The sequence below is a fragment of the Cryptomeria japonica genome, chromosome 6 (assembly GCF_030272615.1).
Source record: "Cryptomeria japonica chromosome 6, Sugi_1.0, whole genome shotgun sequence".
NCBI classification, from domain to species: domain Eukaryota; kingdom Viridiplantae; phylum Streptophyta; class Pinopsida; order Cupressales; family Cupressaceae; genus Cryptomeria; species Cryptomeria japonica.
Genome location: NC_081410.1, coordinates 250,157,177 through 250,301,355, shown reverse-complemented (window position 1 = coordinate 250,301,355; position 144,179 = coordinate 250,157,177).

Genomic DNA, 144,179 nt, shown 5'->3' with positions numbered 1-144,179 from the left:
ATTGGGATGGTACTATTAACTCTTTTCCTATGTTCTAAAAGGATAATCTCATCACCCAGAATCCTTTTGGTCGCATGTATGACCAAACCATCCTTTGTTCTCAGGATAACCAACCATCTCTTGTTAGAAATTTCTCCTATGAAGGACATTTCATGCAACTCAGGGTAGAGACAAATGCCAGAATCCCTTTTTAGGCAGAGCTAAGTGGTGTATTCCTATGCAAAGATATACTAGTTATGGCAACTAGTAGAGTCGGTACTACAAATTGTGACCCCGGTAGTGCCAGGCTAGTCACATGAAGTCTACCTATCTATCTTTCAATATGTTATATGATTGCTTGTCGATAACTCTGGCATATTCCCTTCAGCCAAAATGTCCTGTTGTATGACTGCGAGAGTAATGATTATCTTTTTCATGATTATTGATTCACCTTACTCCCTTGCTTTTTCAGTGCATGATTACTCAAACAATCGAGTAGTATCTTCATGATTATTTCTGGCTGATGTTGTTTCATCATTTCTGGTGTGTGTGTGCGTGTGTGTGTGGGAATATATATATATATATATATATATATATATATATATATATATATATATATATATATATATATATATATATATATATATATATATATATATATATATATATATTCCTATGTAGGTATATATTTGTTTGTTTCAATTTCTATCCATGTTTGTGTATGCATATATGTATATGTCTTTATGCATTTATATTTATAGGTGTCTCTGTGTATTTGCATGTATATATATGTGGTTATGTATATGTATATTCACTCATGTGCATATATCTATAAATATACATATATATGCGTATATGCATATTTATCTATATCCATACTTATATCTATATATATGTGCATATATATGCATGTAAGTATATATTTTATCCTGCTATATGTATGTAGATGAGCATGTGTGTATCTGTCAAATCTGCAAAGGTTCCATCTCAATTCTGTCATGTCGTATCAGTTTTGAGATTGTTGATCGCTCTGCCATTTATTCTCTATTTATTTTATATCCTAGTGTCTCTAGTTTACTAAGGATTCAGACCGTGTTTTGCATCTTTTGCCTCTAAGTATATATATGTCTATATATATAGGTATTTATGTATATCCCTATGTGAGTGTGAATATGTTTCTGTTTGTGTAGGAGTTTTATGCCATTTTGACATATTCTTATTTGTATTAAACCCTAAGTGCCTGCGACAATACCTTGTTTATATTTGTTTGTGTCTATAGAAGGGAGTAGTCTCTTCTCCAGGATATTATTGATAGGTATATATGTGATTGCATGCGCTTATAACTATATCTATGTTCGTATATGCCTGTATATATAGCTATATATGCATATGTGCATCCATATATGTATATGCTCATGTACACATATAATTATATAAATGCTCTTGTATACGTACATATATATCTTTATTTGCACATGTACCTTTAGATACCTTCCATTCTACATGTAAATGTGTTGTGAATATATTGTTTCTAGGATTATGTCTCAATTTCTGTCTGCGTATGAGTATCCAGATTTGACTGCCTATGTGTTGATGATGTAGTTCTATTTGTTCCATCTGCCCCTAAATTAGCTAACTTATTAGCCAATGTGTTTGCTTCCCTGTAGATGTGATTGACCGTGTAGTCTGAGAAGCTTCCCATTAGCGATAGGGATCTATCCAATAAGCTTTTGAGCTCCCAATTCAGCATTGTCCTGGTCCTTATTGCATTAACAATAATAGCCGAGTCCTCTTCTATTTCTAATTTGGATATTTTTAACTGTTTGCATAAGTTTAAAGCTTCTATTAGGCTCAATAGTTCTACCTTATTGTTAGTGCAATGTCCTAGATATCGGAGCTCGATCCAATACATATCCCTTCATGTGAGTGAATTATACATCCCACCCCTGCCTCCCTTGGATTGCCTCTAGATGCTCCATCAAAGTTGAGTTTGCACCATCCAATCTCCGGGGGCACCCATTTGCATGCTTTTCTATCCTCGGTCTTATCTCTGTTCCCTTTCCCAAAGAAAGGGGGGATTTTGATCCCCTTCCACTGCTTTCTGATATAGTTTTCCCACTCTATAAATGTCTTATCATGTTGTGGAATGGTCATATTCCTATTATTGGAGGTTTCTGTGATGGAGGCTTCTATTTTTGCTATCAAGATTTCTACCTTCATTTTTGTTTCCTGAAAGATTCTCTTGTTCCTCTCCTTCCAAACCTCCCAGATTGCTATTGCTGGACTCCATATCCATAGATTGTGGAAGATGCTATTCCTTTTTATTAATGGCCAATTTTTGAGCCAATCCTTTAGGTAAGGGATGATGGCAACTGACCAACCTAATTATGCCATCAGCCAATACCAACATCTCTATGTGTAGCTACAGGTTGTGAATATGTGGTCATTTGTTTCCTCATCTTTCTTGCATAAGACACAAATTGAAGGTCCTTCAAAACCTCTAGGTTTAAATTGTTTTGTAGTTAGTACTTTCCCACAAAATGCCGCCGAAGCAAAGAAGCCAGTTTTTGGGAGGCCAAATTTGTCCCAACAAATTGTGTTAGGGGTGTAGTCTTTGATAATGTTTGCCTCATCATATATGGTTCTAAAGCCATCTTTGTAGTTGTATTGTCCATTATTTGATTTTGACCATATAAGCTCATCTATCCTAGGTCTGAGTGTTATTATTCAACCCTCTACAATTTCCAAAAATTCTTGGTCTTTATTGTCCACTAAGAATGGGGTCATGTTTTTCCATGTCCATCCCATTGTTGATTCAGGTGCCAATGTCATATAATCCTTTACATGGTTCCCCCATAAATATTTCATTTGGTTTTTAATATCAGTTGTGCTCATTAGACTGTCTATTGAGGGGTAGCCACCCTAGGAATCCTCCTAGAAATGGGGCTGTTCTGCTATCATGAATATCCCAGGATAGGCGGTTCACTATTAGTGATCGACTTTCTCTTATAAAGTTCCAGATTCTAGATCCCTTGGGTGGATTTTTTCCCCTAAATACTACCTCTCTCTAATTTTGTGACATGTATTTTCTCCTAAGGATTCTGGCCCATTTTGCTTCTGAGGATGTATATATTCTCCATGCCAATTTTGCCCCTAAAGCCATATTTTGCCATAGTAATTTTCTTATTCCCATTCCTCCATCACTCTTTTCTCGACATATCTTTTCACATGATATTAGTTTCATTTTGTTTTTATCTTCTGCACCATTCCAATAGAAGTCTCTCATTATTTGAGTTAGTTATTTTCTATGTCCCTTTTGGAAGTGGTAAACAAGATAGAAGGTAGTTATGCATTGCTGCTAATACTATTTTTATGAGGGTTAGTCTTCCTGCCCCTGTCAACCATAAGGCTTTCTAGGAAGACAACTTCTTCCTCACTTTTTCAATCAGGGAGTCCCAAAGTTTATTCATTATGATACCTTTGTCTAGAGGCATCCCTAAATATGTTAGTGGTAGATGCCCTATTTTATATCCTAGATACAAAGCTATCTCGTATTCCTCCCGTGCTTGTGTTTTAAAGTAGAATATTTCTAATTTCTCTTTTTTTACCATCTCTTCTGAGGCCAAAACATAAGACTGTAATATGTTCTTAATTTCCTTAGCTTCCTTTAGCTATCCTTTTCCCAAAATTATTGTGTCATCAGCAAACTGTTGATGGGTGCATGGTTTTACTCCACCCGTGATCTAAATTCCTAATAGTCTGTTGGACCTCCATGATGCATCCAGACTCCTACCCAGGGCTTCAAACATAATTATAAATAAGAAAGGGGATAAAGGATCCCATTGTCTGAGTCATCTAGAGGCTTCAAAGAAACCTTCCAGTTTCTCATTTAGTAAGATAGAGAACCTAGAGTTTGATATACATAAGTAAATCCAATTTATCCATTGTTTGTTAAAGCCAAAGGTGTTCATGCAGCTGCAAAGGAAGTACCAATCCACTTTGTCATAAGCCTTTTTAATGTCTAATTTTAGTATCATATTAGGCTGCCCTTGGTTCTGGCAGGAGTGGATGGCTTCTTGGACAATAATAATCCCATCTAAAATTGATCTATTGGGTACAAAGCCTGTTTGTTCTTCTGATATTATGGTAGGCAGTAATTTTTTTAATCTATTAGCCATGACTTTAGCTAGTAGCTTATAGATCATGTTGCATAGAGAAATGGGTTTGAACTCATCCCGTTTTGAGGGGTTCTCCTTCTTTGGAATTAAGGCCAAAAAGGTGTTATTAATTTATTTTAGGAATCTCCCTGCATTGCGGGCAGATTTTAAGGCATTAGATATCTCATCCCCTAAGATGTGCCATCATTTCTGGAAGAAACTAGAAGGGAAGCCATCCGAACCAAGGGCTTGGTCTCTGTGAAATTGTGGCAGAGCTATTTTAACTTCTTCATGAGTGATTTTAGAGTTTAAAATTTTATTGTCATCCTCTGTTATCAGTTTGGGTATGTTATTTCTTAAGATTCTATTGTTAGGGAGGTCTGAGTGTTCCCAGTTGTTAAGGATGTTTTCAAAATACATAATTGCATCTTTTACAATCAGATCTTGATCCATTATGATGTGATCACTGTCATTGGTGATTTGGGTAATTTTGTTTGCTGCTCTTTTAATTTTGATACTCTTGTGAAAAAATTTGGTGTTTCGATCCCCATCTTCTAACCATATTTCTCAAGATTTCTGTTTCTAGTATATCTCTTCTCTGGCCAGAATGTCTTCATATTCACATAGAAGCATTTTCTCAGCTTCATATGTCTCGGAGGTCATCCCTTTTTTGCATCACATTAGTGTTTATTGTCTCCAGTTCATTCTTAATTCTTGACTTTTCCTCAAAGATGTTTTTTAAATTTCTCTTTGTTCCAATCTAATCTTGTGCTTAATCTCTTTCAGCTTAGAGACCAGACAATACATTTTTGATCCTACAAAGATACTATCCTTCCACCATTTTTGTATGTTGGGGAGGAAGTCTTCATGTGTAAACCACATTCTTTCAAACTTGAAGGGATACCCTGTTTGCCTTGTTTCCCGCACAAGTTCTAAGCGTATCGGGTAGTGATTAGAGTTTGACCAAGGTAATACTGTAGTTTTTAGTTCTGCATGGAAAGTGGTTAGATCTCTTTTAAAGAAGAATCTATTGAGTGTTTCTACGATGTTAGAAAAATATTTTCTCCTATTATTCCATGTGTGGAAACCAGTCTCTGTTCTGATTTTGAATAAGTTGTTATTTATCTAGTTTAAGAATTCACTTTGTGATTGTTTAATGGTTGTTATACCACCGCTTTTATTAGATGACTATAAGATAGTGTTGAAGTCACCGCCTATGATGATGTGTTTTTCATCCTGCATATTTAAGTAGTGTTCTATTTCTTGCCACACTAATTTCTTCTTGTTTGTTGGAATTTGGCCATAAACATTAATAATTATAAAAACAAGATTTAGACTAAGTGCTCTAACTCTGCTAGCCATCCAATTTTGCATTTTGGTTTGGAATGTGAATGCAACTGTACTTTTTCTCCACATTATACCCAGTCCCCTCAATGCCCCTGTAGACTCCACAACTTCCATTTGCCATTGGGTGAATTTTCTGCTAAAATTATTTATATCAGTCTTGCTTAGTTTTGTTTCTTGTATCATAACCATATCCATAGAAAATTTCAGTATACTTCTCTTAATCAATCTTTGTTTATTCTGGGCTCCCCAACCCCTAACATTCCATGTAAGTATGTTTATACCTCTTCGAGGGGATGGGGAGATTTTCCTTGCCCCAACAGTGTTGTTATTTTGGTCTACCCCTTCGCATCCTCGTCCATCTTCCTTTTGTCTAAAAAAGACTTCCTACCTCTTTTGTTGCTCATAGATTTTCCAAAATCAAGAGTTGGTTTCTCACCTCCCATCTAGAGGATACCTCTATTTTGTGGATTGGTTAAGTGTTAGGGTTTCAAGTAGATCCGAAGCAAATATGAACTAACAATTATATGCAAATTTAAATACAAAAGATAAAGAAATAAAATAGGACACAGATAACACAGAGATTTAACGTGGTTCACCCAGAATGGGTTACGTCCACCATACACAATCGTCCAATCTTTCTTATTATCCAGCAAAAATAGTACATCAACCTTCCAATGCCTTAAGCATCCCAGCTTCTTATAACATGCATTTTTAGGGCAACAAACAAAGTCGGCCTTTTTTAGGGTTTTATTACAATGTCGGTTTTCGTCAACAAAAAAATGACAAAATTTTTTTTCTCGGGGGCTGCCGCCCCCGAACCCTCACTTTCTCGGGGGCTGCCACCCCCGAACCCCTGCTCGGGGCCCGGCCCGGCCTCAGACCCCGGTGAGGATACATGCCGAGTGTATAGTACTTTGCAGATCAGTCGCCACATTTCAATAATCTCCCACTTGGAGACTGATCAGGCTCCACACCGAACAATCTCCCACTTGGAGACTGATACTACACGACACCACTATACATGCAACATCCGCTGGATCAAACACTAGGACTTGATTGGTATAAATTCCACAATTATCAATCAAGAAGACCAACAAAAATTGATGAAGAAATCAGCTTCTCCTGTGGAACTGCCTTTGTGAACATATCGACAGGATTCTCACTTGTGTGAATCTTCTCAAGCCGTAACTGACCCTCCTCCAAAATAGTCCGGATGAAGTGGTACCTGAGTTGAATGTGCTTTGTCCTTGAATGAAAAACAGAGTTCTTCGCAAGATGAATGGCACTCTGGCTATCAGTATACAATGGGCTATCCTCTTGTGTCTGACCCAATTCCTTCTGGCAAACATTGCAACCAAATCATCTCTTTGCTGGCTTCTGTAGCAGCAACATACTCAACTTCAGTGGTTGAAAGTGCAACAACCTTTTGCAGCCTAGAAATCCAACTGACTGCAGTTCCCCCTATAGTAAAAACATACCCTGTAGTACTCCTCCGTGAATCAATATCACCCGCCAGATCAGAGTCAACAAATCCACTTAGAGCAGCATTAGATCCTTTGAAACATAATGCCTTCGTAGTAGTTCCTTTGAAATACCGAAGAATCCATTTCACAGCATTCCAATGTTCCATACCCGGATTACTCATAAACCTACTCACAACTCCCATTGCATGTGCAATATTTGGCCTTGTGCATACCATTGCATACATCAGACTGCCAACAGCTGTTGAATACGGGATGTTAGACATTTTATTAACCTCTTCCTGTGCCTTTGGGCACATCTCCTTAGTCAATTTGAAATGACTAGCCAAAGGTGTACTAACTGCTTTTGCATCCTGCATGTTAAATCTTTTCAACACCTTCTTTATATACTCACTTTGGGACAAATTCAAGGTTCTATTTTTCCTGTCACGTGTAATCCTCATACCGATAATTTGCTTAGCTGCACCCAAATCCTTCATAGCAAATGACCTGGCTAATTTCTGTTTAAGATCATTTATATGTTGCATGTTAGACCCAACAACAAGCATGTCATCAACATAAAGCAACAAGATAATATAACTGCCATTATCAAATCTCTTAAAATATACACAATGATCAGAATGACATCTATGATAACCGTGTTCAGCCATGAAACTATCAAATTTTAAATACCATTGTCGGGGTGCTTGCTTTAGGCCATACAGACTTTTCTTCAACCTGCACACCAAGTTCTCCTTACCTTTGACCTCATATCCCTGTGGTTGCAACATGTAAATTTCCTCCTCCAAATCTCCATGGAGAAAAGCTGTTTTGACATCTAATTGTTCAAGATGTAAATCATCTGCAGCCACAAGACTAAGTACAGTTCTAATTGAAGTCATTTTTACAATTGGAGAAAATATTTCATCATAATCTATACCCTTTTTCTGTGCAAAACCTTTTACCACAAGTCTGGCCTTATATCTTTTCTGACCTCCTTCCTCCTTCAGCCGATAAACCCATTTGTTAGGCAAAGCTCTTTTTTCTGCAGGTAAAGGGACTAAGTCCCAAGTCTTATTTTTCATCAAGGAGTCCATCTCCTCTTTCATGCTTAGTTGCCACTGTTGTTTGGCATCCACCTGCATTGCTTCTTCATATTCTTCTAGTTCACCAGAATCCATTAATAAAATAGAATACAAAGAAGGAGAAAATCTTTCAGGGGGTCTACTTGTCCTCGTAGAACATCTAACACTTGTAGGAGTTTGTGGGACAATCTATTGTTGCTGAGGATTAGGTACCTGTGGCATTTCATTTTCAGGAATCTCATCCAACACCACATATTCTTGTTTGTCCTGTTCATGCTTCTTTTCCTGTATCTGTTCTTTATACATAACCTTCTCATTGAATATAACATCTCTACTTCTAATTATTTTCTTATTTTCAAAATCCCATAACCGATAGCCATATTCATCTATCCCATATCCAATGAAGGTACATTTCTAAGATTTAGCATCTAGCTTGGTTCTGTTTTCTTTATCAACATGGACAAAAGCTTCGCAACCAAAAGTTTTTAGAAAAGAATAATTTACCTTTTTACCAGTCCATGCCTCCTCTGGAATACCACCATCCAAAGGGGTTGAAGGTCCTCTATTTATCAAATAGACAGCAGTACAACATCTGCCCAAAAATGTAAGGGCAATCCAGCATGCAATCTCATGCTCCTCGCACGTTCCATGATGGTCCTATTCATTCTCTCTGACACACCATTTTCCTGTGGAGTTCCTGGAATTGTCTTCTGCTTTCGAATCCCATTTAAGGAATAGTAATCTTCAAATGCTTTGCTGCAATACTCACCTCCATTATCTGATCTGAGACACTTCAACTTTTTTCCTATCTCATTCTCAACCAAAGCTTTCCATTTCTTAAAAGTTTCAAAAACATCTGATTTTTGTTTTAGGAAATATACCCATGTTTTTCTGGTTGAGTCATCAATAAAAATAACATAATAACAAGAGCCACCAAGAGATGATACCTAAGCCGGTCCCCATACATCTGAATGTACAAGCTCTAACTTTTCACTCTTCTTCTCTTTCCCAACCTTGAGAAATCTGACTCTTTTCTGTTTACTATAAACACAGTTTTCACAGAACTCTAAATCAATCTTCTTTAGTCCTAGCAATAGATTTTTGGAGTGAAATATTTTCATCCCTTTCTCACTCATGTGCCCAAGCCTATGGTGCCACATTATCGAATCTGTTCTTCCAACATTTATTGTTGTTATCCCTGCAGTAACTTTATCTGTAGCAGCTAAGATAGAGTAAGTGTTACCAGTACACAGATATAATGTGCCTACCTTCGCACCTTTAGCTACTACTAATAATCCTTTAGTGACCTTCCACATACTGTTTGAGAAGGTAACTATGCAACCTTCACTACCTAGTTGCCCTGCAGAAATTAAATTTCTTCTTAAATTAGGAACATGTCTTACCTCCTGCAGAAACCAGTCATTACCATTTTGCAACTTGATCTTTATCTTTCCTTTTCCAACAATTTGACAGGGCTCATCATCACCCAAATATACTTGTCCAAAATCACCTTGAACATAATCTAGAAAATATTTTCTATTCGGTGTAGCATGAAATGAAGCCCCAGAATCTATTACCCAGGAATCATTAACATTATCCAAACATAAGATTAAAGCATCTTGTAAAGTATTACTTGCAATATTAGCTTCTTAACTGTCATTTTCATTTTTGTCTCCTTTGTTTTTCCGATACCAACAGTCTTTCTTTAGATGACCAGACTTTCCGCAGTACTAGCAATCTTTCTTTCCTCTAGATTGAGAGCGTCCTTTCTTTGACTTCCCTCGTGACTTCTCATTCCTAGGGCCTTTTCCTCTTTCCTTTGATCTTCCTCTGTTCTCCACATTCAAAACACTACCCGATGATGTTGGAGTCTCACCTGTGCTTTTCCTTCGCATTTCCTCGCTTAGGATAACACCAACAATATCATCAAATAACAAAGTATTTTTACCAGAGACAGAGTTACTTACAGCCATAACCAAGCTATTCCAGCTTTCTGGCAAAGAACATAAAATCAAGAGAGCCCTAACCTCTTCTGCAAAGGTAATTTTTACCGAAGACAATTGACTAGTAATTGTATTAAATTCATTTAAGTGCTCCGCTACAGATCCTCCCTCACTCATTTTCAAATTAAACAAACGCTTCATAAGAAATACCTTATTCGAAGCCAAGGGTTTCTCATACAGCTTAGCCAATGTTGCCATCAAATCTACAGTCATTTTTGCTTCTGTTATATGGAATGCTACAGACGACGCAAGGCACAATTGGATGGATCCCAGTGCCTTTCTATCTAAAATGTCCCACTCTTCATCTGATATTGTGGTTAGTTTCTTTGCCTTTCCTTCCAAAGGCCGCCACAAATCCTTTTGATACAGGTAATCCTCCATCTGCATTTTCCATAACTGATAATTCTGGCCATTAAACTTTTTGACCTTGAATTTGGAATCCTCCATTGCTCCCACTCAAATCTGAAAGTCCTGCCAATTTACAGAAAACCTCGCTCTGATACCAATTGTTAGGGTTTCAAGCAGATCTGAAGCAAATATGAACTAACAATTATATGCAGATTTAAATACAAAAGATAATGAAATAAAACAGGACACAGATAACACAGAGATTTAACATGGTTCACCCAGAATGGGTTACGTCCACCATACACAGCCGTCCAATCTTTCTTATTATCCAGCAAAAATAGTACATCAACCTTCCAATGCCTTAAGCATCCCAACCGCTTATAACATGCATTTTTAGGGCAACAAACAAAGTCGGCCTTTTTAAAGGTTTTATTACAATGTTAGTTTTCATCAACAAAAAAATGGCAAATTTTTTTTTCTCGGGGGCTACCGCTCCCGAACCCTCGCTTTCTCGGGGGCTGCCGCCCCCGAACCCCTGCCCGGGGCCCGGCCCGGCCCCGGACCCCAGCAAGGATATGTGCTGAGTGTACAGTACTTTGTTGATCAGTCGCCACATTTCAACATTAAGTTGTTGTCTACTATTTTGTTATTGTCTGTTACCTGCATATTGACTAGTTTCTTGATAATAAAAATCTTTCCTCATTTGCATTCAACCCTTCCACAATAGGGGAATCCTCCAGAGTGGTATAAGCTATGGTTATATCTTCTTGGACCACCTCATTTGGGTTGGTGATTAGTAGGGGTGTTTTGCAGCCGGGGAGGGGGAGGTGATTGAACCTGTTCTATAATGGGGATGTTAGCATTTTCTGCCCAATTTGTTGGGGTATTGGTGAGTATTTCATCTACATATTCTTCAGCTATTTTTCCCATTAGCTTTTCTATAACATTGTTTAGTTTTGCTTGAATTTTCTCTTCATTATTATAAGCCTGAGTTTCTAAGGTTCTGTCAAGACTGTTACCCAAGACTGGGATAGGAGGTGGAGTTGGGGTAGTATCAATCCCTTAATGACCAGTGTTTATAATGAAGCCACCCCTATCATCATTCCATTGTATGTCTATTTTCTCATTTGAAGCTGCAATTTTATCCAATACTATTGCTTGCGGCTTCTGTAAATTAGGGTTTGACCTCTTGCAGAAAGCTAAAACTTCTGCTACTAGTCCATTATACCATATTGTTTTTAGAGTATATATGCCATCTATTGTTTCTAAGATTATATTTTTTAGGTCTCCCTTGACTTTGTTTAATTCTATTAGCATTTTTATGTCTGAGCTATCCGACCAATTTTTTTTGACAACTATGAATTTGCCCAGACTATCCCCAATTTCTATAAGGATTTTAGCATGCATTAATTCTACAAGAACATTTTGGATTTCTATCTATTTTGATTCCATTTCAAATTCAAAACCATTAGCATCAAATTTTGGTTGCTAATCAATGAAGTTAAAATTTGTACCTTTGTAAAAAACATAATCTTCATGCAGAAGTTTAGCCTTCATAGATTTATCATGGCATTCAATGTATATAAAGTTGTTTGCTAGGGTTGTTATACTTACCTGTCCATGAAATTTTGTTTTCCACAATTCCAAAATTTCATTGAATGGCTGGTTGTTCCTTCCCCATGTTGCAAAGAGTCCATGCCCTCTGTAATACTTGCTTAATTCCTTTGCTTCTCTAGGGTTCATGATTTTGATGGGCTCTGGGTCGAGATTTGTTGCTGCTAGGGCATCCTCATTTCTTACGACCTTATATGGAAAGTTTCCTAGCTTTGAGACTAGAACTGGTTTGGCAAATTGAGGGCTGTGAAATGGTAGAGCCCTTCCTCCATCCTTAACAGGTCTAACATAACCCTCTATTTTGTTGGTAAGTGGGCATGTATTCTACTGTGGCTTTTGGATGGGCGGTCTAGGGCCTAAATTATTTGTTCGAGAGCCTAGTGGTATCTTATTTTCCTTGGTGGCACAGTTGGGGATTTGAGAGGTGATGGGAATCACCCACATTTTTGGTTGTTCTGTCACCCTAGCTTCCCTCTTCTCTACCATAGCTGATCTCTTTCCCACTACCACATGCCACATATGGTTATGTGCAGAGACTTCCTTGTCATATGGATGTTTTCCAACCATTTCCCAGTTCCTACCCTGGTATGGACGATGTTCATTGAGATATCGATATGCAAAGTCTACGACCGCCCTAGCAACCCATCGCCTTTCTGTCCTAATGGTTTTCTTTCTCTTCACAGTCTCCCAAGGTTGTTCCTGCAAAGGGGAAACCCTACCAAATATTGAGGCAATCCCAACGCATCTTCTCCCCCAATCGCCTGCTCGGTCATTCGCATGTTTGCAAGATTGTAGAGCCATTTTCATCAAATAATCTGTGACTACAAGGTTAATATTAATATTACACTATAGGCATAATAAAGTGAAAGTGATATGCTTGCGTGATGGTAGGATGACATAGGTGCCAATAAAATTAAGAGGCCCCATGACCTTTTTAAAAAATAAATAGAGGAAGGAAAAAGGTTGAGGTTCCTTGTGGGATGGTGGGGTACTCAAAAGAACTAAGAGTAATTTTACCCCATAGGAGTTAGAATGCACTAAGGATTTGGTCACGGGTTAGTGGGAAGAAGGAGAATAGTGGCCTTGCCTACCCCGCATGGATGAAAATTGGAACAATATGGAAGAAGAATGGCCCACTCCCAGTGAACAAGCATAACCCAAAGTAAGTATCTTGTGGGATAGCAGGGAATTTCTAAGAATCAAAGAAGAACCTATCCCACAAGGATAAAAAAGGTTCATGAAGAGTGAAGCAGGGTAGAGGGAAAAGTGTATATTAGCTTCCATGCCACCCCGCAAGAAAAATACAAGGGGGACGATCATCCTGCGGGATAAGAAAAGTATATAGAGACAATGGGGCCCCGCTATCATGCAACATGGAAAGTGGTGAGAATATGACCTTGTGGGATAGCTAAATGAAGGAAAATAGAGATCCCCACTACCCCTCAGGAAAAAAGATACTACATCCAAGAAATGATAATTTACCAAAGATAGACTTTGGAAAATAATGAAAATCAAAGTTGGCGAGGGAGGAATAGTAGAGTGCCAAGTCATCATTCAAAGAGGGTCAAACTGACATCTCAGTCGTCCGTTTGCAGATCAATGATGGAGTTTAAATCTTGGAGCCACCAACCTACCAAAGAATGCATGTATGAATTAATGGTGACTTCTCTGTAAACAATCAAGATGAATTTTGAAGACAGATTTGTTCACCCTATATTCAAGGAGCATCCAGAGAGAAAGAAAGAGTGAGCATAGAGCGACCCGAGGCAACATAGGGGATCATCAAAGCTATAATCAAGTCCAAGCATTTGCAAGAAACAAGTAAGTGGTATTAGCACCTTCACTCTATGCTATTGTGAAGAAGTTAGGAATTTATGTAGGGTTTATTTTTGTAATAGCATAGAAGTTTAATACTATAGATTGAAAAATGGTCTCCCCAATGTAGAATACCACCTCCCCCATTTTTGAAAATATTCTAAAGAGGGGAGAATCTTCCTCTACTACACTCAAAATTACACATGCTAGTCCCTTGGTATTTGTGAACCCAACTCCTATCATCTTGAATGATCTTGCTAGTGAACCAAATCCTCCCTCTGCCACTCAAAACCCTCCTAGTGCTAAATCGAGCCAACCCTCCCAGGAGGAAACTCCCAAGCCAAAAAGGAAGTTGGTGAAAAAGGCTAGCACTCTAGCTACCGAGGAAGATCCAATTGCTTATGACCCTAACCCTTTCCCATGGGCCAAATCTCCCACACCAAGAAAGATAAGGGCTCCCACTAAAAGGGCCTCTGCTACATCCTTTGTGCAAGCCCAACCTAATATTGTAGAATTGGACCCCCAAGAAGAGGCTCCCAAGCCTAGAAGAAGAAAAGCCCCTACAAAGAAGATAACATCCTCCTCTACCGATTAAGCCCCTCTAGCTATAGAGAATCCTCCTACTATGGAGAGTCTTATATCTTCTCAAGAAGAAGAAACCTCACAAGCCCCATCCTCTTGAGTCCCGACCAAGACAGTTGGTGAAATTATAGTAGAAGTAGAAGAAAAACTTGAGGAAATGAAGCAAAGGAAGAAGAGGGAAGTAAGGGGTCTACATCAAGACCTCTTGGAGTTGCTCAAGGGATCCATTATGCATGAGATGTTCAAAAATGCCTTCACAGATATGATTTCTGGTTGTAGGGATGGAATTACTATAGACAGGGATTGCAACATCTTTTATTATTTTTATGGGAACATAGACAAAGAAGCCTCAATCTCAAACCCTGGGAATCTCAACCTAGGAAATCTGGTAGTCCTAAATGTTTTTGTAGAGCCAATGTTAATTAGAGAGTTGGGAAATCAATATCATCCTCAGAGTATGATTGTGAGAGTGACTAGTGGCTACAATTTTGTTGATGTATCAAGAGAGACCATTATTCAATGTTTTGAATTATAAAAGAGTGCTCTTAAAAGCATTGATATGAAAAGGCTAGCAGATGAATAAGCATCAAAAAGAAAGTTTTACAGGGAACAACTATCGCCCCAGTACATAAAGATGTATAAAGGGGGGTGAAATTACATTCTAGATTCAGAAAAGGAACCATTCAATTTGTGAACTTTTGAGGACTATTTTGTTAAAACTTATTATGCCATTGCCAAGTTTTGGGTGAAGATTGTGGGTTGACTCAGATTCCCATTGAATTCATGATGATGGCCCTCAAAATTCAGTATCTTGAAGCTAATGAGCTATATGATTATGCTACTTACATTCAGGAGAAAATACATGAAGGACTGATGAAAGCAAGGGATGATAAAGTCCAATTGGACTTTAAACATTATTTTTTATTGAGCCATATGATTATTTTTTAGAATCAAACAAACTAGAATGAGGCCTTGTAGGTGAAGAAATTTGACCCTAGAATAGAAAAAAGATGGCCAATTTAGAGATGGACCCAGGTATGGGATAAGGGGTCTAGATTCTTAGATTATAGGGTATTTTGTGATCACTTTGCAATGTGGGTTTTGGGAATGGGTGGGGTCCAATTTCCTAGACGCCCAATCAACATAGTTAAATTCCTAAGACCCAGAAATACTAAGCCAAAGAATGTTGAATTTCCCGAGGGTGCATTCACCTCGAATTTTGGTGATTTTTTTTTTCTATTTAAACTGCATAATAATCAAAGTATATGGGTGTTCTCAACCACCCCATATCTTGCCAATCATTATCTTCCCTAGGCTTTTCTTCATGGAATTCATGTGGCAAATAATATGCATGGAGAAATAATTGGTTAAAATAGGGAAGAAGGGAACACATCTTCCGTGGATGACAGTGTATGGAGACTTGAATGTGGGGATTGACACCCTCAAGAAAAGGAAAAAATGGGAGTACCTCAAGAAATTAAGAGGGAAAGAAGAGAAAAGGACCCCAATTTTCAGGGATTTTTCTCTAATATTAAAAATGATTTTTCTAGAATGTTATGTAAAATAAGAGATTTTGAGGAAATTGTCATTGGTGAGTTGGCCCATAGAGAAGTAGAGCAACCGACAAAAGATGACGAGGAAAGACTAGCTGAACCTTCTCCAACTGTCTATAAAATTAAAGGGAAATAAATTTTGGTTGAAGGATCTTCACAGGATGCCCCCTCACAACTTGCTCCACAAGAAGAAAAGCCTACCTCAGGTGTAATTAGAAAAATTGGGAAAGGGAAGGCTTCAATCTTTGATTTTGTAGAGGTTTTTGATTCTAAGGTGGATCCAATTGTTCAACCACCTTCCCCTATGAGGGAAACCTTTAAATATTACTAAGTAGCATAGGTGCTTATGGGCTTAGACAAAGCAATTATTCCAAGTGTCATCTCGAAAGAAGAATCAAAAGATGAAAGAATAATTGTGGCTATTCAATTTATGTCTGATGACAATTTTATGAGTACTCCTAAATTTAGGGCCTTCTGGTTAAGGGAAAAGTTGAAGAATTTATTGGAGAAAGAAATTGAAAATTTTGACAAGAACAATATTGAATGCACCCCTCAGGAGGTGAGGGAAATAGTGAAAAATAGTGGCATTATGTTGATCCTTGGATGGGATTTAGAGAAATTTTTTGTGCTTGATCAAGTAACGAGGCAATGATACCTAATATATGCACAAGAATTTGGAAAGCATGGTTTAGGATTTAACCCAAGCATTAATGAATTTGCTTTCTGGATGAAGGCCCCTAATACTGAGAAGCCTATTGTTTTGCATGGATTGAACAAAAGGTAGGGGATGCAATTATAAGGACCCGAGCTAATAAAACAACAATAGAGGCTGCTACAATCACAATGCATGCTGCACATTTTGTAAAGGTAGTGGCTGAGGAAGAGGAAAAGAGGCATGAAGCTCTCAAGGAGAGACATGTTTCTCTTACTACTGATCATAATCGACTCTATATTGAAAATGTCAGATTAAGGAAGCAGTTGAAAAAAAGGGACTCAATGTCCTTAGTAGGGCCCAAGCTCAAGGAATTGGGAAAATTGAAAGAAGATTTGCAAAAGGTAAAGGAAGAAGCAGAGAAAAAATATTTAGAAATAAGGAGATCTACAATCTTGCAAATTTCAAACAGGGCGTTAAATAAATTGGATGAAGTGCATTTTTCTTATTTTTTGGTATCATAGATATGTAATCAACTAGATTATATTACTTCATTATTTCAACCTCTAACGGTCACATGGTTCCCTAGGGCCACAAAGTTGAGAGAAATTCTTTTAGCTATTAAAAATGTCTCAAATGCACCCCAAACTATGGGGGTGACATGGAAAACAATCAAATGATAAAAGAGATCCTCCATGTAGAAGAAGAAAGAAAAGCTTTGAGGGAAAAGGTAGAGTCTTTTAAGGGTCTACAAAATTGGGATATTCCCACTATTTTGACTGAAGATGGGCAAGTAAAGGATCTGGATAGGTGGAGGTAGGACTTTAGGGAAGAAAATAATGAATTTTTGAATTTATTGGCTAAGGATCCCTCCCAACAAGATACGTTTCATTTAATTATAGATAAAATCATTGATGTTTATTCTTTGTACCATAAATTCACTTTGGAAGTTACAACTGTACCTGCCTAGAAAATAAAAGAAGCTATGAATAAGCTACATAAATTGAAGTCTTTTGTTTGGCCCACCAATGATTGAGACAACTAGCATAAGAAGTACTGTTGTCTTGAGGAAGAGAAGCTAGAGGAGGAGGACTAGTCAGTGTCCTTTTTCATTTTTACATTTCCTATAACTTTTGTAGGTTTCTATTTTTTGGGAGATATAGTGCGAGCATTCAATAATACGTACCAGCTCTAGTACTCTTGACATCCAACAATAGGGCTCAAATTTTGATTGTGATGAGTATTGCAACAAAAAGACATCTTATCATCACTCACATTGGGCTTAAGACTCTGGTCTCCATAAATTGTCCTCATAGCTGCCTTCTTTAATGCTTCTAGAAGGATTTCATGTAGTGCATGTAAAAGGATGCCTTAGGGCATATTATAGCTTAAGGAAATTATATTTGGACACTTTTCTTTCTTGGCTTGAAGATTTTTTTTGCTCCCTTGTTATTATAAAAGGGAAATCAGGGTCAGTAAGAAAGAATTTTGAAAATTTTGTGAAATTGAATGTTGAAGGAGCCAATTAGAAGAATTGAAGTGAACATTTCCTTTCTACAGATATTTCGCCTAGTGAAGTGGGTTATGATCCTCAGTGAGTTTGATATTGAGTATATGGAGCGAAAGGCAATAAAAGGACAAGTCATAGCGGATCAACTTGCAGAGGCTCCTATTTATGATGATCATCCCATGTTGACAGATTTTCTAGATGAATCATTGTTTGCTCTCACGTCTTCTAATGAATGGAAGTTATATTTTGATGGATCTCATAACAAGTTCAGGTTCAGAGCAGGTATATTGTTTGTCACTCCTCAAGGTGATGCTATTCCTAAATCCTATAGAATAACTTTCCATTGTACCAATAACATTGCCGAATATGAAGCTCTGGTCACAGGACTCTGAGTAGCGGTCCACTGGAATATCACACATTTGCAAGTCTATGGAGATTCTTAGTTAGTCATCTGTCAGGTGAATGATGACTACGAAACAAAAGATGAAAAGCTTATTCCTTACAAGCACATGGTAGATTTCTTCAAGACAAAATTTACGGCTATCCATTTTAGTCAAGTTCCTAGAATTCAAAACAAGTCAGCAGATGCGATGGCCACTATTGCTTCCATGATAAATCTGCCCCACAATATGGATAGATGTGAATTTTTGGTTGAATAGTTACTTGTCCCTTCTTTTGAAATTCTGACAGCAGATGTGATGTGTGTTCTTGTTGGTCCTAACTCCCCATGGTACAATGACGTCTATCAATATTTGAAATCCCAAACCTTACCACCTAACCTTTCTGCTAACCAACGCCGAGCCTTCATCTGACAAACAACCAAATATGTCATCATTGCCGACACCCTTTACCATCGTTCCTTTGACCATACCCTCCTCAGGTGTTTGGATTCTGATGAAGCACAAATGGCTTTACGAGAGGTTCACAATGGTATATGTGGGGGCCATTTCAATGGTCTGAGCTTAGCCAAAAAGTTGATTCATGCTGGGTATTATTGGCCCACTCTGGAAAAGGATGTGCATGATTTTGTCAAGAAGTGCTATAAATGCCAAATCCATGGAAATTACATTCATGCACCAGCCCAAGAGCTTCATTCTGTCATATCTCCGTGGCCCTTTTCTTAATGTGGATTGGATCTTATTGGAAAGATTCACTCGACATCTGCAAATGGACACAAGTTTATCATTACAGCCACAAAGTATTTTACAAAATGGATCAAAGCTATCCCCATGACCTATATCACGGGTGTGCAAATTTCAAAATTCCTATTGAATTATATCATATGCATATATGGGGTTCCCCTTGCCATAGTCACAGATAATGGCCGTCCATTCAAGAATAAAGATGTCAAAGAACTCTGTCAAAAGTTTCACATCCAACACCGTTTCTCCAGTCCATACTATCCACAAGGTAATTGTCAAGCCGAAGCATCAAATAAAACCATTATCAAGATCCTGAAAAAGGTTGTCAATGATGCTAGTCAAGATTGGCATGTACAGTTGAATCCAGCACTATGGGCTTATCATACTTCTATCCGCACACCTACTGGTGCAACACCTTATTCCTTGGTGTATTGTGCAGAAGCCATTTTACCCTTGGAAGTGGAGATTCCTTCTTTGCGTGTTTCCTTGCAACATCTGATTGATGATGAGATGCACAGAGTCTCTTGGTTGCATCAGCTTGAGATGTTAGATGAGAAATGTCAGACAACCCTGACACATTTACAAGCATATCAGAACTGTCTCCATCGCTCTTATAATAAAAAGGTCAAAGGGTGACACTTCGAAGTGGGAGATCTGGTTTTAAAGGCAAACCCCAAGAATGCACAATCTACTGACATCATCAAAGGCAAGTTTGAACCTAATTGGATTGGGCCTTTCATAGTTACTGCAGCCTATGGCTCGGGGGCATATCAGCTTGCCACTCTAGAAGGTGAACCTTTGTCTGATCCTGTAAATAGCATGCACCTTCGCAAGTACTAGGCATAATTTTCTATCAGCAATTCTATGATCCTGAAAAAATACAAAAAAATCAAAATGCTCAAAAAATACAAAAAAAAGTGAAAAAAAGAAAAAAAGAAAAAGAACAAAAAAGTAAAGAAAAATGATTCGCCCTCTAGTGAAAACTTGGCAAACAGGTGCCATGTGTAAAAAGATCATTGCTCCATCATCTATCATGACCTCTAGCTATGCTTTCTCTCTATAGGTTTATCGTGCCTATCCTTGTTCTGACCCAATGTTCTGTTCCAGGCCTGTGATTGGTCAACATCATTGTCTTGCATACTCCAGTTTCTTGTGCATATGTTTCGGTCCTAGTCTCTATATATGTCTTTCCGATGTGCATTGGATGCATGTCCCTTGTCATGATCAATCATTAGAACTTTCAAATTGAAAAATGTCTTGAACAAATCAAAAATCAAATAAAGTCTTGAAAAAATCCCTAAAAATCAAATAATGTCCTGAAAAAAATTACAAAAAAAATCAAATAAAGTCCTGAAAAAAAAAAAGAACACACACACACAAAAAAGAAGAAGTAAAAACTCAGAAAAAATAAAACAACACAATATCCCTTTTGTGCATAGACAGATCGTTGAGCATACATCCAACGACAATCAAACATTGTGCTTTACTGAAATCACGCATTCACAGATGAACTTTTTCAATCAAACCAGACATTCAAACTGATTAAAATTGTCATATCACTCAATCAACATCAATATGATTTGTCCTTGTCACTACTATCATGGGTCTTATACAGGGTGTGGTATACTCGAAACTAGACTGTGTCCTGTCTTAAACAGGGTACCGCATTCCCTGAAACCAGACAACATGATCATCCTATCAACACTTTCAACTTTTGATAATGAAGATCAAGATGTTTGTTTGACTTGTTGGAATTAGCGAGTCTTATCATTTATTGATTTATCTTCGATCATGTTCCTATGTTACTCGATGATGTCACTGAGTGATTTAGAGTGATCGAGATGGTTCATGGTCTCTTTTTTTTTTTTTGGTGTTTGCTATTTTTGGAATGTTTGTCACAAACTGGGGCAACTATATCATTGGGTGTCTGTGATAAGTACGTTCATTTTTTGAATGCCACATATACCTCGACCCTTGATGTATGCACCCTAGGATGATTCACTCATTCCTTGTGTGTGATGTGTCTGTCTTTTGCAAAAAGGGTTGCATTTCAGCTCTGGCCTTCAATGCCATGATGCTATGCATCCATTTTGCTACATTAAATAAAGGTTCTCACCTACAAAGTGCATTAGTGAAAGCACGTTTTTCTTCGTCTCTAACTATCCTCTGTCTCATTTCTTCTTACTAACATTTCTTCCATCAGTTTGGGTATTCAGTTTGGTCTAGTGCTCTGATCTTCAACACACGTAAGCTACATCCTGCATTCATTGGTTAGTCCATTTGCATTATATCAAGCATTTTTATCCATTTTCATATTATACATGCATCAAAAACACATAAAAATGTACCCATACATGTTCCACAATAAACAGTGCATAAGACATCCATGCGTGGAAAATAACTATAAGTCATAACACATTGCATCCCATCATATAGCTGCATATCATATCATATATCAAAATACTATCGGAGTACAAAATTGGACTGTCTGTCCTAAGTATGGCCCGCAGGCTGACTACATAATGTCAAACTACATATGTCTTTGTTATAAGGAGTACATGCCTCTGTCACTGGGTGCTCCCTCTATCCTCCTCATCCCTGCCATGTCTCAAGGATGATGTCCCTCCTACCCCTAGTCTTGGCTGTGGTGGTCTCATAGGTCCACTCACCCCCATGCTGCTCACTGACCTCCAAGAATGTGGCCTGCTCTCTATCCTTGATCGTGCCTGATATGACACTGCTCTCTGCTCTGGTGGAACTGCACTCTCATATAGTGTCCTCCAATGGCGCATCTCCTCTCTGGTCTCTACCAACATTTGTGCCATCTCACGTGCACTGGTATCCCTAATCGACCCAATATACTCGGTGACTCTCTGTTCTTCTCGCTGTGCTTAGGCTATTGCTGTATCTCGAGCTGCTGTAAGTCTGGCTATCTCCACTTTGAACTGATCCTACTTTATCCTCAAGATAGCATTCTATCTCTCTAATGTTGCAATGTGATCATGCTGACTTGCTATGGTGGCCCTACATATCTCCATCTCCTCTATGCTAGCTGTCTCCGACTCTATGGGTATATCCTGGAATGATTCTTGATCGGCTGAATCTATCTCATAATCATCATCCTCCTCATCATCATCTCCATCCTCATCATCCCCCTCATCCTCATCACTACCCTCAACCTCCTCATCCTCATTTCTGTCCTCATCCTCTCTAGCGAGTGGGAAGTCCTCCTATCTCCTCGGTATCGGAATATTAGGATCTATCAATGGCACTGGCCGTCGTCGTGCAAACCATGTCTCATACTCCTCTGTCGTCCTGACATCTACCACATCTGATCTCCAATCCCACTATCTCTGCTATAGCTGTGTGAAGTTTGCATATGCTATGTGTGGCTGAATCATTCTACCCCACTGACTTGTCTCTCTATGAGATCGGGCAAAGTGTGCAGTCCCTCTAGGTACATCCTGCCTCTCTCCAAATTGTCATTTGACTCTCTCTGGTAGGTACATCTCAATCACTCTCTGGCGATTCACTGGTTGCCCAATTAGGTATCTCTCATGTCTGTAATACGGTAGCTCCTCACTATCATTTGACCATCCAGGGCAATCAAGATATGGCCTCCATGTGAACTCTCTCAATCTGTCTAGCTCATGTCACCAATACAATATGTATCCGAAAGGACCCTGTCTCGGTGCTCCCCCATAGCAGTACACATATGGTTGATGTGGTAATACCTATCTCTCTGCAATCGGTTGACATAGGGCTATGTGCTCAAATGCCCATACCTGTAACAATGTGACTCCACAGCTCAAAGTCTGAACTCCCTAATATGCTATCTGATGCAACTGAAAATATAGCATAGCAAGCACGCATGGTCCCCATGTGTATATAGTCCCCTCCGTTGCCATCTACTCTAGCACTCTTCCCCATCTAATAGGGAATCCATGTCCTCATCTATCCCCTGCTAATAGGCATGCTATAACCACTGCTATCACCACATATCACCGATCATACTCTGATGCCATGGTCTCCCAGCCAATCTCCCTCTCTACGATATCCAAATCATCTATGTCACACTCAAATAATCTACACAAAGCATCTCTCCCTATCACTGGGTCATACTCTATCATCTCTCCATGAATCGAAATGCGGAGGATACACCATACATCCTCTAGTGTCACAGTCGCCTCTCCAGTCACCAAATGGAAAGAGGAAGTCTCTGAATGCCATCACTCTGCAAATGTGGTAAGTAGTCCTGTGTTTGCCCTAATCTCAGGCATGAATGTGATATAGTATAATCCAAGTCCTGGTAATGTATCTCTGTCCGTGCTCCTGAGTCTATGCCGTAACATGAAGCAGTCCGGTCGGTTCTCTCGTGTAATCAGTGGATACTGTCGACTTTGCATCACAATTGGGGCACACTTTGTTAGTTTTAGGGTTTACTCCTATGGGTTGCATTTCATCATTTCATCCACCAATTAGGGTGTTTCTATTCTATTTTGACCTATCCTACCCTTATCCCCCTTTTCGGGATCCTTCACATGCTGTTTTTGGTCAAATTAGGGTTCCCAATGCACACCTACGCTTGTGTAGCAACAACTTGCGCCTGTGTACCCTACACAAGCACAGGATGCGCTCACATAGGCGCAGAAGTCACTTTCTTCATTCCCTGTGGGCCCCGCAATGTCCCGCAAGCGATCAAAATTCATGAAATTGACAATATGGGTTTTTGAGATACATACCGCTGCTCCCATGTTGTTCGGTCATTTGTAGGTGCGTACGTGTTCCCCGAGGTGATCTACCATTGGAATGTTCACCATCTCTCTACAAGTGTCCTTTTCTAGAGCAACAAATCCTCCTCTTTGGCTAGTGCAAATGAGCTCTTTTCACTCTCTTTGTCTCATTTATAGATCTTTGTCAGTGCATAGATGGACGTGCACCCTCTCCCTCTTATGCTAGTCATGGTCTTTTGCACCTTCAATTGCTTGTCCTTTGTGTATCCAATCCTCGATTGTCAGTCTATTTGTTCCTATCATTTTCTATCATTCTTATCGATCAATTGGCCTCTTTTCTGGATGTTTCCGGCCAATTCCTCGAGGGGGCATGCATATGTCATTGTCATTTTTTGGGGCATTTTCATTATCATTCTTTGAAACAATGCTTAAAATCACATTGTCTCAAAGAGGGGCAAAATGTAGACATCTAAAAATGGTCACCACTTGCGGAGTCATACTTTAACATTGGCGCATTGCCTTATTTTAGGGTTTTTTGCGTCGCATTAACATTTCTCCTATGATTCGCACTTGGTCTTTATTATTTGCTAGCATCGAGTCCTTCTGCATTCTTCATTTGTCTCACTTTCGAATTTGGCCTTGTCGATAACAATCTTCAGTCATGATTTTGGTTGATCTTATCCTGTCACATCAATGTGCGTGCTCATTTGGCATATTTTGACATCGTCAATTTGATTTCATTTTGGACATTGTCAATCCTAATCGATGATGGAATTAGGATTTTGTCCTCTTATCTGACTTATCATCTTGCGATCGATTTGTCATCGATTGTTGTCATTTTCAATCTTGTCATCTTGCGATCGATTTGTCATCGATCGTGGTTATTTTCAATCTTGTCATTTTGCAATCTATTTTGTCATCGATCGTGGTCATTTTCAATATTGTCATTTTGCAATCTATTTTGTCATCGATCGTTGTCATTTTCAATCTTGTCATTTTGCGATTGATTTGTCATCGATCATCATCCTTCTCAATCATGTCAATTTGGATCAATTAGTCATTGTCCCTTGTCAATTGGCACATTTATCAAGCAAATCATTCATCAGCATTGGTCCTTTGTCAGTAAGAATCATGATCAAATCGAATCGACATTAATTATCTTTTGTCAGGACCTAATTATCGTCCTTGCATTTCTAATTCATCTTCTAAGGTTTTATGATTTATTCATTTAATCTTGTTTGGCATTTTCCCTCTAGGTTAAATAATTTATTTATTTACCCTAAGTCTTCTTGTCACAATTAAATATTTATTTAACTGGCTAATTAATTCCTTCTCTTTGTGTGAATTAATTAATGAATGAAAAATTGTTAATTAATTCACTTAATTCCTAATTTCCTCATTTTCTAATTTTCCTAATTCCTAATTTCCTCATTTTCTAATTTCCTAATTTCAATTTCCACCTAATTAATTTCTCTCTAGTTTCTCCCTATTTTTGTGCTTCGATGGAAACATGAATTTCTTATGCGTCATACTATTGGCATAGCAAGATGTCATAAGATTCTAGTCCTCTAACCTTTGCATTGGCAATATGTCATAATTCATGACATAGAAGGTGTCATAACCTTCTTCTTTCCACTCAATTGTGCCATTTTTGAAATCAATTGCCTCTAATATCAATGTCATGCTAATCTTGTCTTTTCTCCGATTTATCTATAAATTGGATGAATTTCTTCAATCAAAGGACCGAATCAATCACACTTCTAGTACCCTTATGCTGTCGCCTCGTCTTGTCAATCTTGCTTTCATATTATAATTATGCACTTGAAGGTGAGATCCACAAAACAAAGTAATTTGAAGGAGAAAGAAGGACAATGGAGAATTCTGGAGAAGACATTCACGCTTGCGATGGTTTGCATTTGAATTGAATGTCTTATTTTTCATGCATCTCTATTGAATGTAATTAAGATTTGTCACTGCATTTTAGTTTTCGTGATTGAGCTAGTTTAATGTTTCTATTGCTTTGATGCATCCCAGATTCCTATCTACACATTTATCCTTAAAATACTTTTCTTTTCTATTTGTAGGATTAGGAATAGAGTTCATTGCAGCTTAGAATGAGTCTCAATAGCTGATTGAAAGTGTGAAAACAACATTGTAGCCAAAGCCTAAAATGTCAAATCTTTCCTTGGTATATTTTCATTGAGACATCTACTTAAAGCAACAATGTCAACAAGTATATCAGACTAGTTTCTCAAGGCATTGTTAAGGTTTACTTGTCTTGGTCGTACAGAGCCAAAAGTGTAGAAGATTTCAGTCTTGATACTAAATCTTGTTCATTGGCCAAGTCTTGTCATATACCTAACGATGAGAAAGTGGCTAAACCTATAGGGTTTATGACCTATTGATTTTAAAACCAACAATGTGTCACATAATCTTATAAAAGTATCATATCCCCTTGCATATGTGGAACCTAGGTGCAAGATAACTTATAAGATTCTTTCTTAAGATAGTCTTCTTTAGGGATTTCATCACCCGTTGGCTTGACCTCAAGTGGTATTTCATTTGGGTTGCTATATAAAAAGCGTGAGAGCAAAATTTGTAGCCCAAACCTACTAATAGTGTCAATGGTGTCAATTAAGATTGAAACAACACCATGTTTAGTTTACTAGAGAGTTTAGTATCTCACCACCAAATTTACGTATGTGGATGGCCTTGAATCTGACTAAACACCTTTGTGATTACAAGCATCATTGTGTCTTCGAATAGATTGGTGAAAGGGATGTGCATCACACCTTGAAGATACTCACCATTTGTATCTTTTTGAGTTGAGACACAAATTTCTAGGTTACATAGGCTAATTGTGGCCTGTAGAATTAGGGTGATTCGGTCTTGCCTCTATTCCTAGGGCTCCCTATTGGACTCCAAAAATGATCTAATAACTGGGTATACAACCTCAACTTAGGGATATGATATCCTTACTAAGTAGCTATCATTCTCATTATTGGAGCTCATTTATATGTCAACCCAGGGGTGTATAGCTTGAAATAAGTTATCACAATCCTATACACTAAGAGATACTTAGAGTTGCACTTAATCCACTTTAACCTAAGGAAGATGTTATGCTCAAAGAAATTATTGAAAAGGAAATAGATTCTCATAAACACCAAATATGTTCTAATAACTTAAACACAACTTAAACAATATTTTATGAAAGAGTTTCTGCCAAGCAAAAAGGAACTACTTTATTCTTCCTTGGCTATAGGAACAACCACAGAATGGGATTTTTGTGGCTGAAATAATAGTCAACTATTAAAATTGCAACTAATAACCAAAGGAAATCTACCTACTAACAAAATAGACATAATCCTCACCAAGTGGGACCCCTTGTATGAGTCTCCCAATACTTAATCAAACACAAAAATATCAATATATCATTTCACTTGTCATTCATTCTCACAAGATAACAGTATTGCGGAAGAGTAAACTATATTAAGAAAAAGTATATATTTGAAAGATAATAGTTTCTTATATGTTGTTTCAACCTTTTCATAAGAGGAAGGAGTGATGCATTTATAGAAAAGAAACTAACTACGGTAATTACTTAGTCGATCCACTCCCAAGAACTAGGAGGATGACTTTTATTGAAAGCATAGAATAAGGAATATGTTTGAACAGGTCTCAATCCATTTTTAGCGAATCTAGCACAACAACCTATCCTATATTTAATTTGCCATCTAACATAATAATTATGAGGTAAGAAGATGTCTCCTAACAAAACTATAAGTCTTCCATGTTTTGTGCAACTGGTTGAATCCTTCAAGGACCTGCTCCATGAATGCTCGGTGTGTTGGCATGAGCTCCTTCCTTTAGGCTCGAAGTCCTTGAAGAACCTACTTCATGAATGCTCGATGAGCTAGCATGAGCTTCTTCATTTAGACTCAGAGTCCTTCATTATGGTTGTATCCATAGAGTTAATGTGCACAAGACCTAGCATATTTATAACTACTACAAAATAACATCCATTCACACCATAATGCAACCATTAATATACATATCACATAGAATTTGTTGGTAGATTAAGGTATCACAAACAAGTTCAGGATTCATAGGTTTCAAGTAAGTTTAAGATTAAAACATACTCAAAAACATAAAGTGACATGTCCTTAAACCATAACAAGAGTAAATAATGACAAAAGTCTATATAAAAGAGCTAATAACGGGTCTCAACGCTCCCCCCAACTTGATCCTCTGCTTGTCCTCAAGCAAGAGGAAGCTAATTATTTGACAAAACCTGCATCCTGAATTTCTTGATAGTAGGCTACCTTGATGTCTTATCAAGTGAAATTTGTAATACCCTAAAATTGGTCATCTAAACCATGGGCCCCTAATCTCGACAACATCACCAAGGTCCTAACCAAAGGCAATTAAATTAATCTTGAGCACATTATTAATTCTTTAATTATCAAAAATTACTCAATATTAATTAAATATTTATTTAATTAATTGAATCATTTCCAAGAATATCATTTTGATCAATTATCCCATTTTAATTTATTAAATATCCTTGCATATTTAATTAATTAATAAATTTGCCATTCAATCATGCAAAAAGGATTAATTTATTACAAAAAAAAGGATTAATTTATTACAAAGAGTTGAATTGAAATAAAACAAAAAAAGGAATTGAATTGAGAGAGAAGTCAAACTTTAGATATTATTTCTTTTTCTAAATTTAGAACTTGAAATTAGAGAAACAATTTAATTGAATTATTGAATTATTCTCTAAAATTGGAACTTAAAGCTTTTCAAAACAGAAAAAGAAGTTCAGTTGCATTGAAAAGACTTTTTTCTTGAATAAATTAAAGCATTATATATTTTTATCCTATATGCATGGAATTAATTTATTATTATTTTCCAATGCAACTTGGACTTCTAATTTGAATGCATTTCAATTAAACTATAATTGGAATCTATCTCAAGGTTAACTCAATCTGATTTCTCAATTATTTTCAATTAATCCGAAATTGAGCTTTTTCTCTTGTGATTCTCTATAAATTCAATCTTCAGATCTCATTCCAATTCACCCTAGAGATTTTTGAGAACACGCTTGGAGATTATTATCACGCTAATTTCGCTCTGGAGTCATTGAAGATTATTGTGCTTTTTAGATTATTTGCATCCATTTTACATCCATTATCGCTTGCATCCATTTTTGCTTGAATTGATTATTATTGCTTGAATTATCCATCCATCTTGCATCCATATAGCTTAATATCATATAGATTATATCCTTCGTCTTGGTGTAGTCTAGTCATTGGTATTGCTTATAAAAATATGAGAGCAATCTTATACTCGCATCTTTTAGAAGGCAATTGGCCGCTTTGCTATGGTTTATTTCTTATTGATTATTGATCACTAACCATGCATATAATGACTTAACTGAAGTGTTGTGGTTGTGGCTATAGGTTCACTTTTTCACACACACATCTCTAGTGCCCACTATGGGGCCTGAAGAATACATTTTTTTTTGGCCTCCAAGACTGACCACTTTTTTGTTTTATTTTCCAGATTTCAGATTTTTTGGTTTTTTTTCGTCTGTACATCTCGTACGATAATTTTTATAGGATGAAATGACAAACTGTAGGTGTCACACAAATTGCAAATATCTTATCGTACGAGCAGATCCTCTATCATACGAGCAGATCCTCTATTGTATGAGCAGAAATCCTCTGTCGTACGAGCCGACATCATCAACAATCTTCTTTCGTATGATACTGAATCCTGTCTCATATGAGTCAAGTTCCTGTCATACGATTCTGTATTTTCTGGTTTAAAAAAAGGCAAATTTCATAATTTTCTCATTTTTGATTGATTATTCTGATGACTGACCTTGACTATTTATCTATCTATCTCAGAATTTTTCACAGCCTAACCAGTTTTTGTAGAACGCTTGTCGAAGAATATGCTTGTCACACAAAGACAATATGACTACTGATTCGTTGTCTTTGCAGGTTTCTTAAGGAGAATCGACTAAACATCGTGTATTCTTTAAATTCATTTTTAGGAACCTAACTTGCTATCTGGTTAAAGATCAAATTTGTCTTTTGTGCTTTTAGAAGATTCTGAGAGGTAGGAGAGTATACTCTTGTCTTTTTCTAGACAATCAGAAATCCAGACCCTTGAAGCTTTTTCTTTGTTTGAGATTTGTACATTTTTAGTAGGCTTGCCCTCCCGAGGGGTTGAAAAACTCTTAAAGCCGTTACAACCTAAGTGGGAATGGCTAGACACCAAGTACTCCAACGCACTATAAAATAAACATGATTTGATGAAAATCAAGTCAACGACAGTGCTCGGGAATAGCTCTCCTTCGTACCTTCGGGTATATTAAACCTTGGTTTTCAAGGCTGGGAGACCTCTTAATTGAGTTTATACCTCGATGTGCTGAACGGATCCCTGACTAAATCCAATTTAAAATTAGAAGCTACTCGGTTCATCTCTGAAAGGGGGATAATCTTTGTGCAAGAGAGATAGTAACTCTCCCAAGATACTTGTCATTTTGTGCCCCCATTAGCGTTTGGAGTCGGATAATACAGCGTTGAGAATCCATTGCGTGAGACTCAGTGGCCGTATTCTGATTAGCTATTGGGTGTGTACCTGAGTCTACAAGCAAAGGTTTTCTTTCCTCACCAAATTCCTTAGGGTTTGCATGCTATGATTGGAGTCACTATACATACTACTTGTTTTCTGTGTTTTTCATCCTTGAAACAAAAACTGAAATACCAAAAATTGGTGAAGACCAGAAATAACTCAGTGAGTCAAAACTCTGTCTATGTCAGAAACTAGTCCATCCTAAGTCGAAACTCCGTCCGTGTCAGAAACTAGTCCGAAACTCTGTCTGTGTCATAAACTAGTCCATCCTAAGTCGGAAATCCGTCCGAGTCAGAAACTAGTTTATCCTGGTCAAAAATCAATCCATCTCAGAATTGATCATACTCAATTATCATACTCAACAATCAGAAAAACTCAAAATTTCTAGGCTCTATCCTGTGAACAGTCATACGAGTTTGATAATTCATCGTCCTATATCACATCTTGTGTCGTACGAGTCTTCTGGTTTGTCGTCCTAGACCTAATCCTGTGTCGTACGAGTCATTTTATTTTGTCGTCTAACTCTGTATCCCATGTCGTATGAAATAGAACTACTCTGAGCCTTTTGTCATCCTGCACATGCCCATTCGTCATATGGTACGAGGCAGCAACTCGTACAAAATAGAACTATTGTCATCTTGTAGCTGCTAAATTGTCGTCCAGTCTTGAAAATCTTGTCGTATGAGTCTCTAGTTTTGTCAGAATAGAACAGTCAAACTTGCCTAAAAACAACTTACAACAAACATAATACTGGTTATTATTTTCCTGAGCATAAACAGATCAAGATAGTGTACCTTTTTCATTTGCGTTGCATGATTTGGTCGATCACCTTTCAGCTAGTTCAATCAACTACCTATCAAATTTTAGTCACTTAGATAACATCTTATACAAGATAGATCATTCCTGAAACCAGACTGAATATTACACTACGCTTAGAATTAACTTAGATAATGTCTTAGATAGGATAGATCATTCCTAATATCAGACTAAATCTCAGTTGTTTCTCCTAAACAATACTCTAAACAAAACAACTAGCTTTGAAATTGATCTTGACCTCTGCATCACAAACAACTCTAGGTCACACAAATCCATAAAGATGCATATTCAAACCATGAGTTCTCATAAGAAACAAGCCAAAGGAAAAGAACAAACCTTCACCTATCAAGTTAATCCATTCTATGTGAAGGATCCACTCACTGACATGCCATCGTCATCAGGAAGACCAATTTTTGATGAATCGAAATCTCCCACTATACATGAGACATATTACAATGATGGAAACAAAAACGACCGTAATATTCCTGAAAATCATAATGACTCCACATCATCAAGTGAGACTAATGAAGACACTAAACCTCCAGAAAAAGAAATCCTTGATTGTCCAAAGGACAAAGACTTTAGAAAAATGATGAAAACTATCATGACTCGAGAGAAGGAAGACTATTTCTTAGAACTAGCAAAACAAGGTGCCAAACTTCCTATTGGATATGATGTTCAGACACTTGTTACTAAAAGGGAAGACTCACCTATACTCATGGTACACAAATAGTTACTAGCTTTGTGGATGGAGGTCACAAAGTTGAAGAATAAGGACAAGTCCCCAAAACAATATTCTCTGGAAACAATATGTCCCTTTCCATTTGACAAAAATCTACACGTCTCCGTTTCCTTCACGAGTGGAAATCCCAAAATTTGACAAATATGACGGTACCTCAGATCCTCAAGATCATGTTAGGGAATTTAGTGCTGCTTGTATGGAATTCATGCATGATCAAACGTACCTCATGTAGCTCTTCCCAAGGAGTTTAGGGGGTCAAGCAATGGAAAGGTTCTCAAGTCTACCCAAAGGAATAAAAACATTCAAAGAACTAATCCAACTATTTTTACAACAATACTCATACAACATTTGACATCCTGTAACTATGATCGATCTTTGTAATACTCAACAGAAAATAGGGGAACCTCTTCTTACTTTTCTCCAACGCTGGAGAAAGATGTTCTCTAGGTACCCACGACCTATTCTAGACTCTGAGAAAATGGATATATTTGTTAATAACTTGGTCCCCGAACTGAAATATAGCGTAAAAATGCAAGTACACCCATCATCTAAAAAAATGGTAGATAATGCCATTCAAATGGAAGATGTGCTCATAAAGAAGGGAGATATCACACTTTGGAAAGAAACACAAATAGGATCTAGCTCTAAAGAGAAGAACAAGTATTGGAAATTTGCCAAAGACAACAACAAGAATGTTGTTAATGATGGAGTAGTAGACACTGTCAAAACCAACTCAAAATCCACAATATTCAACTTGGCTAGTGGTACACAAGCACTTAAAGCTGCTGAGGCTGCCGTAGAGAATTCACCGAAGAAAAGCCTTGGCTTTCCAAACCTAAGTGTGATTTTACTCCTCTTGAAGAATCATATGAATCCGCTTTCAAAACTCTATTGGCAAACAACTTGATAACACTACCAGATAACTCCAGACCATATGATCCACATGTCAAACCAAGATGGTGGAGAGAAAAAGAATACTGTGACTTCCATCAGAATAAGGGTCATAACATAAACAATTGCATGAAGCTAAAACATGAGATTCAAGATCTCATAGACGCTGGTAAAGTTGTTGTTGGGAATCATCCAACCAATGCTGATCATAAAGCATTTAAAGACCCTTTGCCTACTTACGAACAAGGTGATTCCTCAAAGACCAAAGGAGGTGCCAAGGTAAATTATACTTATGCCAGCCAGGACAACATTATCAACATGATTGAGCCTTCACACTTAGAATATTGCAATGTGATTATAGTTCAAGATAAACCAAATGAATCATGATATGTAAGAGCTTTGACCCGATCTCAAAAGAAAGTTACCCTCCAAGGAGCTAGTTCTTCCAACCCAGCTCAAGAAACATCAAATCCAATAGCCTTGCCAAACAAACAAAAGGAATCAACCTTGGACAAATTTAAAAGGTTAACCTCATCATCATCCTCTGGATGCAATGTGATTGAATAGTTAAAAAGGACAAATGCTCAAATTTCAATTTTTGAATTGCTACAACTCTCATCTGCTCACAAGGAAATCCTAGACAAAGCATTACTCACTACCAACGTTCTGAAAGATTTAGACATTGATCGGTTTCAGTCTATGGTTGGTCATTTGACTTCACCTCACTATTTGACCTTCTCTGAAGAAGATGACAATTCATTAAATCACCCACATAACCAGCCATTGCATATTGAAGCCATGATCCACAAACACAGAGTTAAACGTGTTTTGATAGATGGAGGCGCAGGGTTGAATATTCGTACTTATTATCTGCTTACACAACTAGGATTCTCTAAAAATGTCATTGATCTAGGCAAGAAAATAATAATTAAATCCAATGATGAGGAAGAGAGGACCTCCAAAGGTCTGGTATCATTACCAATCAGAGTGGGATCATGTCCTTTTCTAGGTTCTTGATATTTCATTGTCATACAATATATTACTGGGTAGGCCGTGGATTCATGAAATGAAGGCAGTACCATCAACATATCACCAATGCTTAAAGTTTCCTTATAATGGAGCTGAAGTCAGTATTCCTGCTAATACAAATGTCATCTATAATGCATTAACAAAAGGTGCAGATACTTTTGTGCCACATAATAGGGCAGCCTCTCCAAATGAAGATCCAGAAACATTGATGAAAGACTTAGAAAAGAAATTGAAGATTATGAATACCGGCATGGATGGATACAAAATAGAACTGGTACTATCATTAGTTTCTCTCCCTCCATCACCAAAATAGTTGGGCAAGCCATCAGAGGCTATGAGAACACAAACTTTGGCTCTGAATACTATATATGATGGTCTCTGTATACAGTCTTCTACCTCCTTGGTGGATGAAATAGAAGAGGATGTTGTGCTTAACTGGCTCTTTAAGGAAGATAGTCCAAATGAGGAGGTACGACACTGGGAGATTTCCTCAAACCAATATGGTCATGGTTACAAAATGATTCAGTGCATGGGGTACTCAGGTACTGGTCCTCTGGGCAAACAAAAAGAAGGTATTACTGAACCAATTGAGCTACAAACCAAATCCACACATGATAAGGCTGGACTGGGATACAATCCTAAAAAGACATCAGACCAAAAACATGTTTCTAAGTCTAAGTGCTAGAAAAAGATATCGCCTTTAACATTACATGAAGCAGACACTAAACAAACAAAACTAGAGTGTAGAAAAGAGAAAGAGGAATCAACAGTCAAGAAAGAAGAAATAGTCAGCGCTCAAGCTTTGATGGTATCAGCTAAGATAATACAAGAAATTGAGGTTCCTGAGGATATAAGAGATGAAATGGTAAGAATCAGAGAATTGTTTGCACCATTAAAAGTTCCAGTCACATATACTGGAAGGCAACAAGTAGATGATTCAAACGAGTATGAATGGGGTCCTGACTATCTTTTAGACACATCCACTACAGAAACTCCAGAAGAATCTAGTGGTGTCATAGATGATACTCAAGAGCTGATGCACATAAAACTAGAGAAGGAAATACAAGAAATTAGACAAAAGAGGCAAGAAAATTATGAACAAGGATTGAAAGAAGGAAGAATACCAGAAAGCTTCTCATCTATGTGCCCTTATCCTAAAAGAGAACAAATCAGTTATAGCACTACATAGGAAGAGTTAGAAGATACAGAACAAGAACCAGTAATTTGTCCAGAAGAAGATGAATGGAGTAGATGACAAAAAATCATAGAAACAATGAGATCATGTCAATAGGTGTGTCAAATACAAATGACAAATGAACCACAACATGAAGGAACTTGTAGCATTAAAGATGTTAGTATTGATACCATACATATGCTTACTAAATCACCTGACTTGGAAACTTCATCCAATGACTCTGATGACTCTGATGATAGTCCTGTTCATGATGATATCCACTCAGCCTCAAATTCTGAATCATCTGATACAAATAATGAAAAGTTTCCTACTAGTCTTATTGTTGTTAAACCATGATATGACGTGCAGTATGACATAGTAAACGATGTTACAAGTATGTCTTTTGGATTATATCGATTAAATATTAACGTGAACTTTAATAATCATGATCTGACTCTTCCTGGTCTTGAGACACTTACGCAAGGTATCATTCTAGAACTTGACTTTTCGATCTGCAGTTGTGATAACAATACTGTGAATGCTCTTGAACCTATCCAAAATTTGTCCTTAGTACATCCCGAATTGATTGACTGTACTTTAGCGAATCAACCCATGGATATACCTACTTTTGCCAATGACTATACATTATCCTATTATCTCAATATAGTCAAACCTATAAACTCTTCCACCAGTGAACATAGTGAAAATATGACTAAAGCAGATATCAAGTATCTTAGTCGAAAAAACAAGAAAAATAAAAATAAAAGATCTGATGGCGAAAACCATATTGTGGCGGTGTCGGGATCTAAAAAAGAGAAAATAAAGGATGTACCTAAAGGTGAAAACCTCTTTGAGGCGCCTGAAGGTGAGATACTTGGTATACTACCCAGTCATTTTCAGGAGCGATCTTCCATATTGATCGAACCAACTCAACCAGTGAATAGTGGGAATCAAGAGACACCACAAATTATTCACGTAGCTCAATCACTATCAACAGAGGAATTGAAGGATTTCACTCAACTATTCTTAGAGAAGAAAATAAACTTTGCATGGACGTACTCTGATATGCCAGGCTTGGATCCTGATCTCATTATGCACCATCTCTCAATCACACCAAGAGTAAAACCAGTTAAACAAAAAATCCGTAAGATGCACCCGCATGTAGCACTATTGGTCAAAGATGAACTAGAGACTGCTCAAAGCTAGATTTAGCAGAGCAATAGATTATGCTGAATGGATTTCCAACATAGTGCCTGTGTTGAAGGTAGATAAATCTATTAGAGTTTGTACAGATTTTAGAGATCTCAACAAAGCATGTCCAAAAGATGACTTTCCATTGCCAAATATTGATATGATAGTCGACATGACAGCTGGGTATGAGATGTACTCACTAATGGATGGATTTTCTGGCTACAACCAGATTAAAATCGCTCCTAGAGATCAAGAAAAGATAGCTTTCACTTGTGTGTGGGGAACCTTTTGCTAGAACATCATGCCATTTGGGTTAAAGAATGCAGGGGCGACCTCTCAAAGAGTAGTTACAACTATCTTTCATGACATGATGCATAAGAATATGGAAGATTATGTTGATGACACCTTAGTGAAGACTATGAAAAGATCAACGCATATTCAAGAGTTAGGTCCTATACTTGACAGAATGGAAAAATTCAAGCTCCGATTAAATCCAAAGAAGTGTGCATTCAGAGTGACATCTGGTAAACTACTTGGCTACATCATTTCAAAGAAGGGCATCGAGTTTGATCCTGAGAAGGTCCAAGTTATAATAGAAATGCCACCTCCAAATAACATTAGTCAAATGAGAAGTCTACAGGGACATCTCCAATCCATTAGAAGATTCATTTCTCAGCTAGCAGTCAAGGCTCAACCTTTTACAAATGTATTGAGAAAAGGAATAATATACAACTGGGATCAGCAGTGTGAACAACATCTTTAGTAGATAAAAGAGTACTTGTCTAATCCACCGATATTGATGCCACCTATTCAGGGTAAGCCACTAATCTTATATATATCAGCAACTGATTCATCACTGGAGGCACTTTTGGTGCGACAGGATGACAACAAAAAAGAATGAGCTATTTATTACATAAGCATGACATTGGTGTCTTATGAAATGAGCTACAGTATAATAGAAAAATAATTCTTTGCATTAGTCTTTGCATCACATAAACTGAGGCACTATATGCTAGCACATTCAATCAAGTTGGTGGCCAAAATCGATCCACTCAAGTATCTTCTTAATAAAGCAACACTCACTGGAAGATTGGCAAAGTTGGTAATGATCCTTACAGAGTTTGACATTGAACATGTGGAACACAAAGCCATAAAAGGATAGGTAATTGCTAATCAACTTCCTGAAGCTCCACTTGAGGATACTCAGCCACTACACATCGAGTTCCCAGATGAATCAATAATGCATCTTACTCAACAACCCTGGAAGATATTCTTCAATGGTTCCTTTACTCAAAATGGTTCAGGTGTAGGCATACTATTCATTACTCCTTAGAAGTATTCAATTCCAAAGTCTTATAAGATTGTATTCCCTTGCACAAACAATATTGCAGAATATGAAGCTTTGGTGAATGGAATAAAACTAGCTATTGAAAGGAAGGTTGCTGAATTACATATCTATGGAGATTCTTAGCTGGTCATCAATCAAATCAACGATACATATCAGACTCGAGATGAGAAATTGATGCCTTACAAGAGGATGGTGGATGATCTCAAGAAGTACTTTTCTTTTGTATCATTCCAACAGATTCCTAGATTAGCGAATAGAGTAGCAGATGCTATGGCCACCTTGGCATCTATAATTGAGCTACAAGAGTCCAATTTTCTCTTTGATTTCCTGGTGGAAGAGTTATATTACCATGCTTATGATTCTCCTGAGACCCAAATAGTCTGTTCTATTATTGGATATGACTCATCCTGATACTGCCACATCTATTCCTATCTATGCAATCAAATTATCCCTGAAAACCTTACTTGTAATGAGAAAAGGAACCTAACTCGAAACACTTCGCAGTATGTTATCATAGCTAACAATTTATTTAGATGAGGTTTGCACGATACATTGCTTAGATGTCTAGAAACTGAAGAATCTAAATGTACATTATCAGAAGTCCATGAAGGTATTTGTGGATCTCATTCAAATGGTTTTACTTTAGCTCAGAAACTATTATGGGCTAGCTAATACTGGCCAAATATGGAAAAAGACGCCATTAAATTTGCTAAGACTTGTGAGGAATGTCAGCTTCATGGAAATCTCATACATGCCCTGGCAAGGGACCTCATACCATTTATAACACACTGGCCTTTTCAACAATGGGCCTTTGATCTCATTGGTCAGATATATCTGGCTTCATCCAATGGACATAAATTCATCATAACTACCACTGAGTATTTCACCAAGTGGGTAGAGGCAGTTCCGCTCATCAAAGCAATTGGTAAACAAGTCACCTTGTTCATCCTAAACTATATAATTTGCAGGTATGGGATACCTTAGTCCATCGTGACTGATAATGGAGGACAATTCAAGAATAAAGATCTAGATGAGCTTTGTGAGAAATTCAAAATAAATCAATGCTGGTCATCAATATATTACCCTCAAGGTAATGGACAAGCTGAGGCGTCTAACAAAAACCTACTGACTATCTTGCACAGAACAATGAACAAGTCTGGGAAGGATTGACATCTGCAGCTCAATCCTACACTATGGGCTTACAGAACCAGTATCAGAACACCTACTAGGGCTACACCTTTCTCTTTGGTGTATGGGTCCAAAGTAGTATTACCTATTGAAGTAGAAATACCATCTCTAAGAGTTTCGTTGCAAGGTCTTGTTACTGATGAAGATCATAGAATATCCAGATTGCAAGAACTCGAATTGCTGGATGAGCGTCGACAAGTGGCGTTTGATCATCTCAGAGTGTATCTGAAGAGAATGTCTAGAGGATATAACAAGAAGGTTTGACAAAGAGAATTTTAAGTTGGTGACCTAGTTCTGAGAGAAAATCCAAAAAATCAACAGTTTCACCACAATAAAGGGAAGTTTGAACCCAACTGGCTGGGTCCCCACATTGTTACTGCAACATACAGCTCTAATGCCTATCAACTCTCAAACTCAGAAGGAGAATAGCTTCATGAACCGATCAACACCATCAACTTGAAGAAATTCTTTTCTTAGCACTCTCTGCTCCAGCAAACTTGTAAAGTTGGAAAAAGTCCTGAAGAAATAAAAAAAAAAAAGAAAAAAGAGAAAAGAAAAGAAAAAAAAATAAAAAGAGAGAAATTGCCTTGGTGAAAACCTGGTAAGCAGGCACCTTGGTAAAAAAAAAAGAATCTCTACCAAGCAGGTGAAAACTTGGCAAGCAGGCACCTCTTGTACTCAAGTGCTCCATCTATCAACGCAACGTTGGCATTTCCCGCTTTCAAGCATCTTTTGCTTTCGCTTGTACATATTTTTGGTCACTTTTGTGACATCTTGGTTTGTTGGAACCCTCATGACTTGAAATTGATCAACGTCCTAGTCTTAGGTTACTTGACATAGCACATTACATATCCTAAGAAGTGTCAACCAAGTCATTCTTCCGTTAGTGAAACCTGGTCGTCCACTCTGAATCAGTCACCTGTCTCCTGACTACTACAGAGTTTTTATCACTGAGTTAACAAGCAAAACAACATAATGAAAAACAATTACTAAACAGTTTGAGCTATGAATGAAAATTTTCTTTGTGTGCTATCTTTTATAATGGTTTTTGATTATTATCCCTCTGAGTAACTCAAGGAAGTCTATTGTGACTAAGAGGTGCAAGGATTGGGGGCATAATATTTTCTTTTTTTTTCTGCTTGTAGGAATGATCCCGATGATCTAGAAACATATAAATAGTTGGGTGTCTATGATAAGAGCCTTCACATTAAGGTGAAATCACCTCACATACCTTGACTCTGCTTATTTGTATGCTACAGGGAGGTCCATATCATTTCTTTGTCTATTTTGAGGGAATTTGTTTATGATGCAATCTGGGTCCCTGCGAAATCTATCCAAGGATATGAACGGAAAAAGGGTCATTGTGGACAAGATAATTAAAATTGCACATTGAAAAAGAAAGGAACTCTAACCTGCCTGTTGTGTTCGTTATTCTCAGTGATGAATCTTAAGTATTTTAAATCCAGTGACTAGGTTTAGGTTGCATTTTGCATATCATTTTGCATTTCATTTTACATTTTTGTGAATCTAGAGTGATTTTGGTATAGTAATAATCTCTTTATCTTCTGAATGAGAGCTGAAAGCATCATCATTTCTTACGCTAAGTGGTCTTTTATCATTATTTCTCTGATCGAGTACTTTTGTTTTGAGATGTTTAGCTGCATACATAACATTTCATATAGATTCATTCATTTCATTATTATTCATTTACATTGATCTTATTGAATAGAAAAAATGAAAAAAATGGCATTACTCATTACTCATTACTCATTTTCATTCATTTATTTGCATATGAAAAGAAACCAAAACATAGACATCCATATTCATTTGCATTACATACATTCATGCTGAAATAAATGCATACATATAGAATAAAGCATATAGAAACATCTCATAGTCGATTGACACAAGTACAATGAAGTCAAAAACAAATCTCATATATATAATAATGTCAAGTATAAAGATACAAAATGATGTCCAATGACATGTACAAACTTCCATCGGAGCAATAATTGTATCGGCTACAAAAAATGGGCGTGTCTACAAAAAATATCCCAGCTACAAAAAGAATCATCTAGCTAGCACCCTCTCCCTCATCGCCTGGTGGAGGAGGAGGAGCTTGATGCCCGGGATCCTGGCATGGTGCCTGAGCTCTCTTTGATCTAGCCATATACTGTGAATAGGGTTGCACCTACTATGCAACAGGAACTATGACACTATATGCTGCCACATAATATGCAACCCTACTGCTTTGGAGAAACACCTCCTGTTGTAGGGACTCTATCTCTACTCTTGACTCAAATCTCAATGCAGTGATCTGGCGATCATGATCGACCCTAACCTCGACCAGCTATCGGTCTCGCTCCACCAGCTAAGTTTGAGCCACTGTCAACTGTGACTGCAGCTCTGCAAGACGTGCTCTCATCGACCGTCCTATGTCAGCCCCTTGCTCTCTCACACCTCGCACCCCGCTGCTGCTAGCACCAGGATCACCACCAGTCTATCATGGAGCCTCTAATCTCTGTGCCTACCTATGGCCCTACCTCTGGCCCTGTCCCTGTGCTAGTGTGGGACATCATCCTCCACATCCTTAATATGAGGAGCCTGCTCTCCTGGATCTGTAAACTGAGGGAATGGATGCTGCTGAAATTAATCCCTGTATTGGGGCAATACCCCTGCACCTGCTATATCATCCAGGTAATCCCACCTTAGGCGGTGTAAACCTATTAGCTCCTGCATTGCTAAAGCATAGGATAGCCTAGGTGACCATCCTTATCTCTCCTCATCAGTGTATCAATCATACGCTATATACTCCTGAGAGATCCCCTGAGGCTGGCTATACTGCCTCATCACTCGTGAAATGATGAATCACTCCACAATAGTCTCTGACCTCCCAATCAGTGGGCGTGTAACAAATAGGTCTCTATGAACTGCCCGCCAGTCATCCCATGACTCCAATGCTCTGTACTGTCTCCATTTGACAGCTATCAGATCATCGAGCTGTCGTCGCCAGAAGTCTGTCTTGCCCAGATGGGGTTGCCTAACATATCTGACATACCTATAAATGATCGGCTACCCTGGATCTCTACTATCATCAACTATCAACTGACAAATAGGAAGGTGCTCCCAAGCCCACACCTGTAAAATGTACACCCCTGCAGCCATGCTCTGCCCATCTTTGTAAACAATCTCATGCATCTCCTGATACATGTGGGCTAATAAACAAGAGCCCCAACCAAGTCTCTGAGGGGTCTCTATCAACCTCTCGAGCATATGGCCTCATCTACTTTGGAAACCCTATTGCCCTCTGTCTGGCATCAAAAAGCAACCAATGAACCTGCTAGGACACATGCCAGAGGATACTCCTCACTGTACCTGCTCATCAATATATCCCAACTCATGGAATGAGTCAATATATCAGGATCCTTGAATACGTTCCTAAGAGCCTGTAGTCCAGGTAATAATACAGTATCATAATCCACCTTATCCCCAACAAAAGGGATATGAAGGATCCTATACACATCCTCAAGAGTGATAGTTAACTCCCCAACTGGCAAATGAAAGGTATTACCACTCTACCAATGCTATGAGTACCTCATGGTTCACACGGATATCAGATAACCTCATTAGGTGAGTCAAGCCACACATGTCAACATGAGCTTGCTCAACCTCAGACAAATCATGAACTAAAGCCATAGTGGGAGGATATACGCATCTAAAGAGCATAGGAGGTAAGCACACCTGGAAAAAAACCCAACAACGATCATTAGAAAACATTCCAAATGAGCCTACAAGAGAAGTTAAATATCATGCAAATCCAAATAAGTCAAATGCAAAAGCAAAATTTCATGTTTACACTTTCAAAAATGATCACTGTCTTTCGAATGACCAAACACAGTCAAGCAACATATCGTACGAGTTAGGAATGGCTCTCGTATGAGAAACAACCTTGAATGACAAACTTTTACACATCGTACGACAAAATGGTCTTCTAACCGACCTGTCGTATGACACAAGGGTGAATCCCGTATGACAAATCTAATGGCTTCAAAAGACAAAAGAAAATTTGCCAGTTTCTCGTACGAGATAGGATCTTGTCTCACACAATAAACCGCGACACCTGACCCAAAACCCATGAAAAACATAAAAAATGAACCAAAAAAATCAAAATTGGAAACATAAAGAGGCTAAAGATCAATCACTTACCACTGGCTCGTAGTTTTGGGGTTGATTGTGACATCTCTGGTGCTCAAATCAATGCTGATGAGTAGGGACCACCATTTTATTCGTAGAAGGCTTTTTGAATTTTCAAACTTGGAGGGTTAAAATGATCTGAAAATGACACTTTCGTCCTATATATAGCCTAAAACCTAATTTTTCAACTTGCTCCGATGGTCACAATAATTGTACCCTTAGCTAATGTCCCTGCTCTGATTCCATTTTCGCGATCGAAATCGAAATTCGAGATTATCTTGCTAGTCAATTTCAGAATTTGGACCACTTAGCGCTCTTTTCATCAAATGCTCATTTTTTTCTTTGATTTGTGCTCAATTTCAACATTGAATCTCAATTTCAAATTTACGAATCAATTTCGCAATTAATTCAATCTTAAAAATTCTTCAAAATCAATTTGTGCTCATATAACTTATCATTGCTCAAAATTGCTTAAAATCTCTCACCATCTTTCGATTTCACTCCCAAGGGGGCATACAAGTGACCTTATGACCTTACATCTTTAATGTCGAGATCATTTTTCAAATCTTCATCAAAAGTCGAGAAAAATATTTTCAATTAAAAGAAATCAATTCTTATTTCTAAGGGGCATCTCAGCTTCATCGCTTCACATCAAGTTTTGATCTCTCGATCATCTGAATCAAATCAATCACTAGGGGCATATCAGTTTCATTGCTTCAAATCAAGGTGATATTTGTCTTTCATCTGAATTAATCTCTTAACGTTAATCAGTTTCATTGCTTCAAATCAAACTGATTATTCATTTAAAGCTCAATCAAAAGTTTCAAGAGTATCTTTGATCACACTAAGTCTAAGCAGGTGTTTAGTATTCGTTTCTTGATCAAGCTGGACAGTTCATTCTTCGCTCATCGTGTCTTGATCAATCAAGTTCAAGATCGATTTTTATCATCACTCACTGTATCTAAGATCAATCAAGTTCTAGATCAGTAAGATCCGCTTCTTGATCAATCAAGTTCAAGTTCGGTATCTTTGTTTTCTATCGTTCCTCAGTTCGATCAAGTTCGGGATCAATATCACTTTAATCAGACTTCATTCAGCTTTGTCACTTCGAGTTAAGCTAAACACCTTGCTTTTTATCTAGTTCGTGGTCAATCAAGTTCAGAACTGGCATCTCCTAGACATCACACATTCTTTGAACCAACGCGCTGCTCGCACATTAATTCAAAGAGGGGCAAATGTAATACCCTAAAATTGGTCATCTAAACCATGGGCCCCTAATCTCGACAACATCGCCAAGGTCCTAACCAAAGGCAATTAAATTAATCTTGAGCACATTATTAATTCTTTAATTATCAAAAATCACATGGCAAATCAATTACTCAATATTAATTAAATATTTATTTAATTAATTGAATCATTTCCAAGAATATCATTTTGATCAATTATCCCATTTTAATTTATTAAATATCCTTGCATATTTAATTAATTAATAAATTTGTCATTCAATCATGCAAAAAGGATTAATTTATTACAAAGAGTTGAATTGAAATAAAACAAAAAAAAGAATTGAATTGAGAGAGAAATCAAACTTGAGATAGTATTTCTTTTTCTAAATTTAGAACTTGAAATCAGAAAAGCAATTTAATTGAATTATTGAATTATTCTCTAAAATTGGAACTTAAAGCTTTTCAAAACAGAAAAAGAAGTTCAGTTGCATTGAAAAGACTTTTTTCTTGAATAAATTAAAGAATTATCTATATTTATCCTATATGCATGGAATTAATTTATTATTATTTTCCAATGCAACTTGGACTTCTAATTTGAATGCATTTCAATTAAACTATAATTGGAATCTATCTCAAGGTTAACTCAATCTGATTTCTCAATTATTTTCAATTAATCCTAAATTGAGATTTTTCTCTTGTGATTCTCTATAAATTCAGTCTTCAGCTCTCATTCCAATTCACCCCAAATATTTTTCAGAACACACTTGGAGATTATTATCACGCTAATTTCGCTCTGGAGTCATTGAAGATTATTGTGCTTTTTAGATTATTTGCATCCATTTTTGCTTGAATTGATTATTATTGCTTGAATTATCCATCCATCTTGCATCCATATAGCTTAATATCATATAGATTAAATCCTTCATCTTGGTGTAGTCTAGTCACTGGTATTACTTATAAAAATCTGAGAGCAATCTTATACTCGCATCTTTTAGAAGGCAATTGGTCACTTTGCTATGGTTTATTTCTTATTGATTATTGATTACTAACCATGCATATAATAACTTTATTGAAGTGTTGTGCTTGCAGCTACAAGTTCACTTTTTCACACACACAAAATCCAGTAAAACCCCCAATCTTGTGCCAATATTCCCATCTAGATTTTGCTAAGTCATGGTCATATGGCTTGTTGTCATGCCCAAAATTTAGGGCAAAAAATGGAACAATTTTTTTTTAAAACATACTAATTAATTAACAAGTTCAATCACACGACAAGCGTTATAGAAATTTCCATAATTAAATTCGAGTTTGTTAAATATTATCTGCAGAAAACTAACTGGTTTAATTTTATCTCCACGAGATACCTAGTCATTAGGTTTATTAAATCAATCAAGCTAAAGGAATAGGAGAGGAAAAAAAAAAAATTTAATCTCCAATAAGACATATAGTCTAAACATCCCATTTAAATTTTAAATACTCTAATTAAATTACACGGGACATTATTAAATACATTTAAAATTATAAAAGCTAGGCTTACCTCCAATAATTTATTTATTTCACTTTACTTTTACTTATGAGTATTCATACGGAGGTATTTAACTATCTAAAAAAAACTCCATTATATACTTTTAAATATTTTAAACTTTATTATATACTTACCCAATTTATAACCAGAATATATATATATATATATATATATATATATATATATATATATATATATATTTAAATATATAATATATATATATATATATATATATATATGTGTATATTTTATTTTAAACCTTTTAACAATTGTCTCCCCAAAATAATAGTTAATTTTCTCTCCAACCCTAAATAGGGTTTCACATTATTATTATTTCTTTTATATAGATATATTACTAACTATGAAACTATTCTATTATTTTAATCCTTTTACCCTAGCCCTACCCGGGCTAGGGTTTAATTCTCTTTTTCTTTAAAACACTGTGAAATCTTTTTAGCAGGGCCGAACCCCGTGACGACCATTTTTTATTATTGCAGGTCGTTGAAGGCGGCAGGGAGGGCGACTGGAAGAGGGCTGAGACGCCACTGTGTGGGTGCACAGTGGGTGCCGCGGCACCACTGTGTGTCCACACAGTGAGTGCCGCTAGCGGCTTCCCCACTGTGTGGCCACACAGTGGCAGCCGCGGCCGTCCACTGTGTGTCCACACAGTGGGAGCCGAAGCGGCTCCACTGTGTGTGCACACAGTGGGCGCCACAAGCCCTCACTGTGCGTACACACAGTGGGGTCCGCGTGGACCCAAATTTTTTTTTTTTTTTAATTTTTAATTTTTTAAAATATATTATATATATATATATTTATATATTTATTTATATATAAATATATAAATATATATATATATTTATATATAAATATATATTTATATATAAATATATATATATATATATATATTTATATATAAATATATATATATATATATTTATATATAAATATATATATATATATATATATATATATATATATATTTATATTTATATTTATATAAATTTATAATCATAGTTAAAAAGGGTGAAAATATTCCAATATATATATATATATATATATATATATTTAAAAAAAAAAAAGATTTACATGCAACAATTTTAAATTAATAAAACAAAGGAAAAGCATTAAGTTAATTCAGAAACATATATATATATATATATATATATATATATATATATATATATATATATATATATATATATATATATATATATATATATATATATATATGATAAGTGTTTTTTTTTTTTTTAATCAACACTAACTAAAAATACATTTTAGAAATACTTTTTAAGAAATACAATATACATCTCTAGAGTACAAAGATTCTTTGATTTTTTTTTTCTCTAATAAAATATTTACATAAAACATCTTTTTCCTTTAAAATACTTAAGATCTTTCAGCATAAATAAACTCCTATTTTGCCACAAGTAAAATATAGATAAAATTTAAATGAAATCTATTCTTTTTTTTTTCATAATACAAAGAAGCTTTTGCATGCAACTCAAAATAACTTTTCTTTTTTTCTCAAAATCAGAAGTAGATATAAAACAAGCTTTTCTTTTTACAACTCTAATATATTCTGCAAATTGTACTAGATGTTTCTTTGTATAGCCACAACAATAAAACTTCAAGTCTATTTTCAAGAATTACAACTTGCTTCACTTTTCTATGAATGAGGCATACTTCTATAACAAATTTAAACAAATATCTGCAACTGAATAAAGTATCTTCAATAATAATCTTCTGTATCTTTTCATGGCACCTATCCTCTTCTCCTGACTTTCCTGCATAATAGAAATACAAATATGACCACGGAGTGCTCACCTCCCAACCTAGGCTAACTAGTAGCCACCCCCGAGCTCGGAGAACCAATTCCTAGACGGGTAACAAATAGGCAAACACATAGAAAGAAAATGCATACAGATATTCCGGACACATTCCCAACTTGGCTTTCACAGCACCACACTTTGGTGACGAACATTTTCAAAGGGTGGTAGTGGACCAATACCCTGAGGAGAACTGCAAGTATGAAATAAACAAGAAGCCACCTCATGGCACAATAATAATATCAAGATCTCAACCCCTTATTCCTTATGGCCCCCAAAGGCATTCTAGCCTTATATCCCTCCTTATGACCCCCATTGCGCAAACAAGCCATGCAGCAAGGGTCACAATAAAGATCCCTTGTGATCGCTCTCAAAGAGAGTCTCTCACTCGAGGGTTGTCACTGCTACCACCCTCAAGATCCTCTTCTCTCCCAAGAGTAAGAGGTCTTGAGAAAACTCCCAAAACACATACAAATCATAATGCAAGAATACCAAAAAGATTTTCTAACAAAAACATACAAGAACACAGATTTCTTACACCAACATACATCCAGACATAAGCAAGAAGAAAACATTAAAATGAATAACTGAAACCAACCTTAATCTGCCTAAAGGTATTATGATATTTGATGAAGAGCTGCCCAATCCACAAATCTTTTTCCTTCTATCCTTAATCAATTTTTCTATTCCATAACATTATTTTCCTTTCAAATTTTCTTCTGTCTCCAAAAATGGAGAGTGGGTGATTACCCTCCAATTCTCAAAAATCTTCCTTAAGAAGCTCACTCTTAGAGTTCTCACAGGTTTCTAAAAACCAAAAAGGAAAAAAAACAAAAAATGCAAAAAGACTCTCATTCCAAAAGGAAAAATCTTGATTAGATTTAACTTCTAATTTCCAATTTTCGCACAACTCAAAAAAGCCAATTTTTAAAGCATTAAAAAGATCATTATAAAGTAGAAACTTGCCTAAAATTACCCCTAACCCCTAGGTATACCTTATGGGCTTTAGGAAACCCTATTAAACTACCCCTAGGTGTTCATTTAACCCATTTTAAACCCCTCTGAAGTTTATTTTCGGGTCAAACATAAGTTGACCACCCCAAATATTATATTCCCAAAGTAGTTATGACAACACATTATTTTATTTAAGAAAAACTATAATTAAACACTTTCCCACCAAGAGACAAAATAAAACATTTAAATTTAAATCCACACGTGTCAAGTGACACAAATAAAACACTTTTACAAAAATGAAACATGAAATTGTCTCTTGTGGTTTTTACACAATAAATTTAAATAACACTTAACACTCATGCAACATATACTGTTACGAATAAAATACAACACAAACGGGGTGTTGTCTCTCCAAATAGACAAACCCTGGCTTACGAACATACATAAGTCTAGGTTTGATTCTCCGTAATTTTCCATGGTCACATGGTAAATTTCCTGCGCATCTCAATTTACACATTAGTACTTCCAAATATCCATATATGATATAATTCAATAATATAACAATACACATCATTACTTGCATACAATTTTCATCTGCACAGATCAAATACAACTTTTACCAAGCAATTTCACATAAGCAATTTCATCCCAATTCACATAAACTAACCATACATCATAGTTCTATATTCAAAGTAAAGTCCTGCAAATTCAATAACGACATCTATCATTGCAATATCATTCTATCTAACGATCATGTAGTGTTCTATCTCATAAAGCATGTAAGTAAATCATCAAATCATAGCAATGTTATCCAAATCCTGAAATCATGTAAGTTCTAAGTCTCAAAAAGCATCAAAATAAAGTATCCATAATAGTCTAAATATAAAATCCATTGTATGTCAGACTGGGTCGAGGTGAGGCCTCACACTTGTAATCTTTTGAGTATGAAATTAGACATAGAAGAATAGGTGGATGAAAAATTAAAGGGATCAATCTTTCGTACATTGTCCTACCTAGGTGCATATATTTGAATGCTCTCCTCATGGTTGCATGGTAATTCTATAGGGAATGAGGCTCACACTACTTCAGTTTATCTGGTAACCCATTCTACCTCTATGCTAGATATCCAAAATTTGTCTTGGTAGAGGCGTTGGCCACTTTATAGAACCCTTGGTAGGATTCCTCTCTAAGAGGCATAACTTTAATCTTATGCTCAAGATTATAAATGATCTAGTTCCAATTGTAGAGAATATATTCTGAATAAGTTGCCCTAGCTCTTAGTGATAATGGAGCAATTGCCTCAAATTATTTATCTTTTAAATTTGTTGTCCCAACTATTTTTATTATGAATGTAGGATATAAGGGTTGTCAAATGGATATCACTTATATACAACAAAGGCTTTAATTGTGTATCATAGGGAACAACATAGTTGTGTAGACATAATTCATAGAGTAAATTTTTAACCTTGAGAGTGGATGATGTATAGGTACAGAAGAAGTCATGGGGAGTCATGATAGAAGGGTTTAAACCAAATAGTACCCTTGATAATTGATAGGAAAAAAACTACTCCTTTAAATGAAATGCATAAACTCTATGAGGAGATCTACACTATAGAATCTATGGGACTAAATTAGTTACATTTTCAACTTTATTTTTCCACCCAAAGATTTGTACATCCTTCTTCCTGATTTCTTCCTGTAGTTGTTCCTTTTCTTTCTACAGTTGTTCTTTTTCTTTCTCTCATGTTTCTTATTTATCTTGCATCATTCTTTAGAGGTTCATTGCAATTAAAGGCCACGAAAATGAGGGAGGTCTATTTAGGCTTACCTTCATTTTTCTTTCCTCTAATTGATCATGTGTTACTTTCTTAGTTGTTGTCCAACAAGTTCCTCCAACCTAATAATACCTTGTCCCAAATTAATTTCTTCATCTACCTAGTTCCCTTGTTTTTGATTAACCTCTTCCACTGCATCTTCCCATATTAAGAAATAGTTGTTGTGTTTCAATACATCTTCCATTCTCTTTGGTGAATCTAATTCAACTACTTTGTCATTTACATTTTGTTTTGAGGATGAAGAGGGTGATTGAACTCTAGAAGGTGATTTGTTATGTACCACCCTTTCCTCTTCACTAGGGGAAATATGCTTAGATTCATCCTCAACTAGGATAAAGGTTTCCTTGGGGATACGTTCCTCCATTTTGGGAATTCTTCAGAGCCCATGGCTTTGTCTCCTAGGGGTCTTAGCAGTAGCTTTACTTACTTTAGGCTTTTTTATAGTTTTATTACCCTACTTAGTATCCACAGGTTTCTCTACTTCCTTATCCTTTATTTTCCTAATCTTAGGGCTTTCAAACTTAGGTTTCCAAATTTTGACCTTCTTTTTAACAATTTCTTTGGCTTTTTGTGTAGCTTCCCTCTTCTGCCTTCTAGTTTGAAGGTGTGGTCAAGATAGGGTTTTGATCAAAATTAGAGCTGGAACTATTAGTATCACCATAAACATGCTTAGAAGAGCTTGACTCAGTTTCAATAGGCTTTGGACTAGGGAATGAGCTAGCATGTTCTTTGGAGGATGAAGCACCAGGGGTAAAATGAGAAGTCCATATCGATCGCCTAACCTTATGGATCAAAGGTTGACCCCTAGGTCCTGTATTTCTTGGTCTATACTTTTTAATTTTTAAAAATTAATTTCATGAAATTGCTGGAGATATTTCTTGCAATGTTTTTTGACCAATAATTAAATTAAACAATGATGATAAATAGAATTTTCACTACCTTTTTGAGTCTCCTTGGTCATATTCTTAAGTATGTTGTATAGGAAGTTGGGAACATTCATCTACCTTCCATGTTGGAGATGACTTATTAGCTTGAATTGCATAGAGAATACTAGAGATTGGCACCCCTCACAAGTCAAATATTTTGATAATGTAGATAGCAACAACAACCCATTTTGGTGGCAAAGACACTCTTCTAGTCCCTTGGTCACTTATACTTAGTGGAGAAATATCAAGCCTTATAAATTCAGCCTTGGTTGATCTGGCATCTTGAGTTTCAGGGTAGGCTTCACCAGCTGGCAGCTACAGGTAATCTTGTAAACTTTGCAATTCTTTCCTTACCATCCAAAATATTTAATCCTTTAACCATTTCTTCTCAATAATCAAAAGTACAGACAAATTAAAATGTAATATCATTATTAAAATCTTGTAACTTTAAAAAGTAGTAAAGCCATCCACTTTTAAATTTTTTTGGCTCACACTGACTATCTACAAAGATCAATTGATGATCCACTAGTTCATGGCATATAAGAGGGCCACCAATGTTAAAATTTGAAATCTTCTCACAGCTCCCTTTTCTATTTACTTTGTCTCTGCTTGATATGCTCGAACCCTTTCTCTCTGTCCACTGCTCTACAAGTTGTATTTCAAATAAAATTTTTGTTGCCATCTTGCAACCCTTTCTCTTCACACTTTCAAAAGTAATTATTACAAATATTGTCATATAAAGGGATATCATTAAGAGTAGGTAGCGGCTACATGCTATAAATTTGAGAAAATAGGATGAGAGTATGGAAGATAGGTGGGAAAGACAAAAATCAGTTTGCTATCATGTAGCATGTTATAACAAAAAAAAAGAGACGTTAAGAAACACAATATCCACACTGTACATTTAAAACAAGAGTTTACCAAATAGGGAGTTGAGACCTAAACATTGGTTTAAGAACCCTTGCCCCCAACTGAAATTTGTGTGTGTGTCTACATATGCGAGAAGGTTAAGGGTTGTAGGTTAGGATGTCACTTGCAAAAATGCTATTTGAAAGTGCATACACCTAAAATTGGTCTGAAGATAGTTAATTAAATAAGCAATTATTTAGTTAATCTCCCTCCCCAATTTAATTGAATTCATTAGCAATTTGATTAAATTCTTCCACTCATCTACTTATTAATAAATCTAAAGATTTATTTAATATGTTCATTTCAATAGTCCCCTTTGATTAATTAATTCAAATTAATTAATCCCTCCCCATTTAAATTCATTTCTTCTAATCTTCTAATTAATTAAAACAAATCAATTTATGAGTTGTTGAAAGTTAATTAGTCTTTTCCTATTATTTGAATTTTTAAATTCAAATTACCCACATTCCTCCTAACTTCTAACCACCTAACCTAACCACTTCTAAACCTAACCCATTCCATATAACCTTGGGCTTAATTAAACCTATCTTAGCTTGCACATCCTAACCTCCTATGGTGTGGATACTCTCCCCTTGAGACACATGGTATTCTTGGGCCACACGTCCCCTCTCTTGGAAGCCCCTTGACACTTGTCACCATAGAGATGACAAATGTCCCCTTTCCTCCAACCTCTTTTCCAACCTCCTCCAATTTCACCATTGATATCTTCAGACTCAATTTTGACCGTTGATTCCTGCCACCTCACCCCTGGCCTTGAAAATCCTATAAATATACCCCATTTTGGAGCAATAATTATTCCATCTCATTTGCATTTTAGGCATTGTTACTATAGGCATAGTATCTCTTAGCATATCATTTGAGCATTGTTATTATAGGCAATTGCATTGTAGATCTAGCTTAATTTGATCATTTTATAGCATAATTGTTGAATCATGTAGCTTAATCATTCTTTTTTCTATCTTAATTGCATCATTATCATTTCAAATCAGATTCGATTGCATTTAAGATATATAGATATGGCATGGTCATCCAGAAAGGTATCAATGGCAGTATATCCTTCATTTTCCCAATCAATAAGCTTAGGGTGGTGTAGAGGTAAGGGGTCTTCAGGTTGGGATGTTTTGAGGGTATCAAGGGTCATGATAGATGTATCAAAGTTTTCAATATGTATGTTGATGTCTAGAACAGTACCCTTATCAGAATGACCTCGCATAAGAAGCTCCTGATTGTCCTCAGTTAAGTCCAAGTCAGCCGAATGTGATTCTAATTCAAGTGGGCTAGTTCCTGGCGTTTGTCTTGCATACCTGTGAACTACATCGACTCCTACATCTTCTTCAAAGCAATTTTCTTCAGTTGATTCTTCAGAGTGATAGGAATCCCATTCCCATTCATTAGAATCTATATCACTTGCAGCTTGCAATCTACAAATTTGTTCATATAGTATTTGATTTGTTTCGTCAGCTTTTGTTGCTATATCTTTTCTTCTTTCATATTCAACCTCTTCAGGATTTAGATTGAGTTTTGTCAAGCTTGCTATGAGCTCTCCTTGACTTATTGTTGGTGTATATAATTATTCATCATGGATATTATTACACTTTACTTAAGTTTACTTAGGTACATGCATTTAATAGTAGTTTGGGTATGAGATACTTGGGTGTTTGTGCCACATTGGGATAGTGTGTGTAGGAGAATTTCCACCTTTTGTGGACTTATCTTGTTGTTGCATTCCACATTCAGTGGGTGATCCACCTCATGTGGAATATTTTATTGTTTCTCCTACCTACCCTTATTTCTTATTGAGCCACATGTCATGTTTGTGTGCTCACATATCCATATAGCCTTGCCTATATAAGTAGGCTCATATTCATTGTATATAACACTTGATGATCCAGTTGATCAGTATTTTCATCTTGATAGAATACAGTTTATTCCTATCATCTATTTTGTTCTCTCTTATTTGTGCTTTCCATTGCCTCTAGATCTTGGCAAAATCTCACATGGTATCAGAGCCATTAGAGTGTCATTGGTTTGCTAATTGAGAGAAATTTGATGTTATTTGGGGTTTGCATTTTGGATCTTTCTATTGCAGGTTATTATTGAAGCTTGATGGGTCAAATCTGAGGTCACCATTGGATTCAGGAGGTCCAAGAAAGTCATTTTTTCCATTTGTTTTAATCCAAATTGGACTTTGGAGGCCAAATCTAGAGGCATTTGAAGTTTGAAGCTACGACGAAAAAAAAATTTCGAGCAATTTTTTTTGTTTTGGGGTAAAATTTCGTGATCTGTACAGTGGTGTAGGAGTTTTCTGTTCTTTGGACACAGGTTTTTCAGAAATCATGAAATCTCAATTTTACAACTTTGGAGGCTTCATTTGGGCTCATATGGACTCCTTTTCAGGTGCCATTTTTTTTGAGAGTGCATAATTTTTTGTCTACTTTCATAATCTGCCATTTGTTTGCAATGATTGTTAGTAGAAATTGTACTTTCAATATTTTTTTATTTTTTGGTCTATTTGGTACTTGTATTTTGCTTGGATATCCATTTAGATCACTAGCAATATTTGTTGAAGTCTCTTATAACTCATTTTGATAAGTTGTAAATTGAAATTAGAAGTCCACTTTGCCTTGTTTTACAAGTGGCTCATTGTATACACACTAAGTATAAAGTGCCAAATCACTATTTGTGGGGGGGGGGGGGGGGTTTCTTGATTGAGTATTTTTGGGGGGTGTCTTGTGTGATTGTGCCTCTCTCTATCTTGTGTTTTTTCATTTTGGTGCTATGGGTTCTCCTAAATTTTCACTTTTAACTCCTCATAATTATGCATCATGGAATATTAAGGCATGGAGTAAACTAATGGAAAAAGGACTCATTCATTATGTAAATGAAACTATAACAACACCACCTGATCCTAAGGTTGATCCTAATGCTCAAATTGAATGGCTTACTAAGAATTCTATGGCACTTGGAACTCTTAGAAAGTATGTATTAGATGGCCTCATTTTTCACATTGATAAGTGTACTACAATTAAAGAGGCTTGGGATATTTTTTATAAATTGTATGGTCAAGTTGATGAGATTAAGGGCTACAAGCTTGATAGTGAACTCACAACTTTGGATCCCAAGGATTTTGATACAATCCAAGATTATGTCACAAAAGCAAATGAGCTATGAGAAAAGCTAAAGGATTGTGGAATTGACAAAAAGGATGCTCAATTGGTTTATAACTTGTTGGACAAGCTTCCTTTAGAGTATGAAACCTTTGTATCTAGCTTTCACACCCATAGGTTATCTCAAGGTTCCTCATACACTTCTCCCTCATTTGATTCATTCATGGAGATATTGATACTTGAGCAATCTAAGTTGACCACAATGGGGATTCTCAAATCTTTAAAGTCACAAGCTTTGGTGGCTAACAAAGGGAATCAAAGAAATCAAGGAAAAGACAAGAATCAAAAGAAACCTAAGTCAAAACCACAACAAGATGGAGCATAATCTTCCTCTCAAAAACAAGGTGATTCACCATTCTCACCTAAGAGGAAATCATATAAGGACAATCTTTTTTGTGGATATTGCAAGAAGGCAGGACTTGATGAACATCATTATTATAAGAAGGATATTGATGAGTTGAAGAATCTTCTTGAGAAGAACAAAATCAACCTACCTTCTAGAATGTCTACATCGGTTTCTTCTTCCAAGGATGAAGGAAAGGATCACTCTTTTGGGATAGATAAAGGAAAGGGACAAACTCTTTGTGCTACTACAAGTCATGATTTGGGGAGATGGCTTCTAAATTCAGGGGCTTCTCATCATATGACATCTTCGTAGTCTATGTTTTCTACATTTGAGCCTTGCCACATGCCACATATTTTTATGTGCAATCATACATACATGGATGTGATTGGGAAAGGATCTATTTCCAATGGGGATAACTCCTTCAATGATGTGTTGTGTGTACACCATTTGACAAACAATCTTCTTTCCATCTATCAAATCACACATGGGGCAACAAGGAAAACTGTGGAGTTCACACCTGATTTAGTTATCATTAGAGACTTGGAGAGTGGAGCTATCATTGTGATTGGGGTGGTTGATCATGCATCTCAGTTGTACTCTTTTTCACATTTTGGTCCTATTGATGAGGTTGATTCTTCCTATGTTGATAATTCAGATTTTGAGGAGAACTTTGGGCACTTGAACTTGGGGATTCTCACATGTGACCCCATTCTTGAGCCTTGCATTTCATCTCCTCCTATTGATATCACATCACCTATTGCACCTGATGATGCAGCTAGTGCGATAGTTTTGCCTTCTTGTGATTCAGTGCAACAAGATATTTCATGTCTTCCAGCTTCAGTTGATTGGGATGACTACTTGACAAACATTGTAGGTTTGTTTGTGGAGTCCTACATTGTAGGTTTGGGAGACATCATTGATGACATTCATCTTCTCTTTGATGAAGATGATCCTTCTTCAATTGTTGCGAGGGATCACTCTGACCCTCTTGTGCATTCTCTACATGATCAATCTTTAGAGGTTGACATGATTCTGGATACTTTTGTACAACACTCAGAGGAGGTCTATTTAACTTTTGAGGAGACATATGAGTCTTTGGATATTGTTCTACATTCTTCTCCACTAGATCTTGGAGTGCCTTTTTCAGCAGTGTGGCACAGTTTACCACCTTTGGAGGGGGTAACCTTCAACATCGACATGGGGACACTTTAGCAGTTTTTAGAGATTCCTTTCATCATGAGTATTTTTCCTACATCTTCCCTTTATGATTGGGGAGACTTCATAGATACACCTTTGGTTTTGTTTCTTCCTAAGGGAAGGAACGTGGTTTGATGTTCATGGAGCAGTTTCTTCATTCATCATCGAGCTTCTATCATTGGTGTAGATTCCACATTGAGGGGGGGCTACCTAGCTTCTCTTCTTCTTCTCTCATATGGGGGGGAATTTTTCCTCACATGGGGTTTTGTCCTTCACATATTTCTATGAGAGTTCTTTGTATCTAGTTTTCATCTCTCTTTTGGGGGAGGATTTTTTCCCATTGGATTTTTCTCTCTTTCCTCGCTTTGTGAGAGATTTCATTGCATTGGTTTGCATGCATTTCAATTTGTACATGGGTACCTAACATGGCCTAGTAGTCGAGACCCATCTTGCATTGCTTAGTTGCATTGTATAATTAAGTGCATTCCCCTAAGTTGCACTTAAGGGGGGGTGTTGGTGTAAATAATTATTCATCATGGATATTATTACACTTTACTTAAGTTTACTTAGGTACATGCATTTAATAGTAGTTTGGGTATGAGACACTTGGGTGTTTGTGCCACATTGGGATAGTGTGTGTAGGAGAATTTCAACATTCAGTGGGTGATCCACCTCATGTGGAATATTTTATTGTTTCTCTTACCTACCCACACCTATTTCCTACCTACCCTTGTTTCTTATTGAGCCACATGCCATGTTTGTGTGCTCACATATCCATATAGTCTTGCCTATATAAGAAGGCTCATATTCATTGTATGTAATGCTTGATGATCCAGTTGAGCAGTATTTTCATCTTAATAGAATATAGTTTATTCCTATCATCTATTTTGTTCTCTCTTATTTGTGCTTTCCATTGCCTCTAGACCTTGGCAAAATCTCACACTTATATTAACTTCTTCTTTGTTCTGATTGAGATTTAAGGCTACTTGGGAGGTTCTTTTAGTTTGTTTTTCCTGTTGATTTGAAGCTTGCTTCTTTTCCCATTTTATGTTTGTTTGTGTTTGTTTCTTAGCTAATGTTTCGTCTTTTTCAATTGCCAGTTGTTCTTTTTTGTTTTCATATTCCTCTTGTTGTTGGCTAAAAGATGTGTCTTTTGGTAAAGTAACTTGTCATATCCCAAGCCTATTTTGTTAGTAGCCTGTTGAGTATGAGGCTGAATAGGTTTTGAGATACCTTCTTTTCTTTTTCCTATAGGACCTATTCCAATGTATCCCATTTTTCTGAGAATGTTAAATCCTTTTCCATACTTTTCTGTAGGTATGCAGACATTGTTGATCTTTTGTTGAAATTCTTCATCCTTGTATAGCCACTGTAGTACATCTTTGTCTTTTGTTTCCTTTGATAAGGTCCAAGCACTGACAAATGCTCCATCAAACATCGGAAGATGTTTCACAATTGGTTGTTGTTTAGAGTTTGATGGTTTTCCAAAGAATTTAGGAGAAAGAGGTATTTGTGATATTGAATATTCTTCATTCCCTCGATCTCTCAGCTGCATTTGTTTTTCCATACTTGACAAAATAGATGCAAATGATTGTTCCTTGGATTGTGTGTTCGAAGATGATGCCTCCCTATTATGAGGAACAATGACTTCTTGAACTGGTTTAAGATTACTACAATACTGAAATGGATTTGAATCTGTTGAGATCGTGATTTCCTGCCCATTGTAGGGAAATTTTAAGCACTGATGGTATATTGATGGAACAACTTGTATGTCATGTATCCAGGTTCTTCGCAAGAGTATGTTGTATGATAAGTCCAAGTCTAGAACTTGGCATGCGGTGTCTTTCATAAAGAGTCCCACTTTGGATGGGTAATATCACGATTCCTTTAGAGGAGCGTTCTTCTTCATCATAGGCTTTAATGGTGATCTTTTTTTGGGGATCAACTGCATCTTCTAAATAACCTAGAGCACGGATAAGATTCAAAGAGCAAATGTTTAATCCATCTATTAGGACACGTTTAACTTGTGTCTTATGAATGATGACTTTGATATGCAAGGGAGCATTATGGGGATGTTGCAAGGACATGTCATCATCTTCAGTGAATGATAAGCAATGAGAGGTCGTGAGGTATCCCACCATGGTTTGAAATTGATCGATATCAAGATCTTTGGACACTATTGTATCTACTAATCCTTGTTCAAGAATTTGTTTGTGTGCAGGTGAAAGCTTTAAAAGTTCTAAGATGGATATTTGTGCGGGTGTTTTCTACAATTGATCCACTAGATTGTATTGTTTGGGAGTAGATGACGTGTTTGTTGTAGGACCTGGAAAAACAACTTTGGCTTTGCTTCTTGTGATAGCATGAGAAGGTTCTTTATTTTTCTTTTCTTTAACTACAATCACATTTACCACATTATCATATGTATGAGCATAGTTTACCTTCGCTTTACCCTTACCATTATTTGTTGTTGATGATTCACCTTTCTCATAGTTTGGAAGCAGAGTTTTAAAAGTTGTATGATATTCATTTGTTGTATGTCCATCCATAGTTATTACTCCATTATCAATCAAATCTTGGATGACATGTTTCAACCGCTGACAATTATCTGTGTGATGTCCCTTGTTTCGATGGAAATGGCAATAATGGTTATCATTCCACCAAGGTGGTTTTTGTAAAGCGGAAAATCACGGTCGAACCCTAGTTGTTCTCCCCTCTTCCAACTCCGAGGAGAGAGAAGGGAGGTTCGCTAGGATTTGATGGGTTTTCACTTAGGGGGAAGACTTTACATTCAAAAGAGGGGTTGAAACTCATAAGATTCAATCCCACATGATGTAAGATTGGATGCTAAATGAATTTCAAGGGTTAGGAAAGCAAGGCTACCCTCTTTTGTAAAGAATGTTGATTAAGGAAATTAAGCTAAGGATGCATAGAAAGTCATAAAGATTCGCTTATAAACTGAGTTCGGGTTATAGGATGAAGCTGCGGACCTGGAATTAGCAATAAAATGTCGATACGGCGCTATCCTGCAAATTTGAGCAAAAGTTGTCGGGACGATGGCGCCCGGCGCCACGGTCCTTCGAAAAATCCGCGAAATGAAGGGGGATCTGTTCGTCTCGGCACAAGGATTCCAGATCTTCAATCTCAGCCACGTACCTGCAACCTACACATAGAAAAGTGAAGACGATTGGGGGGTTAGGGATTAGGGGTTTGCCTTTAGGTCAAACCCCGGTTTTGGAATTAACCAAGGAATGAGCAAGAGCTGTAAATGTAAATGACTGTAATGTAAAACAAGTACTAATACCTTGTTCTAAGGATGTTTGTATCCTTATGTGCAAAGGTTTAGATGTTGTATGTTGTAGTATGTAGCATGTAATAAGTGATCTCCTCTTCAATGGTTGAATCCTTGACTTGAATGCAACACTTAGCCTTGAATGGAGACTTGGAATGATCAATTGCTTGAATGCTTGAATGCTTGAGTACTTGAGTATAGTTTCCACGCCTTTTTCCATCATATCGAATGAAAGAGGAAAATGTAGTTTATATACTTGTCATTTAGGGCTGATAGACTGATTTTCCCGACCTTAGGCCGACCAGGGAAGTATATTTCCAAATTGCAATAAAAAAGACCCGATATCACTTAAGAAACCGGGCCCAAAATAGGACCCAGGGACCAGGGCACTGGGCGCTCTGGTCCCACCTCCCGGGACATCAGGGTGCAAGGAGGTTCAGGCCAGGGTGCTTGAAAAATGCAGTTTTCAGTGTCATGAGCAAGTTTTGGGGGCTCCATTCAGGTTGCGTGTTGCGTCGCCATCATGAAGACCGAAATGCAGTCGAAATTGCAAGTGTCGCAATTTTAGGACGCTACATTTAGCCCCCACTTTAGCGGGAGTATGTATGCTCATACTTCCGGTAAAGTACAAGGAAACAATGTTGAAAGACTTTCACCACGTCAAGGAGGCAAGACACACCAAGCCCCCAGTGGACTAAGGATCTTACGACTTCGATTGACAAAGTAAAAGGGAAGATCACGAGGAAGAACCATGACTGTCAGTAGTAAGGTTCCCTCACTATGAGTCATGCAAAAGAAATACCAAAAATCTTCAAGACAAAGCTAAGTTTGCCAAGAAATTTTCAAGTATCTTTGAAAGGATAGACAGGGTGTATGCCCCCCTACGTTAAAGCGATCGCACACGCCTCAACGGGGGTGATTGTTTTAACGTAGTGATACACATAAGAAATAAGATAGGAAAGGAGCACGTTATCACAAGGATTTAGCACCCAAGTGTGAGATAAACCCAAGGATAATAGACACAAAACACAAAGCACGAGGTGACTTCGCTTTCCTCGGGGTCAGTATGCTGTATGATAAGTCATGTATATATATCATATGTATGTATGCATAATTGTTCTTCATTCCCCAATCAAGGAAGGTCACCTAGAAGAAGGGAACACATGTGTCTTTTGAGTCAACATGAGAGAGATCGAGAGATCTCAATGCTTTGCATCGTCCTCAAGTAGACAACACTAAGGATGACAAATAGAAGAATGAGAATAACATATAGAAGAAGGAACAAAAGAGAGGGGGAGAGAGTCTGCTATGCTAATGTAACTAGTCTAGCATGTCATCTACCCCCCGATCTTGCTGATCAATGTTTCGGGAAGGCAGGGAACATGCTAGAGGAGGAACATCCAACACAGCAGATGGAGCTATCACAAGATCCAAACAAGGGCTATGTTCATGTTCCAAGCCACATTGTTCTTGTCTAGGAGCTAGGCTAAGTGCTTTAGAAAATTCATTAGATAAATGGTTATCAACGTCAACAAGTTCATATTCACTATCAGAAGCAAGAGGAGTAATATTTTCATCTATATCATCATCAAGATTTATAAAAATAGGATCTTTAACTCGCACAGGATCAAGACCATCATGCATCTTATGTTTAGGAGATTTAGGCTCAATATCCGGCTGAGGGGAAAATGGAATAATGTTTGTTGAAGGTGTTTTTGGAGATTGTGAAGTTTGAGAAGCAGCTGCTTGAGCCCTAAGACGACGCTTTCGTCGACGTTCCCGTGCAGAACGATTACATCTAGTCTTAGTAGGAAGTGTAGAAGGTAGAGGAGGAGGAATGTTCTCATCCCTATCACTTGGGTGTTTAGGTTGTGGTCTCTTAGGCTGGATAATAGGAGAAGAAGAAGGTCTCTTCTCTCTATAGAAGGCAGGAGGAGGAACTGCTCCATATAAAGGAAGAATTTTTGGTTTAGGAAGAAGACCAAGTCCATCATGACGAGGAGGTATAGGTCTATTTTTAGAAGATTTATTAGGCATAGACATAGTCACATCCATGGGGACGGGTTGGGAATCTTCTTGGGGAAAGACATTAGTTTTGTCTTTCAAAGGAAGGATTTCCTTCTCAAGAATGATAGGAATGTCAAGTTTAGGTGCTCTAGGTTCACTTAGAGATAGGATCATATCTGTTTTCCACTTTTGATAAGATTTGAAAAGATGATCACTTCGCGGAGGAAGAGATTGAAATTGTTTAGGCCAAAAGTAATCAATAGGAACACTAGAGGTTCTTTCAGCTGGTTTAAAGAGACTATGATTGACAGTAACAACTTCACCATTATGGGGAAATTTTAAACACTTATGAATAAGAGAAGCAATAGCTTTCATGGAAGATAGCCAAGGATAACCAAGCTTCACATGAAATTGTTCGGAAGAAGGAATAGTAGCAAAGTTCACATCAAGAGATTTATTATGGACCTCAATAGGCAATGTAATAGAACCAATTGCAGGAGAAGAAAATGCATCAAATAATTTCACAATCACATCTATTTTGTCATAGATCACTTGATTCAATTGCAAAGTAAAAAGAAATTCTTTAGTAATAACATTAACCATGCACGAAGGATCAATAAGCACTCCACGGCAAGGCATATTCTTGACTTTTGCAACTATGTATAAAGGACCATCAGGTGCCCTAATGGTTTCGCTAGAATCAAATGTGATGGAAGGTTCTTTAGGGTTTTCTTGCTGCTCTACAAAGTTAATCACATTCGGAGTCATAGACACAAGACCATCATATGAGAAAGAGGAATCATTAGCCTCAATCACATTAGAAGTATGAGAAGTATGAGAAGGTAATGGATCAGTAAAAATCTGAAGATTTTGGTTAGGAGGAGCTACAGATGTGTTGCCTTTATCATTCACTCCAGAAACAGAAATAGTATTATTATCAATCAAATCTTGAATTTTACCCTTTAGAGAAAAACATTTTTCAGTATCATGCCCAGGCTGACGATGAAAGTGACAAAAAGCTTTGTGATCAAAATAAGGTGAAGTAATCTTTGCAGGATCAATTTGTCTTATAGGAGGAAGGGTAAGCACATTTTGTCCCAATAACTTATTCATAATATCATGCAATGATTCATTCAAAGGAGTATACTTTCTTTCTTTCTTGAAAAATTTAGAAATAGGAGGCACACCTGATGCTGCATTCACATTGTTGTTGATGATGTTTTCATTGAATTTGATGGAATCTCTGTTTGGTTTAAACTTCCCAAATGGTTGTTGACTGCTATCACCCTTATCACTCGAAGCCATAGGATGTGATTGTTCCATTTGACTCACAGTCAGTTGATAATTGTGAAGAGTGGCGCACAACTGTTGGAAAGAAGTAAACTCAGAAAAGAGGAGTTTGTCTCGAATATCTTTTTGCAAATTAGAAATAAAGATTCTTTGAATATCATTATCAGGCACTGGAAAAGAAATTTGAGCATACAAATGCTTATATCTACCAATGAAATCAGTCACTTTTTCTTTAACACCTTGTTTACAATGCATCAAATCAATCAAAGTAACTTTAGGACTTATATTATTTTGAAATTGTTGAATGAAAGCATTTGCAAGTTGTTCGAAAGAAGTAATAGAATAAGAAGGAAACGAGCAATACCATTGTAGGGCTTTGTCTCTTAATGTTCTAGTAAATAGTTTTGCAAGCAACCTTTGGTCATAAGCAAAATCAGTACATATTGTTTGAAAAGTCTTAACATGTGTTAGAGGATCTCCTTTACCATTATAAAGTTCCAAATGCGGGATTTCAACATGCTTAGGAGGAATAGCTCGAACAATGTCAAGAGAAAGTGGGCTCGCAACATCAAATGTGGGCACACTAAACTTAGATTGATTCATAGAGGCAATTTGTTGCTGTAAAGAAGAGACAGTTTGTGCAAGATTATTAATGGTAGCTTCAGTCGAAGAGTTCATATTAGGTGTGTTAGATTGAGATGGAGGTGTGATGTTATTGAAAGATGGTAAAGAGTAAGGTGGTGGGACCCTATGATAATCAACCATAGGGGATGATTGGATAAGAGGAACACTACAAGGAGGAATGGAATGGTTAAATGAATTGCCCCCTTGTGTCATGTTCATTTGTGAAGATGTAATAGGAACACTTATTGAAGGAATGAATGAAGAAGTCGGATTGAATGAAGGAATAGGGTTAATTGAAGAAGGAGGATTGCCCCCATGACTAGTGATCACAGGAGGAATGTCTTGTATAGAGGTAGCCATGATGTTTGATGTAAAGGTAGGTATACTAGCAATAGAAGTGGTCAAAGGAATAGAATGATTGACTTGTGTAGGAGGTTGTGTATAACCTAAAGATTCAGCACAACTCTTCATAGGCATCACATTCGAATCCACAATGTGTGCGATACCACGTAAAACATCAATTCCATTCTTATCACTTTGAAGCATACGTTTTAGACCCTCAATTAAAGGAAGAGCTTGACTATCGGGATACTCATGAGACATCCATTGGTGAAAATCGTCAAATTGGTTATCCAATTTGGAAAGTTGTTCAACAGAAACTTCATGGGGAGCTTCTTCATCATTAGGAGGATTAGAGGAATTACCCATGTCCTCGTTAAAAAGACTACTCAAATTAGGTTCCATCTCCTCAGTAGTTAAACCTCGGAAAGACTTAATTCTACGGCTTCGTCTAACGGGAATAGTGTAAGTAGGGCTTATTGTTGTAAAACTCATGCACTAGAGAGAGAGAGAAGATTTTGATTTTAGAGGTAGCAATTTTCAGTAAAACCAGCCAATCTTCCAGATTTAAGCTGTTAAATGCAATCACAACAGTCTCCCGAAATTTCAGAAAAAATGTTCGGGACCGTGGCGCTCGGAGTGCAACACGGTCCTTGCAAGTTTTTTCGAAATTTGCAGGGATGAAAGGTATGATGATTTTAGAGCTAATCTGAAAAAATTGAGGGATTTTACAATCTGTAGATAGGCCAAATTAAAGTTGCAAATTCAAAATTGAACCCTATCAAGATTGTCAAAAAATGCAAAATTTGAATTTTGAAAAAGAGAGGGAGACTGAAATTTTGAATTTTATGATTTTAGAGGGAATGTCAAGAGCAATGCAAATTTTGGAATTTGAAAATTGACTCAATTTCACGCAAAATTCAATTTTGAAAGCGGAAATCAAAGTTGTTGTAATTAGGCACTTAATTTCAAAAGTCACAAAATGCAAATATTTGAATAAAGCACTGAAATTTCGAATGAATGCAAATACAATTTTCAGATCTAAGACAGTAAGAACACAATTTTGACACAAAATTTCAGTTTCGATAATTTTTGAATGATTAGGAGCCTTAGACCAAGCAATCACAAGACCAACTTTGACTGTAATTTTGAAAGTGTTATAATTGACAAAATCAGCCAAAATTCTGGATTTTAGCAGGAAAATACAGCAAGATCTCGCTCCCGAAATTTTGGAAAAAATGTCGGGGACGATGGCGCTCGGAGTGCAACACGGTCCTCGCAACTTTTTTCCAAATTTTCAGGGATGAAAGATATTGTGATTTTATTGCGGAATCCAAAGTTACAGCTGATTTGGAGATGTTTTAATCGGTCAAATTGTCGGACAAAGGTTGAATCAAGAGGGTTTCAAAAATTAGGGTTTTGACTTTTAACCACTTAATTTTCAGAATTAAAGCACAAATATGAATTGAAAATTTGTAATAGAAAGGCAGATCTGAAACAAGCATTAACATTTAGACATTTCGCAAGTTTAATTACTAAAAAGAAATTTTAGGGTTTTAATGCAATCACCTCTAAAACTTTGCAAAAAATCAAACATGGAAATGTAATCAATTTTTTTTCAGATCTAAGCATGAAAAATCAGAAAGGATGTTCACGTCGGGTTCACCAAAATGTAAAGCGGAAAATCGCGGTCGAACCCTAGTTGTTCTCCCCTCTTCCAACTCCGAGGAGAGAGAAGGGAGGTTCACTAGGATTCGATGGGTTTTCACTTAGGGGGAAGACTTTACATTCAAAAGAGGGGTTGAAACTCATAAGATTCAATCCCACATGATGTAAGATTGGATGCTAAATGAATTTCAAGGGTTAGGAAAGCAAGGCTACCCTCTTTTGTAAAGAATGTTGATTAAGGAAATTAAGCTAAGGATGCATAGAAAGTCATAAAGATTCACTTATAAACTAAGTTCGGGTTATAGGATGAAGCTCCGAACCTGGAATTAGCAGTAAAATGTCAATACGGTGCTGTCCTGCAAATTTGAGCAAAAGTTGTCGGGACGATGGCGCCCGGCGCCACGGTCCTCCGAAAAATCCGCGAAACGAAGGGGGATCTGTTCGTCTCGGCACAAGGATTCCAGATCTTCAATCTCAGCCGCGTACCTGCAACCTACACACAGAAAAGCGAAGACGATTGGGGGGTTAGGGATTAGGGGTTTGCCTTTAGGTCAAACCCCGGTTTTGGAATTAACCAAGGAATGAGCAAGAGCTGTAAATGTAAATGACTGTAATGTAAAACAAGTACTAATACCTTGTTTTAAGGATGTTTGTATCCTTATGTGAAAAGGTTTAGATGTTGTATGTTGTAGTATGTAGCATGTAATAAGTGATCTCCTCTTCAATGGTTGAATCCTTGACTTGAATGCAACACTTAGCCTTGAATGGAGACTTGGAATGATCAATTGCTTGAATGCTTGAATGCTTGAGTACTTGAGTATAGTTTCCATGCCTTTTTCCATAATATCAAATGAAAGAGGAAAATGTAGTTTATATACTTGTCATTTAGGGCTGATAGACTGATTTTCCCGACCTTAGGCCGACCAGGGAAGTATATTTCCAAATTGCAATCAAAAAGACCCGATATCACTTAAGAAACCGGGCCCAAAATAGGACCCAGGGACCAGGGTGCTGGGCGCCATGGTCCTAGAGAACCAGGGCGCTGGGCACTCTGGTCCCACCTCCCAGGACATCAGGGTGCAAGGAGGTTCAGGCCAGGGTGCTTGAAAAATGCAGTTTTCAGTGTCGTGAGCAAGTTTTGGGGGCTCCATTCAGGTTGCGTGTTGCGTCGCCATCATGAAGACCGAAATGCAGTCGAAATTGCAAGTGTCGCAATTTTAGGACGCTACAGTTTTATTTGAGGTTCGTAGTTTCTTTCTTTTGGCAAAGTAATCAATTTGTTTGTGAGAAGTGTCTTTAGTGCAGATCCAAGGGATTCACCAATGTTTGTAGATTATCTTTGAAAGAAATTTTTGATAGTTGCTTTTTGGTAATGGTTGTTTTGCTGAGCTACTACTGAGTGAGTGGATAAATTAAAAATTGGTTTCTTTGGTTTCACATTGTTGTTATCCACTATTCCATCATTGATGACATTACGATTTCTATTCCAAAACTTTGGCTTATTATTGTGGTTGTTGTTATTGTTGTTGTTGTTAGAAGGATGGACTCCTTCTTTGTATATTTTCAACTCACCTTTCTTTATCATGGCTTCCTCCATTTTGATTTCATTATCAATCATCTTTCTGAAACTTTGATTTCCTTGCATTTTTAGATAATAACTCATTTGATCATTTAGGTTGTCGATGAATATGTCCATTTTTTCATACTCTGGCACTGTACGAGGATATCGTGAAGCTAACTGCCTCCATCGCTATAAAAAATGTCATGAAAGGTTCTCCACTTTTTTGTTTGGCATTACATAGGTCTAGCATTGCTACTTCATGTTGTATGTTATAAGAGTGTTGTGAAACAAACTTATCCACCAACTCTGAGAATGATCTGATTCTAGGTGGAAGTTTGGAGAACCATTCCATAGCTAGTCCACTTAAGCTTTTCGGAAATAATCTCATTAAGTAGGTATCCTCATGTGCAAACTCCATACACATTGTGCAAAATTCTTGTATATGATCTTGAGGGTCGGGGCTTCCATCATATTTTTCATATCTAGGAGTTTCACAACCTATAGGAAATGGTATCATTTTTAGATTTCTGTCGAATGGATAGGACAAATTTCTTGAAGTGAGTATCTTCTAACATTTCTTCTCTACATATATTGAATTTGTGTTTGTAGTGTTTGTATTTGTTGCGTGAGAGTTGTGATATGATTATCAACATGATTTGTTCCTACATAACCATGATTTTGTATTCTAGGAGGATTTGGATCTCATCTTGTGTCATCTCTAGTCCTTGTATCTTCAATGGGTTGAACGGTATTTAGAATTTCTACTTCATCTCTTTTGGGAATGTAAGTTTCTTCATCGGTTCTGGTGTTACTAAGAATTGATGTGTCATTCATTTTAAGACCAAAAATATCCTTATATTTTTCATTACTAGGAGGAGGATCACTTTTCTTTTGTGACAATTTTTTCATATCAAAATCTTGAGGGAGTGTAGCACCAGATTTTGCTAACATTAGGAAATATTTTTCTTTTTCTCCCTCCCATAAATTCTGCATAAATTTATCGAATTGAGGATCTATTTTGATGTCTTTGATATTTTGTTATGTTATTTCTCCTTCAACTTGTATTTCATCTTCATTTTCCATGGTTCTATGCTCTTCAATTATTTCCAATGTTTTGATTTCCATCTCTGCGATTCTTCATCTCTGAGCTCTAGTTAGAACGGGCATACACATGTTAGATATTTTGCTAGGATTTGATTGTCCAAAATTTTCTTTGATAAGTGATAAATCATTAATGTAAATGTGATAGAGCGATATGACACAAAAGGATGTTTCAAGTGTTTAAAAGTTTGAAAGTTTTTCGATCTTCGATTTTGGAGTGCAATGATGATGATTTGATAAAAACCAAGTCCAATATGAATGATATATCCTACAATGTGGGACAAGATTATTCTGACCAAGCTTTATAGTTTCGTAATAAAGGATGATAGATCCTGATGAGAAACTATGTAGATCCTGATGAGAAACTATGTTTGAGTGATCGGTTTATCAAAGAGGGTGTTAATGCACTTCGAGATGCTTAGATCTTGAGCTTGTTGAATGTGAGCACTTGAAAATCTTGAGGTGTTCTTGTTCTAGAGTCTGATTTGAAAAATGATAACTTGACCAAGCGAACAAAGGAGACAATCCAAGCATAGAATGACAGAGAACAGGTATTTGAAAGGGGGAATTTAATCAAATTGCTAATGAATTCAATTAAATTGGGGAGGGGGATTAATTAAATAATTGCTTATTTAATGAACTATCTTCAGATAATTTGATAAGAACCAAATCTAATAGGAACGATATATCCTACGATGTGGGACAAGGTTATCCTGACCAAATGTTGTAGTTTCGTGATAAAGGATGATAGATCCTGATGAGAAACTATGTTTTGAGTGATCAGTTTATCAAAGAATGTGATGATGTACTTTGAGATGTTTATATCTTGAACTTTTTGAGGGTGAGCACTTGAAAATTTGAGTTTTTATATCACTCTCACATTTACATTGATAGTTGATCCCTTATCAAAATAGCTTTTAAACAATCAAATCCTAGCACAATATCTAAGAAATGTGTATGCTCGTTTTAACCAGAGCTCAGAGATGAAAGATCGCAGAAATGGAAATTGAAACATTGGAAATAACCGAAGAGCATATAACAATGGAACACGAAGATGAAATACAAGTTGAAGAACAAATAACAAAACAACATTTCAGAGACATAAAAAAATATCCCCAATTCAATAAATTTATGGAGAAAATATTGGAGGGAGACAAAGAAAAATACTTCCTAATGCTAGCAAGTATTGGTGCTACACTCCCCCAAGATTTTGATATGAAAAAATTGACACAAAAGAAAAGTGACCCTCCTCCTAGAAATGAACAATATGAGGATATTTTTGGTCTTAAAATGAATGATACATCAATTCCTAGTAACACCAGAACCAATGAAGAAACTTACATTCCCAAAAGAGATGAAGTAGAAATTCTGAATACTGTTCAACCCAATGAAGATACAAGAAGGACTAGAGATGACATAAGACGAGATCCAGATCCTTCTAGAATACAAAATCATGGTTGTGCAAGAGCAAATCATGTTGATAACCCTATCACAACTCTCACACAACAAATACAAACACTACAAACACAAATTCAAGATATGCAGAGAGGAAATGTTAGAAGATACTCACTACAAGAAATCTATCTTATCCATTCGACAGAAATCTAAAAATGATACCATTTCCTATATGTTGTGAAACTCCTAGATACAAAAAATATGATGGAAGCACCGACCCTCAAGATCATATACAAGAATTTTGCACAATGAGTATGGAGTTCGCACATGAGGATACCTACTTAATGAGATTATTTTCGAAAAGCTTAAGTGGACTAGCTATGGAATGGTTCTCCAAACTTCCACCTGGAATCAGATCATTCTCAGAATTGGTGGATAAGTTTGTTTCACAATACTCTTACAACATACAACATGAAGTAACAATGCTAGACCTATGTAATACCAAACAAAAGAGTGGAGAACCTTTCATGGCATTTTTACAATGATGGAGACGATTAGTTTCATGATATCCTCGTACAATGCCAAAGTATGAAAAAATGGATATATTCATTAACAACCTAAATGATCAAATGAGTTATCATCTAAAAATGCAAGGAAATAAAAGTTTCAGAAAGATGATTGATAATGGAACCAGAATGGAAGAAGCCATGATAAAGAAAGGTGAAATAAAAATATACAAAGATGGAGTTCATCCTCCTAACAACACTAATAACAAAAATCACAATGATAAGCCAAAGTTTTGGAATAGAAATTGTAATGTTGTCTACGATGAAATAGTGGATAACAATAATGTGAAACCAAAGCAACCGGTTTTTAATTTATCCCATCACTCAACAACAACTCAACAAAACAATCATCACCAAAAAGCAACTATAAAAAGTTTCTTTCAAAGGCAATTTACAAACATTGGTGAACCCCTTGGGTCAGCACTAAAGATGCTTCTTGCAAAAAAATTGATTACTTTTCCAGAAGAAAGGAACTACGAACCTCGAGTAAAACCACCTTGGTGGAATGATAACCATTATTACGATTTCCATTGAAACAAGGGACATAACACAGATAATTGTCAGCGATTGAAACATGTCATCCAAGATTTGATTGATAATGGAGTAATAACTGTGGATGGACATACAACAAATGAATCTCAGACAACTATAAAACTTTGCTTCCAAACTATGAGAAGGGTGAATCATCAACAACAAATAATGGTAAGGGTAAATCGAAGGTAAACTACGCTCATACATATGATAATGTGGTAAACGTGATTGTATTTAAAGAAAAGCAAAATCAAGAACCTGCTCATGCTATCACAAGAAGTAAATATAAAGTTGTTTTTCCACATCCTACAACAAACACATCATTGACTACCAAACAATACAATCTAGTGGATCAATTACAGAAAACACCCGCCCGAATATCCATCTTGGAACTTTTAAAACTTTCACTTGCACACAAAGAAATTATTGAACAAGCATTAGTAGATACCATAGTGTCTAAAGATATGGATATAGATCAATTTAAAACCATGGTGGGACACCTCACAACCCCTCACTGCTTATCATTTACTGAAGAAGATTACATGTCCCTGCAACATCCCCATAACGGTGCCTTGCATATCGAAGTCATCATTCATAAGACGCGAGTTAAACACATCCTAATATATGGAGGAGCTACTTTAAATATTTTCTCTTTGAGCCTAGTCTGTGCTTTGGGTTATTTAGAAGATGCAGTTGATCCCCAGAAAAAGATCACCATAAAAGCCTGTGATGAGGAAGAGCATTCTTCTAAAGGAATTGCAATGTTACCCATCAGAGTGGGACCTTTGCAGAAAGACATAACATGCTAAGTTATAGACTTGGATTTATCATATAACATACTCTTGGGGATACCCTGGATACATGAAATACAAGCTATGCCATCAACATATCATCGGTGCTTAAAGTTTCCCTATAATGGGTAGGAAATCACAATCTCAGCAAATTCAAATCCATTTCAGTACTATAGTAATCTCAAACCAGCTCAAGAAGTCATTATTCCTCATAATAGGGAGGCATCATCTTTAAACGCACAATCTAAAGAAAAATCATTTGCCTCAATTTTGTCAAGTATGGAGAAACAAATGCAGCTAAGAGATAGAGGGAATGCAGAATATTCAATATCACAATTACCACTTTCTCCTAAATCCTTTGGAAAACCATCAAACTCTAAACAACAAAAAATTGTAAAACATATTCTGATATTTGATGGAGCATTTGTTAGTGCTGGAACCTTATCAGAGAAAATAAAAGACAAAGATGTGCTACAGTAGCTATACAAGGATGAAGAAGTTCAACAAAAGATCAACAATGTCCACATACCTATAGAAAAGTATGGAAAAGGATTTAACATTGTCAGAAAAATGAGATACACTGGAATGGGTCCTATAGGGAAAAGAAAAGAAGGTATATCAGAACCTATCCAACTTTACACTCAATAGGATACAGATAAAACAGGCTTAGGATATGGACAAGTCACTCTACCAGAAGACACATCTTTTAGCCAACAACAAGAGGAATATGAAAGTAGACAAGAACAACTGGCAATTGAAAGAGAAGAAACATCAGCTAAGCAACAAACACAAGCAAACATGAAATGGGAAAAGAAGCAAGCTTCGAATCAATAGGAAAAACAAATTAAAAGCACCTCCCACGTAGCCTTAAATCTCAATCAAAACAAAGAAGAAACTAATACTAATCAAGGAATGCTCATAGCAAGGTTGGCAAAACTCAATCTCAGTCCTAAAGAGATTGAATATGAAAGAAGAAAATATATAGCAACAAAAGTTGACGAAACAAATCAAATACTATATGAACAAATCTATAGATTGCAAGCTACAAGTGATACAAATTCTAATGAATGGGAATGGGATTCCTATAACTCTAAAGAATCAGCTAAAGAAAATTTATTTGAAGATGTAGGAGTTGATGTAGTTCACACGTATGTAGGACAAACGTTAGGAAATAGCCCACTTGAATTAGAATCACATTCAATTGATGTGGACTTAACCGAGGATGATCATGAGTTTCTTATATGAGGTCATTCTAATAAGGGTATCATTCTAGACATCGACATACATATTGAAAAATTTGATACATCTATCATGACCCTTGATACTCTCAAAACATCCCAACTTGAAGACCCCTTACCTCTACTCCACCCTGAGCTTATTTATTAGGAAAATGAAGGACATACTGCCATTGATACCTTTCCGAATGACCATGCCATATGTATATATCTTAATGCAATTGAACCTATAACAACTCTCACTAGGAATTTCAATGATGCATCTTCTAGTCAGGCGGGTACCAAATCTCCCAGTTGCAAAAGTGAAAATAACAAAAAGAGTATCAAGTCTAATGCTAAAAACCATTTCTTGGCAACATTAGATCAGGAAAAAGTAAAAAGAAAGGACGCATCTAACGGTGAAAACCTCCCCGAGGCGCTGCAAGATGGGAGATTTGACACTTTCCCCAAGCACTATCAAGAAAGGTCATCCATTTTGATCGAACCAACAAAGGCAGTTAACATTGGCACAACAGAGCAACCAAAGATTCTTTATCCAGCGACTTCTCTGTCTGAGCAACAAATGCAACAATATATGGAATTCTTCAAATGATGACAAATCAATTTCACCTAGTCCTATGTAGACATGCCAAGGTTATATCCAAAGATTATTATGCATCACTTAACTATTAGTCCAGGAGCCAAACCAGTTAAACAGAAGTTAAGGAAAATGCATCCACATATCGCTATTGTAGTCAAAGCAAAACTAAAAAAATTATTGGATGTCAGATTCATTAGACCTGTAGCTTATCCTCAATGGGCATCCAATATTGTTCCTGTTTCAAAACCAAATAAAAGCATCAGAAAATGCATAGACTTTAGAGATCTTAATAACACATGTCCAAAGGATGATTTTCCTTTACCTAAAATCGACATCATTGTAGATTTAACTGCTGGACACTCCATGTTTTCTTTAATGGATGGTTTCTCCAGATACAATCAGATCAAAATAGCACCCAAAGATCAAGAAAAAAATAGCTTTCACATGTCCATGGGTACTTTCTGTTGGAATGTCATGCCTTTTGGATTAAATAACACAGGTGCTACATATCAAAGAGCTATGACAACTATATTTCATGACATGATGCATACATTCATGGAAGACTATGTGGATGACATATTGGCTAAATCATACAACAAAGAAGAACATATAGGGATACTGGAAAAGATCTTTGACCGGTTAGAACAATACAAGCTACGAGTAAATCCTAAGAAATGTGCCTTTGGTGTCACTTTAGGCAAGCTATTGGGATACATTGTTTCAGCTAGAGGTATCGAAGTGGATCCAACTAAGGTCAAAGAAATCATGGAAATGGCATCTCCTCGGAATATCAGTCAACTTAGATCACTCCAAGGAAGACTCCAGTCAATCAGAAGATTTGTTGCTCAACTAGCAGATAAATGTCAACCATTTACTCATCTATTGCAGAAAAATGTTCATTTCAAGTGGGACCACCAATGTGAGGATGAACTCAACAAGATCAAGGCCTATCTCATGCAACCACCTGTCATAATGTCAGCAATTCCAGGAAAACCATTGTTACTTTATGTATCAACCATTGAAGCATCATTAGGAGTTTTGCTTGCACAACAGGATAGTCCGGAAAAGAACGAGCTATCTACTACATTAGTAGAACACTAGTAGGATACGAGATCAACTATTCACCAATGAAAAAGTATGCTTGGTAATAGTTTTTGCTTCTCAAAAATTATGACACTATCTACTATCTCACTCCATCAAGTTGATTGCTAAAATTGATCCTCTGAAATATTTACTTAGCAAGGCAACGATAATAGGAGGACTAGCCAAATGGATCATGATTCTCAGTGAGTTTGATATTGAGTACGTAGACAAAAAAGCTATCAAGGGACAAGTCATTGCAGACCAACTAGAAGAGGCACCACTTCAAGATAATCATCCTTTATAGATTGAGTTTCTCGATGCCGATATCCTAAAGGTCACCACAAAAACATGGCAATTATACTTTGATGGTTCATATACACAACATGGATCAGGAGTAGGCATTCTATTCATCACACCACAAGGTCATACAATTCAAAAAGCATACAAATTAAGCTTTCCATGCACCAACAACATAGCAAAATATGAAGGTTTGGTTAAAAGTATCAAAATGGCTATAGAATGGAACATTACACAGCTTCAAGTCTTTGGAGAGTCTCAGCTCATCATCATCAAATTAATGATGACTATCAAACAAAGGATGAAAAAATTAATATCTTATAAAAAGATGGTTGATGATATCAAGAAATACTTTTTAGAAACAATTTTTTAGTAGATTCCAAGGAATGACAACAAAGCAATAGATGCTATGGCTACACTTGCTTCTCTCCTTCAAACACAGGAAAATCAACAGTGCTATGAATTCCTGGTGGAAGAGTTGTTTTACCCTACTCATAATTGTCCTGATTCCCAAACTATCTATCACCTTGTTGGGCATGATTCTTCCCGTTATGGCCAGACTTACACATACCTGAAAGATAATATAGACTTAGAAGGAGAATTGGTTATGAAGTGATGGTGATAATGATTTATGTGTGTGTGTGTGTGTGTGTGCTAGTGTGTGTGTGTGTGTGTGTGTGTGAGAGAGAGAGAGAGAGAGAGAGAGAGAGAGAGAGAGAGAGAGAGAGAGAGAGAGAGAGAGAGAGAGAGAGAGAGGTGATATGGATGAGGTGGGATTATTTATGAAGAAATGGTCTTCACATTAGAGTGAGAACTTTATTATGAAAAGTTATTAAACTTTATTATCACCTTGTTGGGCATGATTCTTCCCGTTATGGCCAAACTTACACATACCTGAAAGATAATATAGACTTAGAAGGAGAATTGGTTATGAAGTGATGGTGATAATGATTTATGTGTGTGTTTGTGTGTGTGTGTGTGTGTGTGTGTGTGTGTGTGTGTGTGAGTGAGTGAGAGAGAGAGAGAGAGAGAGAGAGAGAGAGAGAGAGAGAGAGAGAGAGAGAGAGAGAGAGAGAGAGAGAGGTGATATGGATGAGGTGGGATTATTTATGAAGAAATGGTCTTCACATTGGAGTGAAAAATTTATTATGAAAAGTAGATTTACCTTTAGGAAGTTTGGGACAAGACACAAAGTTTGTCAACTTTGGATACAGATTGGAGTTTTGATACTCCACAAACTATTGCAAGAACCCTTTCTTGGTTATTGGTTTGTTGTACAGATGGAGACAATGTTCATTCACTAGAAATTGAAACAATATTGGGTCAATGGTTGTTAGCCTAACTACACCATTGGGAAAGACTTCAACAACTTCATATGGACCCAACCATCGGGTTTGTAGTTTGCCTTGGTTGTCCTTGAATCTACAATCATATAATAAGGCCCAATCACGAGGTTTAAACTACTTGTCCTTAATATACCTATCATGCCACTTAATTTGTTGTTGTTGGATTAACTCTGTATGTTGAAAGGTTAATTTACTCATCTCATCTAGAGCATTAAGTTGCATGACACATTTTGTTTATGCTCTAGAGAGATCCATATCAACATCCAAGGCTATTCTAAAAGTCTTATGTTCAAATTAAATGGGCATTACTATTTTTTTTCCATACAAGAGCTCAATTGGTGTAAAAGTAGTTGTAGTTTTCCATGTTGTCCTATATGCCTATTTTTTTTTATGAATTGTCATAGTCTTTGTCAGGATTGCCTCTATTTCTCTATTTGTTAATTCTGATTGATCATTATCTCGGGGATGATAGGGGGTAGAATTTTTGTGCTAATGATATACTCATTCACTAATACAATGATAAATGTTGAGGTAAATTGAACACCTTGGTGAGTCACTATCTCTCTAGGAACCCCATACCTTGTAAAGATCTCTTCATATAAAAATTTAGCAACTTTGTTGCTCCTAGCATGCTTCGTGACTTTGACTTCAACCCATTTAGTGAGATAATTAGTGCAAAAAAGTATGCATGACTTACCATTAAATGGTGGGTCAATAGGAATATTAAATTCCATGCCCCACTTATCAAATGGAGTAACAATTACTTCAGGATGAAAAGGCATCTCATCAAATTTGGTTGGTCTTCCCATCCATTGACACCTATCACATTTCCTAGTGTACCTTATTGCATCTTTGTGGAGGGTAGGAAAATAATATCCAGTGTTGAGGATCTTCATGGATGTCCTTTTAGCAGCAAAATGGCTTCCAGAAGGCTTGTCATGGTAGGCATGCAGGATGTCAAATGCCTCATCATCCCTGTAGTGCCCCTCCCTAAGTCATCTTGCTCCATTATACAACAATAGATCATATTGATATAGCTTGGTTTAATTTAAGATGATATGATGGTATCATACTATGTGATAACCCTATTTCATGATGATAATTATGATAGTTCTTGATTGTCGTGACTATCTTCTAAGTGTATTCGTGATAGAGATGATGTCATATCACTCATTGCAAGCATGATATGATGTTGTAATTCTCATCACTTACCTATTTATTTACAATATATGTTATTATATATGTTGTTGTACTTGAGTTGGTGATGACAGGTTTACAGGTACCAGACATCGACTCCACCTAGCTTCACTAGTCTGAGCATGTCTTATCGCAATGGCAAGTTGAGCGGAGTTGACATGAAATCCCACTCTATACTCTAGGCTTAGTTGATCACCTTGTCAGTGGTATTGTGGCATAAGTCAGTGACTAGTCTTGTGTTGGTATTTCTTTGTGTCAATTTTCTTGTTATGTGTGAGTGTATAACTTATATTTAATTAATTAAATGGATAATGTGATTTATTAATGTCTAATTAATTTATCCTATAGTAGGATTAATGGTTATTTATTTGATTATTTTATTAATTGATAATTATTTATTTTTTGAGAGAGTTGTATTTAATTTATTGGGATTAATCTAATTAAATGATTTATTGTTTAATTGTTTATTTGTTGTTTAATTATGATTTATTATTGGTTTATTATTTAATTATATACTATGGTTTATTAATTTGGTTATAATTATGTCTTGCATTAATATTGTTTGTATAAACATGATATAATATAAAGTTTACCTAGCCTTTTGTGTGATTGGTTATTTTTGAATTGGTAGGTAAATAATAATTATAGATAACATATTCCTCGAAAGTATGCATTGTAAGTATATTATATTGTTTCTTAAATTTTTTTGATTGGTCGGATTTTCCCTATTATTTGGAGTTTGATTTTTATTTAATGGGCATTTTGAGAAGGTTGTCGGCTTAATCATCCGACATAATTCTTGAGTGGATTTTCAAATTGGATTGAAGATTGGCTTGGAGATTTGGATTTCTTGTGTTTTTGCTCTTCTTCGATTTCTACCATTATTGGATTTGCGTTTGCAGGTTGGTTATTCTTTTCCTTTGAATTTTGATTTTCCAGAAAAGCTTGTTTGCACTATGCCTGTCCAATATTTTTTGTTGGGAATGATTTAAAATTGTTTTGGGAAATTAGATTGGAATTTTGAAAGATCTAAGTTGGAATGGAAGGAATTTTGGGAAAGGGATTTGGGGTTTATTAATTTCCAAGTTCTAAGAAAACTCTTGTTGGAAGTGTTTTTCCAGTCCCTTCATTGTGAATGTTTGTGTTTCCCCTTCTTGTGATTGGAATGTGATATTAATTCTTATAGTGGAGATTAATATTATTTTGTGTTGATTTCTTGCATCTCCCTTGTCTTCAAGTTGTTATTATGTGATTTTGGGCATCCTGTAGCTTGTCAGGAGCCATTTTGATTCTCTATGATTGCGCATTTTGGGGTATGGACCTTTTGATTAGAGTTTGAGATTTGAGTCTTGTGAAGCTTTTGTGTTGTCTCTTTGAGGTTGTTGCAAATTTATTACACCTCTCCTTGATGCTATGCTTTCTAGGTGTCATTCTAAGCATTATGGGAGAAAGTTTTCTATGTAGTTTTTTGTCTGAGTTTGAAACTTTGCATTTTTGTATTCCCTCTTTGATTTTTGGACTTTCTAGGCCTACTAGGTTTGTTTTGAGTATCATTTTTGACCCCTTATCAGATCTGGGCAAGTGCTCAAGCCATATGAGTTCATTTTTCTTGATTTTTGGCTTCTTTACCAAAAACACTATAGAAACTACCAGAAACACCATCTTATGGACCAGGAGTCTAGATCACTAGAATATCTCATTGGGATTTTATGATTTGTAATCAAGTGATAATCTAGTTAATAATTCTTGCTGTTTGGGTAGAATAGTTCATCCTAATAAGATAAGAAATTTTTGGTGGCCCCTCTACCTTGCCCAATGGTAGAGATCTGGGATAGAATTGGGAAGGCCTTGGTAACCCAGGTAAGTTAATCTCCCTTACTCCATAAAGGTTGAGATGGCTCGACATGTGCATCTAGGATGACTGGGATAGTTTCATAGGTTCCCATTTGTCACATGTGATTACACTATTTTCCCTACATGTAGGTCCTAGTGCCTTGAGTCTTGATTTGATGTGTTTCCTCTGGATGTTTCGTACTAGATATTTTATGATTTGCATTTTTTCACTTGTTTGTATTGGTATTTCCTTTAGTTGTTACGTGTCGGCCTAGATCTAGAGTGTGAGTGGGATCTTGTGTCATCTCCTAGCACGAGGGGTGGTTCCTTATGGTTCCACATGGTTGGGTGGTTTGATGCATTCTTCCATTGGGATGCTCTTCATTATATGTTCTTGCAGGGTTGTGGATCTCTTATCTTCTTAGCTATGGCTGGATACTTGTAAGATATTGATGTATATGATTACATGGCATATGTGTGTATTGGATTCATGATGTAATTGTAATTTTGATGAGAGATATGTTCCTTTTTGTAGAAGGATATTGTATTAATGTAAATAATAGATGATACATATATTAGGAGACTTAATGATGTATCATGTGTATCATGGATGTTGAGTAATTAATGGAGTAATAGTGATGGATTTATTGATGTGCATTTGGTATCATGTGGAGTAATGGAAATGTGATTAGTTATATTGGAAATGGATTTTGATGTTAGAAATGAATAAGAGATTGGGATTAGGAACATTTTGTATTGGTTTTTTAAAATAAACTTAAAAGGGCATGGCTAATGTATGCATAGTAGATGGATGTATTAATGTTGTAGGATAGTGAATGATCATGTATGCATGGAAAGAATAACTCATATTAGAGATGGTAAGCAAATGTGCCATCATGCTTATGATGATATTTTATTGCTTATGGTTATTTTAGGTAATGGCGTTTAGATGCCCTAGGGAATGCTTAGATGTATTGTGTTTATTTTTGCTTGCATTATGTGTTCTTGGGATTATGTTCATAAGGAATAAATGTTATTTTGTTAATGGATGTTTATTGCTCATGAGTAGTTAGTTGTAATGGTTGCATTAGTAAATATATAAAAAAAAAATTATTATTATCGCTATTCGCATGTTAGTCTATTTCTGTAGGGTATTTTGGTGGGCATTACACTCCCTTATGCACCTCCTCATCATGTGAACTAGCCCTGTGTAGAATAGGCTTCACATAATCCATGAGAATAGCCTAAATTTAATAATCTCTACAATTATCCTTTTACTATTTCTCTTAATTCATGATTAACCCTCCTTTGTGGTTATCTTATTGGTCGGTTGCCTTCCTTAATATAGATTTTGTGAGTGCAGAGCTTTGGATCTAACCTCTTCATGTCATGATAATCTCAGGCAAATGCATGTCGATGTGCTTTCAATAATTCTATTAGGGAGTTCTACCATTATGAAGTGAGCTTGTTGTTGATATTTAAGCATTTCCCTAGTGAAAGTTCTACTTGTTTAGTCAATTCAATCCTAGAGGCTTCATTAATGCATGTCACTCTTACCTCATGCGATAATAATATGTGTAGAACATGTGCTATCATGTGGAATTCAGCTACATCATATGCTAGCATAAGCATTCACAAGGGACATGAAGAATAAACTAATCAATTTTTTGGTTGCTTATCCACTTCATAGTTGTTCTGAATAATTTGACACAATATTGCAATGATGTTTAGACACTACATGCTGCCCTTAGTCATAACATTGATAGATGCACTTAGGTCTATGAGAATACTTTATTGATATTTCATTAATGGTAACTTCTACCATTAGACTACTTGGATCAAAGTATTTAGGGACAATGACCTTTCCTAGCATTATGTTTGCTAGTTGTCTTACCATATGAACTATTTGTGGGTCTTTCATTTTCCTTCTTGGCTTCTTTAAGCATAAATACATTATTATTTTTCCATATATACGAACATCTTTAAGGACCTAAAACAAAGGGATTTTGACACACACATGCTTTAACTAATCTACAAAATCAAAAGTTGGTTCCGGTTCATACTTTTTGCTTTCTATCCTTTGTGGGAATGGGGGCATTGGATCAGCAAGTTAAATTACTTTAGATTGAATTGACTAATTTGCCTGAATAGATGGGTTATTTGGCTATATGTTGGCATTTTTAGTGTCCTCATCAATTTGAAGCTCCGTAATAATAGGAGCAGGTGATTGCAGATTCTTACTTGAGCTTAGGTGTATGTCACTTATATCCATAGCATAGGCAGATATCAAAAGATATCAAAACAATATGCCTATTGTTGTGGTTTATTTTTTGGATTGGGTGCAACTTGTGATAGTATTTGAGTAGGTCTAGGTGCATTAGGATTTTGGTTTGTAGGTGGCATGAGGGTTAGCTGAGTAGGTGGTGCTTGTGGTTGCAGGGGTAACTAGTAGGTTGGCTGAACCATTAGTGACCCCCTCTCCATTGAGGTGGTTACCACTGAGGTTTAGGATAAGGAGTTAGATAATTTGGCCATGACCCTTGTTAGTTATTCCAACGTGATGACCCATAATTTCCCCAATTTATAGAGTATGGAGGTTTACATGGATTATTATTTGCATAAGATTTTGAATAAGGATCATTAAAAGATAGAGGGTCATGAGGTGTACCTTGTCTTGTGGTCCATGACCTTCTTTGAGATACATTGAAAATTTTTCCTTCTTCATCTTTGACTGGTTTGAACTCTGGTTGCAATGGCCTGGTATACATGTTGGCAATCTTCATACATCTACAATCTTTTTTTTCCTACCTACAATGTGGGCAATATTCTACCAACATAGCCTCAACATCATCATGCTTCTTCTTAGCTTGAAGAGTATCTAACTATGTAGCCATATTATTAATGATTTCATACTTGAAGTCTTTCAATAAATCTCAATTCCATTCTTGAAACTTCTGAGCTAGATTTATTTGACTAGAGCATATATCCTCTTGTCTTTTTCATGGTAGCTCTAGATTAATTTGGACAAATCTCTTAATTTATTCCCAAGTAGCTTGAGTAATATCTCCCCCTCCTATAAAATCTAAAGGCTTCATATGTTCTTCATTGATTCCTCTTAGAAAAACTAGTTTATGTGAATCTTCACTTAACTAATTATGTTTGGATTTTTTCAGGTTAGAGAGGAATCTTTCAACATAATTGTAGTGTCCTAAAATTGTGACACTTGCAATTTTGACTACATTTGGGTCTTCACGATGGCGGCGCAATGTTGAACCTGAATGGAGACCCCAAAACTTGTTTATGACATCAAAAACTGCATTTCTCTGCACCCTGGCCTGATCCCTCCTTGCACCCTGTTGTCCCGGGAGGTGGGACCATGGCGCCCAGTGCCCTAGTCCTTCAGGACTAGGGCCCCCAGTGCCCTGGTCCCCCAGGACCATGGCGCCCAGCGCCCTGGTCCCTGGCCCTATTTTGGGCCCGGTCTCTTATGGGGCTTCGGGTCTTTAAGTTTGCAAATTGGAAAATAATGTTTCCTGGTCGGCCTAAGGTCAGGAAAATCAGTCTATCAGCCCTAATTGACAAGTATATAAACTACATTTCCTCTCCCATTTGAGGAGGTCAAAAATAAGCAAGAGCATGACACGGAAGCGATATTCAAACATTCAAGCATTCCTTCAAGCAATTGAGCATTCTAAGTCTCCATTCAAGGCTAAGTGTTGCATTCAAGACAAGGATTCAACCATTGAAGAGGAGATCACATACAACATACAACATGCTACATACATTACACCTTCGCATGTAAGAATACAAACATTCTTACAACAAGGTATTAGTACTTGTTTACATTACAAACATTTACATTTACAACATTCTCATTTCTTGGTTAATTCCAAAACTGGGGTTTGATCTAAAGGCAAACCCCTAATCCCTAACCCCCCAATCATCCTCTCTTTTCTGTGTGTAGGTTGTAGGTACGCGGCTATAATTGAAGATCTGGAATCCTTGTGCAGAGACGAACAGATCCACCTTTGTTTCGCGGATTTTTCGGAGGACCGTGTGCACGCCAGGCGCCATCGTCCCGTCAACTTTAGCTCAAATTTGCAGAACAACACCATCTCAACATTTTACTACTAATTCTAGGTCCGCAGCTTCATCCCATATCCCTATCTCTGTTTATAAGCGAATCTTTCCTATTTTACATGCATTCCTAGTTCAATCTTTCTATCTACATTCTTTACAAAAGAGGGTATCCTTGATGTCACAACCCTTGAAACTCATTTAGAATCCAATCTTGCATTGTGTGGGATTGGATCTTATGGGTTTCAACCCCTCTTTTGAATGTAAAGTCTCTCCTAAGTGAAAACCATCAACCCTAGTGACTCCCCCTTCTCTCTCCTTAGAGTTGGGGAGGGGAGAACAACTAGGGTTTGATTTTTCCGCTTTACATTTTGGTGAACCCGACGTGAACATCCTGATTCTGATTATTCATGGTTAGATCCGAAAATTTTGCTTTCCTAATTATATTTCCATGTTTGATCTTTTGCAAATTTTAGAGGTTGATTGCATAAAAACCCTAAAATTTTCTTTTTAAGTAATTAAACTTGTGAAATGTTTAATTGTTAATGCTTGTTTCAGATCTACCCTTCTATTGCAAATTGTCAATTCATATTTGTGCTTTAATTCTGAAAATTAAGTGGTTAAGTGTCAAAACCCTAATTTTTAAGACCTTCTTGATTCAACCTTTGACTGATAATTTCACTAATCAAAACACTTCCAAATCGGCTGTAACTTTGGATTCTGCAATAAAATCACAATATATTTCATCCCTGAAAATTTGGAAAAAAGTTGCGAGGACCGTGTGCATCCCGAGCGCCATCGTCCCTGACATTTTTTCCAAAATTTCGGGAGCTAGATCTTACTGTATTTTTCTGCTAAAATCCAGAATTTTGGCTGATTTTATCAATTTTAACACTTTCAAAATTAAAGTCAAAGTTGGTCTAGCGATTGCTTGGATTGAGGCTCCTAATCATTCAAAAATTGTTGAAATTAAAATTCATATCAAAATTGTGTTTCTTACAGTCCTAAATCTGAGAAGTGTGTTGGCATTCATTCGAAATTTCAGTGCTTTATTCAAATTTTTACAATTTGTGACTTTTGAAATCAAGTGTTTAATTGCAACAACCTTGATTTCCACTTTCAAAATTCGAATTTTGCATGAAATCAAGTCAACTTTTAAATTTCAAAGCCTGCATTGCTTTTAGTATTCCTTCTAAAATCATAAAATTCAAAATTTCAGTTTCCCGCTCTTTTTCAAAATTCAAATTTTACATTTTTTCAACAATCTTGGTAGGGTTCAATTTTGAGATTGCAACTTTAATTTGGCCTATCTACAGATCGTAAAATCACTCAATTTTTTCAGATTAGCTTTAAAATCATCATAACTTTCATCTCTGAAAATTTCAAAAAAAGTTGCGAGGACTGTGTGCACTCCGTTCGCCACGGTCCCAGACATTTTTTTCAAAATTTCAGGAGATTGTCCGGATTGCATTTAACAGCTTAAATCTAGGAGATTGGCTGATTTTATTGAAATTTGCTACCTCTAAAATTCAAAATCTTCTCTCTCTCTTTAGTGCATGAGTTTTACAATAATAAGCCCTACTTACACTATTCCCGTTAGACGAAGCCTTAGAATTAAGTCTTTCCAAGGTTTAATTACTGAGGAGATGGAACCTAATTTGAATGGCCTTTTTAACGAGGACATGGGTAATTCCTCTAATCCTCTTAATGATGAAGAAGCTCTCCATGAGGTTTCTGTAGAACAACTTTCAAAATTGGATAACCAATTTGATGATTTTCGACAATGGATGTCTCAAGAATACCCCGATAGCGAAGCTCTTTCATTAATTGAGGGTCTAAAACGTATGGTTCAAAGTGATAAGAATGGAATTGATATTTTGCATGGTATTGCACACATTGTGGATTCGAATGTGATGCCTATGAAGAGTTGTGCCAAAACCTTATGTTATACACAACCTCCTACTCAAGTTAATCATTCTATTCCTTTGACAACTCCTATTGCTAGTATACCTACTTTCACATCAAACATAATGACTACTTCAATACAAGACATTCCTCCTACGATCACTAGTCATGGGGGCAATCCCTCTTCTTCAATCAACCCTCTTCCTTCATTCAATCCGACTTCTTCATTCATTCCTTCAATGAGTGTTCCTCTTATATCTCCACAAATGAACATGACGCAAGGGGGCAATTCATTTAACCCTTCTATTCCTCCTTGTAGTGTTCCTCCTTTCCAATCATCTCCTATGACTAACTATCATAGTGTCCCACCACCTTACTCTCTACCTTCTTTCAATAACATAACACCTCCATCACAATCTAACACGTCTAATATGAACTCTTCGACTGAAGTGACCATTAACAATCTTGCACAAACTGTCTCTTCTTTACAACAACAAATTGCCTCTATGAATCAATCTAAGTTTAGTGTGCCCACATTTGATGTTGCGAGCCCACTTTCTCTTGACATTGTTCGAGCTATCCCCCCTAAACATGTTGAAATTCCGCATTTGGAGCTTTATAATGGTAAGGGTAATCCTTTAACACATGTTAAGACCTTTCAAACAATATGTACTGATTTTGCTTATGACCAAAGGTTGCTTGCAAAACTGTTTACTAGAACATTAAGAGATAAAGCCCTACAATGGTATTGCTCGTTGCCTTCTTATTCTATTACTTCTTTCGAACAACTTGCAAATACTTTTATTCAACAATTTCAAAACAATATAAGTCCTAAAGTTACTTTAATTGATTTAATGCATTGTAAACAAGGTGTTAAAGAAAAAGTGACTGATTTCATTGGTAGATATAAGCATTTGTATGCTCAAATTTCTTTTCCAGTGCCTGACAATGATATTCAAAGAATCTTTATTTCTAATTTACAAAAAGATATTAGAGAAAAACTCCTGTTTTCTGAGTTTACTTCTTTCCAATAGTTGTGCGCAACTCTTCACAATTATCAACTGATTGTGAGTCAAATGGAACAAGCAAATCCTATGGCTCCGAGTGATAAGGGTGATAGTAGTCAACAACCATTTGGGAAGTTTAAACCGAACAAAGAATCCATTAAATTCAATGAAAACATCATCAACAACAATGTGAATGCGGTATCAGGTGTGCCTCCTATTTCTAAGTTTTTCAAGAAAGAAATAAAGTTTACTCCTTTGAATGAATCATTGCATAGTATTATGAATAAGTTATTGGAACAAAATGTGCTTACTCTTCCTCCTATAAGGCAAATAGATCCTGCAAAGATTAATTCACCCTATTTTAATAACAAATCTTTTTGTCAATTTCATCGTCATCCTGGGCATGATATTGAAAAATGTTTTGCTTTAAAGGGTAAAATTCAAGATTTGATTGATAATAATACTATCTCTATTTCTGGTGTGAATGATAAAGGCAATACATCTATAGCTCCTCCTAACCAAAATCTTAAGATTTTTAGTAATCCATTACTTTCTCATACCTCTAATGTGATTGATACTAATGATTCCTCTGTCTCACCTGATGAGCTTGTGTCTATGACTCCGAATGTGATTAACTTTGTAGAGCAACAGAGAATCCCTAAAGAACCTTCCATCACCTTTGATTCTAGTGAAACTATCAGGGCACCTGATGGTCCTTTATATATAGTTGCAAAAGTCAAGAATACACCTTGCCGTGGAGTGCTTATTGATCCTTCTTGTATGGTTAATATCATTACTGAAGAATTTCTTTTTACTTTGTAATTGAATCAAGTGATCTATGATGAAACAAATGTGGTTGTGAAACTGTTTGATGCATTTTCTTCTCCTGCAATTGGTTCTATTACATTACCTATTGAGGTCCATAACAAATCCCTTGATGTGGACTTTGCTATTATTCCATCATCCGAACAATTTCGTGTGAAGCTAGGCTATCCTTGGCTGTCTTCCATGAAAGCTATTGCTTCTCCTATTCACAAGTGTTTGAAATTTCCCCATAATGGTGAAGTTGTTACTGTCAATCATAATCTCTTTAAACCAGCTGAAAGAACTTCTAGCGTTCCAATTGATTACTTTTGGCCTAAACAATTCCAGTCTCTTCCTCCGTGAAGTGATCATCTTTTCAAATCTTATCAAAAGTGGAAAAAAGATATGATCCTATCTCCAAGTGAACCTAGAACACCCAAACTTGATATTCCTATCGTTCTTGAGAAGGAAGTCCTTCCTTTGAAAGATAAAACTAATGTCTTTCCTCAAGAAGATTCCCAACCCATCTCTATGGATGTGACTATGCCTATATCTAATAAACTTCCTAAAAATAGACCTATACCTCCTCGTCATGATGGACTTGGTCTCCTTCCTAAACTGAATATTCCTCCCTTGTATGGAGCAGTTCCTCCTCCTTCCTCTTATGAAGAGAAGAGACCTACCTCTTCTCCTATTATTCAACCTAAGAGACCACAACCTAAACACCCAAGTGAAAAGGATGAGAACATTCTTCCTCCTCAATCTTCTCAACTTCCTACTAAGACTAGACGAAATCGTTCTGCACATGAACGCCGATGAAAGCATCGTCTTAGAGCTCAGGCAGTTGCTTCTCAAACTTTGCAATCCCCAAAAACACCTTCAACTAATATTATTCCATTTTCTCCTCAGCCGATGATTGAGCCAAAATCTCCTGAACATAAGATGCATGATGGTCTTGATCCTGTGCAAGTTAAAGATCCTATTTTTATAAATCTTGATGATGATATAGATGAAAATGTTATTCATGATGAAAATGTTACTCCTGTTCATTCTGATAGTGAATATGAATATGTTGATGTTGATAACCATTTATCTAACGAATTTTCTAAAGCACTTATCCTAGCTCCTAGACAAGAACAACGTGGCTCAGAACATGAACATAGCCCTTGTTTGGATCTTGTGATAGCTCCATCTGCTGTGTTGGATGTTCCTCCTCTAGTGTGTTTCCTGCCTTCCCGAAATATTGATTAGCAAGATCGAGGGGTAGATGACGTGCTGGACTAGTTTCATTAGCATAGCAGACTCTCTCCTCCTCTCTTGATCTCTTTTGTTACTTCTTCTATGTGTTATTCTCATTCTTCTATTTATTGTCCTTAGTGTTGTCTACTTGAAGATGATGCAAAACATTGAGATCTCTTTTGGTCTCTCTCATGTTGACTCAAAAGACACATGTGTTCCCTTCTTCTAGGTGACCTTCCTTGATTGGGGAATGAAGAACAATTATGCATACATACATATGATATACATGAATTATCATATAGCATACTGACCCCGAGGAAAGCGAAGTCACCTTATGCTTTGTGTTTTGTGTCTATTATCCTTGGGCTTATCTCACACTTGGGGGCTAAATCCTTGTGATAACGTGCTCCTTTCTCATTTCTTATATGTATCACTACCTTAAAGCAATCACCCCCACTGAGGTGTGTGCAATCGCTTTAACGTAGGGGGGCATACATCCCATCCATATCTTTTCAAGATACTTGAAAATTTCTTGACAAATTTAGCTTTGCCTTGAAAATTTTTGATATCTTTCTTGCATGACTCATAGTGAGGGAACCTTACTAATGACAGTCATGGTTCTCCCTCATGATCTTCCCTTTTACTTTGTCAATCAAATTTGTAAGATCCTTAGTCCACTGGGGGCTTGGTGTATCTTGCCTCCTTGACGTGGTGAAAGTTTTTCAATGTTGTTTCCTTGTACTTTACCGAAAGTATGAGTGTACGCTTATACTCCTGCTAAAGTGGGGGCTAAATGTAGCGTCCTAAAATTGCGACACTTGCAATTTCGACTGCATTTGGGTCTTAATGATGGCGGTGCAATGTTGAACCTGAATGGAGACCCCGAAACCTGTTTATGACATCAAAAATTGCATTTCTCTGCACCTTGGCCTGATCCCTCCTTGCACCCTGCTGTCCCGGGAGGTGGGACCATGGCGCCCAGTGCCCTGGTCCCCCAGGACCATGGCGCCCAGTGCCCTTGTCCCTGGCCCTATTTTGGGCCCGGTCTCTTATGGGGCTTCGGGTCTTTAAGTTTGCAAATTGGAAAATAATGTTTCCTGGTCGGCCTAAGGTCGGGAAAATCAGTCTATCAGCCCTAATTGACAAGTATATAAACTACATTTCCTCTCCCATTTGAGGAGGTTGAAAATAAGCAAGAGCATGATGTGGAAGCGATATTCAAACATTCAAGCATTCAAGCATTCAAGCATTCCTTCAAGCAATTGAGCATTCTAAGTCTCCATTCAAGGCTAAGTGTTGCATTCAAGACAAGGATTCAACCATTGAAGAGGAGATCACATACAACATACAACATGCTACATACATTACACCTTCGCATGTAAGAATACAAACATTCTTACAACAAGGTATCAGTACTTGTTTACATTACAAACATTTACATTTACAACATTCTCATTTCTTGGTTAATTCCAAAACCGGGGTTTGACCTAAAGGCAAACCCCTAATCCCTAACCCCCCAATCATTCTCTCTTTTCTATGTGTAGGTTACAGGTACGTGGCTGTAATTGAAGATCTGGAATCCTTGTGCAGAGACGAATAGATCCACCTTCATTTCGTGGATTTTTCGGAGGACTGTGTGCATGCCGGGTGCCATCGTCCCATAAACTTTCGCTCAAATTTGCAGAACAACACCGTCTTGACATTTTACTGCTAATTCTAGGTCCGCAGCTTCATCCCATATCCCTATCTCTGTTTATAAGTGAATCTTTCCTACTTTACAAGCATTCCTAGTTCAATCTTTCTATCTACATTCTTTACAAAAGAGGGTATTCTTGATGTCACAACCCTTGAAACTCATATAGAATCCAATCTTGCATTGCGTGGGATTGGATCTTGTGGGTTTCAACCCCTCTTTTGAATGTAAAGTCTCTCCTAAGTGAAAACCATCAACCCTAGTGACTCCCCCTTCTCTCTCCTTGGAGTTGGGGAGGGGAGAACAACTAGGGTTCGATTTTTCCGCTTTACAATAATCTTCTAAAGACACATCTTCCTTGAACTGCATTTAAAATTCATCATCCCCTCCCATTTCACTCCCCTACAATAATCCTTGTATTTGATAAGAAATTCCTCCTTCATGGTATCCTAATTATTTATAAAATCCTCTCCTAAGGCCATAAACCAATGAAGAGTTGAATCCTTCAGAGTAGAGGGAAACAATTTGAACCTGTGTGCATCTATTGTATAATCATAACTTCTTCATAGCATATCAAGCTCAAAGTGGAAGGTATCTAGATCTTCTGTTACAAGGCCATAAAAATGTGGAAGAGTTGTTGGGAGAAATTTTTTCAAATTAGCATTAGCTCTATGAGGAACTATAGGGAATTTGAATGTCAAGTCAGGTGGAGGTGCAATATTTTCACCACCACCACCACGAGCCATATTCCCTTGGTACAAAAATAATACAACAAAAGGATTTTTGACTAATGGTTCAACTGGCAGAGGAAAAAGATTCTCTAAGGGGTTATTGTTTAGTTCAACAAAAAATTGTGCAAAAGGATTTATTTTCTACTCAATATATTGGTCCACAACTAGATGTTCCTCAACATGGTCCTCATTTGGAAAAATTATCCCAAGAGAACCTCTTCTCCTATGCATACAAAAATATCTTAGTTATCATTAAACCTGAGCAAATGGAAATGGGGCAGTATTGATATAATTTATAGTATTCCTAAAATAGATTATAATCTAGAACATAATATAGTAAATGAATCCTATAACTCCAATAAACTCTTAGTTTGACACCATCCCCGACAACGATGCCAAAAATACTGGACTTGAACAATAATCTAATAACTGGATATACAACCTACACTTAGGGATATGATATCCTTACTAAGTAGCTATCATTCTCATCATTAGAGCTTATTTATATGTCAAGCTAGGGGTATATAACTTAAAATGGGTCAGGACTGTCTATGCACTAAGAGATACTTGGAGTTGCACTTAATCCACATTAACTTGAGGAAGATGTTATGCTTAAAGAAATTGCTGAAAAGGAAATAGATTCTCATAAACACAAAAAATGTTCTAAGAAATGAAATAATACTAAATGGAAGAGTTTCCAACAATAAGAAAGGAAGTACTATGTTCTACCTTGGTTGCAAGAACAATCATAGAATGGAATTTTTGTGGCTACAAGAATAGTCAATTGTTAGAACTACAACTATTAACCAAATGAAATTTACTTTCTAAGGAAATAAAAAAAATCCTCACCAAGTGGGCATCTTTTGGTGAGTCTCCTAGTACTTAATCAAACATATAAACTAAATATATCATTTCACTCATCATTTATTCTCATAAGATATTAGTATTGTAGAAGAGTAAACTATATTCAGAAAAACTGAATATTTGAAGGACAATAGTTACATATATGTTGATAGAAAATAAATTAACTACCCTAACTACTTAGTCAATTTATAGAAAATAAATTAACTACCCTAACTACTTAGTCGATTGACTCCCAACAACTAGGAGGATGGATTTTATTGAAAGCATAGAATAAGGAAAGGAAATTATGTTTGAGCAAAGTTTAGTCCATTTTTTAGCGAATCTAATACAACAACCTATCCTATATTTATTATGTTAGGAAACTCACAGATACTGAGAGGGGGGGGGGGGGTGAATCAATATCTAACCAGTAATTAGAATTTCTCAACTTAAAACATGCAGAACATATTGTAACACTGTATCGGTATGCAAGAAATAATGCAATAAACAGAAATGAAAGAAACCACATGAAAATCACACCATAACACAATGATTTAACGAGGAAACCCAGTGTGGGAAAAACCTTGGTGGGATTTGTGACCCACAATATTCACTTATTGGCCAATAAGAGAATATTACTTACAATAGGGGCCTACACATACAGGAAGGCCAACTGCCTAGAGCTCACTGCTCAAATGGGAAGTCTCACTAACTTACAATGAGGATTATACAAATCCAATAACTTGTACTATTTTACAATAGAATCTTCAATGCCAGATTCAATACCGGTTCCTGCTCTGTTCTTTACATATACCCCTTAACCTATATTTTGCACAATAGGTCTACTTAATCTTTTCTCCTTACTTTTCGCTTACATCACTTACCTACAAAATGTCTACAATGATCTCTTTTATATATAAGAGTCATTTTACAATGATATCAAGTCGGCTTACAAAGTTTTTCAAATAATAAATAAAATATAATATATCAAAAATTTTGTCAGCCTCTGTGTCGGTATACTTCCTTTCTCTGTGCCGGTACCGGTGTTCTGAGTACCGGTGTAGAGTGTGTTTTGCTGATGCTGGTGTAATGCCTTGCCGGTGCCATAGGATTGTAAGGTTTCCATCAATGAAAAAACATTCAATCACATACAATGTCTCATTGGAGTATGCATATGCCAACATATTATGTCATCAAACATGAGAATTATGAGGCAAGAAAATGTCTCCTAACAAAACTAGAAGTCTTCCATGTTTTGTACAGCCAGTTGACTCCTTCAAGGACCTACTCCATGAATGCTCAACTTGATGACACAATCTCTTTCCTTTGGACTTAGAATCCTTCAAGAACATGCTTTATGAATGCTTGATGTGTTGGCATGAGCTTCTTCCTTTAGACTCAGACTCCTTTGTTATGGATACATCCACAGGGTTAACATGAACAAGACCCTGCATATTTATTATTACTCTAATATAAAATTTAATCACACCATAATGCAACCATTAATATTCATATCACATAGCATTTGTTGGCAGATTAAGGTATTACATGCAAGTTCAGGATTCACAAGTTTCAAGCAAGTTTAAAATTAAAACATACTCAAAAACATAAAGTGGCATGTTCTTAAACCATAACGAGAGTCTTAATAATGAAAAAAGTATTTATAAAAAGAGATAATAATGGGGCTCATCACCCCCTACCCATCTTTCTCTTGAAAGATAAAAGTGTCATGTGCTACCATCTTGAGATACCAACTATGGGTCTAATCTATCTGGATAATGTTTACTTGTCACATAGGTTGTAAAGAGTTTGTGAATTGTCTTTGTTTGTGTTGTACCAATGGAAATTTAGACCTTTTTGGCCTATGAACATACACTTCAAAAGAGAGTCATACTTTTCAAGTCAACAACCTACTGTATTCTTTGTTTTTTGATTGTTTGTCAAATTGATCAAAAGTTGAGTTGAGAACATAGGAAAAACTAGACTTACAAATTTGAGAAATTTATTTCACATACGCTCAAATCTCTATTGCATATGCCCAAATTAGTACAACATATGATATAAATAATGTTGGTTTTTTAAATCTATCATGCATTTGCCAAGGATTGTCACACATTTGACTATCAAAATCAAGGAACCCATAATTCATGAGAAAACCCTCAATTTGGATCCATGTCAAAAAAATTAGACCATTGAAACTTAGTTTTTGCATTTCATTTAGGGCATACCTCTATGTCTTCTAGGATTTGTATTTAGTCAAACTTTTTATCCTAAGTTGCATTTTAGTCCAATTTTCATTCTTAATCCTTGAAGTTTTCAACATAGCTTCTTCTTGGTCATTTAGAATTATTCCAAAATGGTCTTCCAAATCTTACTTTGCACATTACCTCAAACCAATTTTGGATTCCTAGGAAGTAAACCTAAGAGAAATTCCATAGTCATTGTTTGGATACTTTGGACCTTGTTAAGGTCTTTTATCTCTTTGGGAACAATCAAATTCCCAAACTCACTAGTCTAGCAAAGGGTAAAACTATCAAATCCACCATCATCATCACCCTAATTTCAAGTTCTATATTTTCCTTTTAGTTTCTTAAGTTTTCATCTATAAGTCACTTTCCAAATTCTTTCCAAACTTCAACAAAAATAAAAAAACTAGGGTCTCATTTTCATTTCCTTAGTTTCATTATCTTCTAGAAATCTGAAAAATCTTCAAAAATATAGGATCTCTTTTGTCATTTCCTTAGCTGTATTTTCATTTAGAAGTCAAAAATATTTGAAAGGCATAGTATAGAAACATAATCATCATTTAGTTCTATCCTCATAACATTACATTGTCATTTTCCTTAGTCGCATTATCATAGTCTCATTCCCAAGCACTTCAAAAAATATCAAAAATCACAAAAAAATGATAATCCACACAATCCCAAAATATAAAGCAATCAATTGAAACCAAGTATCAGGGTAACATCCTAGACATAAAAATATTTGTAGAAACATGACTATTCCTTACACAAATAGGGATTGGTTAGAGAAATTGATGAGAGAAGTTAGAGAAACTATCCCTCCAATTCAAAGAGAATCAGAATCATTCCAACCTTCATTCTCTTATGAGACCCTATAATAACAAACAACCTATCCTTCATATCAATCCACCTTACACATGGTGCAAAACTATTCTATCTCTACATTTTCATCACCCCAATCCTCAACATAAAACTTTGAGTTCACAAATCCTTTCTAAATCCAATATTACACCTCACATGTCACAAACATGCAAAAACTTCAATCAAATCCCAAACCAAAACCAAATCCCAAATCAAAACCAAATACAAAACCAAAACCCAACCATATTAAACCCTCAAAATTATTCACATGTTCCTCCAAATAATAATCACATAGTAAACCTTTTCACAAAAGCTCTAAGAGTATCAAAATGGAAACACGTTGACCAAGACATTTTTCTAGGCAAAATCAAAATTATATACTTATGTCTAGCAATGGCTCATCCTCCCATGAAGAAATTGAATCTCAAGTGGCTTCCATATCTCTCACCATTGCTTCATCCCCTAAAGCTTCACCAACACCATCTCCATTAAATAAGACATCTAATGATGACACCTTTCAGCTTTACCACCAATGGCTATCCACAACAAAAATACAAGCTAATCCCTTTGTTTATACAAATCCCTTATACAATTCAAAAATATGAGATCCAATGCCGCCATATGCTCCATTTCCAATAAAACTTACTCCAGATTTTCCTATACAAAAGCCGTTTCTACCATGTCAAAACATAGACTCCATCCAAGAATCATCCAATCATATAAATACTCATATCACATCCTTAGAATTGAATTCATGTCAAGAGGATAATCCAAAGTCAGAAGAAATAAATCTTAACATAAATCAAGATCAAGATACCAAGACTCTCCAATCCCATCCAATTTTTGACCAATATTCCATCTCTCTAGAGTCTTATGATGATCCCCTCATTCCTGTTTATTTTTCCCAACATGATCCCCTTCCATGTCAAGAGAATTGCATCCTTCCAAGTCCCATTCATAATCCACCTCCTAAGAAAGACCATGATATCCCTTCCATCCCATTCAATGATCCCACTCAAAAGCAAGTGCAAATCACAACATCCGATGATCCTCTTTCAAATCAAGATCAAGGTATCCCTTTATATCCATGGCATGGCCCCAATCCTCTTTAATATCCCATCACCCCTACCCAAGCTAGTCATTAACCCCCTACTTATCAAATGGGTTCCTCCACTTTCATCCAATTCAATCTACTTCATGATCTTGTCATTCCTTCCATATCATATAACCTCAAAATGGACACACATCTTGTTTCAAAAATAACAAGTGTCTTGTTGCTAAAAAGATCTCTCAAAGCCTACATTATCAAGAAAAGGGATTAGGCATCCATGAACAAGGTGTATTATAACCCCTTCATATAAAATAAAATCCAAAATTATAATGGTCTTGGCTATATAAGTCACACTCTAAACATTGGTATCCCTACAAAATCATGCATCCATCCATCTAAGTCCAAACATGCATGTTTTCCATCCTCCAAATCCATTTTGGGTCCTCATATCTGAAAACCAAATTCTCCATCTCTTTCATCCATATTAGGTCCTTCTATTCATAATTCCAATATCGATGTCACTCCTAGATCACAATCTAGCTACCCTATTATGAATCAAGATCAGCAAATGAACACATCCTCAATAACATATGAACCATCTACCTATATAAACCCATCTAAAAGATCTCCATATCATTCCTATCCATCCATGAATCTCATTCCCTTTGGAAACAATTTGGATGAGAAGCATAAAATCCATAAATTAAAAAATCCACATACATCCAAATATCAACATGTCCCATTTAAAAGATATGTAAAATCAATGCAAAATTTGATAAAAAAAAAAGAACAATCCAAAAGGCCAGAATTGCCCATTAAGAAAAAAGAAAAATATAGAGCTATGTGAGTTCCTAAGTCACTCATAGAAGTAATGCATTCTAAAGAACCACAAAGAAAAGAGAAATAAATAACTATGTGGATTCCCAAGTCACTCATAGAGACACTACATTCTAAAGAAAAAACAAAATTGGCATCCAAACTTGTTATTCACAAGGCTTCCCTCATCTCTCCATATAAACATCTCCCACCTTTCAAATATATTTTGGGTCCCTATCTCCCAAAATCTACTATCTTGAATTATCCATCACCCACTTCATCTACTTTGGGTCCTTATGTACCAAAATCCACATGTAGTCCTCCATCAAAATCTCAAATCCAAAATACACAAGTTGTCCTCAATCACTCTACCACCCCTCAAGGTGTGTGCCAAAGTTGATCTTAAAATTTTTTACATCCACCCAAACACAAATTTTCCAACACCCCATCCACTATCCAACACCTATTTTTCATCCTTTCATCTCTCCAATCCAATCCTTTACATAAATCCTTACCTTGTTCTATCTTACCATCCATTTCATCTCCCTTTACCATAACCCTACTGATGTCTTTAAGCATATTTTAAATAACCATAATCCATTAGATTATATATTTAAAGGGTATCATCCAAATTACAATATGCTTGAGCCCTTCCTCCATCTCCTATTTTGTATCTTTTATCTTCCAAAAAGTCAAAACTTAAAATAAAAATAAAATAATGAAATATAAAAAAAAGTAAAGAGAAATAATTTGTTCATTGGTGAAAAATACTTCTTATAGAGCCTTGGGAAAGTACCATGATGGAAACCCCCAAAAAACACATCATGTGTAATCTATCATCCTCTTACACTTGATGGTTGGGGGGAGCTTTCATCTATGTTATATTTGTTGAACTAAAGGCATGACTGAGAGCGGGGTGAATCAATCCAAAACAAAAATTAATGCAACACATAAACAATTAAACATCAACACACCTACAAACATGAACACCAAGATTTTTTTATGTGAGAAAAATGAACAAGGAAAAAATATAGTGAGCACCTGCCCACAAAAATATATCCACTTTACATATCAGATTACAAAGAAAAGAGCTCACTACTCCGAACTTTCAAACCAAGGCTAACTACTCATGGCACAAGATACAAAAGAGGACTTGCAAAACATGAAGCTAACTACAATAGGGCAGGATACAAAAATGATATGAAAAGAAGGATCTCCTGACCATGAAGTTGTCCTTGAACTCCACATCAAGCAATGAACATCAGAACACACACAACTCAGACCTCAACTTCCAACACTCTATCTCGTATCTCTATCATAGTTTCTATAGCTAGGAATTCAGAAATCATCACAAGCAAATCAAAATACTAATCTAGCTCAATCATGAAAGCTCAAATGCAATGATCAATCCTAAACACACTCAATAAAGACATGAAAGCAAAACATTCAAGATTAAAAGCTAAGCAAACCAAATGCAAATCTGAATATCTCCTTCATGTGGCTCCATTGTCCTTCTTTCTTCTTCAAATAGCTTTTGTTTGTGGATCTCACCTTCAAGTGCATAAACCTAAGGTGAAAGCAAGATTGACAATTAGCTCAAGAGTACTCAAAGCATGATTTATTCGACAAAGTGATTATTTTGATAATGTGATTAGACAAAGTGATTAGGATTGATGTGATTCAAAATGCGATCAATTAAGGATCTTGATTGAAGAAATTCATCCAATTTATAGATAAATTGGAGAAAAGACAAGATTAGCATGAAATTGATATTAGAGGCAATTGATTTCAAAAATGGCACAATTGAGTGGAAAGAAGAAAGTTATGACACCTTCTATGTCATGAATTATGACATATTGCCAATGCAAAGGTTAGAGGACTAGAAGCTTATGACATCTTGCTATGTCAAAAGTATGACGCATGAGAAATTCATGCTTCCACCGAAGCACAAAAATAGGGAGAACTAGAGAGAAATTAATTAGGTGGAAATTAATTTGATAAATTAGAAAATAGGTGGAAATTAGGAAATTGATGCAAATTAGGTAAATTAATTAATAATTTCTCATTCATTAATTAATTTACAAAAATAGGAGGAATTAATTATCCAATTAAATAAACATTTAATTGTGATGAGAAGACCTAGGATAAATAAATAATTTATTTAACCTAGAGAGAGAAATGACAAATAGGGTTAAATGAATAAAATCATGAAACCCTAAAAGATGAATTAGAAATGCAAAGATGACAATTAGGTCCTGATTGAAGGATCAATTTGATCATGATTTTTGACTTGATAAAAGACCAATGCTGACGAATGATTTGATTGATAAATGCGCCAATTGACGAGGAACAATGACTAATTGATCCAAATTGACATAATTGAGACAGACAATGATCGATTGCAAATTAATCGCAAAATGACAAAATTGACAAGATGACAAAATAGATTGCAAGATGACAAGATTGAAAATGACCACGATCGATGACAAATCGATCGCAAAATGACAAGATCGAACATGACAACGATCGATGACAAATCGATCGTTAAAACGACAAGATTGAAAATGATAAGGATTGATGACAAATTGATCGCTAGATGATAAGATTGATAAGAGGACAAAACCCTAATTAGGATTGACGATGTCCAAAATGATGACAAATGAATATGCACATAGATGCGACAGGATAAGATCGACCAAAATCATGACTGATATAGTTATTGACAAGACCAAATTTGAGAGCGAGACGAATGAAGAATGTAGAAGAAGGACTCAATGTTGCAAATGATAAAAACCAAGTGCGTGACATAGGAGAAATGTTAATGCGATGCAAAAACCTAAAATAAGGCAATGCATCAATGTTAAAGTATGACTCCGCAAGCGTTGACCATTTTTAGGTGTCTACATTTTGCCCCTCTTTGAGACAATGCGATTCTAAGCGTTGTTTCAAAGAACAATAATGAAAATGCCCCAGACAATGACAATGACATATGCATGCCCCCTCGAGGAATTGGCCAGAAACATGTAGAAAATAGGCCAATTGATCGATAAAAATGATAGGATCAAACGGACTGACAATCGGATATCGGATGCGTGAAGGACAAGCAATTAAAGATGCAAAAGACCGTGACCAACATAAGATGGAGAGGGTGCACATCCATCTATGCACTGACAAAGATCTATAAATGAGGCAAAGATAATGAAATTTGCTCATTTGCTCTAGCCCAAGAAGAGAATTTGTTGCTCTTGAAAAGGACACTTGCAGAGAGATGCCGAACATTCCAAGGGTAGATCACCTTGGAGAACATGTACGCACATTCAGATGACTGGACGATGCAGGAGCAGCGGTATGTATCTCAAAAACCCATGTTTTCAATTTTATGAATTCGACTTGCTTGCGGGACATTACGGGGCCCACAGGGGATGTAAAAATGGACTCCTGCGCTTGTGTAGGGCAAATCTTGCGCTTGTGTAGGGTCTTTTGTGCTTGTGTAGGGATACACAGGCACAGGTTATGATACACAGGCGCAAAAGTGCATTGGCAACCCTAATTTTGGTCAAACAACATGGAAATGATCTGGAAAGGGGGGATAAGGGTAGGATAGGTCAGAATAGCTTAAAAACACCCTGATTTGGACATGAAAATGAGAAAATGCAACCCATAGGAGCAAACCCTAAAACTGACAAAATATGCCCCAATTGTGATGCAGAGTCGACAGTATCCATTGATCACGTGGGAGAGCCGACCAGACTGCTTCATGTTACGACATAGACTCAAAAGCACGGACAAAGATACATTAGCAGGACTGGGGATATACTATGTCAAATTCATGCCCGAGATTAGGGCAAATATAGGACTGCTTACCGCATTAGCAGAGAGATGGCATTCAGAGACCTCCTCTTTCCATCTGGCGACTGGAGAGGCGACTGTGACACTAGAGGATGTATGGTGTATCCTGTACATTCTGATTCATGGGGAGATGATAGAGTATGACCCAGTGATAGGGAGAGATGCTTTGTGCAGATTATTTGAGTACGACATAGAGGATCTGGATATCATAGAGAGGGAGATTGGCTGGGAGACCATGGCATCAGAGTATGATCGACGATATGTGGTGATAGCAGTGGTGATAGCATGTCTACTAGTAGGAGATAGACGAGGACATGGATTCCCTATTGGATGGGGAAGAGTGCTAGAGTGGATGGCGACAGAGGGGATAGTGTACGCATGGGGACCATGTGTACTGGCTATGCTCAGGCACAATGAGAAGAACAGAGAGTCACTAAGTATATTGGGTCGATTAGGGATGCCAGTGCATGGGAGATGGCACAGATGTTGGTAGTGACCAGAGAGGAGATACACCATTGGAGGACACTATATGAGAGTGTAGTTCCACTAGAGTAGAGAGCAGCATCATATCGGGCATGATCGAGGATAGAGAGTAGGGCACGCTCTCGAAGGTCATTGAGCAGCATGGGGGTGAGTGGACCTATGAGACCACCACAGCCAGGACCAGGAGGGACATCATCCATGAGGCACGGCAGGGATGAGGAGGACAGAGGGAGCACCCAGTGACAGAGGCACATGCTCCTTATGACAGACAGTCCAATTTTGTACTCTGATATTATTTGGATATATGATATGATATGCATCGATATGATGGAATGCAATGTGTGATGACTTATGTTATTTTCCATGTATGGATGACTTATGCACTGTTTATGTACCATTGTGGAACATGTATGGATGTATTTTTTTATGTGGTTTTGATGCATATATAATATGAAATGGATTAAATGCTTGATGTGAGGCTTGATATAATGCAATTGTACTAACCAAATGGATGCAGGATGCAGCATATGTGTTTGGGGAAATTGGAGCACTAGACTGAACTGACTATCTGAACTGATGGAAGAAATGTTAGTAAAATGAAACAGAGGACAGTTAGAGACGAAAAAAAAAAAACTTACTTTCAGTAATGCACTTTGTAGGTGAGAACCTTTATTTTAATGTAGCAAAATGGATGCGTAGCATCATGGCATTGAAGGCTAGAGCTGAAATGCAACCCTTTTTGCAAAAGACAGACACATCACAGACAAAACAACAATCACAAAAAAAAGAAAGGGACCATGAACCATCCCGGTCACTCTAAATCACTCAGTGACATCATCGAGCAACATAGGAACATGATCAAAGATAAATCCATAAATGATAAGACTCGCTAATTCCAATAAGTCAAACAAACATCTTGATCTTCATTGTCAAAAGTTGAAAGCGTTGATAGGACGATCATGCTGTCTGGTTTCAGGACATGCGTTACCTCGTCTAAGACAGGACATAGTCTGGTTTCGAGTACACCACACCCTGTATAAGACCCATGATAGTAGAGACAAGGACAAATGGTTTTGAGGTTGATTGATATGACAATGTTGATCAGTTTGAATGTCTGGTTTGATGGAAAAAGTTCATTTGTTTATGCATGATTTCAGTAAAGCACAATGCGCGATTGCATGTCGTTGGAGGGATGCTCAGTGATTTTTCTTATGCACAAAAGGGATCATTTATTTGTTATGCGTGTTTTTGGATTTTAATGTTTTGAAAAAAAAAAATTTGTTCATTTTTTTAGGACATTATTTGATTTTTTTGATTTTTTTTTGTGTTCATTTTTTTTTCAGGACTTTATTTGACTTTTTGGGGATTTTTTTCAGGACATTGTTTTGACTTTTTTGGATTTTTTTAGGACATTTTTTGATTTTTAGAGATTTTTTTCAGGACATTTTTCAATTTTTATGATTTTTTTTAGGACATTTTTCAATTTTTATGATTTTTTTTAGGACATTTTTTTGATTTTTTAGAGATTTTTTCAGGACATTTTTCAATTTTTATGATTTATTTCAAGACATTTTTCAATTTTTTTTTTGATTTATTTCAAGACATTTTTCAGTTTTTATGATTTTTTCCCCCAGTGTCTAGCAAGGCAAGGAATATGATAGGTGAATAAATAGGCTTGTTGAAATGTTGGTGGATAGAGGGAAGACAAAGGCCTTTTATTATGGAGACAATGTGGATGCAATTTTCAAGGGCTATGGCGTGATGGGACAAGAGACTGGATATGACAATGTAAAGCAGGAGCATGGCATGAGGGACATGTCAAGAGGTTTTTGAAACCATGTTTAATTTTTGCGTCCTTATGTCAAATGAAGATCAAGGAATGAAAAAGAGTGTATGGATAGTGATAAGATATGGATAGGATAAGCAAGACCAAGAATGGATAAGGGACATGGACTGAAGGTGGGGGTAGGCTAAGGGATAGTGGCAAAAAGTTGCAATAAGCTAGGGAATATGGATGAAAGGTTATAATAAGCAAATGGATAAATGACCAAAAGCTATGATAGACTGAAAGCTGCAAACAAGATGCATGATGCTCATGATGATCCTCAGCCTTGTCAAGATCAAAAGTGGAAAGAGGAAATGGTCATGAGGGATGATAGGACAAGGAAGGGTAATGACAGGGGTTCGATAGGATAGTGAAAGGGCAATAGGATATGAAGGAGTATGAAATGGGTTCGATAGGATAATGGAACAATGAAGGACAAAAGGATATGATAGGATAAAACTTGCCCCCAAGTGTGGTGTGCAAGAAGTTCATAGATTACGCATGATGCCTATTTGCCAGTTTTTCATCACGGTACTTGCCCAAAGCACCTGTTTGTCAGGTTTTCACTAGTGGATGAATTATTTTTGCTTTACTTTTTTTTTTCTCACTTTTTTTTTTTTTTTGACTTTTTCAATAGAAGATGGACACATGATAGGGGATGGAAGAAGGACTCAAACATCTATTTGTTTGGATAGTAGCCTTGGAAAAAAAAATGGACCATGACCTTTGAAAGGATGCTCAAAGACATTGGTAGGATGAGGACATGGAAAATGAGATGAAACTAAGGCAAGGATTTATGCAAAGGACTAGACCAAAGGGATCGAAGGATGGAAAATATGAATTGGTTAATGGATAGGGTATTGGAATAATTATGCTTGAGTGGATGGAAATGTTGGCAAGATTGACATTGGCAGACACCTTGAGGGGTGAGGGACTGATGGAGGAAAAATGGATCTCAGATTGTGAGATTTGGATGGAGGAATAGCTTGGGATTTTGGGACATAAGGGCCCAAAATGGATGAAGAAGGTGATGAAGGAATAGACTTGGAAGGTTTGGATGGAGGAATAGCAACTTTGGATGCCAAGTTGATTGTTTCTTTAGGCTTTTGTGCTTCAAGGAGCCGCTTAGGGATCCACATAGTTTTTGTTTTTTCATGCTTTTGTGGTTCCTTGGATTGCATTGCTTGCACAAGGGATTTAGGAACCCATATATATTTTGACTTTGCTTTATTTTTCTCAGTGGGCCTTTGTGGCCTTTTAGATATTTCTTTTTCTTTTTGGCTCATATTTTTCTTTGCTTTGACATGTTGATTAGATTGGACATGTTGATCCTTGAATACATGTGGATTTCTAGACTTATGACTTTTATACTTGGCATCCAAATTGCTTGGAGGGGGAAAGGAATGCATGGATGGATATGAATGAAATGGACTTCTTTTGGATGGATGAAATTTACTCAAGGATGTGTGTCTTTGCTGACCTTGCATAGAGGACAAAGGAATATAAGGACCTAAGATGGATGGAAGGTATGATGGGGAAGGTGTATGTTTTGATTGTGATAGAGGGATACCAACGTCTTGAGAGTGAGTTGTGTAGACATGACCCTTAAGATATTATTTAACATGAAGGGATGCTTGCTTATGGAGATCTACTCCTTTTCCTTTATGAATATCTTGACTTTTAGGATACTCTTTTCTTTGGGAAGAAGACGTGAGTCCATTATGAGGTGGATATGATATGAGATAAATAATGAGATCTTGAAGTGGATCAGATTGCACCAAAGTGGAAGAACCCATTATGCATGTCGAGGGTTCATGAACATCTTGCATTGACACGTTAGAATCATGAGGGGGACTAGGATCATGTAGTGGACATGGTTCAATGATAGGCTCTTCAAGAGATGGAATGGGAAAAATAATGGGATCATCAAAAGAAATGCAATCTTGGAGTGGATATGCTGGATTAGGACGTGGAGATGGAGGAACAAGTGGATCTTGTGGAGGATTTAAAGGAATAATTTGATCTTGACAAGGAGGAAGATCATTGGAATCCTCTTCAAAGGTGCTTTGCTCTTGACTTTCAATGGGATCATCAGAAAGGATGGAAGGGATATCTTGATCTTTCTTAGAAAGTGGAATGTCAATGGGATTTGAAAGGACATTGTGTTCTTGGAATGGAAGGGGATCATTTGGGATTGGATGGACTGGGATATCTTGATCTTGCTCGGGGAATGGAGTGTCAATAGGACTTTGGATAGGATGGAAAAGAATAGGGGAATCATCATGAGTGTCTGGGAACATGGGGTCCTGGTCAGCAATTGGATGGGATGATAAGGTTTCAAGATCTTGATCTTGATCTGTTTTAAGACACATTTCTTCATGCTCTAAATTATCCTCTTGACATGAGGTTGGAGTTTGGATATGCATGGAGGATTCTGACAAGGAATCAATGTTTTGGCATGAAGGAAATGCACTTTGAACATTTGTGATGGATTCTGGCAAGGAATCAATGCTTGAACATGAGGAAGAAGGACTTCGAATGGGGTCCTCTAAAATAGGTAATGGCAATAAAGTGCATGGTGGCATTGGGTCTTGTATTTTTGAAACATGACAAGGATGGGCATCATGAATTGGATTATCTTGGCAATCAATTATGGATAGCCCTTGGGTAATTGCATCCTTGGGTGTATTGTTTGATGAGGACAATATAGAAGGTTCTTGTGAAACTTCTAAAGGTGTAGGGATAGATGCCACTGGAGAGTCAATTTGTTTGCGAGGGGATGAGGCATTGCTAGACATAAGTGTATTATTTTGATCTTCCTCAAAGAACTCACTTGGTAAGTTCCTTAAGATCCTTGCACCTTTCCTTCGAGGTTTTGACATAGTTGTATCTGGAATTTGAACTTGTTTGGCAAGGAGTTGGTTCTGATCTAATGTCTTTTGATATTGGACTTGGTTCAATTGTTCCAACATGTTTGAAACTTGGCTTGGTGTGTGCTACAACCTTTGTTTTTGAATGTTTGGTTGTGGTTGTTGACATTGATATTCCACCATTGGTTGAACTATTTGTGGACATTGTATAGTTGGTTGGACATATTGTTGAAATTGGACCATTGGTTGTATTGGTTGTATATGTTGAAATTGTTGAACAATTGGTTGTGATGGTTGAAAATCTGATTGATAGTAAACACCTTCTTGTTCTTGTTGTGGAAGCACATAATGTTGAAATTGATGTTGTCTCCTTTCTTGAAATTGTTTCATCATCTCTATTTGTGAGAGGAGAGCTGGTATGTCTAATCGTTCATGAAGAGATCTTACATCAATTGGCTCAATCTTTGGATTTCGACCTGGAAATTTTTGAAACATTTTGGACATTTGTGATTTATTCTTCTCAATGTTTTTCACTCTTTGTTCCAATATCTCCTCTTCTTGAGCTAGTTTCTCCTCTAGTTTCTATATTTGGAGACTTGTTTCATCATAAAAAGTTTGATCAATGTTGCTTTGTTGTTGGGTTGGATATAATTGTGATTGCATTGTCGGTTGATATGTCAAACTTTGTTGTATCATTGGTGCTTGGAACCTTGTTTCAATAGACATGTCACTATGCAAATGCAACTTTTAAAGGATGATGTATGATATGCAAAATAAATAGATGAAAATGCAATCTATGGCAAGAATGCAACCTATGTTTTTGTTGTTTTTGAAGATTTTGACAAACTTTTTGGAATGCAAATCTAAAAGTGACCCTTAGGAAATTGAAATGATGTCTAGACCTCAAAGGACAAAAGGACCAAGTGACAAAAGGACAAATGACAACGTCTCCCCTATATGCTTGGATACTAAGCTAGGTTTGACCAAATGACATGGATGAAAAAAAGACAAAAGTTTGACAAGGTCTAGACTTCCTAACAATGACTTAGGGTTTATCAAAGATTTGGATTACTCAAGTATGACAAAACCTAGTTTTGACACTATATGCAAAGGGACAATTACTATGCAAATGACTCTAATATGATATGGTAATGACTTAAGCTTAATGAAGGGACCTAGGGTATGCAAATGCAAATGTATGACAATGGTATTACTCTAATGCAAGAGGACACATGCAAAAGGATGACCCTTATTGATATGAAAAAGTAGTATGACTTAGGTGAAAACCTAACCTTGGTACTTGACAATGACTTTGCAAAATGCAAACCTAAGATGAACCTAAATCTAAGTGACATGAATGTTGAGACAAGATTTTGAAAAATATTTGACAACCATGTTTGAAGATGTTTTGAACCTTGTTGGATGAAATGTTCTTGTGTTTAACCTTGTTTTGAATCAATTTGCCTTATTTTTGAAATGAGATACAATTCAACTTTTGACAAACAAAGAAGACAAGATATTTCAACTTAGACTCAAGACAATCATGCTCATTCACACATTTCTTATGGTAGACAAGGACATTAGGTACTTGAGAGGTAGACTCGTTATGGGATTCAAGGAGAATACATAGATGCTTGACCCCACGGGCTCCCCTCCACAACACTCACTTCTCAGGGCAGCCAAGCATCAGTCCCCATGGAAATCTCCCCATGGCGAACTTAGTATCTCTTCCAAGTATCCAAACTTGTCCTTCTCAAGCAACTAGAAGGATTTTTGGCATCTAAATATAAAGTGTTTAGTCAAGATTTCTGTTAAGCATTACTCCTTGATGTCACGCAAGTATGATTGAGACATTAAGCCCATCAAGATACCAAACAAATGTAGTCACGCAAGAATGATTTAGACTGTGAGGTCCTACTTAGATGTTGATATGAGAAAGAGTTCAAGGGTCATCACTTCCCAAGTAACTGCAATTCCCACGTAACCCTTCCTTCAAAGCTTTCGCTCATCAGGTATTTGTTTATAGTGAGTTAGAATGCCAAGGTATTCTAGCCATACTCACTTTGGGTCGTTCCCTTCTCATGATTATCACTTGCTTGCAAAAGCAAATGGTCGGGAAGGCAGGCCCTCTAAAGGTGACACACAATAAAAAACATGAGCATGGTATCGAAGATCTGGATTTTTGATCACCCTAAGAAGGATGAGAGCATACTCTCCTACTCCAATGTCAAACTCAACAATCAAAGCAAACATAGATTCATTCCATCCTATTTAGAAATCATACTAGGTGCTTAAATATTAATTGCAAACACAAAGTTTAGTTGTAGTCCAAGGCAACCTGCAAAACCCAAGTCAGAAGTTTGATATGCTTAGTCTTTGACTATCGAACCTGCACAAAATGTGTTAGTAGTTTCATTTATTGTCTTTTTCATGTGTATGCCAAGGTTTCGCACAGAGAATTAGTACCAAAAAACCCAAAAAAGCAGAAACAGAATGCAAAACAAAACAATTTGCAAGTAAAAACACTGCTTTTTTTACCTCTGTTTCTGGCCTTACACAGGCACAGAATGCATGACACAAGTGCAGAATGCATTACACAAGCGCAGAATGCATTACACAGGAGCAGATCCCTACACAGGTGCAGAAGTACTCACACAGGCCCAAGATGCATTACACAGGCGCAGATCCCTACACAAGCGCAGAAGTACTCACACAGGCGCAAGATTTCCTACACAGGCGTAGAAGTACTCACACAGGTGCAAGATTTCCTACACAGGCGTAGATCCCTCCTACACAGGCACAGAAGTGTCCAGAAAGCTTTGGGCCACCCTGTTTCTTGGGTTTTTGACCTGCAAATCAACTCAAAAGCACTCAAAAGCATGGTTAAGTGGTTAGTTCACGTCGGTTTCACCAATTAATGTAGCTAGGAATTTGGAAACCATCACAAGCAAATCAAAATACTAATCTAGCTCAATCACGAAAGCTCAAATGCAATGATCAATCCTAAACACACTCAATAAAGACATGAAAGCAAAACATTCAAGATTAAAAGCTAAGCAAACCAAATGCAAATCTGAATATCTCCTTCATGTGGCTCCATTGTCCTTCTTTCTTCTTCAAATAGCTTTTGTTTGTGGATCTCACCTTCAAGTGCATAAACCTAAGGTGAAAGCAAGATTGACAATTAGCTCAAGAGTACTCAAAGCATGATTGATTCGACAAAGTGATTATTTTGATAATGTGATTAGACAAAGTGATCAGGATTGATGTGATTCAAAATGCGATCAATTGGGGATCTTGATTGAAGAAATTCATCCAATTTATAGATAAATTGGAGAAAAGACAAGATTAGCATGAAATTGATATTAGAGGCAATTGATTTCAAAAATGGCACAATTGAGTGGAAAGAAGAAAGTTATGACACCTTCTATGTCATGAATTATGACATATTGCCAATGCAAAGGTTAGAGGACTAGAAGCTTATGACATCTTGCTATGTCAAAAGTATGACGCATGAGAAATTCATGCTTCCACCAAAGCACAAAAATAGGGAGAACTAGAGAGAAATTAATTAGGTGGAAATTAATTTTGACAAATTAGAAAATAGGTGGAAATTAGGAAATTGATGCAAATTAGGTAAATTAATTAATAATTTCTCATTCATTAATTAATTTACAAAAATAGGAGGAATTAATTATCCAATTAAATAAACATTTAATTGTGATGAGAAGACCTAGGATAAATAAATAATTTATTTAACCTAGAGAGAGAAATGACAAACAGGGTTAAATGAATAAAATCATGAAACCCTAAAAGATGAATTAGAAATGCAAAGATGACAATTAGGTCCTGATTGAAGGATCAATTTGATCATGATTTTTGACTTGATAAAAGATCAATGCTGACGAATGATTTGATTGATAAATGCACCAATTGACGAGGAACAATGACTAATTGATCCAAATTGACATAATTGAGACAGACAATGATCGATGGCAAATTAATCGCAAAATGACAAAATTGACAAGATGACAAAATAGATTGCAAGATGACAAGATTGAAAATGACCACGATTGATGACAAATCGATCGCAAAATGACAAGATCGAACATGACAACGATCGATGACAAATCGATCGTTAAAATGACAAGATTGAAAATGATAAGGATTGATGACAAATCGATCGCTAGATGATAAGATTGATAAGAGGACAAAACCCTAATTAGGATGATGTCCAAAATGATGACAAATGAATACGCACATAGATGTGACAGGATAAGATCGACCAAAATCATGACTAATATAGTTATTGACAAGACCAAATTTGAGAGCGAGACGAATGAAGAATGCAAAAGAAGGACTCAATGCTTGCAAATGATAAAAACCAAGTGCGTGACATAGGAGAAATGTTAATGCGATGCAAAAACCTAAAATAAGGCAATGAGCCAATATTAAAGTATGACTCCGCAAGCGTTGACCATTTTTAGGTGTCTACAGTTTCAACACATCTTGCATATCATTTGAAAATAACTTTTCTTCTCTGCACTTCACTGAACCTCACTGATAATCTTCACATCTGCACTCTTTTCTCTTACTCTTCTTCCTTGCACAAATCAATCATACACATTCCTTATATACAAGATAGATCATCAAAGCTTGAACCAAGTCAGCCTAAACCAAAATATAACTTCCGAACCAAAATACACACACTAATCCAGTCCAAGAGAAAGAGGGGACTAAAACACATTTCTTCCAAAGATCAATTCACTGATCCACAATCACCAGAAGATAACCAACAATATATCCACATGCTACGCATCCATATAACCAATTATTAGTCAAAACATACTCTCCAATGCAAGCAACTCATTGGATCTCCACACACTATGGTGAGACCCATAACAAATAAAACAATTTTTCACAACTCATATTTGGACCTAAGGATAGCTATAAAATAGAATATCACAACCAACAATGAAAATTGCTACAACACCCAAAGAACATAAAGACATTTATGGACCACAAAACAATCATATCCATGATACCAAAGCTATATCCAACAAAGATAATCATAATAAGAAACATCAACAACACTTTCTAGACCTGAACACTTCTAGAACAACCAATGAACACTTGCAACACCAACACAACAAGATATCTCTACATCACATACATTCTGGAACAACAAGTTTGACATCAATGACAACCACAACAACACATACTTTCAACAATCATACCTACCACATCCTTCATTTATCCTTATCCTCCAATGTCCACCACCCTATCTACATCCATATTTCCTTTTCCACCTTTAATCTTGATAAGGCTAAGGATCTCCATAAGCGTTATGCATCCTAATTGCTACAATTTATCTACATCGTTCAATCTATTTCCCTTATCCTATCCATTTCTTTCTCTCATCACCCATTATCACCCTTGATCTTTCTTATCCTACCCATATCTTATCTCCATCCTAAATAAGTTCATCCCTTGATCTTGATCAAAATTAAGGATATAAAATGTAAAACATGTTTTAAAAAAACCTCTTGATATGTTTATTCTTGTGTACCACATGCCATTCAATGCACCAAGCCATCTCCTTACAGTGCCATACTAATTCCTTATCTTAGATACACATATCCTATCATGAGATAGTCCTTGAAAACCAAATCAACTTTGATTCCATAATAAGGTACCTCCATCTTTCACTTATCTATTTTCATCCCACCAATTCTTTCATCTATTTATATTATTCTATTCCTTGCCAGACATTGGGGTAAATAAATACATCTTTCTTGAGAATAAATTTTGGCATGTATTTTATCTCAATCAACAATCCTAGTATCTTTCAAAAATCCAAAAACAATAAAAAAATTAAAAAATCCAAACAAAATATTAAAAAATTCAAAACATCCAAAAACATCCAAAAAACATAAAAGGTACTTAAAAAATTGCAAATCATTAGAAATCTCTCTAAAAAAAAAACATCAAGTAATCCTAGAATACCCTAAAAATTTGAAAAAAAAAATCAAAAACATAAAAAATAATTGATCATTCATGATCCATAATAAATTATCTCTTGCAAAGACACTTACACTTTGAGTGAGTATAACCAAGACATCAACAAACAAACTACCAACCTAACTGATCAACTACCTATCTGTTTTTAGCATCCTTATCAAACAATGTGTCTTTAGAGATACATCATTCCTAAAATAGGCACCCTATTAGATATCATTCCCTAATGGATACATATTTCCTATCGTTGGAATCCTATCAAACATCATTCTATATATAGCATTATCCTAAAGAAACACATCTTTGGCAAAAAGATTAATATGGTTGTTGGCTGATTTGGTTGAGTGAATCTTATCTTTTCATTTGATTTATCTTATATCATGTCCCTATGCTACTCAAGGATACCGACAAGTGATTAGAGGAGTGAGGATGGATCATGATTTTTATTATTTGATTTTTGTTTGTGATTTATTTTGACAATATTGTTGGGACAACTAAGTTCCTTATGTGTGATTGGGGTTCCATTTAGCACAAGCGGAACATCTTATGCAAGTCAAAGGTTATCTAATGCTTTTTTGCATCAGGATTAACATGATTTGTGTTTATTTCCTTACATATTTTGACAAGGATCTATTGTCACTAGTATGAGTCAGAGCATTCCTTGTCTGCAATGTGTTTGTATATGCAAACATATAGTCCTCACCTTGGTCTTTCCATACCTTGGTGTGATATACTCATTTTTCACATAATAAGGCTCAATGATGATATTGTCCTACACTAGTGAAAGTACAATAAAAGTTCAAGACTATTCTATTCATCAATCTAATCAATCCAATCAATCAATAGATCAATCTCAATCCAATCAATCAATCTCATTCTATCTATTCTATTTGATCAATCGAGATTATCTACATCTCTTATCTATCATCAACTAACATTCTTCACACTATTGGTAACAAGGGGAACATGGAAGGCGGGCGGTTCCAGGATTCAAATTCGAGTGGGAATTCTGGATCGGCATCGGGAAAACATGGGGTAGATGATTCAGAGATTCTTATGGAAGGAGAAGGTTTAGATGGTAAGGACCTCGATGATCTCGTGAACTTGGGGGACCCAGGAGGAGGAACAACACCACGTGAAGAGCAGTTAGCACTAGAGAGCAGGAAAGGGTAGGTTCAAACTTCAAAAACAAAAGATGACAACTCGGAAGAAGCCCAAGGATAGCAAACAACTTGTGTTTCAGAGAACACGGTGGAAGGTAAAGATCATCCAGAAAAGGTTCTTTTGTCAATGGATACTAAAGGGGGACCCAATGGATAGACACGCAAGTGGTCCTCATTGTTTGGGGTCAAGCCCAAAGGTAAGTCCTCATTGCCTCCTATTAAAAACTCCTTGAATGTGTCTCAGGGCAAGTTTGCTATCATTGTTCCTGACCAAATCATTGATCAAAACATCACTAGAATGGAAAACACTTTGATTGGTTATTTCTTTGGATCTAGACCTAACATAGAAATAGTTCATGGATTTGTCAAAAGAAAGTGGAACCTGCAAGGTCAGGTTGATGTGGTAGCAATGAACAAAGGTTGTCTATCCTTCTCCTTTTCTTGTGATGAGGATAGAAGAAATATTCTATGTAGTGGGTCTTGGGCAATAGGAAAATACATCATGTACATCCAGAAGTGGTACCCTAATGTAGCGAAAGGAAAGAATTTTTTGGCCCAAGTCCTGGTGTGGGTCAAATTCCCTAGGCTCCCAATGGAATTCTGGGAGGAAGACGTTTTTGCAAGAATTGCCAATACCTTTGGGGAGTTAATCGCCATTGACCAAATCATGACTTCTAGAAGAAGGCTGATCTATGCAAGGATCTATGTTGGAGTTGGACCTAACATGAACTTGCCAGAGGAAATAGAGATAGAATCAAAACTAGGGAAGTGGAAGCAGAACATTGTTTATGAAACAATCCCCTTTGCCTGTTATCATTGTAAAAAAGTCGGACACTGGGCTAAAAAATGTCCATCTAAAGAGGATAAACCCCATACCCAAACTAAGGTTTGGAAAAAAGTGGACAAGCCAGTAAAAGTTCAGGATTCCAATGACCCTAATCAAAAGAGAAGCACTCCCAGATAGTAAGGGTGGAGGAAGAAATCACTAGTGAAGTGGGTAATGAACCAAAGATTCAGATGTTGGAACAAGGTGTTGTACAAAAAGAAAAAGACAACACTCAGCAAGAGGATCAAAAAGAGGACAAGACGGAGGTAGAGAAAATAGACAAACATCCCATAGATGATAAAGAGGAAGGAGATAAATTCAACCTTGTCTCAAAATCTCAAGACCAAGATAAAGAAATAGACTGGTTCCAAGAAGCCCAACCTGATACCATTTTGGGCCAAGGGCTATCGAAAATCTCATTCACCACCCCAGCAAAGGGAAAGCTGGCTTATTCAGAGGAACAAGATCCAAAATGGGGAGATGAAGAGGACATAAAAAAGGCACTGGGGAATAATGAATCAAAGTAGGGGGATGAAGAAGTTGCAGAGGATAAAAGAAAGAACAAGCAAAAGAAAAAGAATAACAATAACCCAGTAAATAGTACGCTGACTAGAAACACCAGAAGCGGGCTTGGTGATGTGGGAGTGCAACACACTTCTCCAAGAAGAAACTCAAATTCCAAAAAAAGAACATTGGAAACAAGTAGGAATTTAGCAGATGGTACCCAAAGAACCATCGTTGAGGCAGGTATTTCTAAAAATCCATGAAAATCATCTCCTAGAATATTAGGGGACTTAATAGTCCTCACAAACATAATTTAGTTACAAACATGATTAGAGACAAAAACCATAACATTTTTTTGATTCAAGAAACTAAGATGGTGAAAGATAAAGTTGAAAGTTTGAATATTTTCAAAAATGGAGGAGTCAGCGGAGGTAGTTCAGAAGGTGCCTTGGGAGGAATTGTTACATTCTGGAACAAAAACAATATAGAAGGAGAGGTGTTAATTCAGGACAACAACCTGGCCTGTATTTGATTTAAGCACATTAAGAATTGCACTACATGGGTCCTAACAAATGTTTATGCTCCTAACACTAAGACTAGATGAAGCGAGATGTGGAGATATCTTACTGGGTTGAGAAGAAGATTTGCTGAGGACGGTTGGATAATTATAGGAGATTTCAACACTCCCCTGAAGGAAAATGAGAAAAAGGGAGGGAGTCATGCTAATCTGGATGGTAGATTGGACCTAATGGAATTTATATACAATAATGCCATTCATGATTTGGAGTTGCAAGGAGTCAAATACACATGGAATAATCAAACAAGTGGTGAGAATTTGATTCAGGTCAAACTGGATAGAGCTCTTCTTTCCTTAGACTGGTTTAATCTTCATGAATGTTCTTTATCTTCTAACATAAGGGCAGGATCAGATCATTACCCTATAACCTTAACGGCTAAAGAAAAAAATAGAAGGAGACATTTCCCTTATAGAGTTGAAAAAATGTGGACTAGACACCCAGATCTAGAAAGTAAGATTAAGGACTGGTGGTAGGTCAGTATTGAAGGTAATGCCATGTATAAAGTGGTCAAAAAGCTGAAGAATGTTAAAGATAATGTCAAGAAGTGGAATAAGGACTGCTTTGGGAACATCTTTACCTCAAAAGCATCGAAACTCTTAGAACTCAAGGAGATCCAGGATGAGATACAACACAATGGTTATACCTATATGTCTAGAAATACTGAAGATTCTATTCTGATGAGATATCATGAAATAATAGCTAAAGAGGAAACCTACTGGAAACAAAGATCAAGAAATGTCTAGTTAAAGGAGGGGGATAGGAACACTAAATAATTCCATATGTCCACACTTAGACATAAGGCCATAAATAGAATTGTACAGATTAAAGTGAATGGCAGATGTGTTGAAGATGATGATTCCATGAGCAAGGCTGCAATGGATTTTTTCTCTAATCTACTTGCTAAGGATTAGTATATGAATAAACAGGCCCAAAGGGAACTTCTTGATAGTATACCTACCATTCTGGGGGAACATCACAATGACCGTTTAACTTCCATTCCCTCCCATGATGAAATTCGGACAGCTGTTAAGTCCTTTGAGGGCAGTAAAGCCCCAGGTCCGAATGGCTTTCCCATGTTCTTCTTCCAAATGGACTAGCATATTATTGGAGATGATGTTATGAGAGTTGTGAAAGAGTTTTTTGGTGCTAGAAAACTTTTGAAAGAAGTTAATGGTACTTTTATAGCTCTTATACCCAAAAAGATGGGGGCTAATTCAATGGATCTTTTCAGACCTATAAGCTTATGCAACTCTACAAGATTATCTCTAAGGTCCTTACCTCTAGGATTCTCAATTTGCTTACTTCCATTATATCGCCTTAGCAAAGTGGTTTTTTCCTGGGAAGGCAAATTTTGGACTCTATCATCTTTGTTCATGAAAATATCCATTCTCTAGCCTTTTCTAAAAAAGAAGGTTTTTTTTCTGAAGCTTGACCTTTCTAAAGCCTATGATAGAGTGGATTGGGATTTTAAGATGGATGTTCTTTCAACTTTTGTTTTTAATCCTAGGAGTGTTGGACTTATCAAGCAACTTGTTTCTTCGGCCACTTTCTCTATGCTAATGAATGGCTCCCCCTCTCCTTTCTTTAAAGCCTCAAGAGGTCTGAGGCAAGGGGACCCCCTATCTCCAGTGATCTTTATTATCATGGCAGAATGTTTGGGGAGATGTATTGGAAAACTGGTTGAGAAAAGGGAGTTTTGTGGTTTGAAACCTTCTTCGACAGATCAAATATGCTCTCATCAGCAGTTTGTTGATGATTCTATAATAATGAGAAAATCCACTGTGAAGGACGCTAGAAGACTAAAAAAAGCTTTGGATATCTATGGAGAGGCTACTGGTCAGCTTATAAACTGGTCTAAAAGCTTTTTTTATTTTGTCAATACCCCAGAGAGAAGGAGGATTAAAATTAGTAACATTTTGGGTGGCCAAATTGGTAGCTTGCATGCCTCCTATTTGGGGCTCCCTTTAGGTCAAGATCATCCAGATACCTTTTGGGGAGCCTTGGTGGATAAATTCCATAAAAAGCTATTTGGATGGAAGGGAGCTCTAATTAGTCAAGCAGGTAAGGTTCAAATGCTAAAAACCACTCTTCAAAGTATCCCTCTCCATGCCATCAGTTTGTTCAGGATTCCTAGTAAGTATGTTGAGGCCATTGAAAAAATACATAGATCCTTTTTATGGACAGGGGTTGAGGAGAAGAAGAGAATGAACTTAATTGCTTGGGAGAAATTCTGTAAGCCTATGAATAAAGGTGGTCTGGGCCTTAGAAGAATAGGAGACATAAATGAATACCTTATGGCTAAGAAGATTTGGAGAGGATATAGAAATCAAGGAGAGTGGAAAAAAATATGGGACAACAAATATAAAAGCCAATGTCCAAATCTTCAAAATTTCCTCAAAGTGGAGATTATCCCAATTGGATCCAATATTTGGAAAAATATCTCTAGGACTAGAGACTTAATTATCAAAGGTACAAAATGTCAGTTGGGGAAAGGGAATCTTATTCAGTTCTGGGAGGATCCTTGGCTTATGGAGATCCCTTTAAATGAAAACCCTAAGTGGAAAAGATATCAGAACCAATGCAAGGAAAGATTTGGAACCAAGGTGGAGGATTATTGGAAAGATGGATAGTGGAAAGACTTATCTCAAGTGGATCAGTCTTTGGGTAGTTTGAACAAAGTCATGAACTCAATGGTGAGGATTGAAGAAGAAGACTAGTTAATTTGGAAACTCACTGCTAGTGGTACTTTTACTGTGGCATCCCTTTATCATCAACAGTACAATAACATGGAATGTCCTTGCTGGGCTAAAGCATGGGTGAAAGGCCTTACCCCCAAGATCAACATTTTCTTTTGGATAGCCCTCCAAGACAAAATTCTTACAACAAAGAATATAAGAAAAAGAGGTATCAACATACCAAGTTTCTGTACACTCTGTAAGCAGGATGAGGAGACAATAAATCATATGCTCTTTCATTGCCCCTTCTCAGCTGATGTTTCAGGAAGTTCTCTGGATCAATTCAATATCATTTGGTGCTTCCCCAACTCGATTCAGGAGATTTTCAAGTCATGGCATCATCCTTCAAAAAATAGAACCACTACCTTGCTATGGAGAATTGATTTACCACACATGTGTTGGGGTATATGGAAAGAGAGAAATGATAGGATTTTTAGAGAAAAGTATACTAAGGCTAACATTGTGTTTGAAAAAATAAGAAGAAGCAGATTGGAAAATATAAATATTATAGGTGGCATTGATAATCCTAAAACTAAGGAGGATCAATTTGTCTATAAAAAATGGAGATTAAAAGCTCAAGAGAGTATCTAGAGTAACCCTAGACAGGGAGTGATATGGACCAGCTCACCTAGCGGATGGATGAAAATCAATTTTGATGGGGCCTCTAAGGGAAACCTGGGGGTTGCAAGATGTGGAGTGGTCCTAAGGGATGAATGGGGAATATGTAAAATCATAAAATGTATTCCTATAGGAAAATAGACCAACCATGTTGCCGAAGCCATGGCGGCTTATCATGGGATTATCCTTGCCAAAGAAGCCAAATGCACTAAAGTTTGGTATGAAGGAGACTCCTTAAACATTATCAATTGTTTAAATATGAAATTCCCTCCGTCACGGTCGATTAGTAATGCTATTAAAGCAACAAGGAAAATCAGCGAAGAGTTTGAAATGTGTGTTTTTACACATGTTTATAGGGAGACCAACTCTTGTGCTGATTGGGCAGCCAACCTGGCTTGCCAATCGGGAGACATCATCACTAGTTATGGTGAAAAGGAGATTGCAAGTGAAATGAAATCCTTTCTCAATCAGGACCGAAGCTATACAAGGCAATGTGGTACTTTTAATCATTATTTCTAATGACCTTTCCACCTTTTTCGATGCAGGGCTTGCTTGGAGATAATGAGCTATTAAATAGGTGTCATATAATTATTATTTGGCACGAATTATGGGTGCTCTTACAGAATAACCATAGAAACCAGAGGAAAAGTTATCAAAACAAGAGAAGGCATTGCAAGGAAGGTGTTGGAAAAATGGGAGGAAACAAGAAGAGATTTGAACCTGCATCCTGCTCTGAATGGAGAAAGAAAGAAGTTTGGAGTATCCTTTAGTAGGGGGGGCTCAATGTTTTCATGGAACAACTGAATGGGAAGGACCCCACAATTACCAGCTACTTCATCAAGAACTGGAAAAATGGAAAAGTTCTGATTGGATCACATATGATGATTGTAGATGAAGAGGTTATCACTGAGGCCACGGGGATGACTACCGAGGGTATGAAATTTTATAGGGACAGAGGGATATCAGATAAGGCTTCAGACAAGTTTCCTATTATGAATGGTGAGAGAAGAAAGATGATCAAAATTGACAACTCCTACCACTCCCCAAAGAGAATTTGCAGGCCATGGAGGTTTTTCTTATTTGCTTCTATTGAATATATTACCTTAGATGGTAGGTTTACTAGGGCTTATGGGCATCACTTCGTCCTTCTTAATCATTTTTGTCATGGTGAAAGGGTTAGCCTACCCTATTACCTGGCCTGTTCAATGGATCATACTATAAAGGAGATCTAGAAGGACCCTAAAGGTGATCATGCCCTCCACCAGGGGCTCATGGTCTTGGTTTATAAAATGCTAAAGGGGAAGTGCATTGAAAAGCCTATTAAAGGCAAAAATGCCAGAGATGAGACTATGGAAAGTAAGGATAGTGGTTTCAACTTTGATTCTAAGACCGAGGGAGAGTCAAAAGAAACTAGCAAAAAAGGGAGGATTAGGGCTAAGAAGAGGAGGATTATTGTGGAATCTGAAATGTCAGACTCTAAAACTGATTCCCTTGAGGAAAAACCTGTTAAAAAGAGGAAAGGGAAAGCCTCGGGAAAGAATGCTCAGAAAAAGAACACTAAAAAGGGTAGCAATTCTGATCTGAATTATGTTCTGGTTGAGTCTAAGGAGGAGGATGATGATAATAAGAGCATTGATAGTCAGGACAAAGAAGGGGAGGGTAACCCGGTTAAGGATAATTTGGAAACCGTGGAGACCGTGAAAACAACTAGACTTCATAACAAGGAAAAAGGGGGTCAAAGTGATAGTGGTGACAAAGATACCATTAAGGCTTTTTGTGAGACCATCACTACTTTGGTGAAGGATATTAATAGTTTGAAAATAGATACACAGGCCATGGCAAGAATTACAGTTGGTGACAAGCCCTTAGCGGAGCATGTTAAAGAGTTAGTGATCATTCTGCATAATGCGCAAGCTATTGAATGTATGGTTGGAAAAATCTTAGCCACTGAGAAAAAGGTTAATGAGATGGGAGATAGAAAGGAAATGGACAACAAACTGAAATATTTTGGCAACAGAATTGACAAGATGGAGCACAATGTCAAGCAACTTGTTGATCAAAATTTCCTAGTTCTTAAATCTTCGGTGGACAACATGAACATCTTTATCAACAGGTACGAGAACAATGCAGAGAAGGAAGGTGATAAAGAGCAGGTGAACAAGAAGGGTCATGAAAGGAGGACTAGAGCCAACACAAAGAATAAGGTTGACATTGAAGGTCATGAGTTGGAGGATATGAAGACCTCAGCAACAACATGAAACAAATGGTTGTTCACACTGAGGAGATCCTGAATAGTATTTAGTTCCAGTTGTTGTCCTTGGTTCTATCTCTTTGCTGTGTTTTGCTTTCCTGTTGCTGTCTGTTTTGAGTTTTATGTAATTATGTAATGATGTTTTAAGTTTTGCCCTTCCGGTGGGTTCATTTTGACATTTTGAAGTGATCAGGCACTTTTTTATGCTTTTCTATTCTCTTGGCTTGTAAAAGGTTTGGGTACCTTTCAAATACCTGTTTTTACTTAATCAAAACTAACATTCTTCACTTATTACTATTCATTATTCTCTTTCACCATATTTCATTTTTCATCTAACGTTCTTCTTTTTCTTTTAAAAGATCATTCTTGCCTTCATGCACAAGCAATCTCTAGAGGCGACATCATAACTCCATCCTAGGGTATACTTGAGACAAAACTTTATCATATTTTCTCAAATAGGGGCAAAATGTAGACACCAAAAATTCTCTTGCACCTATGAACACTAATTTTACTTATTATTCCTCCTTATTAATTAAATAATTTTAATTACTTAATTAATTTAACTTTGTTCTTTTAATTTAACTACATTCATCCTATTCAAATTTAAAATTTGAATTCCCTCCAACTTCATAATTAAATAATTCTTAATTATTTAATTATCTAATTTTCCTCTAATATTATTAGATAGTTTAATTATTTAATTAACCATCTTTAGCATATTTTAATTAAATAATTTCTATTATTTAATTAAATTAATTTATATTATCTTCCCATAATTATTAACTAATTATGTCTTCTCAATTTAATTAATTTCTTGATGTATTTAATTTCTCTCACATGTCAAATTTTATTTTTGAAAATCAAATTCCCTCCCAATTAATTGAAATGTTAATTTCATTTATTTTCCTACATCAAATGTCAAAAAGAGCTAACTATCACTGACTCTCAATTCCACTATTAACTAGTCCTCTGACTCATCAATTACTTTTTTTTAACTACTCAGTCAATCCACCATTTTCAAAATCACCTTTTCAACTAACTCAACTATCCACTAATTAAGTCAAACAGTTAACTTGCCAATCAATTTAGTCACATTTAGTGATCATCTCCCAACTACCTTGTCTCAACGATTTTCTACCGTTGATCTTTCTACTGTAAAATCAATCCTAATCATTAACTCAAATACCAAAATTCTATAAATTCAACCTCATTCTCAATCATGAGCAACCACATTCTTTGATTTCTTGAGATCACTTTTTAGGTATTGTATGACTCTTAGAGCCACTACCATTATATGCCACAAGGAGACTGGAGTCCAAATCTACAAATATAGTTGCGCACCTACAATCTACACACAAAAAAGAGAGAAAATGTTGTTGGGATTGGGGGTTTTCCTTCAGGTCAAACCTCGGTTTTAGAATTAACCAAATGATGAAAAGTACTTGCAAGTAATGAAAGGAAATGACTGAAATGGAATTGACCTCAAGGGAGGATATAATTAAAATGTTGATAGAGTTGTTTGAAGGATATGTAGAATTGAATGTCAAGAGAGATCTCCACTTCAATGGTCGAATCCTTGACTTGAATGCAACACCTAGTCTTAAAAGGAGACTTGAGAATGCTCAATGCTTGAAAGGAATGCTATAATGCTTGATTTCACTTAGGATCGCAATTTCCACTTTTTTAACTCATATGAACTTCTTGACTTATGCAATTGGGAGAGAGAATGAGTCTTATATATTCACCAATTAGGGTTAATTGACTAATTTTTCATTATAGGCTGACATAGGGAGACTTTTCCTGCTTCCAAAATGAAAAGCCCAATGCAAAGTTTGAATGGAGGGGGCCCAAATAGGGCAAGGACAGGGGTGCCACACCCCTGTCTTACCCTAATTTAGGACAAGAAGCAACAACAGGGAATGCAGGGTGCGAGGAAATGCAAGCTTTGGGCAGTGTGAGCATGCTTAGGTCTCCAATCAGGCTTAGGGATTTGTTTTGCCAATGTGAAAACCTAAATGTGGTTGAAAATTGAAAGGTCACAATTTTATGATGCTACATTTAGCCCCCACTTTAGCGGGAGTATAAGAATACAACAATACTATCAGTAAAGTACAAGGATATGAGATTGAAAGAATTTCATTACGTCAAGGAGGCAAGATACAACAAGCCCCTAGTGGACTAAGGATCTTACGACATCAATTGACAAAGTAAAACAGATGATCAAGAGAGAGAAGGACCATGACTGTATGTAGAAATGTTTCCCTCACTATGAGTCATGAAAAGAAAGGATACCAAAATTACAAAGTAACTTTGAGTATCAAGAAGGAAAATATGAGTGGAGTGTATGCCCCCACATTAAAGCAATCATGCACACCTTATCGGGAGCGATTTATTTAAGGTAGGATACACCTAAGAGAGAGAAAGAGAGAGAGAGATGTTATTGCAAGGATTTAGCCCCAAATTGAGGAATAAACCCAATGATAAAAAACACAAACATAAATCATGAGGTAATTTTGCTTTCCTTAGGGTCAGTATGCTGCATGATAACTCATGTATATCATATATATATGCATAGAATAGTCATCACTCCCCAAAGAAAGGAAACTACCTTGGAAGAAAGGGAATAGAAGGTGTATTTTGAGTCAACATGAAAGAGACCAAAAGAGATCTCAATGCTTTGCATCGTCCTCAAGTAGACATTACTAGCGAACATAGAAGAACAGGGATACACATAAAGGAATGGTCACAAAAGAGCAAGAAAAGAGAGAGAGGTAGAGGATCTACGGTGCTAATGAAGCTAGTCTAGCATGTCATCGACCTCCTAATCTTGTTGATAACTATTTTGAGAAGGTGGGAAATGCGCCAGAGGAGAGACATCGAGCACATCAAATGGAGCTATCACAAGATCCAAACAAGGACTATGCTCATGTACTAAGTCACTTTTTTCATTTCTAGGAGCTAGGATTAAGGCTTTTGAAAACTCTATAGATAAATGTTTATCTAGATCAACATATTCATAGTCACGATTAGAAGGATTAGGAGTTGCATTACCATCATGAATAATATTTTTACCTATTTCTTCATCAAGATTTATAGAAAGAGGAGTGTGAACATGAATGGGAGTAAAACCATCACATGTTTTTTACAACTTATGATTTGGAGATGTAGCTTCAAAATCTTGTTTAGGAGAAAAGGGAATCATGTCAACTATTGGAGTTTTGAGAGATTGAATATTTTGAGGAACAACTTCATGAGCTCAAGCATGATGCTTTTGTCAGTGGTCTCTCGTACAATGATTTCGTTGAGTCTTAGCAGAAGACTGAGAAGGAGGAGGAATATTTGTTGAAGGATGAATATTCTCATCTCTGATAGTTGAAGGTTTAGGTTGAGGTATTTTAGGTTGAACAAGAGGAGAGGTAGGTCTCTTCTCTCTATAAGAGAAAGGATGTGGAACTGCACCATATAAAGGAGGAATGTTTGTTGTAGGAAGGAGACTAGGTCCATTATGAGGAGGAGGTACATGTTTAACCTTAGGAGGAATATTTTTATCCTTCTTAGGAGAAGGCATAGTTTCATTTATTGGAATAGGTTGGGAATCTTCCTTAGGAGGAAGGTTAGTTCTATCTGTTAAGGGAAGAACCTCATCTTCAAGAAGGATGGGAATATCAAGCTTTAGATTTCTAGGTTGGCTTAAGGATAGGATCGTATCTTTCTTCCACTTTTGATAAGATTGAAAGAGAGAATCGCTTCTCAGTAGAAGAGATTCAATTTTTTTTGGCCGAAATAAATCAATAGGAACACGTGGGCTTCTTTCAAGTGGTCAAAATAAGCTATGGTTAATAGTTATGATTTATCCATTGTGGGGAAATTTCAAACATTTATGGATTGGAGAAGCAATAGCCTTCATGGAAGATAGCCAAGGATAGCCCAACTTCACATGGATTGCTCAGAGGAAGGAATGATAACAAAGTTGACATCCATAGATTTAGTGTGAATGTCAATAGGAAGTGTGATAGAACCAATGGTAGGACAAGAGAATCCATCAAATAACTTAACCACATTAGTGTCATCATAGATTGGTTTATGCAAATGTAAAGTGAAAAGATACTCCTCATTGATGACATTAACCATGCAAGAGGGATCGATAAGCACACCATGACAAGGCATTTCTTGAATCTTTGCAACTATGTATAGAGGTCCATCAGGTGCTCTAATGGTCTCTCTAGGGTCAAATGTGATACATAGATCCTTAGGTTTTCTTTGTTTCTCTACCATATTCACCAAATTTTGAATCGTGGTAGTCACATCAGAAGGAGAGAAAGAGGTATGTTTAATCTCAATCATGTTAGAGGTATGAGAAGGTAAAGGATTAATAAAAATATTAAGATTTTGATTAGGAGTGCTATTGATTTGTTTCCCTTATCATTCACACCTACCATAGATATAGTATTATTATCAATCAAATCTTGAATCTTACTTTTTAATGCAAAACACTTCTCAGTGTCATGACCAGGTTGATGATGAAATTGACAAAAAGAATTATTATCAAAGTAAGGGGAGGCTGCCTTAGCAGGGTCAACTAGTTTTATTGGAGGAAGTTTGATAACATTTCTTTGTAACAACTGAGACATAATGCTATGTAAAGATTCATTCAAAGGAGTAAATTGTCTTTCTATTTTAAAAAAAATAGAAATAGGAGGCACACTTGTTGTAGCACTCACATTGTTGTTGATGTTGTCATTGAATTTGATGAATCCTTTGATTGGTTTGAACTTTGTAAATAATAGTTGAGCATTGTCACCCTTATCACTCGAAGCCATAAGAGTGGATTTCTCTAGTTGACTCACAGTCAGTTGATAATTGTGAAGTGTTGCGTACAACTATAGAAAGGAAGTAAACTCAGAAAGAGAAGTTTTTCTCTAATATCTTTTTGCAAATTAGAAATGAAAATTCTTTGAATATCATTATTAGGCACTTGAAAATAAATTTGAAAACACAAATGCTTGTATCTACCAATGAAAACAATCACTTTTTCTTTAACACCTTCTTTACAATGCATTAAATCAGTCAAAGTGATCTTAGGACCTATGTTGTTTTGAAATTGTTGAATAAAATCATTTGCTAATTGTTGAAAATAAGTAATAGAATAGGAAGGAAAAGAGAAATACCATTGTAAAGCCTTATCCCTCAATGTTCTAGTAAACAATTTAGCAAGCAATCTTTGACCATAAGAAAAGTCAATACACAAAGTTTGGAATGTCTTGACATGTGTTAAAGGATCACCTTTTCCATTATAGAGTTCCAATTGAGGGACTTCAAAATGTTTAGGAGGGATGACTCTAACAATATCAGGAGAAAGTGGGCTCACAACATCAAATGTGGGCACACTAAACTTGGATTGACTCATAGAAGCGATTTGTTGTTGCAATGATGACACTGTTTGAGGAAGATTATTAATGATTGCTTTGGGTGAAGAATTCATATTAGACATGTTTGCTTGAGAAGGTGGTGTGATGTTGTTGAAAGAAGGTATTGATTGAGAATAAGGTGGAGGAACACTATGGTAAGTAGGTATAGGAGATGATTGAGTAGGAGATGGGACACTAAAAGGAGGAATATAATGATTGGATGAATTGCCCCCTTGCGTCACATTAATTGGGTGAGAGATAAGGGGAATACTTATTGAAGGCATGGTTAAGGATAAAGGGCTTATTGAAGAAGAGGGATTTCCCCCATGACTAATGGTTGTAGGTATGACATGCTCTGATTAATTAGAAAAATAGGTTTTAAGGACCTGAAACCTTTTACAAAAAGATCAAAAGATATTTCAGCAAAGATCAACTAGACTAGCATTAAGACAACATACAAAAGACTGGCAAGACAGCCAACAACCCGAATAGACAACAAAAAACTAGGAATAACAAAGCAAAAAAAACCAGAAATAAAGACCTAGATAGCTAGTAACACCTACAGAGACTTACGAAGTTCAGCAGCCTTGATGACCAACAGGTCATAATTCGCCAAAGCAACTTTGAGCTCTTCGATTTCCTTGTTTGGCTTTTTCTCCCTCTTCTTGCCTCTGGTCCTCATTCTTGGTCCTTGCACACTTTCCATGCCCTCCATGTCAGGTTCATACTTCAAAGATCCCTTCTCATTCTCTAGCTTACTGATCAGGATTTTGATGTTGTCAACTGAGGCCTTCATAATGTTATAACTTTGTTCAACAATGCTTCTGAGACAGGTATCGATTTTGTTGAGTCTGTTTTCAACATCCACCATTCTCTAGTCCCTAACAGTGTCATTGTTTTTTATTTCCTCTAGGGCCTTCTCTACTTGCTCAAACATTGGATTGAAGGCATCCTATGACTCAGTGTCATTGTTTTTTATTTCCTCCACCATTCTCTGGTCCCATGACTCAGTTTCTTGTTTTCTTCCACTTCTTTCTTGTGACTATTTATGAGCCAGTCGAGGGTGTCCACAAACCCCTTCAAACCCTCAACAAAAGGGTTAGAAGGGGGGATTTTTTCACCAACCTTGGTCTGATTAGTCTTGGGGTCTTCTCCACTGGTAATCTATTCAGCATCACCACCAATGCTCTGGTTGAAACCATCCCCCGTAATCTCCTCCTCAACTTTTTGGTCCACATCAGAATCCATTCTCTGCTCTTTGTCCTTTGTCTCCGACTCAGAATTTCCCTACCTTTTCTGCCTTTTCCTTTTCTGAAAATAAGATTTAGGTTTTTTCTTCTGAGGGGATAGAGAGTCATCCTTTTCAAAGTCCTCAAAGACCTCCTCCGAGGAGGAAGAGTGAATCTGGAAGACCTTCTCTTTTCTTTTTTTCTTACCCTTAGAAGAGGATGGTTTACTGCTCTCCTATTTTTTTTTCTTACCCAATTCAACCTTGGAGTCCTCCAGACTGTCCTCACTCTCACTTTTCGAGTCACCGACAGAATCCTCACCGACAGAAAAATCAGAGTTTGACCTTTCCTCCTCAAAATCAGAGACAAAAAGTTGGGGGCGGGTGATTTGATTAGCTTTAATATGATCATAGATTAGAACCATTAGACCTTGGTGCATAGCAGTGTCTCCCTTAGGTTTCTCTTTGTGGGCTTTAATAGTGGCATTCATCAAGAAAATCAGGAAATAGGGTATGTTAACTTTGTCTTCATACCTGAAGTGGTTGAGCAGCATGAAATGGTAGTCGTAGACTTTGGTAAATCTACCATCCAGAGTGATGTAGCGCATGATTGCAAACAAAACCTCCCTCCAAGGCTTAGCAAAAGCCCTGGGAGGGTAGTAGGTCTTGCTAAGCTTAACCAAACACTTCTTCTCCTTAGTAGTTTCATGGCATCGCTCAATGGCCTCCTTGCTAAGGTTTTTGTCCCTGTAGAAATTACTTCCCTCCCTCTGAAGATGCATCACCTGAGAAATGAGGTCTTCGTTGATGGTGATAGTTTGATCTCCCATTTTTAGGGTGCCCTTCCTCCAATTTTTGGTGAAAAACTTAGTGATTTTAGCATCCCTCACATGGACTCTTTCCATGTACTTCGTTAGCCCACCCTTCTGCAAGATACTCTAGATTTCCTCCTTTTGTTTCCATTCCTTACAATTATTGGGCTCATAGCGATGCCTGTTACCTCCCATAATTTCACAGCTCAAACCAGAAAATTGAGAGTTGCAGATGGCTAATGGAAATAAATCTCTAGAAGCGGTCCCCAAAACCTAGAAAGCATGGGAGAAGGTGGCATTCATCTTATCATTATTGGTACTGACACAATAATAATTAATATTAGCCCTCCAAGTCATGTTATTAATCATTATATAATCCATTTAAAATCTTTGAGGTGCAATTATATTGGTCCATTAAAATGATCGATCTGGCATCATTAAGAAGATCATCTTCACCCTTCCAGGTAATCATGTTGTCATGAGTGATCACCATATTAGGGTCCCAATCAATGGGGCCATTTGCTTCCCGATAAATGTAAGAGAAAAAACATTTATCAATGTTTTAATAAGATCCCTAACATTCTTAATGATATTGTTGATAGTCCATGAGGGCTTAGTAATTCCTTTAAGGCAATTAATGATGTTATTAGAGTCCCCCTCGATCCAAAGGTAAGGAAAGTTCCACCTTTTAGCCAGAGGGATGCCTTGGAGAGAACCTATAGCTTCCACCATGTGGTTAGTTTGGAAACCTATAGGAACAACACCGATTTCCTTACAAATGCCATTTTCATCTCTGAGAATTGCACCACATCCCACTTGTCCAGGATTGCCTTTAGCAACACCATCAAAGTTGATTTTGAACCATCTAGGAGGGGGAGGGTACCATTTAGCTTCAAGTCTCTTACTTTGTTTAGTATCATTCCTAACAACACTATTCAGGTTCCAGGAGTTGAGGATGTGAGCTTCCAGACAATTCACAGGAGTGCAAGGTTCTCCAACGATCCTGAGGTTCTCCACTATAGCCCTTTGATTTTTTTGAAAAACAACAGCCTGGGGGGGAGAAGTATCCCTAAAGATGTGGATGTTCCTTTCTTTCCAAATCCCCCACAAGATGTGAGGAAGAGAGAGCTTCCACAAAGTTCTCAAAGAGAGATTAGACCAATAGTAGCTCCAAGAATGGAACAAATCTTGAATAGAGTTAGGGAACACCCATACCATACAAAAATTCTTAAGAAAGATTTCCCAAATAGAGACAGTGAAAGAACAATGAATATCCAAGTGGTCCACAAGCTCTTCCTCCTCATGACACAAAACACACCTATTAGGGAGATTAAAACCTCTAATCTTCAGGTTGTCTAGTGTCAAAATTTTGTTTTGGAGAATAGTCCAGTAGAAGATATTGATTCTCAAAATAAGACCCTTAATCCAAGCTGTAGACCAGAAGGGGTTCTCTAAGGGGGCTGGAGTCAGCACTCCATACATGGAAGAAATAGTAAGGTTGCCTTTGGGCTCAAGTTTCCAAATAAGAATATCTTCTTCATTATTCAGCCAAGTAGAAAACAAGTGTTTCTTGAGATTGATGAGGCTAGGGTGTATACCTTCAATATTTTGCCATTTGTCACCTATCTAGTACCCCTCAACCAAGGAACCAAAAAATCTTTTACAAGGGGCAGCAAAAGGGGCCCAATCAAGGATTTCTAGAAAAGTCTTATCAAGCAACCAGGGATCTTCCCAAAATATGACTTTCCTACCATTACCAACTCTCCATTTAAACCCTTTGGTGATGTTGTCTTTACACTTTGAAGCATAGTTCCAAATGTGAGATCCATTGATGCTGAAATCAAAGTTGATGAAAGAGAAAAGAGATGAAGACAAGAGAGGATACTTACTTCTCCAAATTTCACACCACTCACTGTCAGAGTGGAACAATCTCCATATATGTTTGGACAAGAGAGCTTCATTAAGAACCCTGACTCTCCTCGGACCCAGACCACCCTTGCTTTTCGATCTACAAACCTTGTCCCAAGCCACTAAAGCCATTCTCTTATTTTCCTCAACCCCAGACCAAAGAATTTTATTTTGGATTTTTTCAATAGCATCAACAAAATTATCAGGGATTCTGAAGAGACTGAGAGCATAAATAGTAATGTTTTGAAGGGATTATTTAAGAAGTTGTAACTTGCCAGCCTAACTTAAGAGAGCACCTTTCCAACTAGCAAGCTTTCTTTGAAATTTATCCAACAAAGAACTCCAAAAGGAATCAGGGGGAGGCCAAGGTAGGTAGCAGGAAGATCAACAATTTGACATTGCTTAGTGAGATTTGGAGATGATAAAGCTTGTTTAATCAAAGGTAAGGGTACAATATCTCTTGATGGTAAGCATAACACTGACAATGTTTACTATGTTGAAGGATTAAAGCATAATCTTTTGAGTGTTGGTCAATTAGTTGAGAAAGGATTTCAGTTACAATTCAAAAATGGAAAATGCAAAATCATGAATAGAACTGGTTTGGAAATTGCAACTGGTAATCAGACTAGAGGTAATATCTTTCATTTGAATAACAGTGAAAAGCCATGCTTAATTGCACATATAGATGAAAGTTGGTTATGGCATAAGAGACTCTATCATGTAAACTTTGATTGCATGGTGAAGATCAGTACTACCAAGACAGTTAGAGATTTACCTAAAATTGTCAAACCTCAAAATATAGTATGCAAGGAATGTCAATTTGGAAAACAAGTTAGAGCTAGTTTCAAAAGTATTCCAAAAAAATCCAATAATGCTCTTGATTTGATTCACACTGATTTATGTGGTCCAAATAGAACTAAAAGCTTACAAGGTGATAGATATTTCATGCTTATCATTGATGATTATTCTAGAATGTGTTGGATTACTTTTCTCATAGAAAAATCAGAAGCACTTGGAAAGTTCAAATTGTTCAAAGAAATGGTAGAAAATGAAATTGGTAAGAAAATCAAATGTTTAAGATCAGATCAAGGAGGTGAATTTACATCTAAGGAGTTTAATACATTTTGTGAAGTAAATGGAATCAGAAGACAACTATCAGCACCTTGGACACCACAACAGAATGGAGTTGTTGAAAGGAAAAATAGAACTATCTTGGATGCAGCAAGAAGTATGTTATCAGAAGAAAACCTACCACATGTATATTGGAGAGAGGTAGTCAGTACAATGGTCTATACATTCAACAAAGTTCACATCAAAGGTGAAACCGGTAAGACCCCTCATGAACTATGGTTTGGTAATACTCCCACTCTTAAGTATTTCAGAATTTTTGGAAGTAAATGTAATATTAGAAGAGATAAGTATATTGGAAAATTTGATCCTAGAAGTGATGAAGGAATATTTCTTGGTTATTCATCTAAGAGCAAGGCATATAGATGTTTTAACAAAAGACTGCAGAAAATTGCTGAAAGTACAAATGTAAAGATTGATGAATAATTCATAGGAACTTCAAGGTATATAGACTCTGAACCAGCAATAGAAATTTTGACAAATGAATCTACTCTAAATCCACTGGTACAGAATGAAGATCCAGTTACCCTGGTGTCATCTAAAAATTCCATAGTAACTGAGGAACAACAACAAACAAAGACACCCCGATATGTAAGATTGAATCATTCTGAAGATCAGATAATTGGAAACAAGTTTAAAGGAGTTATGACAAGAGGAAGATTGACAAATGAAGAGGTATGTCTTATTTCTCAAATTGAACCATCATCTGTTAATGAGGCATGTGAAGATAAATTTTGGATTAAAGCTATGGAAGAAGAATTAGAACAAATTGAGAAAAGCAACATTTGGACATTAGTTCCCTGGCCTAAAGATAAAAATGTAATTGGAACCAAATGGGTTTTTAGAAAAAAACTTAATGAAGATGGTAAGGTTGTCAGAAATAAAGAAAGACTAGTGTGTAAGGGATATTCTCAGAAGGAAGGAGTTGATTATAATGAAACCTTTGCATCGGTAGCTAGAATTGAGGCAGTCAGATTATTTTTGGCTTTTGTAGCACACAAGAATGAAAAAGTTTATCAAATGGATATTAAATGTGCATTTTTAAATGGAAATCTTGAAGAGGAAGTGTTCATTGAACAACTGATGGATTTTGTTTGACAGATGACAATGATATGGTTTGCAGGTTAAGAAAAGCTTTGTATGGATTGAAACAAGCTCCAAGAGCTTGGTATGCAAGATTGGATACGTATCTTTTAAAGATTGGTTTTACTAAAGGAAATGTAGACAATAATTTATATTATAAAGTAACTAATGATGACATCTTGATTATAGAAGTATTTGTTGATGATATAATCTTTGGAGGAGAAGATGGATTATGTAAAGAATTTTCTATTAAAATGCAACAAGAATTTGAAATGTCTATGATTGGAGAAATAAAATTCTTTTTAGGATTGTAGATTTCATAGACTGATAAAGGTATATTCTTGAGTCAATCAAAATACTTAAAAGAGTTACTAAAGAAATTTGGGATGGAGAACTCTAAACCGGTAAGCACACCTATGACAACAAATGACACATTATCACTAAGGGATGAATCTACACCTGTTAATCCAACTAGATACAAATCTATGATAGGAGGTTTACTGTATTTGACACAAACTATACCTGATATTATGAATGCAGTATGTATTGTTTCAAGATTTCAAAGTAATCCTAGAGAAAATCATGAATCAGCAGTAAAAAGGATTTTCTGGTACTTACAAGACACTATAAATCTTGGATTATGGTATCCTAGAGATGAAAATTTTGAATTGTGTGCATACACAGATGCAAATTGGGCAGGAGATGTGGATGATAGAAAAAGCACCACCGGCGGAGCATTCATTCTTGGAAACAGATTAGTTTCTTGGTTGAGTAAGAGACAAAGTTGTACATCTTTATCAACAACAAAATCAGAATATGTTGCAGCAGCAACTAATTGTACATAGGTACTATGGCTTAAGCAAATGTTGAAAGACATAAAGGTAAAATGCAAGGAACCTATTACTATCTATTGTGATAACACTGCAACAATTGATATATCTAAGAATCCGGTATTACATTATAAAACCAAACATGTTTCACCAAACTAAATTTTCTAAGGGAAAATATTGAAGCAAAGGAGATAAAACTAGTTTATGTGAATACTAAAGAGCAGATTGCAAATATTTTCACTAAACCTTTGCCTAAGGAGACTTTTGAATATCTCAGAGATTAGTTTGGAGTCATACCACCACTAGTAGAGACTTAGACAGTTGATGATTATCATCAACCGACAGAATTAACAAAGAATTTTTTTTTCCGGCTTTGATGGGAAGCTACTTCTCAGGGGGAGTAGTTGGTATATTGAATTGATTGGTATTTTGTATATGAACTTGGTTTTATTATAACTTTGGCATTTGATGTTAAAGGGGGAGAGATTGGTATGGAAAAACTTTGAAAAACACAAGGAAAACACATGTTGCTCTTAGGGGGAGAGATTGTTATTTGGGAGAGATTATTACTCTCTGTATATGTATTTTGATTTTTGGTTATGATCTCTTTTTGGAGACTGTTGGTTTTTGGTATTTGGCATTTTTGTTTTGGCACTTTGATGGTTTTTCCATCTTTTGTTGCCATCAATGCCAAAGGGGGAGATTGTTGGTATTTTGGTATGGTTTTGTCATTGATGTCAACACCTACTAAAACTCTAGCACTTTGGAGAATCATCAACATTCACCGGCAAGCAAGTGACTCATGCACATTCACCAGTATCTGGTACACCGACAAGATATAACACCGACACTTGGAATGATATGGAAAACACTTGGTTATGTTGAAGACATCATTTGGACATCTTGTCCTGGAGTTTTGTTTATTGGTATATTCATATTTGCATATTTGTTGTTACCGGCAAATAGGTCCAGGGTTACACTGGCAGGTTTATCTTTTCCAGATCAGCATGGCACGCTATGGAGATGATTAATTATTGTTGTAAATGCATTAAGCTAACATGTTCAATCAGTTATTGCATCGGATATTGTATTGTTTGTAAAATGTTTTTATTGTAATATCTTGTAGAGCTGACCTACAAAAATTGGTCTTAGGTTATGGTATAAATGTAAGATCTTATTTGTAAGATCAGATGTGGAATGCGAAAAAGGATTGTGTGAAGGTATATGCAAGAATAAGCAGAGCTATACATGCAAACATCATTTGAAGATTGAAGGAGGGTTTTTGTGAAGACAATCAGAACTACACCGGTACTAAATCCAGCATATGAAGATGCTATTTTGTGCAATACATTCTTATTGGATTTAACCATCCAACTATAGTCAGTGTGACTCCCATTTTGTGATTGAGCAGTGAGCTCTAGGTGCTTGGCCTTTCTGCATGTGTAGACCCCATTTATGTGATAGTTCTGATACTTAATGTTAAGTATAGATGCCAAGCTAATAATATGAGAGGGGGGGTGAATCATACAAACTTAATCTTCCATAAAAACAACAGATTCAACCTTGGTAACATATACTTAAGCAATATAACCAAAACTGCTAAACATGCAAACTCATAAGCATATAAACATCATAACACTCATAACACCAGATTTAACGTGGAAACCCAAATAGGGAAAAACCACTGTGGGATTTCAGACCCACTAAGAAATATACTCTTCTAGAGTATGCTCAGTTAAAAGCAAATCCTATTAAAGATTACAAACACATTGCTAGATGTGACCCAGTTGAGGGATTTCCCTCAGATCTATTAGGATCTTCACCTTGTTAGAAGTGACTTTGTTAAAGGATTTCAAACACTCAATCAGAATGTCACCTTGCTAGAGGATTTTACAAATAAGACTGTTAAGTCCACACGGTTAAGAGATTTTCTGTTACTTCACAAAATAATAGTAATAAAAATCTATCTGCAACTTCACATCTAAAAATGCTAAAGCAGATTCTTATTTTCTCAATACAATAGGACTTATCTTGTCCATTTGCTGGGCTCTATACTCTATTATTCAAATGGGTCTTCAAGCTTCAGTGCTCGATAAGCACTATGTAGCATCCCTGTGCATACACTTTCCAGCATACATTGTTTATCAACAGTTCCTTATTTATAAACAACTTGCCAACTACTTAATCTCCTTGATCACATTTCCCATGATCAATCATAGCCATCAGATCTTCAAACTTGACCAGGTTCAATGTATCCTTTGATCTAAAAACATTTTACCCCACCTTGGAACTTGCATACATTTCTTGGAACTTATGCTAGGGTATTGCGGTTCAATCTGAGCTGTAGATCTTCCTGTCGATTTTCCTTTTCCATAGATTCTTTAACAAACTTCATTCATGGCATACCAATCATTTAATCATAGCCAGCCCATCAGCTTCCTTCATTAAATAATGCTTTTATTCATTCAATGCATTTTGTTATTACTCGGTTGCAACTCGATAAATACTAAACTTCACTCGGTAGACATTTTTCCTTCATTAACCGATAGCGATAACCTTAGGGTTTACCGACTAGGTTCTTTGCTCGGTAACATAGTATAGTATTAACCTTACAATTAATAACATATGTAGGATATCAAAACAATCTAAACATCATGATCTCATCATTGTCCAACTTGGTAATAGTTGCCCATTGAATAACTTATTCCTCCCCTTATTCATCACATTCTTTCTGTGTCTTTTACCGACATCTTTATACTCATCGAATCATACTTCTTAAGATATGGCAACATCATACTGAATTAGAAAATCAATTTCTTGAATTCAATGACAAAATAATAATATTAAGACAGTAAACATCCTTAATCAGTTATATCCATAATCATCAACAACCTTCTCAATATCCTTATTGAAATGCCAACAATCTCTTATTGTAATTGGAATGCCAACAATCTCCCTTTGTCTATTATAATGCCAACAATCTCCCCCTTTGGCATTGATGTCAAAACCAATTGATTTGACCTAAGTGATTCAGATTGCTGTGAGATTCTGACATGCTAAAATGCTCTCCTCCTGTCATCAGTCTTCTCCCCCATACAATAGTCTTCTCCCCCTTTGACAATAATGCCAAAAAGTAAAGAACTAAAACATAATTTCTTTCTGTATGAAGTGATTTCCTGCTATTATGTGTCAACTTAGTCTCGGTCAGAGCATTTTTTCTTCAATTCCTGTTCCCTATTATTGTTTCCTACACACCTCTAGAAAACATCCTAAAGTGTGTAAATCAGCATCAATCCACACATAATATTCTGTAGATTCATCGAATTGATGCTTTCACCGAACTTGGTCAGTGAATGGAGGATAGGGGTAGGACCCCTAACTTACTTTTGAGATACTCAAAAGTGTCCCTTGGTAGTGGCTTGGTGAAGATATCTACTATTTGTTCCTTTGTGCTTATATACTCCAACACCACTTTCTTCTCTTGAGCTTCTTCTCTAAGATAATGATATTTGATAGAGATGTGCTTTGTCTTAGAGTGCATAATAGGATTCTTTGAAATTTTAATGGCACTAGTATTGTCACAGAATATAGTTACTAGCTTGGTAACTTGCTCATTTATACCTTTCAATAGTTATTTGATCCATGCTATGTTGGTACAATTCAATGTTGCAGCAACATATTCAGCTTCTACTGTTGACTGTGAAACACATCCTTGTTTCTTGCTAAGCCAACTCACTAGTCTTTCTCCTAAAAAGAAAGCTCCTCCACTTGTGTTTTTTCTATCATCAATGTTGCCTGCCTAATCAGCATCAGTATAAACTTTAAATCAAAATCATTTCCTTTTTGATATACTAAGCCATAGTCTTCAGCGCCTTTTAAGTATCTGAAAATTCTCTTGATTGCTGCCATATGTGTTTCCTTAGGATCTGCAGAGAATCTTGCAACTATACCTATTGCATGTGCTATATCTGGCCTGCTGTGAACAACATATTGTAGCTTTCCAATCATGGATCGGTAAAGTGTCTCATCAACAGATGCAAATTCATCATTGTTTGATAGTTTATAGTTGGTAGTCATAGGAGTACTTACTGGTTTTGAATCCTCCATTCCAAATTTCTTCAAGATTTCCTTTATGTACTTGGATTGAGTAATGAAAATCTCATCTTTCATTTGCAGTATTTGTAAACCTATAAAATAGTTTATCTCACCGATTAATGACATCTCAAATTCTTTGCTCATTTCATTTCCAAAGTTCTTGCATAGAGAGTCATTTCCACAAAAGATAATATCATCAACAAATATGGCTGAGATCAATATTCCATTTCCATCATTCTTCATGTACATTTTACTATTTTCACTTGTTCTTATAAAACCAATCTTGATTAAATAAGAGTGCAATCTGTCATACCATGCTCTAGGTGCTTGTTTCAGACCATATAAAGCTTTGTTCAATTTACATACCTGATCTTTATTCTTGTTTTCAACAAATCCTTCAGGTTGTTCAATAAAAACTTCTTCTAATATACCATTCAGAAATGCAGATTTGACATCCATTTGATATACCTTGAAATTTTTTGTAAGCAGCATATGCCAACAATGTTCTTACTCCTTCAAGTCTTGCCACAGGTGCAAAAGTCTCACCATAATCAATTCCTTCTTCTTGGGCATAACCTTTGCAAACCAGTCTTGCTTTATTTTCTAATAACCTCACATTTTTCATTCAACTTGTTTCTGAAAATCCACTTTGTATCGATTACATTTTTGTCCTTCGGTCTTGGGACCAGTGTCCATGTGTCATTCTTCTTGATTTGATCAATCTCTTCTATCATAGCATTTATCCAATCTTCACTATTAAATGCCTCTTTCACTATCCTCGGTTCAAATTTAGATATCAGACATGTGTTCTGACTCAGTTTGTTCCTTGTCATCACTGGATCATCCTTATCTCCTATAATCTAACTTGATGCATGATGTCTTCTGACATACTTGGCTAATAAAGGCTCGGTAGGCTCTGTATGATCTTCTTCATCACTCGGTAACTGGATATTCTCTTTATTTCCTTCAATAGTTTTCTCCATAAGACTTGTCGGTTGAACATAGACAAATTCATCATAATCTTTTGGTTCTTTGGAGTTTCCTTCATCATTTCTTTATGTAAATTCATCAATTTTCACATGTGCACTTTCTACTATTTTGTTAGATGATTTGATCAGACATTTAAATGCTTTTCTTCTAGAAGAATAATCAAGAAATGTTCCTTCTTCACTTTTATGATCAAACTTGCCATTTCTATCATCTTTGTGAGCATAGCATCTACTTCCAAAGATTTTAAAATAACTTACATTAGGTTTCTTTTCATACCAGATCTCATATGGTGTCTTCAAATTTCCTTTCTTCAGTTGTACTCGATTTAGGGTGTAAATTGTTGTGCTTATTGCTTCTCTCCAAAATGTTTGTGGCACTTTCTTTTCAATCATCAGGGTTCTGGCACAATCCACAATAGATTTATTTCTTCTCTTAGCTATCCCATTTTGTTGTGGAGTTCTCGGTGTAGAGACTTGTCTTTTTATACCATGATCATTGCAGAATAGGTTGAACTCGTCAGATGTGAACTCTCCTCCTCTATCTGATCTAAGACATTTCAGTTGTCTTCTTGTTTCATTTTCAACTCTTGCCTTATACCATTTAAACATTTGAAAAGCTTCTAATTTTTCTTTTAAAAAAATAACTGACATCATCCTTGAATAATCATCCACAAATAATATGAAATATTTATCACCATAATAACTTTGAACTTTCATAAGACCACAAAGATCAGTGTGCACGAGATCTAAAATTCCCTTAGAAGTGTAGGACTTACTTGTAAAGTTTGATCTTGTCATCTTACCCATCTAGCATCCTCGACACATAGCATTCTCAGGTTTTTCTAGACTCGGTAGACCTCTTACTTGGTGCTTCTTACTTATTTTGATCATATTATCAAAATTTATATGACAAAATCTTTTATGCCATAACCAGGTATCATCTATCTTTGCATATAGACACTTGTTCCGAGTTGAGTCAAGGTGAAATGTGTTACCTTTTGTTTGTGTCCTGGTAGCAGCTAACTTTCCATGCTTGTCATGAACTTTGACAATTCCTTTCTAAAATTCTATTCGGTAACTTGTGTTGTTTAGTTGTGCTACACTCAACAAATTGTATTTCAAACCTTCAACTCAATAAACATCATTGCATCTTGCATTGTCAAGAAGTGTTATAGATCCTTTACCTTTTACTGGACATGGTGCATCATTACCAAATCTTACATAGCCTCCATCATAATCTTCTAATGTAACAAATTTGTGTTTATCACCTGTCATGTGATGTGAGCATCCACTATCTATGATCCAAGAATCATTAGTATTTACGTGAGATATTAGGGCTTTTTCTTCGTACCTTTCTTCATCTGATCCATCTTTGATAGTCACATAAACTACTTCCTTAGTATTAGTTTCATCTAATTTTTCATCATTGGATTCCTCATCAGCTATTAAGCATGACTTTCTATCTCTTCTTCTGAAGTCTTGGTGTCCTCTGTAATGATTATCTTTCTGTCTGTCATCTCAGTAATCTCTCTTTTCAGTAGAGTCTTTGTCAGGACAGTTAGAAGCCATATGTCCTATCTTATCACAATTGAAACATTTCAAAGGTAGTTTTCCTTTATACTTACCTTTGCCTCTCAGTAACCTTCTGACTAATAGTGCTTCAAACTCTTCTTTCTTTCTAATTTCCTAATACAGTTTGTGTACTTCTTCCATGTTCTTGCAAAATCTTTCACTTGCTCCACTGTGATCCCCTTTAGTGTACTTACTCATTCTATCATTGTAATCATCAGATTCGCTAATATGAAAAGAACTAAATGCAGACTCAACTTTATTTACCAATGACCCACTGTCATCAAAGTTACTTAACTCAAATGCATGTAGCTTACCAATAGTAGCATCTAAAGAAACTAGCATATTGGGTATAGACCTCAATTCATTGATTGCAGAGACTCGGATTGCATAAGCTGGTAGAAGGGTTCTTCACAACTTACTTGTTATATCCTTTTCTTCAATAGTTCCACTTGCTCCTTTGATTTGATTGACAATCTCCTTTAGTCTTGTACTGTACTGGGTTATGTTCTCACCTTCATTCATCCTCATAGATTCAAGTTGTCCTCTTAGACTATCCACTTTTGCTCTTTGAACATGTTCATCTCCACCATACACAGATATGAGCTTGTCCCACATTGCCTTTGCATCATTGTAGCCTTCTAGATCATTAAACTCTGAGTCGGTCAATGCAGATGTTATTTCAATCATTGCTTGAATATGTTCTTGCTTTGACTTTATCTCTTCCATTGTCAATGGATAGGTGCTCAGTGTAATGAAATCATTCTCCAGATAATATACAACATATTCTCCAACTCCTGATAGGTGCAGCTTCATCCTTTTCTGCCATATAGAGAAACTTGACTTGTTCAACTTTGGTGCATCCCTCTTGTACATCTTTGGATCTTTGCCTCAAGTGCCTTTAAACTTTTCTTCCTGAAGTCCAAATCTCTGATACCAATTGATAGTTCTGATACTTAATGTTAAGTACAGATGCCAAGCTAATAAGATGAGAGGGGGGGGGTGAATCATACAAACTTAATCTTCCATAAAAACAATAGATTCAACCTCAGTAGCATATACCTCAACAATATAACCGAAACTGCTAAACATGCAAACTCATAAGCATATAAACATCATAACACTCATAAAACCAGATTTAACATGGAAACCCAAATAGGGAAAAACCACTGTGGGATTTCAGACCCACTAAGAAATATACTCTTCTAGAGTATGCTCGGTTAAAAGAAAATCCTGTTAAAGATTACAAACACATTGCTAGATGTGACTAGGTTAAGGGATTTCCCTCAGATCTGTTAGGATCTTCACCTTGTTGGAAGTGACCTTGTTAAAGGATTTCAAACACTCAATTAGAATGTCACCTTGCTAGCAGGTTTTACAAATAAGACTATTAAGTCCACTCAGTTAAGAGATTTTCTGTTACTTCACAAAATAACACTAATAAAAATCTAGCAACTTCACATCTAAAAATGCTAAAGCAGATTCTTATTTGCTCAATACAATAGGACTTATCTTGTCCATCTGCTAGGCTCTATACTTTATTATTCAAATGGGTCTTCAAGCTTCAATGCTCGGTAATCACTATGTAGCATCCCTGTGCATACACTTGTTCGCATACATTGTTTACCAACAGTTCCTTATTTATAAACAACTTACCAACCACTTAATCTCCTTGATCACATTTCCCATGATCAATCATAGCCATCAGATCTTCAAACTTGACCAGGTTCAGTATATCCTTCAATCTGAAAACGTTTTACCCCACCTTGGAACTTGCATACATTTCTTGGAACTTGTGCTAGGGTATTGCGGTTCAATCTGAGCTGTAGATCTTCCTGCCGATTTTCCTTTGCCATAGATTCTTTAACAAACTTCATTCATGATGTACCAATCATTTAATCATAGCTAGCTCATCAGCTTCCTTCATTAAATAATGTTTTTATTCATTCAATGCATTTTGTTATTACTTGGTTGCAACTCGGTAAATGTTAAACTTCACTCGGTAGACATTTTGCCTTCATTAACCGATAGCGATAACCTTAGGGTTTACCAACTAGGTTCCTTAGGGTTTACCGACTAGGTTCTTTGCTCAGTAACATAGTATAGTATTAGCCTTACAATCAATAACATATGTAGGATATCAAAACAATCTAAACATCATGATCTCATCATTGTCCAACTCGGTAATAGTTGCCCATTGAATAACTTATTCCTCCCCTTATTCATCACATTCTTTCTGTGTCTTTTACCGACATCTTTATACTCATCAAATCATACTTCTTAAGATATGGAAACATCATACTGAATTAGAAAATCAATTTCTTGACATCAATGACAAAATAATAATATTAAGACAGTAAACATCCTTAATCAGTTATATCCATAATCATCAACAACCTTCTCAATATCCTTATTGAAATGCCAAGAATCTCCCTTTGTCTGTTATAATGCCAACATTATGTACTCTTACTATCTGTAGTAGTATCATCTTACTAATCCTTACCGATATAGCAATTAACTGTTAAAACTATCTATTGGCACATTGAACTAGTTTACCAGTATTAAGCATTAAGATTCACCCACCCCCCCGCCCCCGCCCCCCGCTCTCAGTTGTCTCTGGGACCTAACACTTCTTGCCCCAAAATTTTTTTTAACCCCATTGGAGACATCTTTCCCAACAATATCCCAGAACTCTTGGAAGAAGAACATAGGGAAGCCATTAGGTCCAGGAGCTTTATTACCCTCAAAAGAAAAGACAACATTTCTAATCTCCAAGTCCGAAGGGATGGAAGTCAAAAAAGAATTCTTATGCTCATCAATAAGGTAAGGAATGTTGTAGAGGAAGGAATTTTGAACATCATCATCCAAGCTCTGATCCCTACAAAGTTGATCAGAGAAGAAATTTTTTGCCACATTTCTAATCTCCTCCTCCTTGACTAGCTCCACATTGTCCACCATCAGTTTTTTGATCCTATTAGCAGATTTGTGTTTGATAGTTGACATATGGAAGAATCTGGTGTTCTTATCCCCTTCCTTTAGCCAAATACATCTATATCTTTGCTTCCAAAAAGCTTATTCTTTTGTAATGATATCGTGGTATCTTTTGAGAATCTCATTTTCTTCTACAATTGTCACAGTAGAGAATCCATCCTTCTAGATTTGGAACTAAATTTTGTTGAGGTCTTCCTGAATTTTTCCTTTGGCCTCAAAAATATTCCCAAAGCTGGATTTATTCTAGGTCCTTATGTTATCTTTTATGCTTTTAAGTTTCTTCACAACTCTATACATGGCAGTACCCTCAACTTGAAGGTTCTACCATTTTTGAAAATGCCTTCTCTTGTTCATAGGGTCAGTAATAAGATTTATAGGGTAGTGGTCAAACCCAACATGAATGTGAGCAGACAAAGAGCATAAATAATGTCTAAACCAATCATCAAATATAAGAGCCCTATCAAGGCAAACTTGAATAATGTCATTTCCAGCCCTCCTACTAGTCCAAGTGTAGTTGAAACCCTGCATCTCCACATCATTAAGGGCCTAAGTGTTTATAAAATCCATGAGGGCCAGTCTACTATCCAACTAAGAAGGGCAACCACCAAATTTTTTCTCTTTTTTCAACAAGGTATTGAAGTCTCCCATGACCAACCAACTGAGGTTCTTGAAGTTGTCCCTTATTTCCATAAGTTTTTTCCAAAACTTGCTTTTGGCTTTCAAGGTATTGGGAGCATAGATGTTTGTGAGGACCCAAGAGGTGTCATCCTTTAAATGCTCAAACTTAATGCAAGAAAAATTTCTCTCTTGAATAAGCACTTGACCTCTAACACTATTGAGATTCTAGATTGTTGCAATGCCTCCAGAGGCAACTTCAGAGCTACCACCATAGATGCTACCAGATTTAAAGAAATTCAAAGCTTCAACCTTTTCTCTACTCATATTAGTTTCTTGAATAAGAAAAATGTCAAGTTTACTATCCCTAATCATATTCATAATAATATCATGTTTATGGGGATTATTAAGTCCCCTTATATTCCAAGAAACAATCTTCATAATCACTTACCAATTACTAACTCCTTCAGAGTCTTTTGAGTCCCATCTGCTATGTTCTTGCTAGCCTCCTTATCTCTAACTTTGTGGTTTGAAGGTCATCCTGGGGATGAGGAGACATACCCTACATCAACTTGAGCAATTATCCTAGACTTCCTTATTTGGGCATCAGAGGAGTGGATCCTTTCTTGTTCCTGTGTTTTAGAATTTTCCACTCGGC